This window comes from Barbus barbus (assembly GCF_936440315.1).
Source record: "Barbus barbus genome assembly, chromosome: 7".
NCBI classification, from domain to species: domain Eukaryota; kingdom Metazoa; phylum Chordata; class Actinopteri; order Cypriniformes; family Cyprinidae; genus Barbus; species Barbus barbus.
In genome coordinates this window covers 28393214-28537392 of record NC_136735.1, presented here as the reverse complement: position 1 = coordinate 28537392, position 144179 = coordinate 28393214, and the positions used below count along the sequence as shown (strand labels likewise).

The 144179-nt window shown below is 38.6% G+C and overlaps 5 protein-coding genes across 9 annotated transcripts; 2 read left to right on the top strand and 3 right to left on the bottom strand.

Annotated features, from left to right (window-relative positions):
- Nucleotides 1-78391: 78391 nt before the first annotated feature.
- Nucleotides 78392-79687, bottom strand: LOC306872515 (fibroblast growth factor 20-like; the record flags this gene model as incomplete). Its single annotated transcript, XM_079421116.1, has 3 exons — nt 78392-78637; nt 78839-78942; nt 79411-79687. The coding sequence occupies 3 exons, from the start codon at nt 79685-79687 to the stop codon at nt 78392-78394; spliced, it is 627 nt and encodes a 208-aa protein (XP_079277242.1).
- Nucleotides 79688-82282: 2595 nt separating this feature from the next.
- On the top strand, nt 82283-106555 carry micu3a (mitochondrial calcium uptake family, member 3a). 3 transcript variants are annotated; one of them, XM_079421114.1, is made up of 15 exons: nt 82297-82569; nt 83858-84005; nt 85416-85447; nt 85600-85678; nt 89717-89764; nt 91232-91314; nt 91423-91494; nt 93764-93805; nt 95792-95887; nt 99940-100034; nt 100272-100443; nt 104570-104678; nt 104806-104963; nt 105318-105386; nt 105726-106555. In XM_079421114.1, exons 1-14 carry the CDS (start codon nt 82303-82305, stop codon nt 105384-105386), a joined length of 1470 nt encoding a protein of 489 aa, XP_079277240.1. In that variant the 5' UTR covers nt 82297-82302; the 3' UTR covers nt 105726-106555. The 3 variants fall into 3 exon arrangements, with proteins under 3 accessions (XP_079277238.1, XP_079277239.1, XP_079277240.1); XM_079421112.1 differs by lacking the exon at nt 93764-93805 and having other exon boundaries at nt 82283-82569; XM_079421113.1 differs by lacking the exons at nt 93764-93805; nt 95792-95887 and having other exon boundaries at nt 82283-82569.
- Nucleotides 106556-111292: 4737 nt separating this feature from the next.
- LOC306872793 (uncharacterized protein) lies at nt 111293-113499 on the bottom strand. Of its 2 annotated transcripts, XM_079421634.1 has the most exons (4): nt 113370-113499; nt 112527-112777; nt 111771-112190; nt 111297-111659 (listed from the first exon to the last, which is right to left on the bottom strand). In XM_079421634.1, the coding sequence occupies exons 2-3, from the start codon at nt 112672-112674 to the stop codon at nt 111778-111780; spliced, it is 561 nt and encodes a 186-aa protein (XP_079277760.1). In that variant the 5' UTR covers nt 112675-112777; nt 113370-113499; the 3' UTR covers nt 111297-111659; nt 111771-111777. The 2 variants fall into 2 exon arrangements, with proteins under 2 accessions (XP_079277759.1, XP_079277760.1); XM_079421633.1 differs by having other exon boundaries at nt 111293-112190.
- A 173-nt stretch (nt 113500-113672) lies between these two features.
- Nucleotides 113673-122093, top strand: LOC306872664 (vacuolar protein sorting-associated protein 37A-like). The gene is made up of 13 exons (XM_079421337.1): nt 113673-113702; nt 113909-114079; nt 114753-114827; nt 114927-115044; nt 116969-117066; nt 117162-117372; nt 119504-119574; nt 119723-119850; nt 119972-120030; nt 120225-120293; nt 121027-121170; nt 121394-121492; nt 121589-122093. Exons 2-12 carry the CDS (start codon nt 113970-113972, stop codon nt 121472-121474), a joined length of 1164 nt encoding a protein of 387 aa, XP_079277463.1. The 5' UTR covers nt 113673-113702; nt 113909-113969; the 3' UTR covers nt 121475-121492; nt 121589-122093.
- Nucleotides 122094-123498: 1405 nt separating this feature from the next.
- Nucleotides 123499-135915, bottom strand: LOC306872663 (phosphatidylinositol-3-phosphate phosphatase MTMR7-like). 2 transcript variants are annotated; one of them, XM_079421335.1, is made up of 14 exons: nt 135646-135915; nt 134973-135092; nt 134338-134500; nt 133634-133791; nt 132741-132869; nt 132450-132584; nt 131844-131976; nt 131646-131755; nt 131041-131166; nt 130867-130916; nt 129966-130166; nt 127133-127267; nt 125527-125653; nt 123499-124984 (listed from the first exon to the last, which is right to left on the bottom strand). In XM_079421335.1, exons 1-14 carry the CDS (start codon nt 135667-135669, stop codon nt 124658-124660), a joined length of 1938 nt encoding a protein of 645 aa, XP_079277461.1. In that variant the 5' UTR covers nt 135670-135915; the 3' UTR covers nt 123499-124657. The 2 variants fall into 2 exon arrangements, with proteins under 2 accessions (XP_079277461.1, XP_079277462.1); XM_079421336.1 differs by having other exon boundaries at nt 125499-125653; nt 135646-135898.
- Nucleotides 135916-144179: the final 8264 nt, after the last annotated feature.

Here is a 144179-nt window from a genome sequence, read left to right as displayed (position 1 = left end):
CAATCTCTGACTGATTGTTTTGGTGTGGATCCATGCGTGATTCTTGTGTTCTGTATTTGCCTAAACGAACTGGACTATGGGAGAACTGAGGGGTCCCTGAATGAAAAAAGAGCTCCATATTCTCGTATATCATACAATATGAGCCATCTAAGTCTGATTGATCAAATATGATACTCAACAATTACTCTAAAATGTGAGTGAATGAAAATGTGCATAATACATATAATGCACAGTGAAATTTGGATTATCAGATGGCTTTTCTTTTGTATAAAAGCAAGAGAAATCTGTATATTGTGGTGAGTTGCATGTTACTTTAAAGCATCTGGAGGACCAAAGTGCTTTTTTGTTTCGCTCTTGGAGTGAATAGACCTTTCACCAGCTATTTGTTTCATCTTTTCATTGTGTACTTGCTGTAAATAGGCCTTAATGCCCTTTTGTCAGATGTGGCTATATTTTTTTTTTATGAAAGAAAGAGTTTCCTGTTCTTTGACATGTGAGTTTGAAGGCACAATCTATGCAACTTGGAAGAAAACTTTTTTGTTTGTTGTGCAAGTTCACTGATATGACCTCTGAAGTTGTACTTAGAAGGCCAAACAAACACATTTTTATATTGACAAAAACTGTATACAGTGTCTTAGTCCACACTCTGCTGTTTACTCAGCTAATGCTCTCTGTAGTCTGTGAAAAATATTATAAGATATTGCAGGCCTGGAGCAATGCTAGTGTTGTGCTGCACTTGGAGACTTTATTTAGTAATACTATGTGTATTTGAAAAATGTCTTTAATTTGAGCAAAACTTTATTTGACTGTGCAGGAAATCCATAATATGTTTTTTTTTTTTTCATTTGTAATGAGGACGAGCATCTATTATCTTTAACTGCAAGGTTACCTCTGGCTCTAAAACTTATTGAGATATTTTGAATACAACAGTCAAAGAATAATAAATAAAAATGTAAGTAAAACTAACAATAACTTTTCTTTCTTCTTCAATATTCTTGTAAACAATTTGTACCTATTGTGAAGAATATGAATGTGTCAATACTGAAATAAAAAAGTAATATTCCATTCCAGCATTGTAATGGCTGCCAGATTACAATAATATTATATTATCGATTGAGATCATTGGAAGAGGGTACATCTTCCAGAAATGTAATAAGGCAATTTACCTAAGCAATATGGAATCCAGTTTCTGGTTAGATCTTTTCAGTTTCAAAGCTTGTGTTGGAGAGAAATGAAAATGTCTTGATTAAGAGAGCTTTCAGTGTGGTTCTGAGTTACTTTTCTTGCACCAAGGCACATAATACACTTACTGGGAAGGAAGTAATCCCTTCATTTTCAGGGTCCCATGCACACGTATTCTTGAGGAAATTATATACGCTTGAGAAAGGTTTGTTCCGGGTCCTGGAGGCTGATGTATCTACCAAGCATATCACCAAGCAACAGATTTAATCTCTGCCAAGAGTTAGCATTTCATTTATATCTCAATGAGAATCTCTTGAGAACCCTGGTGATGCTAAACCAAGGTGTTTTAAGCAAGGACCAATGTTGTTCCTTGTTTGTTCCGCAGAAGAAAAATTCATACAGGTTTTAAATGAGCGAGTAAATGATGATAGAATTTTCCATGGCTGAACTATCTTTTTATATAGTTACCTCTGCATATCATGGGTAAAATGTTTGAAATAAGTGATTGCACACTCTTTCAAAGCTTGAAAATTAGTTTTTTTTTTAATAAAACAATGAAGACCACAGTTCCAATTCCAGAAGTTTTGAAATCGAATATGACTCATTCAAAGCTGATCATTTTCATTTAGCAAAACTTTGAAATAAAACCTTGGAGATTTCTGTTCTTGGCTTAGTGAAAAATCAGACACTTGTTTTAGCATGCACTTCATTAGATTACTCACTTGTACAAAGTGAAAGTGTTCCCATATTGATTTAAGCCTAGAATAGTTTCCAGAGAATCAGCTTTAGCAACGGTTTAATTACTCTTTGTGTACACATATCCAAATATAAGTTACTATTTATGTACGTCACAGGAATATCCAACACATTCTCTTCACATATGGATGCTCAGGACCCCTTAGCATCACCTTTTAAACCACTGGGTACCCCTTTTTTCAACATGCAGGAAACCCCATTGCTTTTAATGAGAAAGCGTTGGCATCAATACACAGAAGGAGAATATCACCTCAAGAAATCATTATGACATATATTTTGGGGTATGGTTTTCAGTTTAAACAGCCATAATAACTATTTATTTTACATTTACAAGCACCTAACCCTAATTTGTCAATATAAAGTTGGGAGTGAGAAAGTGTAAAATATGTTCCCTTCCAGGAACTTCGAGCTACGTCCGAAGACACTATGGGAACGCCATCAGCGTAACCGGCACTCTGAATATTGTATACAACCAGTCTAATGAATGGGCGAGGCGTCACGGGCGGGGTGACGTCACGACCAGGTATATAAGCACGTGCAGCGGAGCCGGCTTCAGCTTTTTGTCATTCAGCAAGCGCTCTGTGTGTTGTCAGTCTGATTCTTTGTCTTGTGAGTCTTATTTGGTGTTGTCTGTCTCAGAAATATGCCTAAGCTAAGGCAAAGACTAGGGGCGATCCCAGATCGCGTTTCAGGTTGTGTGTTAGTCCCTGCCCTCGTTACATCACGAGTGGGGACACACACAACCTGTGCATGGTCTGTTTGGGTGCGGAGCATGCGGCATCAGCTCTCGAGGGAGCCGATTGCCTGCACTGTGAGCGGCTCTCGCTGCGCACACTCCGCACCCGGAAGGCTCTCTTCGAGAAGGGAGCCTTCGCGAGCCTCCCACGCGGTGCTGGCCCCGCTGCTGCCGAGGCAGAGCGGCGGCTGCACGCGTGGGGCTCGCAGGCTGATCTGGCTGGCGAGAGTCAGACGGGCATGTCCCTATCTCCTCCCGTATCCGCCAGATCTGGCGCCCGTCTCTCGGTGCGGAAGCGGTTCTCTTTCCCCAGAGACGAGGGCTCGACGCTTCATCTCTCTTCCTCCGAGGAGGTTGATGAGACGAGCGTTGACGAGGTTTCGCCGCCTCCGTCGCTCCAATGTAATAGCGAGCTCTCCAAGCACGCTGTCGGTCCCGCTTTGCAAAATCAGAGCGGTGGCTGGGCTCGCGCGGCTCACATATGGATCATCAGATCCAGCGCGCGCTCTCTGTGCTTGGAAGCGGTTCTCTTTCCCCAGAGAGAGGGCGCGACGCCCCGCCTGTCTTCCTCCGAGGAGGTGGATGAGGAAGGCATCGATGAGCTTTGTAAGCTCCAGTGTTTTGTACAGACACAAATAAAGCCGGTCCCGCTCTGCTGATGGGGCTCGTAGAAAAAAAAAGGCTGATCTGGCTGGCGGGCATATAGAAGAGAAGAGAAAAGAAACTATCTTCTCCCGTATCCACCAGATCTGGCACCCCGTCTCGCGGTTCGGAAGCGGTACTCTTCCCCCCCGAGATGAGGGCTTGACGCTGCGTCCTCCGAGGAAGTTGATGTGACGAGCGTTGACGAGGTTTCGCCGCCTCTCTCGCCCCAGTGTGAGGAGCCACAGGAGCCTTCAGTTTCCCCCGATCTCCACCGAGGTGTTGAGATCGCGGGTGGAATCTTTGAGGGCAGATGGTATGCGCGAAATTCAGGTGGCTGCTGGGCGGGCGCAGCCTCCTCCGCATACCAGCTCCTCGCGCAACAGGTCCTGACGGGCGAGCCCCAGGACCGCGGAGGGCGACCCCTACTGGGGTGGAGCGGCTTACACCGCGGCTCACGGTGACCGTCTCCCCTCGGTGCCCTCCGGGGATTTGTCTGCCAACCCTGCAGTTCCAGGGCACAGCAGGTCCCAGCGAGCGTTATTCTCAGGTTCTACCGCCTGTGACTTCAGCGGCCTGAGGAACTCGCCTCAGCCGCCAGATTACGCGTCTCCTGTCGGTGCGCCGCAGCAAGACAGCGGTCTGGCCGCTTCTCTAAACACCAGAGGTCAGTCTCGAGAGACTGATTTCCTTAGTAGATCGTTTGGCAGCCTGGCAACGGCTGCCGAACGTGTCACTCTGGGTCCTGCGGACGGTAGAGGCTGGCTATTCCATCCAGTTCGATGGGCCACCCCCGCGGTTCAACGGGGTCTGTGTGACTACGGTCCGCCCCGAGCAGGCTCTGGTCCTGGAACAGGAAGTCAACACTTTGCTGAAAAAGGAAGCCATAGAGTTGGTTCCACCTCACGACGTGTACACCGGCTTCTACAGCCGGTGCTTCATTGTTTCCCGAAGAGGGACGGAGGGCTGAGGCCCATACTGGACTTGCGTCTCTTGAACCTCTCAGTCAGATCGCTGAAGTTCAAGATGCTGACGGTCAAGCAGATCGTATCTCAAATCAGGTCCGAGGACTGGTTTGTCACGATAGACCTCAAAGACGCCTATTTCCATGTGTCCATCCTTCCCTCTCACAGGAAGTTACTGAGGTTCGCTTTCGGGGGCAAAGCGTACCAATATTGGGTTCTTCCCTTCGGCCTAGCACTCTCACCCCGCACCTTCACCAAGTGTGTAGATGCGGTCCTGGTCCCGTTGCAACTGCAAGGCATCCGCATACTAAATTATATCAACGATTGGTTGATCCTTGCTCAATCAAAGCAGTTGGCAGTTCGGCATCGAGATGTCGTTCTTGCCCACATGAAAGATTTGGGGTTAAGACTAAACGCCAAAAAGAGTGTGCTTTCTCCAGCTCAGAGAACCACTTATCTAGGCGTGGTGTGGGATTCGACCACGATGCAGGCTCGTTTGACCCCTGCTCGGATCGAGTCGATCCTCACGGCAGTCAGGAGAGTGCGAGAAGGCCAGCCATTCACTGTCAAGCAGTTTCAGAGGCTGCTTGGGCTCATGGCAGCTGCGTCCAGCGTGATTCCTTCTGGCCTGCTGTACATGAGGCCCCTACAGTGGTGACTCAAGACCAGGGGGGTCTCCCCGAGGGGAAACTCGCTCCGCGCTGTCAAGGTGTCACGGCGCTGCATCCGTGCCTTAGACATGTGGAGGAAACCCTGATTCTTGTCCCAGGGCCCGGTGCTGGGAGCTCCTTGTCGCCGCGTCTCGCTAGCGACGGACGCTTCCCTCACCGGTTGGGGTGCGGTCATGAGTGGCCACCCTGCCCGCGGTCTGTGGAGTGGTCGCCACCTGACGTGGCATATCAACCGGCTAGAGATCCTAGCTGTGTTCCGTGCTCTCAAGCACTTCCTCCCAGTGCGCCGGGACGCGGTCAGCCTACTGTTAGTAGCACCGTTCTGGCCGGGCCAAGCATGGTTCTCGGATCTGATTTCCCTCCTCGACGGCACCCCGTGGCCGGTACCGATCAGGAGCGATCTCCTCTCACAGGCCGGGGGCACCCTTGTGCACCCCCGCCCGGAGTGCTGGAGGCTGTGGGTGTGGCCCCTGAGGGGGCACAACTCATAGCTTCCGGTCTGTCAACCGAGGTTGTCGAGACCATCCTCCAATCCAGAGCTCCCTCTACGAGGAAACTGTACGCCTTGAAGTGGAAACTCTTCACTTCATGGTGCGGGGACTGCCAGCTCGACCCAGTCAACTGCCCGATCCGCTCAGTTCTGGAGTTCCTGCAGGCCCGTTTCTCCGCAGGGTTAACCCACTCCACTATTAAGGTCTATGTGGCAGCTATCTCGTCGTACCACGCCCTTATCGGTGGCCAGTCAGTGGACAGACACCCCCTGGTTACACGTTTCCTCCGCGGTGCGCTGAGGCTGAGGCCGCCTGTACGACCCCGTGTCCCCACGTGGGACCTGGCTGTGGTACTAGAGGCTCTGTGCAGAGCACCCTCTGAGCCTCTCGGGGAGATAACTGATAGACTCCTCACCATCAAGATCGTCTTTCTGCTGGCTATCACCTCTCTGAGGAGGGTGGGTGACCTCCAGGCCCTATCTGTGGCCCCTTCGCATATTGACTTTGCGCCCGGTTCGGCGAAAGTCTTCCTCTACCCCCGTGTGGGGTACATACCGAAGGTTCTGACGGTCGTACCACAGCCGGTCGTACTCCAAGCCTTCTGTCCTCCTCCCTTCAGGGAGCCCGACCAGGAAAGGCACAACTGTATGTGTCCAGTGCGAGCACTGGACGCATACATCCACAGAATGGCTGTGGAGAAAGACGGACCAGCTGCTCGAGTGCTTTGGTCCGCCTAAGAGGGGTCTTCCTGTTACGAAGCCCACTCTTAGTAGGTGGATGGTGGATGCCATCAATCTGGCGTACGAGACCTCTGACCTTCCCCCGCCGTTGGGAGTCAGAGCACACTCAACCCGAGGTGTGGCGTCCTCCAAGGCCTTCTGGGCAAGTGTCTCCATGCAAGACATCTGCAACGCTGCTGGGTGGTCCACGCCCCTGACATTCGCCAGGTTTTACAACCTCGACATCAGAGCCACTCCAGGCTCCTCCGTCCTTTCAGCCTGACACCAGGCAGGGACTTGTCAGTCTGGCGGCGTTGGTATCGGGTCCCCTTAGTGTCTTCGGACGTAGCTCGAAGTTCCTGGAAGGGAACGTACCAGGTTACGTATGTAACCCAGGTTCCCTGAAGGGAACGAGAGCTACGTCCCGAGCCACACTTCCGGCATCCCTGCCAGCGCTTGCTTCATGACTTGAAGCTGAAGCCGGCTCCGCCGCACGTGCTTATATACCTGGTCGTGACGTCACCCCGCCCGTGACGCCTCGCCCATTCATTAGACTGGTTGTATACAATATTCAGAGTGCCGGTTACGCTGATGGCGTTCCCATAGTGTCTTCGGACGTAGCTCTCGTTAACATACGTAACCTGGTACGTTTTTTGTTTTTTTCAAAAAAGCATATTTCTACAACTTGTAGGAAAACTTATGCATGCCACTTTATTTGCAATTAGTCTTCATGTCTCAGGCTCCGATTGCCTATTAAAGAACTTTGTGCATGCCATCAAAAGAAACGTGGCAAGAATGTGTTAATCAAGTCTTTTGTATGCATGCTCTTTACATGACCGACCTTCTGGCTGACCTGTAAACAGCTTTGCCGTGTCTGTTGTAATGGTGAGGGTTATGACTTGTGGGACCAGGTCGCTGATCAATGCCAACAGGCAAGATCAACTAAGGGGATCTGTTGTAAGAGAGATGCCCATATGCTGAGCCATATGGGAGCTGGAAGAGAGCTCTGTAATTCAGAGTAAACACGTCTGGGCTCTCCCCTATGAAAACAGCTATTTTTAAACCACATGACTAACTGATTCTAATTCCGACTGCCAGAAACAAAACAGAGGTTTGTTATTAGCCAATGAACTGAAGGGTTTAAGCTTGGTTTTCGTGGATGTGAGTGTGCATCTGGGGAACACAAGGTATTATTCATGATAGGGTTTTTGTGAACATCATGCTAGTTCCAATGTGCTTGAGTTTTCAGTGTGCTACAGCTATATGCGAAGGGAGGCTCTAGTGGAAGCTCGCGTGAACAGCCATTAAGCTGCAACTCATTACAGAGCTTCAGGAACGTACGCTCTCTCTGCCCAAAGGATCCTTCTGGGAAGAGCAAACATTTGTGACACTTTGAAAAGCCAACAAATCCTTCCTTTAGGATTGCATGACAGCTTTGCTCAGAGGCGCCAGTTTGGATATAACATGTGTGAGGGAGATAAGTAGCCCACAGAGCTTGAATATATGAAAGACATTCTCTAACATATCACTACTTACCAGATTACTTTTTAAAAATAGTTTTCAAAATACCCCAAGGTGCCTTGAAATGCTTCCAAGGTTTTTGGGCAAAAGATTTGCCACCCATATTAGGTTTCAAAGCACTCTCAGTCTCTCTAAACTGTGAATTCCAATTTTGACCATGCTTGATCATTACTAGCCTAAACAGTTACGCTCTTTCTCTCTTTGATTAGAACCATACAGTCATCACAGATATAGCCGCACTACCCGTCTGGATTCTGTGGAATCCAAAATTGGAGCCCTCTAGGTTGGACATCTGTGAATCTTCCCAGTGACCATCTGGAGAAGATGGGAGTCCGCACAAACTTGAGCACATAGTCCAGGTTTTGTATTTCATGATAATCCAATATAATGGCTTTTCGTAACTATGTATGTTATGTGCGTACGACCAAATAGTGGCTACTTATTATGAATTCACACATTCTCATTCAAATGTTTTCATACAATATACTTGCACCCTGATGGTTATGTTTATGGGAGGACCTTCATTTTTGTAAAAATCATACATTTTCATGTGATTCACATCATAAGAATTTATACAAAATCGGCATCTCGTAAAATCTTTCCCATTTTCCCATGACATTGGGTTGGATAATCAGCTTAAATCTTAACTGCTGAATGCTTTAAATCTTGAGTTTCCACTCATTTCATTCATGAAAGATGGAAAAAATGCTCAGTTTATTATCAGTGAATCACTAAACATTATAAATCTTATCAAATGCACATTTGAGGACACATTATTACTTTTAGCAGCAAGACAAGTCATCATAGGATCATTTGATTGCAGTACATTTTTTCATATATTCCCATAATATGTACTTATATACTGGATAAAATATTTAGGAATTTTTGTAGATTAAATTACTTTAAGTTACTTCATTTTTTTACAATCACATGATTATGAAGTTATGTTATAATTTGATTTGAGCTGATGTTGCCATTTTTTGTCTTATTTAGATAAAAAATACAGAAATACATATGCTTTTATATTATAGTTTACTCATAGTAGCTCTTTATGTCCATCTTATTTTACTGTCATCTCTGTAAATAATCAATTTAAATATTTAATAGAGTTTAAGCATCTGAGGTTCTGATGGTCCTTTATACCCTTTATAGAAAAACTTCCTTCGAGCACAACACATACATATTCTTTTTTTTTTTTTTTATTAGAGAGTTCAAAATGTACTGCATAACAGGAATAACCCTGTTCATACATGATTTATTAGCCTGCGATTCTTCAAACGTATCTTGAAATGCTTCATAAAAAAAACTTGGAGTATAATGGCAATATTTCATTCACAATTACATTCACAGGGACTGAGCTCATTACTGTTAATCATTTTCTGGTAAGGGGGCTGTCAGAGAAACTCTGGAATAATGAAAGTCAGAATATTAAGTCACTCAGTGCCCCATGTGAGGGTCAATAGCCACTAGACATCCACACTGTAGCACCATCATCATGCTGTACGGTCGCATTTCTACATGCACCAATTATCTGAAATTTCAGTTTTAAAATTAATTCCCAGCAGTGGAATAAATTATTATGGCCAAAGCCTTGAGAAGACTTGGAATTAACTCCTATGGCTGAACAAGGATGAAAGGTAGATAGATGATCTATGTAATTTCAAAAGGTTTCCTGTGGAGTGAAAGGAAGATACTCAGGCTCTCAAGTAGGATGCATTCATATTTCAAATCAATTACTTCTGGCATCAGCAACATTTCAGTGAATTTTATTTATAAAAATAAAAATAAACTCAGATGATTGTTAGATTAAGTGGGTTTCACTTCATAAGACATCTCAAAATGTATAAGAGGCAACTTTTAAAATCTTCACAATCCTACAATATATATTTTTTTTTAATATTGTGGCTTTGTGGACCTAAATATATACTAGTAAAGAGAAAGCAGTTATGATAACCTGGATGTCGACCATGTTAGCTTGCCTGGGATTCACCTTTCATTTAAAGGGACCATGTTTTTTTCTTCTGAGTTCCACCTAAATGTGTGTTTTCATCAAAAATGTTCTGGCTGGGCCCCCACCCTGAGTTTTTTTAAGGCAATCATAGACATAGTGTATGTGTTCATAGACATCAGTGTATATTTTACAAACTATAAATGTATTTTTTGCTAGTATTTAAATGAATGAATCCTAAAATGAATGTTATATGGTTGAAAACACTATATATAAAAAGCGCAAAGCAGATTTGAATGTAGTTGTTGATCACATGACTCGCCGAACGTTCAAATCACACTGGTGTGACCGTACACCCTAAAAAATGCTGGGTAAATATTGGACAGAACACATGCTGGGTTGTTTTCAAACAACGGTTGGGTTAAATGTGTAAACAACCCAATCGCTGGGTTCGTCCATATTTTACCCAGTGCTGGGTTGTATTTAACCCAGCATTTTTTAGAGTGTAAGCATCAAGGGGTTAAATTTAAATGGCCATTTTTTGCTACTGTGCCACTAGGATTTCGATGTAAATACAATTTTGACATCTTTTAGAAGGAAGTGCAGAGCAGCAGGTGCTACATACAACCAGCAGCAGCATATTGTTCCGTTTCCTTTTGATAAACATTCTCTCTTTTTATCCTTTTGAGTCCTTCTGGTGTTTAGAAGTTAAATGGGTCATATGATGCTTTTTTAAAGATCAGTATTTTGTTTGTTTGGTGCAACAGAATATGTTGACATGCTTTAATGTTCAAAACACATTATTTTTCAAATACTGTACATTATTGTAGTTCCTCTATGCCCCGCCTCTCTCAAACGCATTCTTTTATACAAAGCCCCTCCTTCCAACAAGCACAGTCTGCTCTGATTGGCCAGCTGACACAGTGCATTGTGATTGGCCAAATACCACAAGCACGCGTCGGAAAGGTAACACCCCTTACAATAATCACGAACTTCAGCTTTCAAAGTAAATATAAAGACAGTTAATAATGTCCTTAGTTTTACCATTAGTTCAAGCCCGAAAGGGGAGTCACATGACAGACACAGTGATGATGCTCGTATGTATTTGCACACAAGCCGCGGTTAAGCCTGCTGACGAGCTATGATTTCTGACGGGCTGTACATTCAGCTGTGATGTGACCCTGTTCCCCTCACACACACACGACGCGTTACTCTACTCTGCACATAACTCTGCATTTGAACAGTCAATAGCAAATACTGTAATAACAAAACATACTTACAGTCACTGATTTAGAAGCACCAGATTGTCATAGCAAAATCAGAATTTACCCTTTTTTTTTAGAAATAGCCTTTGTGCACAGCCAGCCTTGTACTCTCCTAGGTTCACAGTCCATAAAATGTGTTGCACAAATTCGAACATTTGGGTTGTGCTGTTCTGTTGTAAACAAATCTTAACCAATGATTTCTAATTGCATCTACTTTTGGAAGGCCAAATAAAGTACTTCTGCGTTCACATAGAAACACACAGCGTCTCCCTGACATGGCTGCATCAACACTACTGTGGTTACTGAAACCACGCCTTCTTTCTTTGCGTGAACATTTGGGCCGCATTACGCAAATATTTCCACATCGTGACAGACATGTGGGGGCATGTTTGAATGAGGCGTTTTAGCCCAGTCTGGATCAGCCTTCTCTTTTAGATAGAATAAATCCTTTTGTGGGAGAATTTGAGCTTTGTAACTCTGTAGATCTTATACATGCCCAAACAGTCACATAACACACTAAAGAAAAGGGAAAAAAAAAAAAAAATCACATCATATGACCCCTTTAAAATACCTGTCCTACTTTTTATTTCTTAAGTGTGATTAGTTGAGCCAGGTTGGGACCACACAGCAAGCTTCATTAATGTGTGCATTTGTGGGATCATGTTTATACATATTCATCTAACTGATGTCAGAAGGTTACATTCGTTCAGAATGAGCCATTTTTGCAGTTTAGTTTAAGTAAATGGTCTTTTACGACTGTGAAAGTGCTTTATTCTGAAAAAAATAATAAGAATGATTCTACATTGTGATATGATCCCAAATCCACAAACTGATTCGCTGTGGTTTTTATATAAGAATTGTACTAATGTTATCACCAACACCAAGTTGCTATCTAGAATGATGTGAATGTGGCGAGGTCTGAAAACAGGCATGCTGTTTGTCTAAAGTGATCGTATCAGGCTTATTATAATGACTGCTCGTAGTTGTGCAGTTATGCTGATAATTAGAATTAAAAGATAAACTTGCATTTGCTTTTACAATTAATGATACAGTTAGTACATATTCATTTTCCTTTTATGTTTTCAGTGTATTATATGTTCAATGGCCTTATCTTCTGCTCACCCTAACAAGTATTTTTATTTATATATTTATTTATTGGCCGTTAAAGGCTCAATATTATGTGTACTAACAGGTTCATCAACTTCATCTGTGGCTAATGGAGTCCCTATGTTAATGCATGGCTAATTTAGTGTGAATTGGTGGAACAGAAGGCAATGCTGCTTGCATCTGTTTGTCTTCAGTGTTGAATTATGACATTCCATAGAGACACTGACACTGATGAACTCCTGACATAGGTTATGTTTCAGTTCCTCTAATTATATTATCCAATCAACAGCATATGTGAGTGATGGCAGGGTGGGAGTACCAAGATTTATATTAGGGCTTAACTACATAAATCACATGAGTGTACATTCATTCAAAGTCATACAACATCACATACAACATCTGGAGAAGGAGTGAGTTTTTGCCTGAACTAGACACACAGCATCACTCTTTTGTTTGCTTCTAATCTCCCATTCATTCTTTCAACTCTCTCTCTTTGTCTTGCATTCCAGTTCTGCATTGAGTTGATCTTTCCCTATTTTTGTCTTGTTTAAATCTGTTGCTGGTCATCCCCAGGAAATCATGACATTTATGCTAATGTTGTGCTAATTTTGTTGTTTTAAATAATCATTCCATTTGGTTACTGCAAAAAATTAAAGACAGTATTATTTTCCCATCAAAGTGCTAGGGCTATAACAACCAATCAAGATCTTAATTTTCTTGTGATATACGACTTAACCAAAGTTGCAGACACTATGGTGACCCTTTCGACCTTATCTGATGAAAGTGCTATAAATATTACGCCAAATAAAAACGAAAACTTGTGGTACTGATACACAAAAATGGACTTTGGCGTGTATATATATGCAATGGGTAGGATTAGGGTTGTGGGGTAGATGTGTATAATATGTACACGAAAACTGCGTATTATAAGCACGCCAACAAATTTTGTATCATATACACGCGAAAACTGCGTATTATATGCACGGCAAACACCTGCGTATCATATATACACCAAAGTCCATTTTTGCGTATCAATACCACGAGTTTTCGTTTTTATTTGGCGTACTATTGTCACAGAATGGCCCGTCTTCCCCGTCACTCATCACTGTCACCTGTTTATCTCCAATCATCACCCGCACCTGCAACTCATCAATCTCCAATCACCACACTCATATAAGCACTTCCCTCAGCTCACTACTTCGTCCGATCTTGAAGTGACGTTACAGGACTACACTGTCTGTCAGGATTGCTACATGGACCGTCTCTGCTTCCCTATAAGCTGAGTATAAGATACCTGTGAATACTTACCTGTCCCTACTTACCTTCTGCCTTGTCCTCTTCCAGTCATCCTCCTCGTCTGTCCCCGGTGGCTTGGTTGAATCCTCATATGTCTCTGACGCTGCCAATCTCCAGGATCTGTCAAGACCGAGAGACTGATTGTGACTGACATTCCTCTTACTTTAACCTCACGAATTGATACTCACCAAGTCCGAAGAATCTGCACGATTGCTGATCGCTGTTCACCTTGTAAATAAACACCTTGTGATTTCACTTACCTTCTGTGTCCGACCCGTTCCGTTACAACTATTTATATGCATCATGTGGTATATTTTTATTTCCAGCTATCCTGAAGGACAATGACATGCATGGTTATAGAATGATGTTTGATAGATGTCAATTTAATGGTTTGCAGATATGGTGAACTTTTTTTTTTTTTTTTTTTTTTTTTTTTTTTGCCCCAGTGTTTTTTACTACTACGTATTTATTTTTATCTTTATTTGCATTTAAAATTAAACCCAGACAAGAAACCACATTATTAGTCAACTATTTATTTATTTGTTTGTGTTTGATTGTTTGCAAATTCTTAAAATATTATAAAAGCTTACAATGATTTCAGTCATTACTAGGGAATCATGATGATCTTCACTTTAGAATACTGATCCAAATAATTAGTAATTCATTTAGAAGAATTTGGTAATACTTGAGTCATTACTTCTGTAAAGTGGTGAACAAGACGTGAGACGTGCGGATCCATGTTCAAAAAAACACCGACTGGCTCGGTGAGGCAGCTAACACTTGGAGAGTGTTATACGCAGGACCAGACTCAGAGCTAGATATACACACAGAAAGGCTCGGTAAGGCAGCTAACACTTGGAGAGTGTTAAACGCAGGACCAGACTCAGAGCTAGACATACACACAGAAAGGTTAACAGAAAACACAGGACAATACACAGGCACGATCAAACACTGGTAAACGGATATGGCACGGGCAAGACACAAGAGAGATCAAAACACAGAAGGGTGAACAGCATCGCAGGACAATGCTCGGCAGAGAGGAAGAGGAAGTCCATAATTTAAGTAGAGTGTGTGAATGTGTGTCGTGTGAGCGTGATTAGTGCAATCAGCTGTATGTGTGTCGTCGGTGCAATGGATGATGGGGATTGTAGTTCAGTGTGCTGTATGGTGTGAGAGTCAATATGATGGAGAGGCGACCTCTGGTGGCTATCGGGCGGAAGGCCACAGACCGGATTTGTGACAACTAGTGGGTTACCATGACCTTTACTTTAGAATTAATTATACATTATGTATTATTCATATTAATTATGAACCTGTGTAAAGTAGTTCTTAGGGAGGTATGAAAAAATAATAGTTACTGATTAGCTAATTGTCAGGGAACTGTTGTGTGTCTGTCATGTGTTCCTGCCCCTTGTGCCCATATTTGGCTTGTTTCCTGTCCTTGTCATATGTAATCATCAGTTAATTCTTGTCTAGCCGTGTTCGTCTCATTAGCGTGTGTATTTAAGTTCTGTCTGTTCAGTTTCGTGTCGTCTGGTCTACTCGTTACTCCCCGGTGTTCCTGTTGATGTCTGTGTCTTACCCTGCCTTGCCTTGCCTTGCCTTGCCTTGTCTTGCCCTGCCTTGATGTCCTCAGTAAAGACATATTTGAGTTTATATCCTCGTCTGCGTGTTCCTGGTTCCTCCCTCGTGTGTGCACCGTGACAGAAGACCAGACCTAAACAGTAAGCGGCGCCCCTTCACCTCGTTTTGTTTTCCGTTTTTTTTAAAAGTCTTGTTTTGTTCCTGTTTTGTTTGTCCCTCGCTGCATGGAAGTCGCCACTCGTCTTTCTGCCCTAGCCCACGACATGTCGGCGTGGGAGTTCGGCAGGATTGCCGCGAGTGCCACGAGTCCGCTGGCCGCGAGCCCTCAGGTCAAGCCCGCGGGATCGCCGCTGAGTCAAGCCCGCCGATCGCGGGAGATATCCGCCGCTGCCCGCGGCTATCCCAACCTCGCCGCTCACACCGAGCCCGCCGTTCGCGGGAGTTCACGCCGCCGTCCGCGGCACACCGAGCCCGCCGTTGGCGGGAGTTCACGCCGCCACCTGCGGTTCACCCAAGTCCGCCGTCCGTGGGGAAAGCCAACCCACCGTCGGCGGCTTCACCGTGCCCGCCGTTCGCGGGAGATCAACGCTGCCGTCCGCGGGGAAAGCCAACCCGCCGTCGGCGGCTCCCCCTGTTCACGCCGCCGTCCGCGGCTCCCCTGTGCACGCCGCCGGTCCGCCTCTGACTCAATGCCCGCCGGTCCGCCTCTGACTCAATGCCCGCCGGTCCGCCGCTGACTCAAGCCCACCGGATTGCCGCTGACTCAAGCCCACCGGATTGCCGCTGACTCAAGCCTGCCGGCCGCCGTTTCTAACCCTCTCCGTGGATCAAGTCCACATGTCTCGGCCAGGAGAGCCGTGTTTGTGTTTATTGTGCCCACAGGAACATTTTAAACTTGCCATGTCATGTCTTGTCCATGGAGACTCGTCTGGGGCAGGCGGCTCCTTGAGTTGTGGCCATGGAGGCCAGTCGCAGCCGCTTGCCCCCCCTGTCGCAGAAGTGGAGGAGGTCGCTGAGGGACCCTGTGAGGGCCCCTGACTCCTCGTCATGCCCAGAGGAAGCCTCAGCTTCCTAGCCAGCCCAGGAGGGCTTCTGGTTCCTGTGGGATGTCCTGTCGTGTCTGTCTGACCCTGGAGGGTTTCTGTCGTGTCTTGTACTGTTTTGTCTGTCTAGCCCCGGAGGGCTCCTGATACCCCCTGGATTCCCCATGGAAATTTTGGGGGGGGGTAGTAGAGCTCTGGGTGGAGTGGGTGGGCCGAAGAAGGATGCCATGGCCACAGTTACCACCTGCCATGGCCTCCTGAGCTCCCTGCTCCGCCATGGGTCCTGTCTGTCTGTTCCGCTCTGGAGGTCCCCGTCCTGTGGTCCGTGTCTGTCCTGAGAGGCCTCCAGAGCGCCCACCCCCCCTCCCCGATGGAACTGTTAAGGCTCGGGACGAGCCTTTCGGGAGGGGGGAGTTATGTCAGGGAACTGTTGTGTGTCTGTCATGTGTTCCTGCCCCTTGTGCCCATATTTGGCTTGTTTCCTGTCCTTGTCATATGTAATCATCAGTTAATTCTTGTCTAGCCGTGTTCGTCTCATTAGCGTGTGTATTTAAGTTCTGTCTGTTCAGTTTCGTGTCGTCTGGTCTACTCGTTACTCCCCGGTGTTCCTGTTGATGTCTGTGTCTTACCCTGCCTTGCCTTGCCTTGCCTTGCCTTGTCTTGCCCTGCCTTGATGTCCTCAGTAAAGACATATTTGAGTTTATATCCTCGTCTGCGTGTTCCTGGTTCCTCCCTCGTGTGTGCACCGTGACACTAATAGTGAACTACCACATTAGACTAAGCACTATTACTTACTAATTCATTAATCCGAGTTTCTTGTTAGTTACTAGTAGTTACTACAATGTCAATAGTGCATTAGTGACTTGTTCCTGTGTATTTATTCATTAACAAAAGATCAGTATTCTAAAGTGTTACCGAAAATTTGTGTTAAAAATATAAATGGTCAAAATTTTACTTGTTCATTCATCCGTCCATCCCAGATTAATATTCTGAGATGTTAATAGGTTGATTTTTTCTTTGATATTGCATGAGTTTGGGACGGAACTGTTTTTAATCTAGACAATGGCAGGGTCATAAAGGGGCAGTAGTAGAAGTCTGCTACCCGACCCGAGCCCGACGGGTCCCGAAAAATGTGCGGGTTTCGGGTCGGGTTCGGGTTAATGTTTATTGAACAGCGTCGGGTTCGGGTCGGGTTCGGGTTTGTAACTAAGAAAAACTAAATAGGCTATATATAGTTTGCGTGCCGTGTGCTTTGCCTGCTTGCTGTGTTGTGGTGACCGGCACGCGCAGCGCGAGAGAGAAAGTTGCGTGCGCAGATGTGCAATGTGCATCTGCTACACAGACACACAGGCTCTACCTGTGTGTCTGTGGTCTGTGTAGCCCAGGGGTGGGCAAACTTTTTGGCTCAAGGGCCACACTGGGTTTTAAAATTTGACAGAGGGCCGGCCCAGTAGCAGATTATGAAACACGATCTCATGAAAGTGCGTATCTATACCACAAATTAATTTCTAGTGCCATTTATACACCAAAAATGTTTTTTGCATGCATATGCTACATACTGTAAACCCCTTGGTTAGGATTAGGGGTGCGGAGTGCGTGCCTATTACACCCCATAAAGTGCGTATCATATGCACACGAAAACTGCATATCATAAGCACTACAGATACAATTCGTGGTATTCGCACTTTCATGAGATCGGACTGAGCAAACACATTTACGTTGTGGCAACGTCTGCGTGAAATTCAACAACTGAGAGACGACATTATTTATTTGCCGTGAGAAAATATAACATATTGCAAAAATGGTATTTATTTGCTGTGAGAAATAGAGTGGACCTCGGGTTCGGGTCGGGTTCGGGTTTTAACATGTAAATGTATTTGTCGGGGTCGGGTCGGGTTAAATGATCGCGGGTACGGGCCGGGTTCGGGCTTCAGTTTAAAGCCCGTGCAGACCTCTAGGCAGTAGAGGTTTTTGGGGTTTTGTTTGTTTTCCTTAGTGGCACATAAATTGCATACTGCAGCTTCTGTCCCTGACTCAACTAACCTATTCAGGTAACACACACATTTGTAAAAAGCTCAGGCTGAGTGAAGAGGTCATGGTTTAAGTGCAAAACCTTTTAAGTGTTAGATTGCAATCTTCATTAATCCCTGAGTGCTGGAGAGTCTACTAAGAGTCCACGGCTTTTCCTTGAGGAAAGATTGGGCCAGTGCGTATCTGGCCTTTTCAGTTAATGAGGGCCTCTCTCTCTCTCTCTTTAGCTTTAGGAGGCATCTTTCATGTGGAACAAGATGGAGTGAATTTTACTTGGCTTTCCATTGTGTTCTGTTTCAGACAGCCTCTGGGCTCTTTGGCTTGTTTGCATCCTGCTCTCTTCTCACATCAGCCTGCAGCTAAAGCACATAGCTGCTGGTGCCAATTGATTTTCTATGTCGTTTGTATTGAGAGTCTTCTACATAATTTATTTTGTAGCGTTGTGATATGTCGTCGCAGAGGATAAAATGTGTTTGAGTCTGCATTTCTTTCCACCGCATGTCCTAGGAAATGAATTCCTCTGATTGTTTGCAGTGTTTTGTACTTTATTTTGAAGATGAATGTGTTTAAGATTATTTATTTTGCCGGATTTGATCAGAAAGTACTAGTGTGTGCGCCTACAAATGTGTGTTTTCTTTTTAATTGGCTTTTTTCCAGCCAACCTCCATCTTGTCTCGCTGGTGCCATTAGAGAATCATTCTGCAGTTAAACATCCTCAGAGACCGGATTCTCATCTTCCACCTATCCAGTTTTTAGCCTCCAAATCTAGCCTCTATAAGCCCCTGAATTCATCACCAGAGACCCCCTGCAGTATAATACCCTTTCATTCACACCTCCCATGTGTCAGTGAGTTTGTGGTCTATCCATAATCTCTAGCATTATGGCTCGTATGAAGCATGAAAGAGATTATGAGTACAATTCATGTAGCATAACGTGCTACATCTGTTTCAGAATTGTTCTATCCATATCTGCTCATTCATTAAAACATGCCTGAATTTTTGTTGATTTTGCTAGTTTAGAGGAGCATTTAGAATGTTCCTTTTCTTAGTTTGTAGGACCTCAATGGCAGTAAACCTTAATTTTTATTAATGGGTTACTGTTCTTTTTTATAATAAAGTTATTTATAATGTACTAAAACAATTCACATAACTTAAACCTTGACGTTAATGTGGCTAAATAGACATTTTTATGATTACATTAAATGGGGAAATAGAGAATGGTAAAGTTTTATACTTATTTCTACTGAAGAGATCAAATTTGGTACCATTGATATTTGATATTGATACTATTTGATAATATGCCTTATTTTTTGTTATTTAAAATGGATTATAAAAACACAAGTTTAGCCAACCGTTTTAGGGATGTTGGTTTTCCTCATTCAAATAGAAAGGAGCTGTACTTCATGTTACCTATCTTTATTTTATTTTATTTTATTTTAGTATTTGTACTGAACTTTGAAAACAATTCACATAACTTAAAGACTTCAATATGACTAAATAACCCATTTATATACTGCAGGGTTTCACATACATTGATTTATTTGTGGCAGCATGCCATAATAGCAACACTGACCACAAATAGATTTTCCAAAGGACATTGACTTCATTGAAAAAATATGAGCATTGCACATTTCAAAATCAAAATGTGGTGCGTGTGTTTTTCTATAAATGTACTGTATCTTTGAAAGGGAACCTTCAGAAAAGCGTTGATGTCATTTTTATTTAATCTTTCCCATAATGCCTGAAAGTGAGTTGCTTTTTGCTATTAAGAAAGAACTTTTAAGCATTTGTATATTACAGGACAGAAAGATGTATGAACATGCGATTAGTATCTTTACAAGAAGTGGCTGCGCATTAAACCAGCTAAACCTTGACCCCCCGCCATGAAGGGAGTTTGTTATCAGTTTCCACACATCGTCTCAGTCTCTCTGTGCTAATGAGTTAGCAGGCGATGATGTTTACTCTCATTAAGTTAGTGAGCGTGTGTATGAATCTCTGCAGGAGACAGGTGAAGCAGATGGCAGTGGCTGTTGGTGATGGTGATTGGTGGATGAGGGAATCAAAACCTTCCTCCCTGAGCCTGCCTCTGAAACCAGCTGGAGCACCAAATAACAGGAGACGACCAGGGAGAGGACAACTGTATACCATCTCAATTATAGTGCAGGTCATACAAACTTATTCTCAGCTCAGTCGCACTTTAACATCCAGTAACTATATGTTACTTTTTAACTGTAGCTGTACTTTATGTAAAGGCAGATCTTTATTAGGCTAGATTTTTATTCATCTGTCATCAGAGAAGGTGAAATTTGTTCCCACAAATTTCATGTGGTGCCACCATGCTAAGTTACAGAATGGTCCTTCTGCTACCTGAGGTTAAATGTCTTTCTCAAGGGCACAATGGCGGTAGTTCAGAATCACTGCAAACTTCTTTGTAAAAAATACTCCAATAAACTCTGATAATCATTGTAAGAGGCTTGTTAATGTTTTTACTCAATTATTTAATTATGTCACTATATTTCTATACTCCCCCTTGGGTAAAAGGAATGAATTGCATACATTTTGGCACTTCCTGTAGGCCATTGGTTTCAACCACGATCCTGGAGACCCATCACCCTTTTTTTAAAGTTAAAGTTAAAAAAGGGATGCTCTTCAGTTCAGCAAGACACAGTGTTTGGAACAGAACACAGGGTCTCTTTTTTAATCTAAATGTCTCCTTTCTATATAACAGTCAATTTGACAATAGTGCAGACGAACACAAGAAAACATCCTATGGACAGCCCTTTAAAAAGGTACGCTTTTTAAAATGTCTTCGAGACATCTGCACTTAGTTCAAACTGTTGGTGAACACAAGAACGCATCCTGTGTGAACGACTCCTTCATAAGGTTCTAGTTCAAGTACAGTGCTGTTGTACAGTGTTTAGCCCATAATAAATCTTCCCCCGTGAGACTGCACTCCATTAGATCCAGATCGGTCTCTTACAAAAGAGCTTGCCACTCTCTTGAGAAAACTAATCTAATTTTTGGATCAAAATATATTTAATCTACGAGTGAGTCTGGTATGAAGGAAGTCATTAGTCTTCTGTTCCCCATTATTCAAACACATATCCGACGTAGAAAATCTAATGCATTTCAAATAGATATTCCTAATTGATGCTGGAAGCTTTATACATAATCAGGATCAGTTTTCTACAGTAATTTACTGTCACTCAAGCCTTTTATCATTTAGATGGGTCTTTGTCACATAAGAACGTCATCCTCACGGACTATCCTGGCAATTGACAGCACCTGCAACCTCCCTTTCATGACTATTTTTAGCATGAGATTTATTTGAGCAAATTAAGGCAATCACCATTTGATTCCCACTTCGCGTGCCATATTTTCCCCAATGTCCTCAAACGTCACCCTCCCACTTTTAAACCTCTGAAACACTGTAAAGTTAATTCAATTTGTATAATCAGGGTGATAAAAATGTATAAGCAATAGACTGAACTCTTGAACTTGTTCTCTTTGCAGTGGACGGAGGCACATTAAATTCCACAGAAACTTTGACACCTCAGCAAAACACTCCGCGGTAACTCATACAGTGTCTGTCTGCTCATCATGTTTGGAGAGAAAGGCAGGAGAGAAGGGTAGATAAACTGAATGGAATGTGTCCACACTAAAGCTAAAAAGTAGGGCTATTGAAGCTACTAACTTCTACTTTTTATAATGTTGTTTGCAGGCTTTACAGCTGAAACAGGCACAAATGCACTCTTCTAATAAAAGTCAGATTCATTTTAATAAACCCTAATCAGGTTAGATGCCGTATTATATTTAACATGGATGAAAATGAAGCTGTGAGGGATAGACGTACTTTACAATGGCATGCACTGTATAAAAGGTACTAGATCCTGTCAATTTCACAAATCACAGCTTTTAAAACTTTTTTGGGAAAAATGTTTTGTCAGCTAAACAATGTTGTTGAACAACAGTACAAGCCATTGAATGCACTGCTTCTATCGCTCACAGCCTCAATTTTATTCCTGTCAGAAATTAAATATGGGAGTACCCTGACAATAAATCGGTTCATTTAGATGATTCAGTTATTTTACTAGGGTTCTATAACTGCATGTTACATCTTTTACGCCAGTAGGTGGTGACAATAGACTCTTCTGTGTGTGAGTCATTAAATTGTTCTGTTCTTTTTTCTTCTTTTTTTTTTTTAAGAAACGATTAACTTAGGAACTATAGCCAGAGATTGTCTTACTATAGGGAGAAGAGAGGGTTTGTATTACTTACTATTGGAGAAAGTGTAATGGCTAATTGGATCACATGTGCCTTAATAACCAATCACATTACAGCCTTGACGTCATTGAATTTCATTTGAATTGTGAACGAATAAGAATGAATAAGGAATGAATAAGAAGTGCCATAAGCTGAATCCCACCTGTCGTAAAAAGTCAACGACTTCTCTTACAAAACAGTATTTTTTTTGTTGTTGGTAATCTCAAAAAAAATTGTTCAATCCAAAAGTATGGTTTAGTGTAAAACATGTTGAAAATTACTCTATAGGCTGTTGATTCATTAAATGATAACCCGTTTCTTCTAAAAAGCTGTTTATTCAGTGTAGCGAAGCCTCACCTCCATTAACATCCATTCAAAAAATGGCCTCTGGTCTCCTTTCTGTTAGCATTAGCCGTTACGCTTTTTTGGTTAAAGGTTGCAGGCTTGCCTTCTATTGGCATTGCTATAACTGCCTTCACATGCTATCGGAATTATCATAAATATGAGTTTCCTAATTGGAAATTGGATGGCCTCTCAAGTTGAATTTACTACTTAGAATCTTTGAGTTTCCATGTTGGGCAGGCCATACACTTGGTGGTAGGGACAACGATTGCTGCTGTCAATTTCTCTTCTTTCTTTTACACACATACATACATATATACATATATACATATATACATATATACACATATACACATATATACATATATACATACATATACACATAGGAATACAAGGAACACACTGAGTTACACTTGATTTAGAATTTAGAAGTAGAAAGACTGAAATAGTTTCTAAATTATAAATACTACAATAATCTCCTATTATAATTTTTTAGAGTGTACATTTTAAGGATACACATTTTGAACATTGCATCACACATGATGTAAGGTATATCTTCAGGCCAGTAGGTGACGACAATATATTGTGTGTCATTATTAGGTTCTTTTCACATATGATTCATTCAGGATTTGTCTACGTTTGGAAATGGCAACAAAATAAATAGAAATATTGTGTGTAAAGTGTAAGTTACTCAATATAAATCATCTCAGGTTACGCATGTAACCGTGGTTCCCCGAAGGGAACGAGACGCTACGTCAGATACGCTTTGGGAACGCCTTCAGCGTGACCGTGCTCTGAATTATCTGTACAATCAGTCCAATGGAAGGGCGAGGCGTCACGGGCGGGTGACGTCACGACCAGGAAGCTTTAAAGGCACGTGAGGTGGAGCCAGCTTAAGCTTCTAAGAATGAAGCAAGCGCTGGCAGGGATGCCGGAGGAATGGCCTCGAGACGCAGCGTCTCGTTCCCTTCGGGGAACCATGGTTACATGCGTAACCTGAGACGTTCCCCTTCAGGAACTTGAGCTGCGTCAGATACGCTTTGGGAACGAGATACACACGCCGCCAGACTGACAAGTCCCTGCCTAGTGTGACTAGGACGAGAGGACAGAAGAGCCCGGAGCGGCTCAAATGTCGAGGTCATGAAACCTTACAATAGTGAAGGGCGTGGACCACCCAGCAGCGTTGCAGACTTCCTGCATAGACACACCTGCTAGGAAGGCCTTGGAGGCTGCCACACCTCGGGTTGAGTCAGCTCTGACGCCCATTGGCGAGGGGAGCTGAGAGGAGTCAGGCAGTATTAATAGCATCCACTATCCAAGCTTCTGCTGGTCGGGCTCCCTGAAGGGAGGAGGACAGAAGGCCTGAAGTACGACGGGCTATGGTATCACAGAGGGAACTTTAGGTACATACCCCGCTCGGGGGTAGAGAAAAACTTTGGCCATACCGGGGGCAAAGTCGAGATAGGCAGGGGCCTCTGAAAAGGCCAACTCTCTTTAGAGAGGAAATAGCCAGAAGGAAGGCAGTCTTAATGGTGAGGAGTCTGTCAGATATCTCCTCAATGGGCTCAAAGGGAGCCTTGCAAAGAGCCTCTAGTACCACAGCCAGGTCCCACGTGGGGACACGTGAACGTACCGGCGGCCTCAGCCTCAGCGCACAGCGGAGGAAACGTGTAACTAGGGTGTCTACCCACTGACTGACCACTGACAGGAACGTGGTAGGCCGCAATGGCCGCCACGTACACCTTAATGGTGGAGTGGGTTAACCCTGCGGAGAGACGGGCCTGCACGATCTCCAGAACTGTACCAATCGGGCAGTTAACTGGGTCGAGCTGGCAACCTCCGCACCATGAAGTGAAGAGCTTCCACTTCAGGGCGTACAGTTTCCTCGTAGAGGGAGCTCTGGATTGGAGGATGGTCTCAGCAACCTCGGTTGAGAGACCAGAAGCTATGAGCTGTGCCCCCTCAGTGGCCCCACCCACAGCTTCCACAGCTCCGGGCGAGGGTGGACGATTGTGCCCCCCGCCTGTGAGAGGAGATCTCCCCTGACGGGATTCTCCCATGGAGTGCCGTTGAGGAGAGAAATCAGGTCCGAGAACCATACTCGGCCCGGCCAGAACGGCGCTACCAGAAGTAGACTGACCTCGTCCTGGCACACTCTCGCCAGAACTCCCGGGAGCAGAGCGATTGGGGGAAAAGCATACAGACGAAGCCTCGGCCAAGTCTGTACCATAGCATCCAGTCCAAGAGGAGCTTGACGAGTCAGAGAGGACCAGCGGGGACATTGAACTGACACTATAGTCGCAAACAGGTGCCTGGCCAAACACTCTCCACATCTGCTTAACCACCTCGGGGTGAAGCATCCATTCCCCGGGCCTCGGCCCCTGTCTCGACAGAATGTCTGCTCCCACATAGAGATGCCCAGGAATGTGCACTGCTCTTAATGAGAGGAGTTTGCTCTGGGACCACACAAGGATCTGGTGCGCCAGCTTGTACAAGGGTCGCGACCGCAGACTTCCCTGGTGGTTTATGTACGAGACCACCGACGTGCTGCCGGTGCGCACCAACACGTGATGGTCTCTTAGGTCTGGGAGGAAGTGTTTGAGTGCTCGATACACGGCAAGCATCTCCAGCCAATTGATATGCCATGTCAGATGGCAGGGTGGCCACTCATGACCGCTCCCCAACTGGTGAGGGACGTGTCTGTCGCTAGTGTTACACGGTGACAAGGAGCTCCCAATATCGGGCCCTGGGACAAGAACCAAGGTTTCCTCCACATGTCTAAGGCACGTATGCAACGTCTCATGACCTTGAAAGTGCGGAGTGGTTTTCCCCTCGGGGAGAACCCCTTGGTCTTGAGCCACCACTGTAGGTGTCTCATGTACAGCAGGCCAAAAGGTATCACGTTGGACGCAGCTGCCCTCAGACCCAGCAGTCTCTGAAGCTGCTTGACAGTGAGTGACTGGCCTTCTTTCACTCTCTTGACTGTGAGGATTGACTCGTTACGAGCAGGGGACAGACGTACCTGCATCGTGGTCGAATCCCACACCACGCCCAGATAAGTGGTCCTCTGTAATGGAGAAAGCACACTTTGCGGGGTGAGAGTGTAAGGCCACCTGATATTGGTAAGCTTTGCCCCCAAGAGCATACCTCAGGGACTTCCTGTGAGTGGGAAGGATGGAGACGTGGAAGTATGCGTCTTTTAGATCTAATGTGACAAACCAGTCCTCGGACTTGATCTGAGATACTTACCTGTTTGGGTTTTGAGCATCTTGAACTTCAGTCTGCTGACTGAGCGGTTCAACTGATGCAGAACTAAAATGGGACGCAATCCTCCATCCTTCTTGGGAAATACGAGGTACCGGCTGTAGAACCTGGACTCTCTTTCATGAGGAGGGACCACCTCGATGGCCTCCTTCCTCAAGAGAGTACTCTACTTCTCGTTCCATTACCAGAGCCTGCTCAGGGCCCACCTGAGTGGGATTCACCCTGTTGAATCGAGGCGGAGGAGAACCAAATTGGATTCTGTAGCCTCTCTCTACAGTATGCAGGACCCATGGAGACACATTTGGGAGTAGCCAAATAGTCTACTAAGGGAACCAGTCTCTGGAGACTGGCTTCTGGTGTACCCAGAGCGGCTAGCTCGGTGTCCTGGAACGGCACACCGGCAGGAGACGGCCGAACTAGCTGCTCTAGAGACCCCGAAAGGGTGGCGAGCTTCTCAGAGAAGTGCTCGCTGGAGACCGCTGCACCCTGGAACACTGGCAGGGTTGGCAGACCGATCTCCCGAGGGCACTGAGGAAAGACGGGCACCATGTACCGCGGTGTACACCGAACTTCCACAGAGGAGCCTGCCCTCATGAGTCCTGGACCATAGCCTCAGGACTGCCTCAGCTGAAGTCTCCTATTGAGATGACGGTCCTCAGACCCGCATCATTTGTAGGAAGACTAGACTGATAGAACCAGAGCCTGCTCAGGCAGGACCCGCTGAGACACGCTTAGCAGGGGCTCCCTCACCGCCAGGTGCCTACTGAGGGAACCAGTCTCTCGAGACTGACCTCTGGTGTGCTTAGAGCTGCTAGCTCAGTGTCCTGGAACGGCACACCGGCAGGAGACGGCCAAATTAGCTGCTCTAGAGACCCCCGAAGGGGTGGCGAGCCTCTCAGTTCCACTACGTTTCCGGGTGGAAGTAACTGAGAGAAGCGCTCGCTGGAGACCGCTGTGCCCTGGAACACTGGCAGGGTTGGCAGACCGATCTCCCGAGGGCCCCTGCTGATCACCTCAACCTCCTCAGAGGAAGAAAGGTAAAGCATCATGCTCTCACTCAAGAAAAGTCCCAAGAGGCTCCTATATACACATATGTATGTGTATACCAGTGGTGGCTGTAGGTCTTTCAAAGAGGGGAAGCTCATTTTCGGCCTACATCATAAAAATTGTCCTTTTATTTATACGTAAATTCTGCCATCGTGTGCAGTTTGCTAGTTGGCTAGTTCACCGCCTGGCCTACTGTATGAATGAATGAATGAACAAACGATCTAAAAAAACAAACTCGATGGAGGAAATGTGGGAATTAGGTTAAACTGAAACAATGAATGTGGTGTATAATTGTGTGAAATGTATAATGAAAATTGGCCAGCAATTTCGCCAAGCAAATATCAAGAAATAGGTTGCAGCAGTTTGTCTTTTGACTACACTTGCAAAGTCCACTATGGGACTGAGCTCGAATCAGTGTTGCCAACTTCTTTCGATGGAAAGTAGCTAAAGCCAGTTTGAAAAGTCGCTAAATGTCGCCAAATGACATCATGCGCAGAGACGCTGAGCATCCGGGGGCGGGACATAATCGCAGCATTTATCCAATGACCGTCTAGTTTTGAAGCACTGAAAAAAACTGTTCAAAGCAGCCCCATTGAAGTCAATGGACGCTGGGCTTCAACAGGCAAATACACTGATGCTACGGGAATATATGAGAAGGAAATCGAGTCACCTGCTTTATGTAGCTGATTCTGAACGAACTCGTCTCTGAGATGAACGTGTTCTAACGCATTTTGAATCAATAAAATGTTAGCACAATAGTACATGTTTGACCATTAATTTTTTGACATTATAGGGGAAGCCGAGCTTCCCTTGCAGTCTTAAAGAAATCCCCACATATATACACATCTAACTTCTCCTAGTTAGATGAAATACATAATTTAATTCCTCAGAAATTAAATGCAGAAAGACAACCAGACGAGTAAACACGGTCTGATATGAAAAGGATTCATAATAAGAATGAGAATGATGTAATGCACGCGGTCGCCTCGGCAACGCGCTTGCAACAGCGAGCTCTCACTAAAACTAAAAGAACCGCACTGCGGGCTTCCAGCCCCAAGCGAGAGTGCTAGATCTGGGGAATGCAGGTGGAGATAGGGCGAACCCGTCTCAAAAACATCCGCCAGATCCATGTTGCAATCCCCGCGATCTCACTCGCCGCCATGCAGGGCCGTTTGAAGGAATTTGGGGGCCCCAAGCAAAATGGACATGGAGGCCCCCCGCATGCACACACGCACGCAAAGGAACCACAGCATAGCCATACAGTTTAAATTCACTCACACTTTATATAAATAAAAAAGGTTTACAGTGCAAATACTGCTGTTGCATATAAAGTGCATAATTTGAACATTTTCAACAATTGAACATTTGCAAAAAACACCACTGTACCATAAAATCAAATATACATTTAAAAAGTGCACAATAACTAAATCCAACATACTTAAAAACACACACACACATACATACTCACATTAACATTTTTCAGTTCGACTGTACTGTATTTTATTTTATTTTTCTAAACTGTTTTAATTATTCTTATTTCTTTTTATTATTTTAATTTCTTCTATGTAAAGCACTTTGAATTGCCATTGTGTATGAAATGTGCTATATAAATAAACTTTTTACTGTTAACAAACAATGAAATGATAATTAAATGTTTACTAATTATTAGTAGTGCTGTGAGTCAACTACCAATGCTTAAAAACATCCCAAGCTAATGTTTGATGCACATAATTTATTGTGTGGTTTTCCTAAATAGATTATCACAGTGGAATAGTTAGTATAGCATTCTATGCCACTTTCATCAAAACCTATTACAAAGCTATAGCAATGTCATGTCATTAAATATGATAAACAGCGATTCTGGAACAGATCTGCGTCTTCCTTATCCCGTTAAAAAACATATTACAGTATGTAACCATATTCCGTCCGTTCAAAAAAAAAGTTGCTCTAACTGTTCGTTACAAGCAGCATTTGCTGTCAGGCAGGTAGCTTAGCTAACATACATAAACATATTTCTGCTAGCCTACCTGCTGCAAAATTGCACCATTTGTACAAGACAAGTAGAGCTATTTTATGTGTGTAATTTATCACTTACCACTGTCTTGTTTTTTCTCATCCTCCTCTTCCTTTCTCTTCTTTCTTTTTTGGCTTCCTGAAGCATAATTCCGCTTCATGACTGCCGAGGAAGTTTTGTATTTTGCCGGCAGCAGAGATCGCGTGGTTGGCTGGCTGGCTGCTGTCAGCGAGGGGGGCCCCCTTGAGGGGGATCCCGATAACAGTGTCATTGCACTTTACTGCATTCACTATCAATGGGGCGCTCACACAGTTTGTCGCTGCATTTTATTCTTAACCAGTCGTTGTCTTGGGGCCCCAGGCCAGCTCGGGGCCCCAAGCAATTGCTTGGTTTGCCTGCCTTGTCGCGACGGGCCTGCCGCCATGCCTCAGCAATGGGGACAAGCACAAACAGCCCTTTATCTTTAGAGCTGACAGCGCGAATATAACGATGTCGACTTTCATAATATGCTTGTGCAAACACTGCAGCTTTACAAAGCTCATCGACGTCTTTCACGTCCACCTCCTCGGAGGAAGACAAGCGGAGCGTCGAGCCCTCTCTCTGGGGGAAGAAACCGCGGGGCGGGGCTTCCGAAACACAGAGAGCGGGCGCTGGATCTGATGATCCATGTGCGAGCCCCACGAGTGCAGCCGCCGCTCTGCCTCGGCAGCCGCGGGGCCAGCACCGTGAGGAACACTCGCAAAGGCTCCCTTCTCGAAGAGAGCCCTCCGGGAACGAAGCGTGCGTAGCGGAAGCCGCTCACAGTGTGACCAGTCGGCTCCCTCGAGAGCCGACTCCGCATGCTTCGCGCCCAGGCAGACCACGCGCAAACTGTGTGTATCCCCGCTCGTGATTGTAGTGAGAGCAGGGAGGAACACATAGCTGCCTTGAAGCGTGATCCGAGATCGCCCTTACGCTTTGATTTACTTGTGGCTTTGGACATAGTGCTTTATTTTGACAAACAACACCAAATAAGACTCACAAAACAAATATCAGACTGACAGACACACAGAGCGCTTGCTAAATGACAGAAAGCTGAAGCCGGTTCCACCTCACGTGCCTTTAAAGCTTCCTGGTCGTGACGTCACCCGCCCGTGACGCCTCGCCCTTCCATTGGACTGATTGTACAGATAATTCAGAGCACGGTCACGCTGAAGGCGTTCCCAAAGCGTATCTGATGCAGCTCGAGTTCCTGAAGGGGGAACCCTTGTTTGTTCAACTGATCACACTCAAAATTGTGCTGTTGTTTTGAATACCAAGGCTGTGTTTATTTTGACATTTGTGATATTTGAGATTTGGTGAGAACAGCAGCGCTCTTGTGACTGTTTAATATTCTAGTTTAAAAAGCTTGGTACACTTAAATTATTTTAATGTAGCATGCGACTGTTGTTAGCAATTTATAAGCTAACTACTTTAAAACAATTTTGCTTAATTTCAAATTATGAGTTTGTTTAGCTTCCGGGGCACAAACACAAAATGTCAATTCATAATGAATTACCAGTATAAACAAGGATATAATATTTAAATTATATTGTGCATACTTTTTGTCGTAGACTGGACAAGGCTCAAAAATAAAGACGCATCTGTTTGTGTTGAGGGTAACAGGCAGTTTGACTGAGTGTATCCTAGTGGTTTATTGAGCCAAACCTCCCACCCAGCTTGAGAGCGATGGAAAGCAATTTCACCTCTCTCTCTCATTCTCATTCTCAGGTGATGCATTTGTTGTCGAGTGATTATGTTCACTCTGAGGTGGCGTCCATTTTCCCAGCAAACTGTAATCAATAGAGATGACTGGTTTCTCGCAGTCAGGGATGCTTCAGTCTTCTGGCTCTCATTTGGCTTTTACTGGTGATCTTAATGATAAATGGGAAGAGAGGTGTCGCCACACTTGTTATGAGTGAGGAGTAAAGCCCAGTTGAAATATGTAGACTTTGATTACATTTTCTGTGCATATATTGAGGGAAAATTTGTAGAATTCAATAGCAATATGTGTTAAATGGAGCTGAAAAGGTAGCTGAAAGAATAATCAGATTTTCCAAAAATGTTTATTAAATGAACACACATGCAGTTTATGAATGATGGGCACTGCAGAAATCTGTGGAGCATTCTCTGGAATTCTCTGGATGCAAATTCCATGTGGGCCTGGTGATGAGCAGAGGAAATGAGAATGCATGTGAAATACAATTAGGCATGTGTGTGCGTTTGTGTGTTTGATCAATTCTAAACATTGCAACATAATATAATCATGTTAGCAGAATTTTTAATAAACAGAATAGATTAGGAGGAAGAACAGAAAAGCAAAGCTGTTGTGAATGTTAATTTTGCCACAATTTAGAAAGCAGCAATTTTCCTCAAGTTTTGACTAGATAAAAATAAAAATGACTTTAAAGTCAGCATGAAATAGAAATTGTGATCATCTTTTCTTCCTTTTTGTGATGTATAACCAGTAAAATGGCTTTTTGAATGAGAAAAAAAATACATAGGGCAGGAATTGATTTGATTCATTAGGAAATTGCTGCGATCTCATGTGAGTGATAGGTGTTTGCAAAAATAAAGAATGCAGAGCTACCATTGGATTATTGTGATGTTTTTGTCAGCAGTTTGAACTCTCATTGACGGCACCCATTCACTGCACAGGATCCAGTAGTGAGCAAGTGATGTAATGCTATATTTATCCACGTCTGTTCCAACGAGGAAACACACTCATCTATATCTTGGATGGCCTGAGGGTGTGTAATTTTCAGGAAAAAAAATAAATAATATATGTAATTTTCAGTTATTTAGTTAGTTGGTTAGTTAACCATTCCTTTAATAGGCATCAATGAAGAAAGATCTTTTTTGCATCCATAAAGTAGTTAAAGCTTTTACCAGTAGGGACTAACTTGGACCAAACATTGACCCCGCGGACAAAAGGGACAAAAATATTGTGACTGTTATAGTTCACCCTTGTGTTGTTCCAAAATGTAAGAAAATAAATAAAAATGTAAAAAAAAAAAAATAATTAAAAAAAGATAGTATTGGGACCCCACTGAGAATAATAAGTGAAAATATCTTCTTTTGGAAATGTATACGGGTTGTACATTTGGCATACATATGTGTTTCTTGAGTGTGCTTTTGTGTTTATAAGAAAGTTAGGGAAAGCAGCAGATTGCAAATGAGGTGAGACAGAGTTGGGAGGCAATACAGGTTGTTGGAAGACAGAAAGGATGCGAGTGAAGATGGCATGAAGGGAGAGATGGAATGAGTTCATTAGTAACGGAGCAAAGATTCTGCAGTTTGAGCGGAAATTCAATAAGGAGGAAATAAGACAGAGAAAATAATACAGAGAATGACTGTCTTTGCCCAATTACAGACTGGAGCGAACATACAAGCATTTGCATTTAAATAATTCATCAGTTTGTCCTGATTCTGATGCATTTGCCTCCTAATGACTTAACAAAACCATACCTGCATCTAATTAAATCATGATAATGTTAATTTTGTAGAATTAATTTAATATCTCTCACTACAATTACTTTCAATAACAAACAAAACCATTTATTTGTGCATCTCTGAATGAACATGTATGTTTGTGCATCTGTGTTCAGAGTATCAAGTATCACAGTTAGAGGTCGATAGTATGGATTTGTGTTGGCTGAAGCACCCTGACACATAAATAGCAAGCATGAAGCTGAGAGTGGTCTTTGTCTGAAGAGCTAATGTGTGTGTGTGTGTGTGTGTGTGTGTGTGTGTGTGTGTGTGTGCTCTCTGGGCTGACATTCTTTGCCCTTCGGCCCCTCAGTAAATGAGTATGTTAGAAAAGCTCTTAAACCTTGAACTCTACCATTAACATGCACACACAAACATGCGTATGTACAAACACATACTCATCCGTCACTTATCCTATCAATCTTGGGCCATAGAGTGGGCTTAAGAGAGAACAGAAAGATCAAGAGAGAGAAAAGGGAGAGAATGGTCTTTCGAAAATGACTTTAATGCCTTTGAATGATGATTTTAATCTCTAGCTCTAAGGTTACTATAGTAAGACTATTACAATTCGCAAAGAAACCTGTTAGTGTGAATACTGATTGATATAGATTGCATTCTACGGCATATGATTGTAGTATCTAAATCATGCTTACGTGCACATTGACAGATATTTGCAGAATAATATTGCGTTGCTTGTAGCATGTTTCACAGCAGTTTCTAAGTGAACTGTCCACTGTATAGCAATGAATAGTGTGTTTCATCTTCTCCAAAATGTGACTGTGGCAACATTTCTCGTTGGTTGTACGCATCACGGCTGTTCAGAAATTAAATATCCATTGAGTGGTGGTAAAACGTTAATGCTCTGTCGTATTTCAAATTAATGTGCCACCTACACTAAATCCTACTCTTAACCTAACTGATAGTGTTAACAAAAGCAAATGTGCGATGAAAGCGTATTTGCTGAAGCAACTATGACATTTAAGTTGTTTTGTGGATTGTTGTGACTCGTTTAATGGGACTTATACCTGAGCATGCACTGTATCAGTTGAGCTACTGAGCAAGCTTACTATGTCAGAAAAGCCATGTATAAGGAGCTGCGTATGTGATGCAAAAATAAACCTTAATTTATCAATAATCTGCACCTGTAATCGTAATTTGTATGAAAAGTTGTTGGTGTTTTATTGCATCTAGTGTTAATTTCACCTGGAAACTGCAAAACAAAAGTATGTGTAGGTACATTTTTTCTGTTTTGTAGAAATGCAGGCAGGATCACATATTTCCAATAAGCCTGGGTTGTCTAAAGCGCTATTTGGATGGTAATTGTTTCTCATATGGACGTCTGTAAAAGTAAATTTACATATCACCTCAGTGATAAAACTCATGGATTCGGATGGCGATTTAGTCACAGGAGTTGTGTGATCCTATGAACCTCTGGCTCACGTGGCCAGATTGTCTGCTGTTAATAAAATGAATTTTATTTACAAATTTATTCTTATTATTGTGTAAAATGTATTTAAAAATACTTATGTAAAATGTATTCTTATTATTCCAAGCGTATTTTATAATATATAATCCTATTTATTATTTGATTATTTAAAACTCCTCTTTAAAAACAGGAAAATAGACGCGCTATAGTTTTATATAATTATACACAATATATATTTGTTTATAATACACATTTTAAAATTGTATTGCATACCTGCTTCTGCCATAATAAAGACCCATTTTGAATGTTTACATGCTTTTCTTCTCTTTCTGCTCCCAGTCGCTGTGGTGGAGCAGTTATGAAGTATTGTTCTTTTAAATACTTTCCAGCATTTCAGAAATAAATATGTATGCAAATTACACCGAAGTACAGCAGTTACCGTACGGTGTTTGGGAGTGCTCAAAAAGGGTTTAAACACTGAATTTTGAATCGATTTCTTCTCGTAAACTCAGAGATGTGGATTCGGACGGCAATTAAATTACCACATGACCTTGGTGTTTGTCAAAAAACAGTAGGTAATTCGGCAGGGGATTTTTACGGGGGTGGTGAGAGAAAAACGCTGACATCCTGGATTCGGACGGCATTAAAGTCACCAACTACCCCATGTATATGGTGAAAATCACTTACGTCCCCCTGAGAAACAATTACCGTCCGAATAGGGCTTAAAACATATGTTAGTTACCAGGTAAGCTGGTCTGTTTAGCAAGAAAGTGTATTTTAAGTTGTTTCACGAAAAGCAACTATGGTAAAATGGCAACTTCTTTACTACATAGCCACTAACAACTCCTTGAAATGCATCATCTCAGCATTTGTCTAGAGTATTTGTTATTTCACCTTCCCCTGCCTTTGATTGTGTCCATTCCTCTCTAACCTGCAGCGATTGGAATCCACCACTGTAAAATTACCCAAACATCTTGCCTCTCCATGCCCTCGGGGTAGTTTGTTCTTGCCCAGCACTGACTGCTTTGATGGGTGTTTCAAAGGCCAGTGGGAATGAGCCAGATGTCCACAATGCTGGAATCTCTCAGTGGTCTCCTTGCCGATCCACTTTCCTGTGGTTCTGCTCACCGCACGAACACCTACCACTCTCCGCCTGTCAGCTGTGGTGTGGTCACACTTGGCCTTCTCTCCTCATTAGATTTCATGCCAGCTCACTGCTCTCATGTTATAACGTTAGCTAATTTATGTTGACCTGGGGGTTGTTGACTTTCAGACTAACTATTTTGCCTCCGGGTCATTTGATTACACGCTACTTTCTGTTTCCAGGTCATTAAATTAAGGTCGACACATCAGAGCAGCACTATAATATCTTGCCGGGCTAATACAATGTACAAAACTCCATCAGCTACCGCTCAGCGCACTTCTGCTTACTCCTGGAATTCTGCCACATCCCATCAATGTTTCTTGTTTGTTCGTGTTGTACATTTAGGCCATTCAATTTGGTTGAGAGATATTCCCTCTTGATATCTCTGACTTCTGACCATGTAGCACTTTCTTGTCAGATGCTTGTATAAAGAAACAAAAGAACAATGCTGCAGTTAGTTTTTTAGGTTTACAGTTATCAACTGAAAATATGATGTAGCGTTTTTTTGCACATCTGGCACTAAATGTTTGTGAAACAAGTTTTAGCACTTCTATTTTTTTTCTATATATAAATAGACTGAGGCTAGTTTCTGATTTTTGCACTCCACTTGTACTTACTTTGCACCGCTAAAAGACAAATAATCAAGTGCTTTTTTCAGAAGCAAACCCAGGGCCAGGGGAATGACTTTAGCACCAAGCTGGATTTGTGGATAAGACCAGTGCATTTCAGTATTGCTTATTTTGATAAGTAAAAGGTTGCGTTATGCAGTGTTCAATTCAAAGTCAGATGTGGCATATTCCCAACTTCCAACCTTATTTTCCGCTGGCTGATGTTCAGGAGATTATGTGTAATGAAACACAATGGTTAGCATGGTTATGGTTATGCATTTCATTTGTTTAAAAATGAAAGTTTATAAAAATATATATCTGTAGTTAGTTGTATAATGTTCATGTGACCTCATACACAATTTATGCAAAACCATAAGACATAAGCATTTTTTCCTGAGGGAGTTGGACATATTTGAAAATGCCAGCAGTGTGGCTTTCACACTGAGCACTTGGCATTATTTTCTAGTTGCCGAGAGCTAAAAAAAAAAAAAATGGGGGAAAACTTTGGGTAAAGTGGGGCTCTCAACACTTTACTCTGCTGTCTAATCATAGTGGAGGAGGGGTGGGACAAATAACAGAATAGAAGTCTCTGTTTTAGAACATGGTAGCTGGTACACAATGGTTCTTTCTCGAAACAAATAAATAAATACACAGTTTGCTTTCTTCTGTGGCTACGTTGCCCACAACCTCTGAAATCTGTGGAGTCCATTGTTGTTGTTTCTGTGGCAAAATGATGGTTTACCTTTTAAAACTTCAAACCCAGCTCATCAAGACAATGGACAGGTTACCATTTCCATTACTGGTCTGCTGTTGTTGTCCTTCTCCATCCTGTAAGCGAGCTGCAAATCTTTTGTCCACACCAACCTAGCTGAGGCATCTGTTCACACTGGCTTTCCAATCATGCTTTTCCACCATTGCTTCTATTTGCTTTCTTTGTTTCAAAATAAACGTTTGTCTAACCAGCGTGCTTCCTACTAACCCGTCCTACAGTGGTTACATATTAGGTCAGTTGGCCAAAGTGTGGAATGTTGGGACATGATCCACTTAACTCTTTCATCTTTCCTCACATAACAATAGGAGAAGGGCCATCACTCTCCGATACTAAATGAAAAAATAACCATCTAAAATTCAGGAGTACTTAGTGCATAGTATTTAGTAGATTATTTGGGATAAACCTTCTGCCATTCTGAGTCTGACGGAACTCATTTAGCAACCTTCAGTATTTACATATTCATCATAAACAAGAAACTGGAAGGAATGTAACTCATTATTCATGAAGACATAAAGAAGCATATAGCACCTGTATTTGGTAAATAAACTTACATTTGGTTTTTAAATTTAAAGTCTATGAATACACTTTTACTCTGTCTATTCAGGAATATTCTGATACGATGGTGTAAAAACAGCTTTTGTGTGGCACTGCACCAGTCAGTCTTATTGACAGAAACAGCCTTGGCATCTCTTTGAGTCAGACTCATTTAAATTGTAAAAAGAACAACTAATGCAATGATAAAATATGTGCATTTTCTCTGACCGTTTTTTTCTCAAGGCCATCCAGCAAACTATTATAACACAGAAGCAAAATAGGGATAGTCAAGATAAGTTATAAATAAATACTCAAAATACAATTCATTCATAGAGCTGTCAACAACATCATGAGCTGACAGTTAAGAATTGTGGGTTTTTGAACTCATATTACAAAAGTGAATAACCTAAATGTACCTTTTCTTGCAGTATCCATACCTTATATCTACAGTTTTTTTTTAGTCTTGAGTGAAGTCATTTGCATTGCATGATGTTACAGCCAGCTAGTTTTCCTCAGAACTCTGTATAAATGAGCAGAAGAAAGAGTCATGCCCTCAGAGCGGTCAGGAACAGTCACCTCACATTATGCCACAAATTACACTGATTGTGTATGAAATCTGTCACCTGTAATGAAGCCAGTTAAAATGTGATAAAATACACCAGCTTTCTGTGTTGTAGCTGCAAAGAGAGACTGGATTGTCACAATAGATGGCTGATAAAAAATAACTGACTGAGATACCTTATTTTTCTTGTGATGGTGACTGGAGGGAATTTTATTATCTATTTACACCATAAAGAAGAAGAACGTTATTTTTTATTTTCATGTATATATATATTTTTTACGAGATTTTGTTTCGCTAACATCGAAACTTTTGAAAATGCAAGCGAGCAGATATTTATTTGAACTGAGCATCCAAGAGATATGGTTCATTAATCTTTTTTTTTTCTTCATTTTTGACAAAGTATGCTCATGTAGAAAGCTTTCAGTGTGCAAAGGTGTATCTTCTCAGTAACTTTTAATTCAACTACTTTCCAAAACTTAATAGAAACATGTATACTTTCCTCCTCGTAGCCATAAAACTGTCAAAAGTACTTTCCAAATCAAGAACAACCACCATGTGGCGTGAAATATTGTTCCTCGGAGCCCTGCCTAATGTGCTTGTGCAATTTCAAACTTCGAGAAACTTTTGTGATCAAATTTTACTTCCAAATCATAATCCCACGCTGAAGAACCACGTTAGGGTTGTTTTGAGTCTCGGAGCATCGCAGTGTGACCGCCGCAACTATATCACATATACAGCTTTCATGTTGTAACATGAAAATCTCTTGGCTTTGGCAGATGCATATGCAAAAGCAAAGCCACATCCTCCTACCCTACCCCATAAGAGCAGGGCATAAAGGCATTATTTCAGAGGGGGGAGGATATTTTCTCCAAATAAAAGCAATTTTTGTTTGAAGAAGCCAGCCAAGGAAATATAGAGAGGTAAAACTTCCTGGCTTTTCCATTATAATGTCTAGGGAATGCAAGGGTATTATTTTTCTGTTTAAAGCTAGAATGGGAGTGAAGTGCATCCCCATATGTTTTATATGTAGGATTCTTCACAGTCACTTGTATTTAAGACAAATATGTGAGAGGAGACTGCCCTAGTGCATACTGGGACTGATGTCTGTTGTCATTCTTTCAGTCTTCTTGTTTATCTCTTCCTTTCCCATCTCTGTCTCTGTGTTTTCTACCTCACGTTTTGTTTCTAACTCTTTTTCATATTATTTGGTTCACTGGGCCTTTAGATGAATACATCTTTGTGGAAGTAACTCTTACAGTCATGACAGTGGTTTACACACACACACACACACACACACACAAAAGAATATCTTTTGAAAAGACTATGGCAAGTTCAGTGAATGATTCAGTTCCCTCGTTTGTGCTCATATACGTTGGCAGGGTAGTCACCCACTTGACATCTGCCCCTGTGTGTTATTCAAGAACGCTTCATTTTCAGTATAATGGTGCCACCTACTGTACCTCCTAACAGGGAAACTGAATGCCACTTTCCATGAATAGGGTACAAAATAGTTGAAATTATATGAGAAATGAGATTCTTATCCCTCAAAAAAATTGATTGTCAACCCCATATAATTTTTGTTAATTTATTATTATTATTATTATTATTATCATTTTCTATTCAACATTTAAAAAAAATATAAAAAGTACACTACAACATGTTGCAAGTAAAAGGGTTATGAATTAAGCTTAAATTAAGTCACTTAAACTTTAATTTATAATAATATTTTGCAATAATACTTTTTACTGTATTTCTTGATCAAATAAATGCAGAATTGATGAGCATAAAAGACTTATTTAATAAAATCCACAAAAAAAAAAACTACTGACCCCAATCTTTTGAATCAAAATTATAAATTATTGTAGTTGAATTTTAATTGCTGGATGCTGTCAAAATGGTCAGGACCTCTGATGTTAGACAAGCCAAAATCCTTGTTTTATGCGAGATACAGAAATGCTTTTAAGTGTATTTAAAATGTAATATGTTAATGTTTCTAACATTTATTGAAAATGTATTATGTAAAATACAGCATTTTTGCCTCTAATGCTTTAAAAAAGGGGAATAAATGTACTATAATTATAAAAAGAGCAATACCTGCAAGCCTCAAAAGTAGAGTATATTATACAGTAACGAACGCTCTGAAATGCAGGTGAATGAGTGATATTTCATAAATTATACTTGGGAGTTGTACAACATTATAGTCAGCATTTGACATCTGATTCCACAGTGCTGATAACTCATAGCACAACTGGCTGAAAAACTGAAATACATTTTCTGTTTAAAATGTTGATAGAACTTATATGAAAAGCACCTTGAATATCTAATTTAACATTCCCTTCATGTTTTGATTTGTATTATAACTTTTTTTATCCAACCACAGCAGAAACGCCACAAATTTTTTTTTTTTTACTTTTTTTATTAAATACATTGCTAACGTTATTGCAAAAGCTTGCTCGGGTTTGTTTAGTATAATATTTTAGTTTCTCATCTCAATGAGGATGTCAGCACATATCATGACTGATTATATTAAACACTCAGAGTTTTAAGACAGTACCATTCAAACGTTTGGGGTCAGTAAGATCTTTAGGAAGTCTCTTATGCTCAGGCTTCATTTATTTAATCAAAAATACATTGAAAATATTAATGTTGTGAAATATTACTTTCAATTTTACAGCAAATCTGCAGCCATTACTGCCACGTGATCCTTCAGAACTATTTCTTAAATGCTGTTGGGTGCTCAAGAAACATTTCGTATTATTATCATCATCAGTGTTGACAGGTGTGTTGTCTAAATTTTTTGTGTAAACTGTGATGCATTATTTTCAGGGGTCTTTAAAGGGGTCATATGAAGCAATTTCAAGTTTTCCTTTCTCTTTGGAGTGTTATAAGCTGTTTGTGCGAAGATAAGATCCCTGAAGTTGCAAAGACTAAAGTCTCAAAACCAGAGACTCGACCACGCCCCCCTAAAACAGCTCATTCAAACACGCAAAAGTACTTTGGGCTTCCAAAAGAGGACACAACTAGAAATCAGTGTTTAAGTTGTATTTACAACACTGTTTCAGAACAGTTCAACCCAAATAGAGTGTGTGCAGCGCATTTTAACAGAGGACTATTTCCTGAACCAGGGAGTAGCCTGCCAGCTATTCTCAAAGGCTTTTTCTATAAAGTGGGGCAATTCCAACTTTGTAAGGACAGTCTGGCGCTTCTGATTAACACCCTGTAAGTATGTTTTCTTATTTAAAGAATTTGCCACTGACGATTCAAACGCGAGATTTGAGCTGAGTAGAGTAGTGCTTGTTGTTTGTCGTTTCTCTGATCACAAATGCAGACATGGTAATGTTTATGTGGCGCGATGCAACGCTTAAAAATACAGTATAAGTCATTATAATCAGTAATTATGTACCCACTGGATGCAACAAATGCCTCGTTTATAATGGGTTTTATTGTTTTTGTGTCGTCGCGCTGGGATGCGATACGGCATCACAATACGGTAAGGGGCGTAACATTTCCGTCACATGCTTGAGGTATTCGGTCAATCACAATGCACTGGATAGCTGACCAATCAGAGGACACCTCGCTTCTCAGAACGATGAGCTTTGTAAAAATAGGCGCGTTTCAGAAAGGCGGAGCATAGCGGAGCAACAATAATGTACAGTATGTGGAAAATAATATTTTTTAACCTTCAACCGCATAAACATTGCATTACACCAAATACACAAAATAATGTTCTTTTTAGCAATATCATATGACCCCTTTAAACAAAAGGTTTAAAATAACAGCATTTATTTAAAATATAAATGTTTTGTAACATTACAAATGTCTGTCACATTTGATCAATTTAATGCATCCTTGTTGAATAAAAGTATTAATTTCTTTCAAATAAAATCTTTTGAATGGTACAGTAGTTGTACAGTCTGACACAAATGAACACACTCATGGCTTAAAATTAACTGAAAACTGCTAACAAGCTTTGTGACTTCTGAATTTGATTCAATTTTTAGTCGGTCCAATTTGATTATTTTGATCAAATCAGCCCAGACAGCCAGTCTTCTCCATGTGAAACATATGTGAGTCATATTTCACCCTCTTTCTCTTACGTTCTCTGGAAGTTTCATAGTTTGTATCCCGGATGTGTGCTGCGGGCTGTGATCCTGCCTTCCTGCACACTTGGACTTGACTACAGTGTACTGTTCCAGAGATGAGTTGAAGACTACCATAGAGGAGATAGAGAGGAAGAGATTGAGAGTAGCAGGCTATATTCACAGCACCATCTGTCTCTTGTCAAAAACCCTTCGATCGTCTACTGTGCTCACATACAACCTTCACTACAGGAAGAGAAAGAGAGAGAGACTGCTGTCATGCTAGATAAATGTCTTTTTCCTGAGTTTCTGTGACCCACTTGAAAGTAATCACTTCCCCACTATCTCTGCCTGTTTCTTGTTTGGGATGAAACATTTAATCATCACAATTGTAGTAAACAGAGGTGTTGCCGGTCAGCACTCTAATACAGTCAACCAGCACTGAACTGTACAGGGAACAACACAAATATATTTCATGTGCTACATGTAAAGATATATTTTTTCTTTCTACTTTTTGCAAAGAAAGCAGGGTGGCAATAAAAGTTTAGAAAGCACTAAAGTGCTGATATTACAAAATGAAAGCGACAGACATGTGAACCTGTAGCTCAGAGAGGAGAAACCAAGCTGCCACTGTGAACCTGGAGCACTTTGTTTTTTAGCCTAGATATTAATATTTTATCACTGAAAAAAATAATTTTAACATTTATCATTTTTAAAGCAAAGCATACATCTTTAGTTATTTTTTTGCATTTAAAGCTGCTTCTTAAAATATATATGTGACCCTGGACCACAAAACCAGTGTTAAAGGATTAGTTCACTTTTAAAAAAACTTTTGCTGATAATTTACTCACCCCCATGTCATCCAAGATGTCCATGTCTTTCTTTCTTCAGTCGAAAAGAAATTAAGGTTTTTGATGAAAACATTTCTCCACATAATGGACTTCATTGGGACCCAAACGGTTCAAGGTCCAAATGACAGTTTCAGTGCAGCTTCAAAGGGCTTTAAACGTTGCCAGACGATGAATAAGGGTCTTATCTAGCGAAACGATCGGTCATTTCAAAAATAAATAAAAAAGTTTACGTTTTATAAGCACAAATGCTCGCCTTGCTCTGTTCTGTGATGCGCGTTCGTGACGTCACGTAATACGCAATTACATTGAAAAGGTCACGGTTGAGGTAGGCGGAAGTACCGAGTCAGTAGGCTTTTTAATTTTAAAACACCCAGGATACGCACAAATGGGCATTTTAAACGATAAACTGACACAAAGACATTTGAATATGTGTATATGGTCCTCCTTCCGCAAATTTGTAAACACTGACTCGGTACTTCCGCTTACTCGGTAAGTCAGCCGTGACCTTTTCAACATCATTGCGTATTACGTGACGTCATGAACGCGCATCACAGAACAGAGCAAGGCGAGCATTTGTGCTTATAAAACTTAAACTTTTTTATTTATTTTTGAAATGACCGATCGTTTCGCTAGATAAGACCCTTATTCATCGTCTGGTATCGTTTAAAGCCCTTTGAAGCTGCACTGAAACTGTCATTTGGACCTTGAACCGCTTGGGTCCCACTGAAGTCCATTATATGGAGAAATGTTTTCATCAAAAACCTTAATTTCTTTTCGACTGAAGAAAGAAAGACATGGACATCTCGGATGACATGGGGGTGAGTAAACTATCAGCAAAAGTTTTTTTTTAAATTGAACTAATCCTTTAAGTCGCTGGGGTATATTTATAACAATAGCCAAAAATACATTGTATGGGTCGAAATTATCTATTTTTCTTTTATGTCAAAAATTAGGATATTAGGATATTAAGTAAAGATCATGTTCCATGAAGATATTTTTTCAATTTCCTACCGTAAATATATTAAAACTTAATTTTTGATTAGTAATATGCATTGCTAAGAACTTCATTTGAACAACTTTAAAGGCGATTCAGTATTTCGATTTTTTTTGCACCCTCAGATTCCAGATATTCAAATAGTTGTATCTCAGCCAAATATTGTCCAATCCTAACAAACCATACATGAATGGAAAGCTTATTTATGCTACTTTGAGATGATATATAAATCTCAATTTGGAATATTGACACTTATGGCTGGTTTTGTGGTCCTGGGTCACATATATACCCACACACAAAATTATACACACACACACACATTTTAATTTTAAGGGTTTCTTTATATCTATTGATTTATTTAGTCCAATATGCACACACACACACACACACACACAAAAAAAAATTATAAAAAAAAACAATATGGAGAAGTATATGATTAGAGGGGCAAAAAGTATGGAGGGCCAAATTGCTGTTAGCCCTTCCTCCCTGTCCCAGCCTCAGATTTTTCAGTTTTTGCATTTTCAAAGCATTATTATCATGAACGTTTCAAGGCAGGTTAAATATTTAGTAATCTCTCTTCCTCTGTATCTCTTTCTGTGCTGTATGTATTGTGTAACTCCAGTCACTAACATAGCCCCTTTACGTTTGACTCATTTGAGAGATAACACTTCCCAAAGTCATGATTGCTGACAGCAAGACAGAGAGACAGAGCCACTGGATCAATATTACCTGTGAAACAGTAGTATTGGTTTTCACCACATCAGTGGCTCTATAACACTAGTCTGGCTACAGCGTCCCTGTAGGATTTGTAACAAGTCCCCAGCTGTGTGTCCTATCCTGTACCAGACAGACATTGATTGACAGACATTGTTACTGTGTTAGCACTCTCTGTCTGATCTTAGTGACAGTATTCTTACCGACTCCTGCACATCTTTAATATTTTATACTTTTTTCCCTCCCTTTCTCGGCTGCATGAACACATTTTGTATTCGCTCACATTTATCTTTTATACCTGCTGAGCATATGTGTGTGTGTCCATGGTTTGATGTAAGGAGCCTTTTTCCATTTCCATAGTTGCAACCTATGCACTCACGCATGCCGTGTGTTAAATATGGCATGAACAACATGTCAAGTTGCAATTCCACCTCCACAAAAGAGTACAGTAAAAGACTGAGACAGTTTGTATGTGTGTGTGTGTGTGTGTGTGAGAGAGATGCATGAGAATCCATAAACTAGATGGACTGTTTAGTCCATAATTATTTCACACAAAATGTTTTCCTACTAAAACTATAAATAAAAAAATAAAAATGAAGTTCACAATAATTAATTTTTTTTTATATTTGTAAATATGTTACTCTCACTTATGTAATGCACCCGTTGTTTTTGCCTTTGGATGTTTTTCTTTATTTTTCAGTAGGAGGTTTTTTACATAGTAGCACTAATTTATTTCCATTGCAGCTATGATTTGTCAGATTGTTTAGTCCAATTCACAGAAAATCCTTCCCACTAAAACAATAATACAATAAAATAATAAATAAAAAACATTATTATTATTATTACTATTATAAGGCAAAAACAATTCACAGAAAATAATTTCCTACTAAACTAAACTAAAAGGCTTTTGCCTTTTATTTTTGATTAGGGAAATTTTCCATAGCAGCTTTAATTTATTTTCCATAGCAGTTATTATTTGTCAAATCCTATTTTTATTCGGTTAAGTTGATACAATTTTAATATCACAAAGGCTGCAGTTTGGTTTTATCCACAGGCGGGATCTTGCTCAGAGTAAAACTGTCTATCCTGACAGAAACACCTTTCATTACAGGAAAGCCAGGTGCACGTAGAAAGGTATTAAAAAACCTTGTGACGCTGGCAGACAGCGTGACCCCTTAAGGGTGTGAGACAACCTTCATCACGTCAAATGATGAGGCTGTCGCATAAAAGTGCAGAGTCAGGGTAACACTGATGCATTATGGGGGTGTTGGTAGGCTGCACACGTATAGAGCGGGCATTAATATTGTATTGGGGTTGAAAGTGTCCCCTACCCCTAACTTCAGATGGAAATGTATTTGCCCATGCAGTATAAAATCATTGACGCTAGGTGAAGTATTTAACACTGTATTGTCACCTGAGATCTGCCTCACTGTTGTTAAACTATGAAAAAGTATGCAAAAGCACAATTTTACAAATTAATTATTACATTTTTTTACTGAATTCAGGTGATTGTGTGTTTGAATTAATTTTTTACTTTTTTCTTTTTTTTTGGACATTTATTTAATACATAAACACAAAACCTGATATTTTGACACCTGTAATCTATTTTATGGGTCTTCATAACATGGCGACCAGGTATTCACCAATGAGAACCCCAACAGGACAGACTCAACAGAAATTCAACCAGAGCAAGATGCAGGGTTGTCATATTGTCTATACATATTGTCTGCATGTGCAGGGCTCGTCATTTCTTGTGTCTAGCCTATTTTTTATATTGCTGCTGTAGAACTTCGACATTTTTTAAACTGTTTGCAAACGCTGCATTGTCACATCTAGCTTCCGCAACACCTGCACTGTTTTAATTGTCTTTCTTTTATTTCAATTTATTAAAAGACTATCGAAAGTAGCCGTTCTTTGCATTGAGAATACACGTAGCCTTAAAGTAAACATTGTGACATTGTGGATAAATTTGCTGAAAGCAATTAAATTAATTCCAACTAAAATGAGTGAGTAGCTTTCTTTCTTTCTGTCTTTCTGTCTTTCTTTCTTTCTTTCCGCTGTGGCAATATTTTTAGAATAAAGTCAAAATTACAGATTAGAGTGTTATAGGTCCCAAGGTTCATGCAAACCCCCTGGCCCATTCCCTCGAGATCCACTGCAAGGAACTACTTGTTTATTCCACCACAACAAAAGCTGGCATTCAGCTACCACAATCTTGGCTGTGTTACTCGCCTAAGCTTGATGCTGCATATTGTGAACCATGCTGGTTAGTTGCAGAACGCAGTCACAAAAGCTACAACGCAGCATGGACACAAGGAATAAGAACATGGCAGACTCTTTCAAATAAAATTATCAAGCATGAAGGTGCAGAGTGCCACGTCGCGGCTAGCAGTGTTTATGATCAGTGGCATCTGCATGGTACAATCGACAAGGCGTCAGAACAGCAAACCCGTGAACAGGTTAATTTTGAACTGGCATCAAACAACCTTGAATTTCGAGGACACTTTGAAAACAATGAATGTGTCAACAAAGGTGATTTTCTCTCCATCATTGACCTACTGGCCATGTATGATCTACTGCTGAAGGAGCTGCTCAGTCGCTCTGCTGGTTCTGTGAAATATCTCAGTCCAGAAATCCAAAAGAATTGATAGGTATACTCGCTGAGTCTGTCCAGAAAGAAATTATCAGTGAAATCAAGGCCACACCATTTTTCTCAGTGATCATTGATATGAATCAAGATGTATCTAAAGTGAATCAGAACTTTAGATACATCTTGTGAATCATCCAATCTTTCACTATGTAACCATAGAGAGAGATAGCAAGGGGGCTGCAGTGGCTGTGAAAATCAACAAGTCTTTTCTGGGATTCTTGCAAATACCCGCTGGCACAATAGCCAATGAAATTATACATTTGGTTGAGGAAAAAGGCCTTGATATTTCAAAATGCCATGGCCAAGGGTTTGACAGAGCCACGAACATGAGTGCCATTTACACGAGAGTTCAGGCAAAGTTTTACAACACCATGAAATAATTGTAATTGTACATGTTTTGTGTGCACAGTATAAAGAGATGGAATGTACAGATTGAGATGACTTAAAAATCCACTCCAGCTGTCACGCTGAAAAGACTATGTGCTACTAGATGGGCATCGTGTAATGATGCCATTTCTGCAATCAGATACAGATATGTTGACGTGTTAAAGGCCCTGACCAAAATTTCACTTACCAGTAAAAAGGCAGATGAGTGCAGTGAGGCCATGGCTGTGAAAAGGCAGGTGGAAAGATTTGACTTTGTTTTTATGATGGTCCTTCAGAGCGAAGTCTTGGAACACAACAATGTCATTTTAAAAAATGCTGCAGGCAAAGGATACTGATCTTCATAAAGCCACAGAATTACTTGACGCTGCCATCACTGAATTGACAAGATTCAGGGAAAATTTGAGGAGACAAAAGCAACAGCACAATTCATGGCTGAGAAATGGGGAGTGAAACAAACTTCTGAAAATGAACGAATAAGATGGACAAAGCTGTTAGAAGTTGGGACTTCAGTTTGGTATTTTTCTGTTTCATCTATCTGTTCCTGTTTACCCTTATTTGGCTTTGTTCCGGTTCTCATCATTAGTTCATTATTAGTTAATCATCGTTTAGACTTGTGTGTTCATCTCGTTTGCTAATTAGTTGGTATGTCTTTAAAAGCCTTCTGTTTCTTGAGTTTCATCATCCTGTCTACAACATTGTAACATTGATTTGGAATCATTCTCTGTCGTTGTGCTTCATCATTAAGTACTTTTGTTATATATCTATATAACTTCCTGTTTTTGATTTTCCCCTGGTCGAATTAATTAATCTTATTTTGGTTCTAAATGGATCGAATTATGAAGTTGAAGAAGTGAAGGAAGAATTCCAGTCTCGCTGCCCAGTCCCCTCTGAGACACGTCACGTCTCGCCAGCTCACCCCACGCCAGGAACCCCTACATTACCGTGCCAACAGTCCGAACCACCTGCCTAGCCCCAATCATCCCCAAATCCTTCTCAGCTCCACCATCATCCTCAGCCCAGAACCTTCTTCCGCAGCCAACGCAAGACAGTCTCCCATGGCCAACGCAAGCCCGCCACCATCCGCGGCCAACGCAAGTCAGCCACCTGTGGCCAACCCAAGCCCGCCGTCAGAGAATGTGGCAAGCCAGCTGTCAGAGAACGTTGCAAGCCCGCCGTCAGAGAATATGGCAAGCTCGCCGTCAGAGTGTATGGCCAGCCCTCTGTCTCCTGAGTTCCCCAATTTGGCCAACTATGTTCCTCGCAAGAGCCCTCCAGTGCCTGCTCCTCGCATGAACCCTCCTATGAATCCGCTGGTCCCGTCCAGCCCTCCTTCGTCTCTGCTGGTTCCGTCCAGCTCCGCGCCTCCAGAGCGACCCCTGGGAGTCCCCGCTTCCAGAGCACCCAACAGAGCCGCCTTCTCCTGAATTGCTCCCAGAGGGGAACATCCCCAAGAAAAAAATTTGGGGGGGGGCCATATAGTCACTGCCTGTGTGGCCGGGCCAAGGACCAAGGCCACGGAGTCTCCTGATCCGCCCTGCCCTCCCGAGTCTCCTGATCCACCATGCCCTCCCGAGTCTCCTGATCCGCCCTGGCCTCCTGAGTCTCCTGTTCCGCCATGGCTACCGGACTCCCCTGATCCGCCATGGCCGCTGGAGTCCCCTAACCCGCCTTGGCTACCAGACTCCCCTGATCCGCCACGGTCGCCGGGTTCCCCTGATCTGCCATGGCCGCCGGACTCCACTGACCCGCCCTGGAGGCCTCCCTTGTCCCAGTCCTGCAGTGGCATCCAGGGCGCCCGACCCCCCTCCCCGGTAGAACTGTTGCAGCGTGAGACGCGCCTTCTGGGAGGGGGGAGTAATGTTAGAAGTTGGGACTTCAGTTTGGTCTTTTTCTGTTTCATCTATCTGTTTTCCCTTATTTGGTTTTGTTCCGGTTCTCATCATTAGTTCATTATTAGTTAATCATCGTTTAGTCTTATCATCTGTGTTCATCTCGTTTGCTAATTAGTTGGTATGTCTTTAAAAGCCTTCTGTTTCTTGAGTTTCATCGTCCTGTCTACAACATTGTAACACTGATTTGGAATCGTTCTCTGTCATTGTGCTTCATCATTAAAAGTACTTTTGTTATATATCTGCTTCCTGAATTCCTTGAGGAGACGAAACATTACAAAAGCACCATTTCGATGAATTCTGTCAGGACGAGCATTTGGCTGATGCTGAAAGTTACTTCAAGATAAACGTATTTAACGCTTGCCTAGACATCATCATTTCTCAGCTTAGTCGGCGTCTTCAGCTTTGCGATCAGTTGCCATTTTGTTCAGAGTGGTCCAGCCACACATTCTTGCAACTGAGGACAAAAGCGTTATTTTCGAAGGGGCACAGAGGTTAGTGGAAAGATAACCTAAAGCGAAGACTTGTCGCCTGCCCTTCCATCATAATTGATGGCATTCCGTACAGCCTTTAAAAGACAAATCTCTGGGATGACAACAGTAGCCTACAAAATCTAGCCAGATTGTTGAAAACAACTGTATTGCATCCAGCTTCAGCGACGTCTGCACCGTGTTAATTCTGTTTTTTACCATCCCTGTTACTGTGGCTTCAGGAGAGCACTCCTTTTCGAAACTGAAGCTAATAAAAAATTATTTGCGGAGCAACATAGTGCAGAACAGACTGTGAGTGAGTGAGTACAGTTTTCTTTGTTTTACATTTTAGGCCGCCGTGCCAAGTTTGTTTTGCATAGTAGATTATTACTGACGTTGCGAAGTGTGGTTGATCTTTATTTTAGATTTTTTTTTTTATATTCGTTCTGGTAGTGAAAAGGTACTGGGTATATGCCACTCAAGGTGACATTATTTTAAGGAGCAGCAGCTGCACTCATTTTTTTATTATTATGTTTATATATTATTAGGTGACCATTGCTATTTACTTACACATGTGTTTTGTTGTGGATTGCCTCTTTTGCAGACATTATGTATTTATCAAAGTACTAGGTTGAATTGAGATATAGTAAATACCCTCCAGGAAGCATGTACTGCATTTAGTATGGTATTTTCTCGATTCGCTAAAGTGAACATATATAAATTGGGGGGTGGTAATTTTTTTTTGCATATTTTTTTTTTGCATACTTTATGCTACGCTACTGACCCAATGACCCCAAGATACATCACTGATGATGTGTCCCTGTGCATAATGCATAATGATGTTTCACCTATGAATGTTTTTTTTGTGATTTATATTGGAACAGAATATTATATGTGTTTTAAATGTTGTAAGTTTATTTATAAACTTAAATGTATTAATTATAGTACATTTATAACAAGAGAGTGGTTTAATATTATTTTTTATTTATTTTCAATTTTATTATTTTTTTAATGTAAATGATTATACCTAGGCTATAATAAGCTATTTAAATACGTTTAATTCCCATCGAGATAATTTACCACATGTAGGATGACAGTGTGCCCCATCAGCAGCTTGTCAATGGTCAAATGTAGAATCAGTGGAAAATTCAGTAGCTTGTTTGTAGCCAAGACTTTAAGGAATTGATGTATGCAGAAATGATCTTACAAAAGTAAACCTGTTATTCGGATATATATTAATATTCATAATCCTAGTTTTTATTATTATTATTATTATATTTTATTTTTACACTAGTTTTCACTACTTGTTTTGTCTTTGGTTGTTTTTTATTATTATTATTATTCATTAGGAAAAAAAAAATTCCATAACAGTTTGTTTGTCCATAACCGTTTCACAAAAAATAGGCTACTTTCCTACTAAATATATTCCTATTTAAAACAATAATAAATAAAATAAAACTAATAAATAAAAAATACAATGCTGCCCTCTGTTGTTCCAAAGACATAACTACAGTTCTGTAGTTCTGTACCTCCAGTACTGAAATCTGAAATCACAGCCTCCTAAAAATAGGGTGGCAGATGTGCCTAAAAGTAACTGTTTCCTGCTTTATAAGCCATTTATCAGCAGATTATTTATTTTCTTTCACCCTATTCCTCATTCATAATTTTGTAAGATGTTTTTTGTCAAGCCACCAGATGGCAACAAAGTCCTTCCAAATAACTTTTACTTATTGTAAATGTGCATCACATTATATACAAAACTCACATCTCACAATTCAGTGCAAGGTCAAAGTGCCACAAATACACCAAATGCACTCATATACACATAACTGAACACATTCACTACCGTATTATGTATAAATGCATTTAAAGTAAGGGTTTTTGGTGTAATATAATTTAGAAAATAGTCTCAGTTTGGCATTCCTTGTCTGAAAAAGAACCCTTTCAGAAACTCTTCTTCCATTACATAACAGGTTTTGGAAAATATTTGTAAAAAAAAAAAAAAAATGCTTGGGTGTGTGTTTCTCTTTTCAATGTCCAGTGGTAACACTAAACATACATACTATTTCTGCTAGATGGATAGCTGCTGTTTTGGATGATTGTCACTCTTGAGAATCCTTCTTACATACTTGTCCAATCACTGCTGACATTATCATTATGATTAATAATTTATAACAGCTTATTTATTAATCATCTTTTTTTTTTGTGCCTTGTAAAACAAATATGCTAATAGTAAAACTATATCTCCTCTAACAGGAACAAATCAATTCAACATCTCTTATTAACTCTAAACCCATCACAGACTGCATGTCTGTGGCAACATATCAAATTGCTGGGCAGGAAACCATGTTACTGAGATGTAATGAGGCAGTGGGGTCACAGAAAGGAGTGGATGAAGTGTGAAATGGGAGGAACGCGAGAGAGGGAGGACATGGGTAGTTAGGTAGCTCTTCCCTCCCTCATTTACTGTTCAGTAATTGACAGGAAGAGTAGAACAATGGCCTGTTATTGAAAGGTGGCTGACCGGTTCTCAACTTACTTGCCATGTACAAACACTGTCTAATATGAAAACACACAAAACCCCAAGTCAAAGTGTCATTTTTTTTTTCTTAGTATGAGAAACCAAACTGGTTCAGAGCTGGAAAAGGCAAAGGCATTCATCTTCATAATGGAAAAAGACAGGCAAGGGCAATACAGAAAGAAAGATTCATCTCTGGCAGACAGTGTGGTCATCATTATCTTTCTTTTTCAGGGTGTTATGTCTCTGTATTTCTGTCTATGAGCTTTTATTCTTTATCTTGAAGGGGAATTGTTTTTGTACTTTTTTGTACTTTTTCACAATTTCACATTTTAGTTTTGTTAATATTAATTAAAATAGTAAGATAATATTGACAATAATATTTAAGGATTACACTAATATAGACATGCCTACCATTTTTAGTAATGCCGATCTGTTTAAATAATAAGAAGAATAAAGAAGAGAAAGGGGAAAAAAATGTATCCCAATGTAAAAAATTTATTTGCAAGGTTTGAATTTTTTTTATGCATGATTGTTTTCTTTATTTTTTATATTTAAATTACCTTTGCCGACAGTTAACCTAATGTGACCTAATTCTCATTTAGAGCTGATTAACTGTAATCTGTAGCATGATTATCAGTTTTTCATATTGCACATTATAATGTTGTGAAGCCTGAATTTCGGGGGAAGGGGTTCTTTCTTTTTTAAGAAAAGTTATATTTCCAGCTTTTTATTGTCTCACAGAATTTTAATATCTGTGCAAATTTAGCTGGCAATTGAGAATTCTAATGAAGCAATATCTTGGTGGCATGTTAGTCAGGATGAGTTTGAACCAGCATTTTAGTCTTTTAAATTTAAATAATTACTTGGAATTGAGCTGGCAAAGACATGCTTCTGAATTAGTAATTCATGTTCCAGAATTGCTTTCAAAAGTTATATTCCAGAAACATAAGCATCATAGTACCTAATTACCATCAAAAACTAGAGTTAAAGAAATAGTTCACCCAGAAATAAAAAATTCTGTCGCTTACTCGCCCTCATGTCATTCCAAACATATTAGAATTTTTGTGTTCTGTAGCTATTTAAAAAAAGTGTTCTTCAAGATATATACTTTTTTTTCTTTTTATTCCACAGAAGAAAGTAAGTCATAGGTTTGGAATGACATGAGGGTGAGTAAATGATTAATTTTTGTGCTACTATCCCTTTTAAGACGATTTAATTTAGTTTAAAACGCTTGTATGGTCTTTTTTTCTCTCTTATTCTTCCTCTCTCTCCACCAGTCCTTTATCTGGTGTCCCTAATCATCATAATTGTTATCTAATGATTCTGTTATCTAACTGTCATCTCATTCTGTCATTCTCTCACCCAGTCCTTCTGTGCCTGATTGATTTCTATCGCTTGACCTCAAGACAATATAACAAATCCAATATACGGGCACCTCCTCGGACAGCCATATGCCACCCACTGGAGGTCAGAGGGGTTCTTGTGAGCCAGCACAGATTCTGTCAGTGTTCCCAGGCTCAGTGAGGGGCCTCACTGCAGCCCAGTGCTCAGGCTAGGACAATAACTGCTCCTGAGGGACATATCAAGGGCGGGAGTCTCCTGGCCCACCCAGCAAATCAGACCTTACTGTACAATATGGTGGGGAGGAACAGGAAATGTCTGCGAGGGTTTGCAGAGGTATGTGTTCACAAGAGGTGAACGAGGTGTCAAGGTATGTTGAAAGGGAAAGGAATGGCTGGGTTAAAGAATTAGTGAATCTGAAACTTAAAATAATAATTCTCACTGTTGTTCCAAACCCATATGACTTACTTTATTCTGTGGAACATAAAAGTTGTATTATTTATTTATTTATTTATTGTAGAATGTTCATTTAAGAAATTACATGAGGCTGACAGGATTTTCATTCTTTGGGTACTGCTTTTTTTAAGATGCAGGGTTAGTGAGGTGTGTTTTCCTTTAAGGTAAATCAAAAACGACTAGATCAGTTTGGAAGTAAAGGTTTGGCAGGTTAGATAGTAGGTGTTGTAACTACATACTGTAGGCAAATGCATCGTTCTCCTTTGATCATGTAAAAGAAGAAGATATTTTGAACAATGCAGAACTGAAACTGAGCAGCTATGAGAAGAGGTAAGAAAATTCAGTGGCATGGAGGAATATGCCTAATACCTTACAGAGCAGAAAAAAATGTATATGTGACATCAGGAGCAAGAGTTGCAGCAGCTGAGGAAAACAGAAAGAATGTGAATGTGCAACTAAGTGCAAGTGCATAAGGCTGGTTTCACACTGTGAAATACTGCAGTGGATCAGCAGATGTCTTTCTTCAGATTTGTCCCTGAAGAGGTTCCAGGCTCCCATCTTCTGTCTCACATGTACACACTCTCACGCACACACTTACAAATGCTCTCAGTATGCCTCATTGGAAATCACTGGCATTGATCCAGCCTGATCAATAGAGACACAGAGCTACTGCTGCTCAAAAGGTTTTACTAATACACTCCACGCCAGCCATGACCTACACACACACACACAAACAGACACAGTGTTAGTACACTCACCCGCTGCATTTATACTCATCAGGGGTGTTCTTGTCCCTGCAAGCTTGAAGTGAATTGCTTTTAATAAATAGCGTGTTAATATAAATTATAAGTATTGGTTGATAGTTGAGTGTAACTTTTTCCAGGCCAAGAAACTGTGCATAGAGAGAGAGCGGGTGCTATCGCTTAACATTACTATATTCTTGCTTAAAATTAACCCAAAATAGGTTGGAAATTAGCATGTATTAATATGTTCAATGAATGATTATTTATTCATAATTTGAATAAATAATAATTAAATAATAAAAAAAAATTAAATTGATTATTAATAAATGTTCACCTTTTGATTATTGCTGATGCCTCTAGTATTATGTTTCTGATTTTTAATTTACAACCTATTTTGGGTTCATTTTAAGCCAGCCATATTAATTTAATTAATAGTTGAGTTAAATAAAACTACCCAGAAGTTAAACATGGGTTTGTCCATATTTTACCCAGCACCTCGTTGTATTTTACCCAGCATTTTTGGAGTCTACATATTGCATGAAACTGTTGCATTTTATTGCAATATTATACACTACCTTTGTTTGTGGTATTTTATTTATTTATTTTTTGAAAGATATTTATACTTTTATTTAGCAAGAATGCATTAAATTATTCAAAATTACAGTTAAATTATTCTTAATGTTACAAAAATTACAAAATTATTTTGTTCTTTTGAACTTTCTACTCTAAAATTTTAACTAAATTGTTTTCAATAATAATTATTATTATTATGATTAAATGTAAATACATTTTTCTTAAACGCCAAATCAGCATATTAGAATGATCATTTGACACTAAAGACTGGAGTAATGGCTGCTGAAAATTCAGATTTGCCATCACAGGAATAAATTACATTTTTACATATACTGAAATAGAAACAGTTATTTTAAATTGTAATAATATTTCACAATATTGCTCTTTATGATGTATTTTTGATCAAATATGTACAGTACCGCTCCCAAACTTTTAAACTGTGTTCTTTATAATACTTGCATTTCAAAAACCATAACAATGGGGTATGAATTCATATTGAACTAAAATATGACAAGATGAATATGTTTCTTCCAAACTATTTTACTTCTACACTGTTATCAAATGTACTTTTAAAGTATGCTTTAACCAGTTTGACCAGCACTTAAAAATATGAAATGGACTTCTGCGGTGCCATCAGCCAATCAGATATCATGATGTAAATTTCCTACATTTACAGAATGATTAGTCACATGACATCTACAGCTCTGGTGATTGGCTACAGAAGTCATGTACTCTTCATGTGCCAACCGAACAATTGCCATTGCGATGTATGGGAATGTTAATGGATAATTTTCTCTAGGTATTAAAGACCTGCTCCTACTGCATCTACTATTCCTACTAACCCACAGTGTGGCAGCACTAATAAGAGTGTATGAGATCAGCTCCAGTTCAGTGTGTGTGTGTGTGATCCTCTGCTAGAGATTTACATCTCTAGTTCATCTGTTTGTATCTTCCATCAAAGAGCCTCATCATGTTGGCCTGCGGGAGAGAGAGATTACCAGCATGCAAGTGTGTAAGAGCGAGCAAGCGAGAGAGAGAAAATCACTAGCCTGTGGCTAAAAGCAAACCTCTTCAGTAATGACAATCCACAACTTCCATTTCTATTCTGAGTCATAATGTGTGTAAGTGAGCGTCTGTGTCCCAGTACATCTGTATGTCTGTGATATGGGTGTGTGTGTATGTGTGCGTGTGAGTGTGTGTGATGACGGCTGTAGCCAGGTGGGTGGGCAGTCGAGGCTCTCTGAGAACACACTCAGCCCAGCTGTTGATGTGATCCTGGCTCTTTTTGAAGTGCGGCTATCGCCCGCCCCTGCGCACACCCTCATACACACACACATACACACACTCACCAGAGAAACTTCCAGACCTCTCAATGCCAGTCAAAGCAGTAATAGCTGTTTTGACGTTATGTGGAGGTTTGCATGTGCATGCATGTGTGTTTCTGTGAATTTGTGAGTCATGTTTTTTGTGTAAAGGATAAATCATCTCAGGGGTTTTTAATATGTGGTCTGGGAACTAAATTAATATTGGCTAAAATACCAAAGTTTGCAGTCAAGTGAGATATTTTGGTATCTTTGTGCTGATACCGAATTATCTTACTTTGCTAACTTAATTTTCCTTGATTCTCTACGTTAATTTGATATCTCTATTCTTACTGTGCAATTACATACAAATGGGTGTTTGTGCATGAAAATATATATCTGCATTATATTTTAGCAAAGGGTTTGACAGAAATAAGAAATAAGTGCAACTTGATGAGAGAAGTTTGATTTCTTATTTTCACCTAGCAGATGTTAAAATGGGCCACATAGAAATCCCAAAAACTCATTTTGAATATTTGGGCTTGAATATTATTTGTGGAACTTTGGCCAATATGAAACCTTTTTCTTAATAAATAAATAAGTAAATAAATAAAGACCCATTTGCCAGATGTGCGTTATTACAAAGACAGCATGTTAGCTTTTATTTGTCATTGCACTCAAGTCAAATTAAATGTTTAAAAATATATTTGTTAAATGTTTTTATTTAGATTTATTTTATTTTTCTAACGGATTTTAGAAAAACATTTTTGATCCAATATTACAATTTTCCTAAATAGTCATATATCTAAATCAGCTTTACAGAAAATAGTGGCATACAACATCTAGAAAGCAAGAAAAATCCTTAGAAAATAAATTGAATAGTAAATTTTTTTAAATAGAAAAGTAAATAGTTTTGTACATATTCTACTGTTCAAAAGTTTGGGGTCGGAGTGTTTTTGTTTTTTTTAAGTATTACTGGAAGTAATTGACAGTAAAGACATTACTAATGTTACAAAATATTTTTTTTTCATATAAATGCTGTTTTGCAATTTTCATATAAGAATCCTAAAAATCATGCTTTCCACAAAAATTTTAAGATGCACAACTGTCTTCAGCATTGATGATAATAATAAAAGTTTCTTGAACACCAAATCGACAATCAGCTTTGCCATCAAATTAATAAGCCATACTTGAAAATGCATTATAATAAAACAGTTAAATAATATTTCACAATATTTCTGTATTTACTGTATTTTTTATTAAATCAATTAAATCAATGTCTTGGTGAGCATAAGAGACTTTTAAAAAAAAAAAACGTTTTACATGTACGATGAACGTTTAGACAAATATTTTTGAATTTAATAATCTGTTCAGAGATACACTGTGACTCCTGTCAGTGAGTAGATAAGATGTGTTCAGGTCAGCGGTGTGTGTGTAGTTTGTCCATTCATGTTGTTTTATGTATGCATGCATGTTTTTTGTGCGCATAATTGCGCTCCTAGTGTGTCCTTATTCCCATTTCCATCAACTGTATCTGCTGCTGAAATCTCTTCATGCCTTCCAAGCATTAGGGTCTTATCATGTTACCACGCACTTCCCAAAACTCTCTTATCTCCCCCTCTAATTCGCCACTAGCAAAGCATGCTAATGTAGCTTTAAAAAGCTCTTCTCTGAGCCGTCATGATACCTGGCCTTACCTGGGCCCCCTGGCTCCCACCTGCCAGTGGTTCCCAGCCTTCGTAACCCCGGTGAAGAGGCCTTTTGTTGGGTCGATAAACCCATCATTGTCTCCCATCCCTGTGATTTGTGAACCACCGGGGGTATCACCATTCAGTCGCCCCTCATCATCCACAACAACCAGGGTTCCCTTGTTGCCTCTACTTCTTTTTCACATTCACCTGTTCCCTCAAGAGTTCCTAGTCAGACAGTGAAAAATGTCTTTCACAGGCCTTACGATAAGTACCAATGGTGTACCATAGTATTCCAACTACCTCAACACCATGATTACTCAACAAACTGCACAATGAGAGGTATCATTCATTGCTATAACCAAAATATCCGAGTTATGCATCAGTGTTGAATACTTAGGGCTAAGGATTTTGACTGTAATTATGAGTAATATTTAGGATGGCAGTACATCCTCTTTTTTCCTGGAAAATGTCTTGGCCACGATTTCTAAATTGCCTAAAATCTCCGGATTTTGGCTTTTTTTGCCCTAATTGTTTTCATACTTGCTGAATAACTGAACAGTAGTATGACTAGTGCATACAAAATTGACCAATTGGTGGGATTTACAGAAGCAGTCAAAGCAATGCAAGTACACATAGATATAACATATTGGGACTGTAGAGAGCATGGAAATCATGTATTGTCACCCTAGCATGTAATAGTGTCTATATTCTGTGCATTGTAGCCAAAATAAGTAGTAGCTAATTGTTGATTGATGTAATTATGTTTAGGAACAAGTTAGAGCCAAACTTCTAGTGTTCTCTTAGTTTGCATTAGCTTGTTATTGGCTAGCTTTTACAATGCTGAGGAATTGTGGGAAGTCGTTGATATAATTATGTTAGGTTTTTATAGCATGCAGGTGGCACCAGGAACACTTCAAAAAGAATGCATTCTTCTCTCTAGACTTTGAATTACACATCGCAACAACTTGGGAAATGAGTTTTGTAAGGATGTGTGACCTTGGCTTGTCTATTGTCTTGCTACTGAAATAAAAGAACCCTTGAACAAATAACAGAACCCTTATATGGGCTTTAATTCACTTGTCCTAATTTTTTGTGGGTCGTGACACAGATTTGGGACACAGGTCTGTTTAGTAGAATACTAAAATGCAACTCGCTTTATAATCGCACATAGTTAGGATAAAATATTAAATAGACTTATAAATATTCAATATTAAATAAAAGCAGAAAATGCTTCCAAAATCTGTTTTTATATCCTGTGACAAACAATTCTCGGGCCAACATTCACCAGTATAGAAAATTATTTGCATATCATTCCAATTTTGTGACTTACAAAATGTTTCAATTTTATTTCCGTATAATAATATGCAAAATTAATAACATGGCTGTTATTTTCCTCTTTAGCCTGTGACATGTAAAACATTTTGTATATTGTTGAATAAACTTATTTTGGTGCAATGATTTTAGAGCATATTTTGGTGCAAATGCAGTTCATCTTACTATTATTATTTTTTGACATTTTTGTGTACTTTTTGTATGTTAAACTACTTAGTTAAAAATGTATTTCCATATGATTATTTAATAATATGAAAAATTATTAACCTGACATAGATTGTTATTTTCCATTTTAGCCTGTCATGTTAAACATTTTATATTGAACAAACTTAATGATAATTTGGTACAAAATCAGTTGGTGGTGAATTTAAACAATAATACATTTCCTTTTATGCCATTTGTGTTTGCTTTCATAAACTTTGTTGTGTTTGGTGACACTTTAAAAAAAAAAAAAACATTTAATGTCATAGCTGATTCTGTTTCAGTCTTTTAAGTTTTTGGTCATTCGTTCTTAAAATCAGTCTAATTCACTTTTAATTTACACGCTCCGTTTGACCTCAAAGGGCCCCGCTGATGTCCTTGCAAGGTCAAAATTCACAGTGCATCACAACCCCATCGAACTTTGTGATCCCAATACTTCAAAGTGAATAAATCCATACGCGTAACCAAGACTGATCGCTTTTGGCACATCACCCATATGCCTACTTCTGGAGGAGCCCCATTGGGCATAGACTGTCAGTAAGACAGATGTGTTTAACAATCTTTTCCTTTTGTGAGTGACTAGTTCACTAATGTTTGGAGGACATTTGACAATGTCTGAGGCTTGCTTACTCAGCATTATAGTTATTGGGCTAAAAAGGTTCTGCTCATTGGTATGAAGCATGCCGGACGTCTCTCAGGAGTGTGTCAGAATGGCGTTTATGCCCTTGGGTGACTGTTATTGATAGATGCCTTGTCCAAAGGAATTAAATATTAACGATTTCAAATTGGAACTGCATGCGTGTGTGTTTTTCTTGTTACCTACACAAAGCCATCCCCACCCTCCAGAAGCATCTACAAATTTCCATCAGCGTGGCGTGTGCTTTTGTATCCTTCCATTAGAGCGGCTCTGTATGTAGTACAAGATATACATATTCCGTTGTTCTGCTCATCCTCAGGCTTTGATTTATGTGTGTGTTTAAATTGAGATCTTTAAAAGCACTGTGTGTGTCATTACGGTTTGTTTTAAGATCTGCAGCTCTCCAGGGCACCAGGAATTTCCCTTTAGACACTAATGTACCTCCTTCTCCCTCCCTACAAGCCTTGCTATCTCTCTCTCTCTCTCTCTCTCTCTCTCTCTTTCTCTCTTCTTCTGAATGTGTATTGGCATAGCGGTTTGGCAGGCTGCTGTCTTCTTGTATCTGTTTGCGGTGTGATTTGTTGGTGTCTGCATGCGCAAGGGTGCATGCATGTGTATAAGATTCTCGCAACGTGCCGAGACCATGCCGAGGAATGTTATGCATTCGAGTCAATAATTCGTGGCCATGCACACAGAAAGCTGACATCATTGCTCATGTGAGACAAAAATGTGCGATTTGCTAGGTTGTTTGAGTGCTTGAACTTTGTTGTTTGAATGCTTGAACTTCTTGAGTGGTTCACTTAGTTTGACCTGCGGCAAAAAGTCTGGTCCTCAATGTAGCTTTTTTTTTTTACCATGCACCGCCTACTTAGACAGAAGAAGACCACTTGATTGACACGGAAACTGGCCAGTCACAGATTCTTTTGTTTTTAGGTGCCATATAGAGCCAGGGGTTATATGAAATACATATCACAATTAAAAAGGCGCAAAAATCATGGATTTTATATGAAATTTATATATAAAAAATTTAAAATATAAAAATATTATATGTTTTTTACAATTATATTTGTATAATTTAGACAGACAGACAGATAGATAGATGCATGAATGTTAAAGCACTACTGTTTAAAGCTATGGGGACAGTAAAAAAATATATATATATTATTAATGGTTATTATTTATTGATAAATTAGGTACTAATTATTGGTTATGACCGATAACCAATAAATGGCAGATGTTTTTAAAAAATTCTACACTATTTCGTCTATTAATTAAAAAACTGAATTTTGTTGTTTTAAATGAAATTTTACATCATGATAATATACAGCATGAAATTGGATGATCATTTTGAGATTTGCTAAAGATTACATTTAACAGTGTTACAAAATTGCTGATATTATTAAAGATATACATTAAGTAAACTTTAAATTATAGCAAAAGTAATTTAAATGTAACAATAGATTATGAGCATGCACAATTAAATATCCATTATCGACTAGATTCCATTATCGAATAGATTAAAAGTATTGAAAGTATCCAAATGTTCCTTTCAAATACTGTTAAAAATTGTGGAAAATTAATGTACGCATTGCAAATCTAGTGATTCGTTTTCCTGAAAAGAACTTAGCGTTACAAGCCAACAAATAAAAATGTGTGCCAGCCAATCAAAAAAGAACTGGTGATTTTAGCCAGCATTGGTGTTGGTTTTTTTTTGTTGTTGTTTTTTTTTTTGCATTTTGTCAGTGAACTGGCTGTGGGTGTGCCATGTGAGGCTGAGACCTCAGCGTACTCCACTTCAAAAACTGTCTGCGTATCTCTGCGGTCTCTCAATATCGCTGTCCTTTTTTCTCATCTCTATTTTGATCTTTCTTTTCTCAACCCCATCTTTTGGTCTTTGTCTCCCTAGAGTTCTGTATCTCTCTCTCACCCGCATCCTGTCACCTCTTCACTGCTTGTCTGTCTCGGCGGCCGCATCTCTCTTTGATATCCGAGACCAGCAAGTCTCCTGCACAAACAAAGGCCTTCTTTGTGTGTTTGTATGTGTGTATTTGCAGCTCTGTTCTTCTGGCTGTTTGTCTGCAAGTGCGGTCCAAACCCATGCTGAGACATAGCGGTCCAAAATCGCTGCGTAATCTCTAAGCTGCATGGGAGAGCTGCTACCGAGTGAGATTGGGATCTGGAAGCGTAGAGGAGTGTGAAGGAGGTCAGACCACACCACTGTGTGTGTGGGTTTGTGTGTGGCATAAAAAAAAGTATCTTGAATATGATACACTGACTGGCATTGGCATATTGTGAATCATAATTCATTACATTTGATACAGATAATGACATCAGACTCATTAAAAAAGAATGAAATTTAGCACTAACAGAGGATGTTTTGGGTTGCAGCTTAACAGCAAAATCAACCAACACACACACACATGTAGGAATGAAGATCACAAACAAGTTTTCCTTAAGGCCAGAAATATACTTGATACTACATGAGTATGCAAAAGCAGACACAAATGCTTGGCAAGTTCTTGCATTACAGTTGGTATAGAATTTCTGTCAAATATCTGTGTGATTAAACCATATATGTCACTATTATAGCTGTAAATAGTTAACTAGACTCTCTTCAAAACAATCATGCCTGTCGTTGACATGAACAAATACCATTAATGTCCACTATAGCATCCTTTGCTGCAACATATACTTGGATTGCATAATAATTGTGCTCATGTTACCTTTTGGGAAGGGAAAAAAAGAGGTCAAATTGAGCTTATATTTAAAATTGTTGTATTTCCCAATATTCGTGTTTATGCAGCTGTTCAATGCAGACAAATCCTGTTGCCAATCAAGTCCAAACCATTTCATGAGATGAAAGAGGTTAAATAATTGTAACACTAATGTTGTTTAGAAAATGAATCCCATATGCTGTATGTACTTCTAAAGCTGATACCTTAACAAAACATATCTGATAATAAGTATGAAAGACCTACATTTGAGCCATTTAATTTAGGTGCATACTATGCAAAACAACGGCAGAATAATCGATAGGTGTTCAGCCTCCCCTGTGTGTGAATAATGCTGAGAGAGAGGAGGAGGAAAACACATTGCTTTGATTGTCTTGTTTGATCTGAAGCAGTTTCACATGGGTTCACATAAGCACTCTCTCTCTCTCTTTCTCTCTTTCTCTCTTTCTCTCTTTCTTTCTCTCTTTCTCTCTCTCTCTCTCTCTCTGTCACACACACACACAAGCTCTCCTCCCCGGGGCTAAAGGTTGTGCAGGAGTGGTGATGCTCAGCTGTTTGCTTCCTCTCAGATAGACATGTTTGTTTTCACACAGCAGGGCTCAGAATGAAAAGACCTGTACTTGTCAGAGCAAATATAACGTTTATCCAGTCTGCCCTCGCACACACACACACACACACAAATGCACACAGGTACTCACGCATGCCAGCACACAAGCACAAACTCACACTTCATTTTCTCGCAGTAGTTTGAGTCCAGGGATGTGTACAGTGGCATCCAAAGGTCTGAGTGTGCATTGAAAATCTAGGATGCAAAATTTAATTTAGATCATCTGGACATAACAGAACATTTCAAACTATTTATAGGTCACTAATGTAAGTAAATTAGTATGTAAAATTCTTTGTATAGACCGTCAGATGTTCTTGCTTCTATTGAAGCACATGATGCTCTTTGGGTCATTCTCAGATCATGCTGGATATAATATGTTCATCAGGTTTTACACAAACTTGTTAAGTTCATGCAGCTCAAGTGCAGCATTTATTGCAGCAAAATAAGGAGAAACTAAATGCTAATTCAGAAATTTATGTTAATAAATGCATAACATACCTCAGTATGTCACAACTGACCAATCAGAAAGTATTCTGTGGAGGTGTGTAATAAACACTTTTCACATATTTTGAATAATGTATTTTTAATATATATTAATATGTATTAAATATATAAATATAAATGTAATCACATATTGGTATGTCAAATATATGTATAAAATAAAATATATAATAATAATATTCTCATTTTGATATGCTAATAATATGTATTTTCTGCTGTATCTTTCATACATATTTGTAACATTAAAAATAGATTATACAAAATAGATTAAAATTGTATATTTAAAAGTGCATTTTTAATATGTAAAATACATTTTAAAAAAATTATACAAAATATATGAATAAAATATTAACTGAGTTTAGAAATATTAATAATAAAATATAAAGATATATTAATAGGTGAAAATTTAATTTTTGTCTGTATATTTATATTTATTACACATACATTACATAGTTATATACAAATATTTATTTATATGCACACACGTGTGCATGTGTATGTGTGCAATTGTTTTTATGTGAATTCCTTTTCTTAATTACTTTGCAATTTAGTAATATTTTATAATAAAAAAAATTACATTTCCTGAAATAAATTGCATATACATTAGAAAAACACAAAACAAACATTTGCAGTGCTCTCAGAAACGGTTTGTTTACTTCATAAAGTATTTAAGTCAGTTTATGTGTGTGTTTAGGAGAACTATCCATAGTGCCACGTGCATCAAGAAAGACGGAGTGTGTGAGAGACGTTTCTCCACCTGGCTCTTTGCAATGCCTTTGGAATGAGATGACAACATCAAATAGGGATGGCCACTGCATAGCTGCCAGGGCAAGAGAATGGAAAGTGTGGCACTTACTCAGGTTTATGTGTGTTTGTGCAGGAAATACATTCGATGAGCTAATGTGGGTGTATGTCAGAACAAATGCATACAAAGGGTTTGCGATTCAGGAGATTTGCACACTTTTCTATCACACTCATCATCACTTATAGGGTTTGAGATATGTGACATGCAGAAACACAAGCGTGCACTCGCACACACTACACACACACACACACACAATCAGTGATATCTTTGTTGCTTATCACAAGATCTAATTGTGAGTGATCCTTGGTTTTCCCAACCAGGGAATTTCCTCTCCTTGCTGCGGCTTCTTTGAGCATGTGTGTATGTGTGTGTCTGTGTGTAAGTAAAAAGTGGCTGCACGCCGCACCACCACGCGCTTTTGAAGTGCACACACACACACACACACACACACACAAACCGCATAAAAGTCTGAACCAGATAATGTTTGCTCTCCGACAGGTTACAGCAGCACTTTACGGTACATGTTGTTTCCCTTTGCACTCGCTGACACATACACACACACCTTTTTAAAGAAGTGATGACACACCATGGCAGGAGAGGGGGAAAAAGAGAAGCTAGAGCACTTCTTTTTCATTATTTTCTTTCTTCAGAATGAGTTGTTTTCCCATGTCGGCCATCACTGTTACAGTACTTGCTGTGAGCAATGCCTGTCCACTCGAACCTTCCATTATTAATATATTTTAAGCACATTTTGCCCATCCCAGTAATGTTAGATAATAAGGGTTCTGTAGTTACCAGGACCAGATGTGGGCCACAATTATTGTTGTGTCGTATAAAGTGAGAAAGAAAGCCATGAACAGGAAGAGTTGCCTGTGTCAGATGTGTTTCTACAGGCTTGCTGAGACTCGCTCTCCACCCCTTCCCCTCCTCTTGCTTGCTCACGCGCTCTCTGATTGTCTGATTGATCTCAGCACTGTCTGCACATTCAAGCATTCAGTGCTGACTTTGGGGCCATCCACACAGGACAAAAACAGCTAGACGCAGCGCAGCAGAATAGAAGACTATTCAGGTGGCGGGAGATGTTTTTAAACCTTATTAAGCTTTAAGTTCCCTGTACAAAGAAAGTTGTTCCTTGCGGTTAAATTGTACTTGTTTAACAACCCTAGAATAAATTATTTTCACAGTTATTGCTTTTTGTTTATGTCATAGGTCAAAGAAATATCAAAGGCATTACTAAAATTCTCGTTGCGTCGGCTATTTGTATGCCTGATCAAACAGAATACTTTTTTTAAAGAAATTAATACTTTCATTCAGCAAGGGTGCATTAAATTGATCAAAAGTGAAAATAAAGGCAGTTATAATGCTACAAAAGTTTTCTATTTCAAATGATTGTTGTTCTTTTGAACTTTCTATTCACCAAAGAATCGCATTAAAAATGTATCACAGTTTCTACAAAAATAATAAACAGCACAACAAGTAAGAAATGTTTCTTGAGCACCAAATCATTATATTAGAATCATTTCGGAAGGACCATGTGACACTGAAGACTGGAGTAATGGCTGATGAAAATATATTAAAAATAAATATATTTTTAGAAATATGTTGAATATAAAAGAAATATGTTAAAAATAGAAAACAGATGTTTAAAACTATCATAAATTTTCACAATAGTACTGTTTTAACTAATAAGCAAAGACACCTTTCTTAAAAGCGTTTTTTTGTTTGTTTTTTGTTTTTTTAATCTTACCAGGTTACAAACATTTGTAGTGTATAAAAATGTATTACTGAACATTGGTGTAGGGTAGGGTTCTGGAGGGAGTAGTTCGTCATTTACTCATAATTGTCGTCATTTACTCATAATTGTCGTCATTTACTCACCCTCCAAACCTGTATGAGTTTGAACATAAAAGAGGATATTTTGAAAAATGCTGGTAATCAAACAGTTGATGGTCCCCATTGACTTCCATATTTCTTTCCCTACTATGGAAGTTAATGGGAACCAACAACTGTTTGGTTCTTCAAAATATCTTATTTTGTGTTCAACATAAGAAAGAAACTTATAGAGGTTTGGAACAACATGGGGGTGAGTAAATGATTACATAATTTTATTTTTTTGGGTTGAAGGACTATTCCTTTAAACCTTTTTCAGTTTGACACCCAATCTTAAATACATGATGCTCATTGTGTGAGTTGCTTAAAAAACAGCAATATGCAATGCAATGGGCACAGACCTCCATCTGTCTGTATTATGTCAACAGGCCCTTGCAGCTTTTGTCACATGCGTGTGCATGCGTGTTGTTGTTGCCTCTTCAGATTTGCTTCTTGATCTCACTGTGGTGATAAACTGCAGGCCAGGAGAAGTAGAACAATAAAGACAGAGAAAGTAGAAAATAGCAGAAAGGAAAAAAGAACAGCTTTTTTTTTGTTATTTAAAAAAGTCTCTATTTACTCTCCAATTAATCTCATTTGTGTCCCGAAGAAACCACTGAGATCTTAAAGCAATCCTATCTGTGATTTTTCTTTCCTGTGGGTACATGTAAAATTGATCCAAAAATCGTAAGGAGAGGAAAGAAAATATTCTCATTTAGTTAAAATCTTTACACAGAATCAAAGGCAGATAGTCACATAGCAGTTTGTCTATAGAACTGTGGGTCACAATTCAGTCTTTTGAAGGACGTACAGATGATATACTCATATACTTGTGAAAATTCTGAAATAACTGTTAAAGAGAAACTGTATGTAAATGTATGGACATGGGGAAACATATGCACAACTCATACAATCTCATGCACAGACACACATCCACATGTAGAGACACACTGCAGCAGCTTTGAGATAGTGCAGCAGTGAAAGTGTACTGTCTGCAATCAATATATCCTTACAAGCCATCACTCTGTGGGGAGCGTGTGTGTGTGTAAGAGTGGGAGAAAGACAGCGAGAGAGAGAGATGAGTTCAATATTCTTCAGTCCCCTTCCACTCTAACTAATTACTTTCACACTCTGTGTGTGTGTGTGTGTGTGTGTGTGTGTGTGTGTGCACGCACATCAGAAGCTGAGACAGGTGCCTCAGGACACTTCTTATGAGACTGTTTATTTTGCTTTGTGTGAGCTTCAATTTTTCAGGTTGTTTACTGTGATCAGAGAGGAGGAGTGAATAGGGGGACACTACAGAATATAAACACAGAACAGTCGTTGTGTAAAACCTCTTTTGTCCTCTACTCATCCACAATTCATTCCTAAACGAAACTACTTTCATTCTTCCAAAAGGAAACATTTAGCTAAATGTTTATGCTGCTTCATTGGTGTGAGGGAATATAGCTCCAAAGCTGACTAAATGATTCAATTACACAAGAACTGTTAATTTAGTATACTATTATAGTATTTATTACTATTTTGAATAACTGATTTTTTTTTTTTTTAGTTTTGGTAATTTTGGGAAATGCCCCTGGGCGTGCCGATTGTCTGAAGCCCTTATAGAATCACGCCAATTCATTGGCTGATGGCGCGGATGCCGTCATCGATGTTCTTACGTCGCCTCCTTATACTGGCGAACGCGCCATCTGCTCCTCAGATTTCTCTGCCTTCACGAAGTGCCCGTATTATCCCTTCTGTTGCGATTTTTCTGGCCCGATTTTGATCGTTTTCTCTTGGGATTTCTTCGTTTGCACTTCGGCGACTGCAGTAGTGTAACTTTGTTCTCCTTGCGGTGAATGTCATGGAGTATCGTCGCTGTCAGCCGCCACCCGCACAGTAAATGTGTTAAATGTATGGGTTTCTCGCACACGTGCTAGGTGGTTTACGTCATCTCGACGTGCAAATTCTGAGAAAAATTCCGTCTCAAAACCCTCCACACTAGGTACACGGTTTTTGAGAGGGAGTCATCCGCTTTTCCCCGTCGCGCTCCGGAGGCCACTGAGGCCCTCCGCGAATCCGCGACTTGGAGCTCGGATGTGGAGCTCGAGGCGATGGAGAAAGAGCAGACAGGCCTTGCCTTTTCTCTCCCTCTCTCACTTACTCAGAGCTCGTGGACGTGCTTTCGCGCGCCACTGAAAAGCTCTCTATTGATTGGCCCGACGAACCCCGCGAATCTCAGTCATCTAAACTCGACGAGCGGTTCCTTAGCGGCCCAAATTCAAAGCCTGAATGGGGGAAGTTACCGTTTTTCAGCGATCTGCATCACGAGATCTCCAGATCCTGGAAACAGCCTTTCTCCTCCCGCCTTACTAACGCGGCAGCCGCTGACTTCACCAGCCTAGTGGGTTCTGTGGAGCAGGGCTATACAGCCATTCGGGTGATCGAGGACACGCTAGCCTCTCACCTCTTGCCATCTTTGGCGCCTTCATGGAAGTCCCTCCTTCCAACCAAACCATGTTGGTTTCAAATGTTCAAATGTTTCTGCCCACCTCTAACACACTCTCCTCACTCAAATCTGTCACATCCGCCCAGCAGGTTTCGGTGTGCAGCAAACGGCCATCTTGTGTGGCAGTCGGGAGACGCATCAGGCTTTCTCCCCCTACTACCTGTTCCTTCATCGCCCGCGGCTCGCGTGATAGGAGACACGTTCGGTTCTCTCCCACAGCCTACAGGCCCTGTACCGGCCGCTTTTCAGTCCGGTACATCAGTCCCCGTGGACTCCCTCATTCTGAACGAAGACGCCAAAGGCTTTCCTTCTTGGTGGACAACTTCGCCCCCTCCAGACCTTCTCAACACCCCAACACAGATATGTCTTCAAGACTACAACACTCTGCTTCCTGTTTTGCATTTCTTTCACGAATGGGAGCATGTACCAGGGGTATCGCCTTGGGTTCTCCGCACAGTTCGGTGCTGCCACACACTTCAGTTTGGCCGCAATCCCCCCCGCTTCGACGGGGTTCACCTGGCGGTAGTAAACAGTGCCCCAAAGGCTTCTGTGCTACAGCAGGAACTGTCCTCCCTCCTCCTCAAGGGGGCAATAGAGGAAGTCCCTCAATCGGGCCTGGAACAAGGCTTTTTCAGTCGCTATTTTCTTGTGCCAAAGAGGGACGGCGGTCTACGACCAATTCTAGACCTGCGTCGTCTGAACCTCTCCCTTTACAAAGGGAAGTTCAAGATGTTGACATTGAAGACTATTATGTCTCACATTTGAGTGGGAGATTGGTTTGTCACTGTCGATCTAAAAGATGCCTATTTTCATATCCAGGTCGTTCGGCAGCACAGGAAGTTCCTTTGGTTCGCTTTTGGAGGGAAGGCTTACCAATACAAGGTTCTTCCCTTTGGCCTGACTTTGGCACCGAGGACGTTCACAAAGTGCATGGATGCTGCTTTGGCCGTTTTGAGGCTCCAGGGCATTCGTGTACTCAACTACCTGGACGATTGGCTCATTCTGGCCCACTCCAGAGAGTCAGTGAGTCATCACAGGGATGTCGTCCTCCACCACATTCGTGCCCTTGGCCTCAGAATGAACACTAAGAAGAGTGTTCTCTCCCCTTCTCAACAAACTGTGTTTTTGGGAGTTCACTTGGATTCCGTTCAAATGCAGACCCGTCTAGCTCCTGCCCGGATTTCCAGCCTCAATACATGTTTGGCCCGCTTCAAGCTAAACCATCATGTCTCTGTGAGCACTTGTCGCAGGCTCTTAGGTCTCATGGCCGCAGCCTCCCCTGTGCTTGCTCCACATGAAACCATTCCTTTGGTGGATGAAACTTTCATGGGTCCGCTCCACAGGACCAGCCATTCACCTTGTAAGGGTGTCGCGCATTTGCTTTCGCACCCTTTTAATATGGCAATCCTTTTTCTCCAGAGTGGAGTCAGAATGGGGGTGATTCACCATCGGCAGATGGTCACGACGGACTCATCCCTGACAGGCTGACATCCCACGACGGCCATGCCAGACGTGGTTCTCGGAGCTGATTCCTCTTCTGTATCGGTCCCCTTGGGAGATTCCGATCAGGCGGGACCTGCTCTCTCAGCTTCAGGGCAAGATCTGGCACCCTCAACCCGAGATCTGGAAGCTGTGGGTATGGCCCATCCAGGGCCACAGGTTTTGATTTCTGGTCTTCCTGCTGAGGTTCAGGAGACCATCGCTGGTGCCAGAGCCCCCTCCACTAGGAAACTGTACTCTTCCAAATGGAAGGTCTTTGAGTCTTGGTGTTTAGCCCACGCAGTGGACCCAGTTAGCTGCCCTATTGGTTCAGTGCTGGAGTTTCTGCAAGAGAAACTTGCGGCAGGGGCAGTTGCTACCACCTTAAGGGTTTATGCTGCAGCCATCGCTGCTCGGAGAGAGCTGGATGAGGTTGCCCTGGGGAGACATCGGATGGTCTCTGCATTTATGCGTGGTGTCCAGTGTCTGAGACCAGTGCATCCCATTGGAGTTCCTACTTATCTGTCATCCTTGAGGGTCTAATGGTATCCCCATTTGAGCCCTTAGAGTCAGTTCCAGAACGGATTCTGACTCTCAAGGTTACTCTTTTGTTGGCGCAAACGTCTTTAAAAAGAGTTGGGGATATACAAGCTCTCTCTGTCAGCGAGATGTGTATGGACTTCCCCCCCGGGTCTGGTCAAGTTTACCTTACGGCCTAGGCCTGGCTATATTCCCAAGGATTTATCTGCATTGTTTCGCTCTCAGGTGGTCACACTTCACTCTTTCCACCCTCCTCCCTTTGCTTCATGTGAGGATGAAAGGCTTCAGATGCTCTGTCTTGTCCGAGCTTTGAAGATCTATGTGGATCGCCCCAGTCATTGGAGGAAATCTCCCCAGTTGTTGATATGTTTTGGTGCTGGCCGCCGTGGGCTTGCCACATCGAAGCACAGAATTTCTCACTGGGTGAGGGACGCTATTTCGCTGGCTTATGAGGTGCGTGGTCTTTCTTCACCTCTCAGTGTTCGGGCACATTCTACTAGGAGTGTGGCTTCCTCTCAAGCTCTTTTTAGAGGGGTCCCCCTAGAGGATATTTGTATAGCAGCAGGATGGTCCTCTCCGCACACTTTTATCAGGTTTTATAACTTGGATCTTGACATGGCTCCGGGTTCCCAGATTTTATCTGCTTGAACCAGCTGTGTATGTCATAAACGGGTCACATAAGGCAGCATTTTTAGCTTGGCGTGTTTGGTATATCGTTCCCAAAGCGTCTTAGCTTACGCAGCGTTGAGTGAACCTATGAAAGAGAACGTCTCGGGTTACTCGCGAACGCGCCATCTGCTCCTCAGATTTCTCTGCCGAAAAGGCCCCTGTCGGCAGCGTGAGGAGCTTGGCAGTAAACGACAGGGGCCTTTTCGGCAGAGAAATCTGAGGAGCAGATGGCGCATTCGCCAGTATAAGGAGGCGACGTAAGAACGTCGAAGACGGCATCCGCGCCATCAGCCAATGAATTGGCGTGATGCTATAAGGGCTTCAGACAATCGGCACGCCCAGGGCCGTTTCCCAAAGCGTCTTAGCTTACGCAGCATTTATTTTTATTTATTTTTTATCTTTAATTTGTTTATTTCAGTCATTTTAGTAAGTCAACTTAAACTTATTTTATTTCCGTTACTTTATAATTTTAGTTTTTAAATTAATGAAAATTATCTTTATATGGGATCCTAAAATGATCTTTATATGGTATGCAAAATGTAAAAAAAACTAAAAAAAAAACAGATGAAAATGTAAGCTTGAACCCTCTGCATTGCAAGTAGCGAAATAACAGATGCAGGCCAACAAATTTCAATAACAAAAAATGTTTGCTATTCCAATTTCTGTGTTTACAAGTGGAAAAATAAACAACAGAACAACATTTCCCTCAAGCATCCACAGTCTGACACTTCTTCTCTCATTCCTCTCTCATTTTATTTCCTTTGGTTGCCAAGACAACATTTTTAATGTACTTTAAAGTTTTTTCAACTTTAGATTTTCAGTTAACAAAAATGATCTTTATGTGGTATCAAGGTACTTTTTGCTGTTCTTTTTTGCACACACTATCTATTTTAATGATAATATAAATGATAATATTTGATCAGATTTAAATCAAACAAATCAAATTTGTTTTAAATGCTTTGATTCAACATAATATAACAGTTAGATTTTATATTTCATAATTTTCGAAACCAAAAAAATACATATATATATATTTTGTTCACATCAAAACTGGTTTAATGCATGTTTTCATTGTTTGAATATATCATATATATTCAAACAATGTATCTATCTTGATATAAGAAGATATAATGAATATATTTTTCTTTGTTTTGTGGAAGAAAAAAGTCTTGAAACTAAAGGAAGGTGAGTAAATAACTGAATTTTCATTTATGGTTGAAATTTTCCATTAAATAGACAGCAGTAGAATGGTACACTTTACATTCTCCTTGGCTCTTCTTTTTCTGCTCCTCAGCTAAAGCATTTTATCCCATTAAGAATATGAGTGAACTGTATAGGCCAGATCTGCTGCATTGACACAAGGCATGTTCTCAATAAGTCATGCAAATTAGAGGATCGTCTTTTGGGAGCATGCTGTCAATCAAACTGAACCCCAAGGCAATACTCAATCTCTCTCTCCTCACAAAGCTTAAAGAGGAGTTCAGGATGGGGAGCACAGACTTAGTCTTTCTCATCCATCATGCTAAAGCTGGCACTGTCACAACCAACTTCCTGTCTTTGGATAAATGAAACTTCGTTATGTATGTCTCTAAACATTTTGGATTAAATTTGTCTCCAAGGCAAAATATTAAGCTGTGAATTCTTGATGAAAATTTTCAGTAGAAAATTAGTCAAAGCATTTTAAATAAATGCAGATTGATTTAAACACTGCATATTAGGAAGAGGTGTAATCATTAAAATAGAAGTGTGTGCAGAAAAGAACAGCAAAAAGTGCCATGGTATTACTGTGTTTTTTGGGGGTAAATCTGTATTAAACCCATGTTTTTGGGACAGGATATGGTAGTGTTTTTTTTTTTTAATTCTTATTATTATTTATTATTTATAACATTTTTTAGACACTATATTTCCAGCTTGACTTTGTGGACATTTAGCATGGCAATGACGTTTTAGTACCATGGTAATACCACATTACATGCTTACAAAGAAACAAGAAAATACTTATTTAATGAGACAAAGGGCATAGGGATTTAACATGTATCTTGTCTTTGCTTTGGCGTGTGTGTGTGTGTGTGTGTGTGTGTGTGCGCTAGACCATCTTGGAAGATATAAAGGCACAAACAGTGATTATGTTAACACTGAACATAACTACACTTATAATGAGCTTGTCAACCTCAAACAAACATCTACAAACACTGTGGCAGAAAGAGGAACTCACTCATTTGTTTAATTTTTTCACTTTCTCTCTGTAATCTGCTTTCTAAGAATACATTATTATAGCTCCGAAGTTGCTCTTTCAAAGCTCATGAGGCATATTGGAGATCTCAATTACATTGCAATTAACATGCCAACCTTTTAGATTTTTCACCTGAAATGTAGTAAATGTAAGACTGTGTGACTGCAGGCTTGCAGGTGTCTTTGCACCTTGTGACATTTTTCAGAAACACATATGAAATCTTTTTCTCAGGAGAGGAATTTGAGAAGCACAAGATTTAAAAAACTGAATTATGCTTAAGAAAGTGTCTTCAAATTCCCAAATGTTAAAACGGCTCTAAAAAAGCTTTATTCTTTCACATTGCATATGCGAGACGAAAATTTACAAACAAAAATGTTCAGTACTTCCTTTTCTGTGTTTAGAATTGGAAAAATGACCTAGCAGTATAACAATTCCCTCAAGCATCCACAATCTGACACTTCTCTCATTATCAGTGGTATGTGTGTGTGTGTGTGTGTGTGTGTGTGCGTGTGTGCGTGTGTGCATGTTTATGTGGTTTATGAGGACACAAATTTGTATAATGGCATGGGTATGACAGAGGTATTACAATATGAAGGTGGTTTATGAGGACACTGCCTATGTCCCCGTAATTCAAAAGGCTTAAAAAACATACTAAATGGTTTTTGCACAAAGTCTCCTGTGAGGGCTAAGTTTAGGTGTAGGGTTGGTGTAGGGCAATAGCACACACAGTTTGTTCAGTATAAAAACCATTACGCCTATTGGAGAGTCCCCATAAACCACAAAAACCAATATGTGTGTGTGTGTGTGTGTGTGTGTGTGTGTGTGTGTGTGTGTGTGTGTGTGTGTGTGTGTGTGTGTGTGTGTATGTGTGTGTACCTTTGACGTGCCGCATGAACACCTGTGCAGTTTTTACCTGAGCCACAAAGACATGCAGGTGAAAGATCACTCACTTCAACACCTGTCTTAGAACAACACATATGTTGTAACTGTAAAAACACACAAACATTCTCATAAACATAGATATGTGACTACAGTGTCTCTCTTTCTCTCTCTCTCTCTCTCTCTCTCTCTCTATCTCTCTCTCTCTCTCTCTCTCTCTGAGGTGAAAATAATGAAAAGTAGATCTGTCGATCTGGCCACATCAGCCTCACCACATCCTTTAGCTGTAGCAGTGTTTCTGCTTCGGGGAAAACCCATGTGTGTGTGTTGTAAGCTGGGGTGTGTGCAGGCAAACTGGCTCTCAGTTAGGAGAACCCCTGGCTCATCATCACAGAGATTTAGAGATCACACAACAGAGCTTGCTGATATGCCTGCGCACACAAATATAAGTATCATCCCACCCCCCAAAAAGGGGAAAAGACACACAGTTCAGACACTCCTACCCTACAAAATGTCAGTTATGTAAGCTGTACAGTTATGCTGTTGTGACCTTTTACACAGGACAAACTCTCTCCTTTTATTTCTCTGTCACATTGCTATTCAACTTTTTTTAAAAACAATGGTGGCACTCAACAATTCAGTGAACCATGGTAACGTCTAACTGATTCCTTAAAGGGATAGTTATATCATGAAATTCTGTCATGATTTGTTTTTAGTAAGAAATTTTTCATTTGATTTATTCAAGTTATTATAGAACCACAAAGATTATAGGCTACATTTGCCACAATTGTGAGAGTTAGCACTGTTGTGTTTTAGAGTTAGTGATGTCTGGCATAGAAAAGTGAACATCTTCACTCTTTATTCAAACATTTATTATTAGGGACTTTGTAAGCATGTTGCATGGTTGTGCTTGGACTGTAAAACTAATGTATGGACACAGTTGTTTCATTTGGAATAATAACACAATGAAGCATGGCCAATTGTTTCATCCAAAGAAATTACTCACAACACATGCAAAACTTCTGTTGTCAAAAGCAAGGAAGAACCAACAAAATATTAAAAACTGATTAATTGTTTTTGTATTTAATGTATATTTTTTTTCCTGTCAGCTTTGTTTTTCAATGCATTTTCATTACATTCCATGATAAGATGTAGTTTGTTTGTTTTTTTTGCCAAATCATTTTGACAGTTATACTGTATGCATATTTACATATTTAACCAAGTTAGTTTTTTAAAATATGTTTTGATCTGATATTTGATATTGTAGGATCATTAAAAGCAAAAAAAATATATTGAGAAATAGCCTCTCCAGATATCACCTTTGGCCACTACTGTCCTATACCAATAAAAAATTTGGGGTTGATTTTCATTTATTTATTTTATTTTATTTTATTTGGTGAAATTTGGTGCTCAAGAAACAATTATTTTTATTATTATTATTCATGTTAAAAACAGTTGTTGAGATTAATTTATGGAAACCATGATAAATTGAATAATTTTAGTGTTCCAGCTGACCACAGTAATCCACTTGTATTTGACACTTATTTACACTTATTTGGAGAGTGCCTTTTAATTTGTAGCATTTAAACAGGAAAAGATTATATCAAAGTGAGAGAGTTTGCAAACAAGTGTTACAATGCTCTCCGTCTCCCCTATTTCTCTGTAGTGTGTTTGAGAGCCCTCATACAAGTGTTATTTTGGAAACGCATGTGTGCCCCACAGCCACCTCTCCCCTTACACTACTTTAAAAAAGTATAATTTCCTTCCTTAAACACACACACAGTCACCTCACTCTCACAGACAGCCAGATTGACAGGCAGCCAGCTCATTGAGTGCCATCAAAGCCTATGAATCACAACCGTAAGGGGGGAAAGGAAGTGAAAAGCATCAAACAGAAAGAAATAAGAGATGGGAAAAACACAAAGCACTTGCCAGTCAGCGTAATTGTGGTGTTTCAGACCACACGTGACTCTGTCTGTCTTGAAATGACCTCATGCTTCCTAAGAAAACTTCCACCTGCACTGGCTAAGCAAACGTATATCCCAGAATCCTGCATTTTGCAACAGCTTTGAAAGCTCCTATAGTGCGTGGCTTTCAAAAGACACTTAGCAAAAGAAAAGGCCACTTTGTGAAGGGTTTCCCACAGGCCATAGTTACAGGCCAAGGTGTCACTTGAGAAGGTTGCCGTTGGAAGAAAACAGGAGGGGAAATCGTTTTTAGTTCATTGTGTTTTAATGTTAGCATTGTGCTGCCTTGTTAACAGCAGGGTAATAAGAGAGAGAGAGAGAGAGTGAAATGGAAAGATCCTGAAGCATGAAATTAACATTTTTAGCAAATTGTATTATCTTGCATTGTTTAGCATAACTGTTTAGGCTTTTAGGCGATTAAAAGCTCATTTGATTTCATTTCACCACCACAGGATCAATGAGAGTCAGACAGCTGTAGACACCTGCTGTCCCTGCTTACGTTTCCCTAAAAGTCTACCTTTTTCTGCAAATAGAAATTCAATAACCATTCACCTCTGACAGGTGACCTTATGTTTCTATTGAAAGGACAGACACAACAAAATGCGGACATTTGAACTGTTTAATTCCCCAGTGAATTCTGGAACATTCTCAGGCTCTTAAGGATCTAGTTTAATGACATGAGAGAGAAACAAAAAATGGGGGGACACCAAGGTGGATTGCATACATCCGGAAAATTAACAACTCATAAGAAAATACTTTCTTCAGTAGTTCTATCTCTAGAAGTCATGTCTCTATAGTGGTAGAAAATAAAGCTCTCATGACGTCCTGTTACATCTTGCATATATTCTTGTAAAAATATTCTTTTAAAATAAATAAATAAAATAAATATATTTAAAAAACATAAATTAAAGGGCCTAAAGAAAAATGTTTGGAGGAGTTTGTCTCCTGCTTGTCCATGCCAGTGTTTGGAAGAGTATGAAATCTCAAAAGCATTTCACAGAATTCCTTCAGAAGCCTTCTAGAATTTTCAGTAGTAGTAGTAGATGTCCATCATTCTCTGGCAAGAAGTCCACCAGTGCTCTCTTTTAATCCAAAATCCCTTGTGTCCTACATACAGCAGGTGTGAATGGATCCAAAACAGTGTTCTGTCCTTCAAGAACTATCCAGACCTTTGGTTCCTGCCACTCCAGTCAAGGCTTTCCATCTCCTGCTAATGCTCCAACCTTGGCCTGCAAAAGAGGGCCTTTCCCCCCCCCCGTCTGCACTGCTTTCTCCTGAGACAGGTTTGTCCGAGGGGGATAAAGAGCATGCAGGTGCTTTTTTGGGGTTTGGGTTTGAGGTTCAGCGGTTTCAGCTGTGACCTAGGATCTCCTTGTACAGCTCAGGAACCCGCTCTGGATCCACAGGCCGAGGCAAGAAATGTGTGAAGCGCTGGTGCCTCCGAGAGCGAGCTCCATCTCGAGACGTCCCGTCTTTATTGAGGGCTACGTAATAATGGGATCCTCGCTCGCCGTGCCGATAGAGGTTAGAAGAGTAAGTGTTGTACCAGTTCTCCTCAAACTGCTCCCTGAACACACACTCCGCTGTCAGCTTTTCCTAAGAGAAAAGGAGGCAAGGCAAGGGTTAACCACACTGCAAATGGAAGAATAAACTGTGTCCAAAGGCTATTGGAAATTACACCATAAATCACTCTCTCAGTTTAGCACGACCAGGCTATGAATGAAATTAATTGTTGCATTACGCAAAATAATATACAGCCAGAGCAGTACCAGTAAGAAGAAAATGTGCTATACTTACAGATCCATACAGTTCGCCCTTGTTGTTCATTCCCAGGTACAATCCGCTATCCACACCACGGATGCTCACCATCCCCACAGCGAGGCTAATGAATTCCAATATACCTGTGAGAAAAGCACAGCTGTTAGTTCCCAGTTGAGACAGCAGGACAAGCACCTGCAATAGTGGCATCAAACTGCCCTATACTTAATTCATGACGTCTTTCACACTTAATCACTGTATTTTGCTATATTATAATGTTATTCGAGCACAGTGTGACAGTTAGATTTATGAAAATAATAATAATCACTGTCCTCATGATAATATCACATTTTACATTACAGTGCAATTACATAATACCAATAGTCAGCAATTTCATTATTAAAATATTTATATAATATGTTTTTAATTTGATTTCAGAGTTTACCATTAAAATAAGTCATCAGTTCAATCTCTTTACATAAGTGAACTACATGTGCAATTGTGTTGTAGATATGCTTGTAAATGCATTGTGTTGTGTGGTTATTATTATTATAGTGTGTTATCATCATAGACTATATAAAAATAATGAAACAACGATTAATAATACTTACCAAATCTACTGTGGTCTTTCCTCGTGCCTTGCACCGAACCGTCCTGTAATATCTCGAGGTGGTAGCCGGTCCTGCAGTAGAGCTGCCGTCGGCGGAGGATCCCTTTCAGATGCGTCAGGTCCGGTGAAGTGCTGCGTGACAGGCGCTCGGCGGAGACGAGGTGCTCGTTCATCAGAGCACCGGAGTCCCCGGGGGGCGTGAGGACAAAATGAGACCCGTGCGCAAAGCTCTCCAAGCCGTGAGAGAAGCTGCCTACCAGCTCGCCGACTGCACCCATCATCGCCACTCGAAGAAAAGTTACCTTGAGGAGAACCCCTGTGGTTTCTCTTTCCCTAGTGTTTTGCGCAGTCACTGCTTGCGGCTTTGATAGTCAATGCGTGTTTATATCCGATTCTCTCTCTCTCTCTCTTCTGGTTTTAGCACATGCTCTCTCGACCTTCCAGGCTACTCCCCTTTGCTCCGGTCCCCTGTGTATCCAGTACTCTCTCTTACGCACTCCAGCACAGAAGCTTATGCGGCTTCTCTCCTCTTGTGCTCTCTGGATGTGACTGGCTCTGCTCTGAGACACCAGCCTAAATATGGCCCTTATGTAAATGCCCTCTTGACATATGCTAATTGAGTCCTTTATAGATTACTGTTTGAAACATAACTCCTTGATCGTTTGATCCTCTTCTTCGGTCTTCTTTGATGATCGGTTTCATCTGCATCCACGCGTTTAATCCATTCATGGATTATGATATAAGTGCAGAAAGCAACATTGTGGAGATCAGTGTACAAATCTTTGCAACGAGGAAAAGAAAAGTGCAGTTGGATGAAGAAAAGGGATGCGCACTGTGTACCGATCCGTTCCGTTCCCCGGGGTTTACGCGCTCTGGCGAATCTCTAGTGTGAAGCAGGTGGAAAGCAAGGAGGAAAAAAAGGAAAAGAAAGGGGGCGGTGCTCGATAGAGAACGAGAGAGAGAGGGAGAGAGAGAGAGAGACAAGACTTCAAGGTGTGTATATGTGTATGTTGTGCGTTGTTAGTAGTTTTTGCCAAAAAGAGTCTTCTTCTTGATTTGCGATTTGGTTTATACACTGAAAAAATTGTTTAGTAGAAACGATTTTCACTCAGAAATTGCCAGTGAATTTATTTAACAATTGATTACAAAGAAACGGTCAGTACTAGAATTATAAAATCTTAAGTTAAAGACAGAAATGGCTTTTTCTTGTGAAAAGCCTACTTTATTTACAACTTGCTGTCATAGATTTAAACTTTCGCTTGGCTGCCTTAGCCAGGTGTAAATTTATATGACCTAAAAAGCGTGCATGTAACTGGCTTTAAAAGAATAAAGGAAAAGTCAAAACAACCTGCACATCTGTGCAAACGCCACCACTCCACTGTCAACTCTGACTGATGTCAAAGTGCCTTTGAACAGTTCCAGCATAACATGAGTTGAGATGAAGTATCAAAGATATCAGAGATCAAAGATTCATTACGCACAAAAGAAGGGTCATTAACACAAAGGAAACGAACTGTTTGATGGCAAATCGTTGATACTGTGAGTGATTGATATAGAAATTTTCCAGCCCAACAGCTAAGAACATGCCTCAAAGTAGATATGGATTTGATGTTACCTTATTAATTTTAAAAAAGGATGCGCAATCGACCGCGCTATTATAATGTATACAATTCTCTGGAGACCATGTATTTTTTTGTTTACATTATAATGTTTATTTTTTTTTCATTAATCCATCCATCTATCAATCCATTCATTCATTCATGTATGTGTATTTATTTTTTTTATTTATGTTTATTATAACATATATAGTAATAATATAACACGATACAATCGGCCATAATACAATTTTATATGGTGCACTAAACAGTATAATCATCTAGAAACATTTAAGTGCCAAACCACTTCTTTGCTATCTCTCTGGAGGATAGATCACTTCCACGTAGGTGATTTATCAACGGTTCTCTCAAGGGACAAGTTCTCCCACGTCGTTCCCCTTAGCTCATTAGTATTTATGATCTCCAAAAATACCTTAAACCAAAATCAATGTGGTCAGCTAGAGCAGGATCAATCCACGGACGCAGCAGATCGATCACTTACAATAGATATGTCAGTTATGTGCCAGATTTCGTGGTGACATTGACAGTTTGCTGCATGGGTAAACTTCAAAGAAGTCATAGGAGTTTGGTGTTTTTCATAAAAGCACCACATAGGCTCTGATCAGACTTTGCGGTCCTATACTGTATACAGATGTGCGCATTTGACTTCAATGGCTGTACTTTTGCGTAATAACACTACAATAGGGATTGAACTATGTGTGAATATATGTTACAGTTGTCTGAATATGAGAAGGTTAAAAAGAATGTTCAAATATGTGATTGTATTTAGAAGTTTGCTTTGTACAGACAGTGTGTGAATTATTCATTCTACATTTTGCAGAACATTAACTTACATCTCAGATTGGTATTGCTCAACAAAAATTATAATTGTTATATGTAAATCTAAAATACATTTAAAATCACTTGTACTTGTGTCTTATCGACGCACCTTACGCTGACATAAAGAAAAACGCGCACGAGTGTTGATATATATATATAAAACCTAGGCTATAACTTCATTTAAACAGATACTTATATTGCTTTGACTTCTTTTGAGGGGTTTAAGTCTGGTTGTTTGACCCGCCCCCATAATTATAGACATCCATGTGCGTTGGTAACTGTTTTGATTCATTCAGAGTGAGCAAACGTCTACATTTTCCATGCAAGTTCACAGATGGCATACTTTATTGGACTTGCTGTTTCTCTGGTTTGGGTAATCCCGGTGAGGGAGTAGCACATCTCGCGATGAATGAATGAGAACTCGAGAATCTTGCACAAATTCTGTCATACCAACAACAATGGCCGCTGTGCGCAGACTAGGAGTCATATTTAGGAGTTTGTCGCTGTCGTCAGCTACACGGAATGCGCGTTTTCGTTCTCCGGTGAAGGAGAACCGATGCATACGCCGAGGAATAGCGGTTGCTGTGGGCATTGCGGCCGGAGGAGCTGTCTTGTATTATTATTATTCAGAAATGTGCGGATTCAGAGGGAGGAAAGCCCCGATAAATGGGTTAAGCTGTCGGGCTCTGCTGCCTTCACTACCCGCTGTAGCCGCCAAGGAGAAGGTATGACTGTTCCCACTGTTCTCAGTGCCACGTAACACTGCTTCCTATTAGTGCTTTTTTCCTGGCGTCAAATCTATGCAACTGCTAGTCGGACCGGGATTGTGCACTGTTATTAGGCTTTCATGCCTAATTGAATTGTTTTGCTTGCGCACACAAACAGTCTTAATGTTTGGATGACAATGCGCGTTTGTGAGATGCTGCAGCAGGAAGAAGGGCGCTTTCCTCAGTCATGGTGCTGAAATGACTGCGCGCGCGTTTCAGATCACATATCCGAGCGTCACGGTTGGTTAAAACAGCTATGTACCTATCTGTGCTGTATCATAGAGGCCTGTCAAACAGTAATCTGCACCCTATCAGCGTTGAGCTGTCTAAGTACAGAATTCTTTGGCACGTGCATATAAACATATTTTTGGGATTTTTGTTCCTTTGGCAGACAGTCAGGATTGGTTTCCATGGGCTGCCAGATGTTTTGGTCTGACTGTTCCACTTAGTAACTAAATGTTTTCCTGATTGGTGTGGAAACGTTGCAGTTCAAGTTTTATCATTCCCTGTGTGTGCATTACCACATTAAATAAAACTTTTATTTTACTTAATCGTATACATGGAGATAAAAGATTATGTTTCCCTATGTGTTTTACAAGTGTTATTTAATAGATTAAAATGTTAAGATCACTTTACACCTTAGAAAATAGCGTTATGCTGTGTATTCATGTCTTTGATGTACTGATATTTTTCAGAGCACATCAACAGTTTTTTTTCATATTTTTAATTAATACTGGCCATCAAAACTATAGAAAGCAAGTCTTTTTACCACATGATTCCATAGAGATTTTCATATTTTTTAATGTAAAACAAACAAAAAATGAATGTTACTACAAATTAAATTCAAAATATTTAAATACATACTTATTTTATGCTTGTATGTGTATAAAAAGTTATTTTAAAATTATTTCAAATTTTATTTGTAGTTATAAATACAATCTAAATATATTTTAGTATTTTAATATTCATATCTTAAATGAGATATTTTGATTCGGTTATCAATATGTGCCATACAGCAATAATGCACAAGCGTACCAGTAAAATCTTCAGTTTCATGAAACAAAAGGGCAATTGCATGTTGCCTTTTATTGACCTTTTGATGTCTGAACAAAGACAGTTTCACTACAATTAATAATTAGCCATTCAAACTTATAGTTTGTGATTCATGAATTTACAGAGATAACGACAATGGCTTTGAAAACCAGAAATATTAACAAATTGTATTGCTGGTCATTGGTTCTTACAGGCTCCACTGTTTGATTTTGATGAAAGTGACGTGTACATGTCGTCTCATGAGCATCGTTTCCGTCTCTTCAGCTCTGTGGAGTATGAGGGACAGCTGTACATGACTCCTCAGAACTTCATCGAGTCGGTCACCATGAGCGAACCCCGCGGTGAGTCACATGTTATTTTCTGATGTGAACGTGCTCCATCTAAACCCTAAAATTATTTTTCAAACAGCAGCAGACTGCAAAGCTGTAATAAAATCTGATTAGATGAACTTACCTCAAAATGACTAAACATGTTTGTTTGGGCTAATAATTGCATATCTTTCTTTATCGAAGTACTTGATGGTCTTCAAATCAACTAATGTGGTCCTCTCAAACCAATAAATCTAACGTGTTACAAATAGACTTACCTCAGATCGTTGTGTTTGTACATTTATTGTTTTCATTTAGAAGACACTTTTATCCAGCGACTTACACATGAGCAACAAAGAGATGTTTAGGTGTCCTTTTACTTATTTAGATAAGAAAAAAAAAATGACAAAGGGAAATGTGACAGGCTTCTTTCTCCGCAGTACTTCATAGTGCACAGAAAACAGCATCTTTATGGAGATGTAGTGTTTAATTAAATCATCATTGTGAATTAAATGGTTTGTTGTTGAGGCTTAATCTAATAAATGGATTGCCAGCATGCTAATGAATAAATATTAGAAACAAAAGTCATTAATGGGCCTTAATGGATCAGATCAAAGCGGTGCAAGAGAGCAACAGTAGTGCTTAGTGTTTACTTAGCTGGATTCAAACCAGGCTTTGAAGAGCATGTCTTGATAGACTAAATGTCATAATGTTCCACAGTAAACACAACAGGCATAGTGTCATGCAAAAAGAACGACATCCATTAATGCTACTGTATGCCTGCAAATCCCCATTGTTTGTACTCGCTCCATGTTTTGACAGATGTTGAGTATGAGTAGCAGGAGGCGAATATATTTCATTATTTTTATGTGTTTTAAAGATCATTTCATTAAATCCAAATAAGTTATACAGATCTCTAATAGAAAGGTTTCAAACAAAATATATTTGTTGTAGTTGTTCTGTGAGCCTAAATTGATTATTGCACATGCACCTGTGGAACAGTTCTTGAGACATTTATGGTTTACTGGTGTTTAAGATCTTGCAGCTGTCTTGGTGGAAGAGTGGAGCAAAAACACAGCAAAAACTGGCAAAACTGGTGCAGTCCATGAGGATGAGATGCACTGTAGTATTACAAAAATTAAATTTAAAAAATGTTTGCTCTCAACAATGCACAAAAACAGTTTTTGCATTATGTCTGAAGAAAAACTTGTAGGACAAGCAAAGCTCCATGGAGCTGGTTGCCATGAGAGAGCACAGGACTGTTTAGCCCAGCTCCTCTTCTGCCACTCTGAGAGTGAACTGTGTCTGTTAAAAAAAGAAAAAACAATGCTACTCCAAAAATCTTGTTTTGTCTGATTGTTAAATATTATGGGATGAAACCTCCATCCTGATCTTATCTCACTGGCCACCCTCTTTCTGTTTCTCTCTATCTGTTATCCTTAGTAAGGAAACCTTGGCGGTCCCTCACCAAACAGGTATGCTGTAAATCTATTCGTAATGCATGCTATGATAGCTCAGTTAAATTATTTATTATTTATAGATAATACTTAGGTTTGTGTTTCACTGTATTTACACTCCTGAGAGTGAATAATTTTTTCCATATAGTATGTTTTCTCATGATTTACAGGAGCTGGAGAAGATCTTGTCTGACACTCCACCAGTGTGGAAAGGAACATCTAAGCTGTTCCGGAACCTTCGGGAGCGAGGTGAGTTTTGCAATCCAGCTCATTATTTGAAACACTGTATTGGGTCATATCAAAGCAGTGAGTGTATATATGCAAAAATATGAAAGTAAAACAGCAATGGCTATCTTTCATAATATACACTACCATTTGGGGGTCGGTAAGATTGTTTTGAGGCTGCATTTATTTAATCAAAAACAGTAAAAACAGTAATGTTGTGAAATATTAATGCAATCTAAAATTACTGTTTTCTATTGTAAATATATTTTAAATAGTTATTTATTCCTGTGATAGTAAAGCTGAATATTCAGCAGTCATTACTTCAGTCTTCAGTGTCACACAATCCGTCAGAAATCATTCTAATATGCTGATTTGCTGCTAAAGAAACATTTCATATTATTATCACAATTAAAACAATATACGTGTGGCTTAATGTTTTTGTGGAAACTGTGATTTTATTTTTTTTAGGATTTGTTTTAAATAGAAAGTTCAAAAGAAATGCATTTAGAAATATTTTAAAAAATGATACTGTCACTTTTGATCAATTTAATGCAGCTTAAAATAAAAGTCTTGCTTTGAACAGTAGATATTATGTAAAAATTAAAAAGAAAAAGAAACCAGGTATAATTTTGTAAGTATTCTGTTCTTAAAAGTATAGCATAACCATGTCTTGTTTGTTTGTTTGTTTTTATTTACCATGATATCTTGTCCTTCTTTGAGTTATCTATTCCACGTAAAGACCATGTTATGTATATTCATTCACTATCAGTGTATTGTTGTATTGCCACCTGATACCATCAGTGTACTATGGTATCAAGTTATTTCTTTTTTTAAGAGCATGGGAAGACAGAAAAGGGGTAAAAATATTGTTTCTCAGTTTTGTGGAGGCTGTACAGAATCATATGAAGTATGATTCTTGAGTGGTGCTGAATTGTCCTCGCCATTCCTTTCTTGTTTTCTTTCTCTCTTGCTCTCTCTCAGTGGGTACCAGTCAAGCACCAGTTAAGCATGGGCCTGAGGCTTTCACTTCCTGTGAGCACTCCTAAAAATAGCTCAGTTGACTCTCTACGTCTCCCTCTCTCTCACTGTTTCCATTTCCTCTCATTCTCTCACTGGGACCAGTGCAACGTACATTCTCAAGGCAAAATACATACTTGCTGACCAGAACGGAGAATGAAACCTAAAAACAGAGTGTAAAATTGCATTAATACCTAAATAAATATTGTTGGAATAACTGCAAGATCGAGCAGTTCTTCAGCAGCAGAGCCAAAATTAAAGTATTTGCTCGTGGCGTACGTAGCAGTACTTGCTCACACCACCAGCTAATTCCCAGCGGTGATAATTATACACACACACACACTCCACCCTCTTACACTCCAGCAGGACTCTAAAAATAAACCCTCTGAATTCTGTTCTTCCTCATAGTAATTACAGTTTTTGAAATCATCACCTTAAATTGGCAGCGGAACATTTATCTTGTTGGTTTCACTGATGTGGAGCCATGCATCCAGCAGATGCTCGTGCACGAGAAGCTTCAGCTTGACACACCGTCTGAGCTCAAGCTGTGGTAATGATAGCATGCAGATGTTAACTGAGGAAGCTATGCTAACGAGATCCGTGAATGTGCTCTGGTCTCTAATGAGCAGTTTCTAAGAGGATGCAAACTCAAGTCTTAGTGAAGAGCTTGAAGGAGGCATGGGAAGTTAAAAATGTTGCGGTATGACTTTGAGCAAACCCTATATAGCAAGGAAATGAACACCAAGTAATGATTGTGTAATGATTTTGTTTTGTTTTGTTTTAGATGAGATGTATTTATTTATTAAAATAATACCCTGTCCTGCATTGTTTATTTTGTTTGAAATTATTTTGTAACTGCAAATATTAAAGTAGATTTATGAATTATGCATTATGCATTATAATAGCAACTATAAGGCTTCTCAGCTTTTTAAGAAACAATAAGAAAACTCCTTTTGTTCTTCATGTCAAGGGTCATTCTTCTCAGTTACTAGAAACTTACCAAGGGTTTCTAAATATCTTAAAAAGTCTTAATTCCCCCTTTCACAAATTAGGACCTTGAAAAGGTCTTAAATCAGAGCAGAAAGTCTTAAATTCATCAAACGTCACAGCATTAAATGTTGAATGCAGTTCAAAAATTGTTTTGTTTTCCAATACAAATTTCTAAACATTCTTAAATCAAGATACATTTGCTTGAGATGCACGATATGAAGTCTTGTTTCCTAAGAAATTAAACAAAATTGATTTATACTTGAAACTAAATATCAATGGGTATGAAAACGTGTTTTCTCTTTTCATGTTGCTGTATTATTTCCCTTAAATTTATTCCTTCAGTTTTCTTTACTTGGTCAAAAAAACATGCAGAAACCCTGACCAACCTGGACATTTTATGTGACATCTTCATCCTCATCTTCATCCTAAAGTTGAACTTGTGCAGTTTTGATTAATATCAGTTGAGAACAACTAATAATGTAAATGAATACCTTTTGGTGCTCTTTTGTGCTGTTTATTTATTTTATAACAAAAATTCTGCAAATATTTTCCATTACTGTTGTTATGCATCCAGATCAGGAACCAGACCTTTCGTCTCATGCCAGTTTTTTTTTTTTTTTTTTTTCGCATTATAAATTGAGAACGATTGGTATGTGAACCCTTAAAAGTATGAATCATCTCATACAAACACATCAGATTTGGCATTTAAACTCTAGGAGACAGACTTAGTATTGAGACCATATTGAAAAGGAATGAATGGAATGTAAAACTGCGCCTCTTCATTTAAGGGGGGCCCTGCTCAAAACAAAGATTTACTACATTTGTAAGCACCATGTAAACATTAACAACATGTCTGCAGATAAAAAGCCGTGTTTTACCAGTTTAAAGCAGCTTTTAGACATCTATTAATGTCTTCCAAATTTGTTTTAGATCGCCAGTGATAACCTTTGACCCCGAGTCTTCAACTCTTACGTCAAGCCACAGCATTCATAGTGGATTTTAAAGCAACAGTTGCCTAAAAATGAATATTTGCTCATCTTTACTGTATTATTTACCATGAAGCACAATAAGAGGTGTCAGAGTTTCAGATGATATTTGAGAGAGGAGCAGATTATCAGAAAATAACTCAATTATACCCAAATTTTCCAATCTGTTTGTCTGGAGCTGCCTTGCTCAGAGGACTTTGAATGCCTCTGTATTGCTTGAGTGAGTGTGTGAGACCGCGGGTGTTGGGTTGAATTTTCAGTGTCGGGTTTTCCTCCCGAAGGCACACAGGCAGTGTCCCGTAACACTCAGTCCACTCACCCTGAACTATCTCTATGCCTGCTACTGTCTCCATGTCCCCCTTCACACAGAAGCTGTGGAGAGGAACAATTCCAATGGAGGTGTAGGAAAACGTATCCCTTCTTCATGCCCTCCCCCAGTGCCTTTACATAACAGAACTTCCATCTTTCCATCAGCCCACCTCGCTTTGTCTCTTTTTGGCTTTTCTTTTGACTCTCACTCTCTCTTTCCTTCGTACTCCACTTTGCCGCTTTTCTCACGAGTCTAACAAAAGCAGGGACAGTTCCCTGTCTAAATGGGGCACATCTCCCAGTCCTGACGGATGCCTCTAGAACACCCTTATCCAAACAGAAGCCTTTGAACACAGCCTCCGTCTCCATGGCGGTCACTCACAGTGTCAAAGTCTTCAGCTTCGGTGTGTGGGCCAAACGAGGGGCAAATGTTGCCTAAATGTAGACGGACACTTTAGCCGAGAGGCACCTTTTTAGATGTTATCATCATGAAAGGGGGGATTACTTGTCCTTTTTTTGGAGCAGGACAAGAAGGGAAAAGGGTATGTGACTCCATCTATCTCTGGAGGCCCCTAGCTTTGAAAATCAGTAAACATTTTAATCCAATCTTCAGATGAGCCGCCTCCTGAGTTTTCAGTTTAGACAAAGAGTAAAAGAAAAAGGAGAGATTATAAAAAGGGAAGACGAGGCCATTTGTAGGTTGTTAGTGTGTTACTGTACATTAGCAGAATGGATGTGACCCTTTGATATCCTTTTTCAGGCATCATCGCTTACACGGAGTATCTCTTTCTGCTCTGCATTCTGACAAGTGAGTATGACCTCTGTCTCTCCATCTTTTCTCTCTCTGTCTCCTTCCTTAATCTTTCATTCTTAGCCCATGCTTTATTTTTCTGTGCCCCTCTCTTTTGAAATCAGAACACTATGCATGTATCCTATTTTAAACATGAATCAAAGATCGTTCTGGTCCATGGATGTTTTACATCTGTAGTGTGGCTCAGACCTCAGACAAGGCCCACCCAGACTCTCACCCTCACCCAAAAAAGTTGCTCTAAAACCACATTTTACTCACTGCACATTTAAAGTTTCAGATTTCAGGCCAAAGGAAGATTTTGCTGCTCAGAGGTTGCTCATTTAAATCTCAGGAGACTTTTTCCCTTACAGAAAAAGCACATGAACTTTACATGTGCAATCATAAATGGAAATATATGTGAAACACACGTAAACATGGGTTTCACACATTTATACCATGAAAATGTTCCAAAACGTTTCAAATGTTTTTCACATGTGATTGTAACATGTGATTGCACATGTGAAGTTCATGTGCTTTTTCTGTAATATCAAATAATTTCTCAGAAAATTATTTAGAATAAATATACAGTAAATACATATATTTGCATTATTTAAAGAGTATTCTTGAATTGACATAGAATTGAATTGACGTTTACAAGTTCACAAAATGGGCAAAGTATTTGCATTTTTGAAATAAATAGAAATCATTTAAAAGTAAATAAAGAAATGTCCTACAGGATCAAAAGTATACGTTTATCCTTATGCATATAGGCCTATATGAAGTTCCATGTACATTTGTAATCTAGACACAAATGAGACAAATGTTACATTGCACTAACTGTATAGAGAGATGAATGAATGTGGATAGCATAGCCCAGATAATTTAGTGATGGAAGAATTTGTGAGAAATATGAGTTCAATAAAATCAGACTTTGGAATCTTGGCAAATTTTGTGCCAAGAAGCACAGTTTGTTACATTGTTGAGATTTCTTCTGAAACATTCATGTGTGAGAACTTTATCTCAAGATAAAATGTCTGTGAAGTATAGGAGACTTCAGCAAAAGTCTTCCATTCACTATTTAGGAGGAATAACTGAGATTTTAAGTATTGTACAGGGTTGTCTATGGCCGTTTGACTAAGCTAGTGTCTTAAAGTAGCTGTAACACAGAAGCACGCTGCCTAAAATGTTCTCTCCTGCTGTTGCTTAGGCAACATAACAAAGTGAAGACATGTGGCTCTTGACGGGTTCAAAAACACATGAAGAGAGTGATGAAAGGAAAAGTGGTAAAAGCAAAAGTGTATTGCAAGTTCTTGGGGTGAGAACAGGTTCTTAGAAATGTGGGCCTCGCCTCTGATCTGATCATTGCTTTAGCCACCTAGTGGTTTAATTTGCAGTGCTTAATGAGCAAATACATTTCTACATTGTATTGTTTTATTGCATTTGTTCTACAACTTATAATACATTCTTTTCGCATCTATTCTTTAGAGCCTCATGCTGGCTTTAAGATTGCTTTTAATATGTTTGATGCTGACGGTAACCAGATGGTGGATAAACGGGAATTTCTTGTGGTGAGTTGATACATTTTTGATTCTAGCCCTTTGATTGTTTTTAAAAATAATTATTTGACTCACCATTATTTATTTCCTTCATTTTCTCTTCTCTGTTTCTTTTTATAGTTGCAAGAAATCTTCCGAAAGAAAAATGAGAAAAAAGGAAGAAAGGGAGATGCTGAAAAATCTGCTCAACTGGTAAGTTGAAATCAGAATCTTTGTTTATTACAATATTGTTTCTTACAAAGAATCTTTATTTATTACAATATTGTAATCTGTTTTTCAGTCCTAGTTCTCCCAAATTGTAAATTTTAAATTATAATCATGTATTTTACAAATTTGTACATTTAATAAAAAATGAAATCACGCAAATCAAAAACTATTTAGATGCATCCAAAATAATTTTCTCATAGAATATAAACCTCCTGAGTTTGATGGTCAACATTTCTGATGATTTTTCCTCCTGTCATTCAACCATTTATCAGGGGGAAAAAATTAGGGGTTCATACACTATTTTTTTAGGTGTGGACAGTATCTCACTGTTGCATATTAATTTTGTCACAAAGGTTATTTTTAAAGGTACAGTTACTGGATATGGCTTTATAAAGCTTATAGTTTGTTATGCCAAATCAGCAATGATCAATATTGTCCAAACAGTCAGTAAGTACTGGATAAGAGTTTGATCCAAAATCCAAAATGAGTTTTAGGGGTTGCTACTAGCTTCCATAAGCTGTTTCTTCAGAGCCAGGAAAATAATAGGATTTCATGAGATAAACAGGGTTCAGAAAGTTTATGGCATTAACTTGGAATACAGCCTCTATGGTTCTCCATTTACAACTTTCTCTGTCTTTTGTTCAATGTGATTGGAAATTCTTATTTAAAATGATCTCGATTTTGTTATTCTTCTGTGTAAATGGAAATGGATATTTTGTCATTACATGATAATGTTTGTTTATGTTTTCTCCCATGGCAACCAATATCAGGGCAAACATGACATGGGGCACAAGTGTTATTTTAAATGCTGCAAATGTACAATGATCCAGTTATTAAGGTCATATTAATCAAACCTAACAGTGGGATTAAGATGCTTGTTTGTCAGATGACTGTGGGATAAAAGTATTGCCATTTTGTGAAAACTTAATCAGAGGTATTTGTAAAGAGATCATATATACTTTGTGTAAATTTATTTCAACACATCATTACTAAATTATATCATGTTCTGCATAAGATATAGAAGAAGTGACATCCATTCACACTCACTGGATTCAGCTCTCTTTGAAATAACTTGGAGTGAGATAGTGGTAACATGTAATTAGTGATGTTTGCATAAGTATTTATTTTGCTCATACCTGGGGTTAGTGATATAACCCTAACCTAAGTATTAAACTTGGCTGTTGAAGAGGAGTTGTGTTATATCTAGGGATGCACTGATATAAAATTTAAAGTTTAGGGGTCAGTAAGTTTTTTAAGAAATGACTACTGTTACTCAACAAGGACATAATTTGATCAAATGTTACGATTTTTCGTAAATATTTTCAACATTGATAAGAAATGTTTCTTCAGCATATTAGAAGGATTTCTGAAGGATCATGCTAATAATACATTACATAATAATAAATTAAATAAAATATTAAATAAATACATAAAAATATATAAAAATAGAAAGCGGTTATTGCAATAAAATTTCACAATATTTATTTTTTAAATGCACTAATGTACTTTTGCTCAAATACAGCCTTGGTGACCATAAGACCTTCCAAAAAAATAATAAAAATACGTACTACCCCCAAACGTTTAAATTCTTTAATTTAATAGTGTGTGTGTGTGTGTGTGTGTGCATCCCTATTTATTACTTTTGATAAGAATTACAATTTTCTGCTTTAGCCAGATGACAAATTGGGTTATAAATCCCATTGATGGCCATTGACCAATGGACCTTAGCCATATTTTGACAACACCCTAGCGCTAGAACACCTTAACAACTGCAAAACCACGACAGCCTAGAATCATAACTGCGAATTTTGCACAGGCAAGCACCATTCACATTATCTTCAGAAAATGTACAAGAATATATATATGGGATACTCAAAATCCCCTATGTATATATATATATATATGTATATATATATATATATATATATATATATATATATCCTAAAAACATCTGAGTACATTTGGCCATCCACTGTAAACTCCCTGCAGACTTATATCTGTATTTGTTTTGCCTGTTCCGGATACATAACCCTTCTTATCTCATTCACGTGTCCAGTTTCTCAAGGGCTGTCTGAGAGGGAGCCAGTCGCGGCATCCCCTCTTGGAAGCTTGCGAAAGTGTGCCAACTGTCCTGTGGTTAATGCACTTTCTATTCTTTGCATGTTTAACCTGTCTTTGTCCATCTCTTCTTATGTCGTTCTCTCCTTCCTCTCCTCTTCCGCATGCTGTGACCTCTCCTCTCGTCTCTGTGTAGAGTATGCAGCTCTATGGATATCAGGTCGCCCCCGTAAACAGCGTATGTATCACCCCCGGCCCTCTGACCTGTGAACTATAACCTCTGTGTGAATCTTGAAATCATGGCAGGAATGATGGGAGAATGACAGAGATCTGCAGATGACTGAATGAAAATGTGAAGGGAGGTGGAATGGACCTCAGAGGTCAGAGAGCATGTGGGTGTTTTGCCACAATCAGTCTAATTTGATTCTTATTGATTTTAGTTTCTTTAACCACAACGTGTCAGTTACAAACTTCATCAGTGGGCTATAAAGAACAGGTCTGGGTAAGAGTAGGTGGAGTTTTTGGTGTAAAATGTGTTTTCTATTGAGCCAGCTCCAGAGTCTTTCACATTCACTTATTAAATCACTTACATTACATCTCTCAAATGAGATGTTGAGGGTGTTTCTTCTAGACTACAATGAAATTAAAGGGACATTTAAAAAGTCAGAGATTTCAGTATGAACCGCATTAATGGATTTATGCTATCATTATATACACTACCATTCAGTGTGAAGTCAATAAGATTTTTAAATAATTTATTAATATTTTATTCAGCATGTAAATTGATTAAATGTGCAAGTGAAGACATAACATTCATAATGTCCCAAAATAATTCTAATTCAAATAAATGCTGTTTTTTTTACTTTATATTCATCAAATAATCATGTAATAAGGTATCAAAAAAGCACAATCATGTGACACTGAAGACTAATAATAGAAGACTGTAGTAATGGACTAATAGCTGCTGAAAATTCAGTTTGCCATCACAGTAATATATATGATATTTAAAATAGAATAAAATAGAAAGCAGTTTTTTAATTGTAATAAATAAGATTTTACAATGTTACTGTTTTACTTTTGATTAAATAAATGCATTGGTTGATGACACTGCAAATAACAGAACATATAAATGAGGACATACTAAAAATGTATTTTATTTTTAAATAAAGTTCATTCTAATTACTATAGACTAACACACAAAACATTTTTACAATTTTACAAAATGTATTATCATTATTTTTTATTAATGATGGACAATTCTGTTCTCACAAAAACAAAAGCATCCACTTTCACATATTCAGATCAAGTACATACAAGAGTTTCCAAGAAAGCCCTCCTGAGCTGGTGATCGTTTTTTCCAGTTCTGTGATGTTTGGATAAAGACACTTTTGTATATCTGTGAATCCCAGAGAGTGACAGAGTGAAAGACAAGGGTCTTCATTGTCTATTAAAGTGGCTCCTTGCAGCACAGGACTGATGAGAGAAATATATTTCCTGTTTTCCTTAACTTGATGTGTCACTATTAGTGTCTCTCAGCCTCTGTATAAATAAAACTGATGATAAATCATTGAATTATTGAATGCACATGCTGTCATGATGTGAAATGCATATGCAGTCATTTGCAATTATGCAACAGTTCAGAATCAGTTATTATGCTTATGTCATGGTTACTCTGTGTGTTTATCACAAGAAAAAAATACTCTCCGCCAAAAAACCCTTTCTTGTGCCAGTATATTGCTTAAGCCTGGGCCACTGTTATTAGTTCAAAAGTGTCTGGAAAGAACATGGTGAAATGATATGGATCTAAAATAAACCTGAAATTATGACTGATCCAATCATAATCAAGATTTTGTGTTGTGGTATTAACTGAATACTGTGAGTGAATGATGACACTCATGAGCCATTTCACAAAAGATTCTGTAACTGATATATTGATATATATGTTGATAAAACCTTTCAATCTTGGGTAATCTCCCAGATTTTTTTCTTTTAATTATTGATCACTCACATCATAGCATTTGGCTAACATCAACAAGTCCCCTCTCCCAATCTTCATATAAATTTTTCATACAGTATATTTAATCGGTTTAGGTTGATAAATTTGCTATATATTTTTCATGATTGAGAAAAGGACTGAGAGACCACCTGACACATCCTCTTATTAACCATGTCTGTCGAAGCTAACATGATAACAGCTTTCCATCTCATGCTAACCCCTCTGCAGGTGCTAAAAAAAGAGAGTCAGGAGTTTGTGCCCAGGAGCTACTGGGACATGCTGAGACGTGGCGCGAGCCAAGCCCTGTTTTCTGACCTGGCAGAGGTACAGCCGTAGCCCTCTGTCCTCCAGTCTCATCCCATGTATTTATTTGTCCCTAGCCATCCTTAACACAGTGGAAAAGGTACATTGTAACTGTCATTCCCCCCTTCCTGTTTTAGCATCCCAACCGTATAACATCATTGTCATTTAATGACCATGAATGATGTATTTTATCAACTGTTGATATTCTAGTAAATCTGTTTTTGATGCTTCACTCCAAAAATCAATCAATCAACCATTCAGTGTTTTTGCCTTGTTTTTCAGTAAAAACACAGAAACATGCTAAACAAGATACGTTTGTTGTTATAAATTCACTTGATAAGAAAAAAAATGTCTGCCTTTCAGTGAATGTCTTATTTTTTTAATTATAAGAACAGAAGTGTATTTTCCAAAAACTCAGATTAAACAATATATACAGTATATATATATATATATATATATATATATATATATATGCATATCTTTTTTGAGTTTAAATATTAAAAACCTTCACAGTAGTAAGATATAAAGCCACAAATTGCTAAAAATATATGTATATTTATCAGTGTTATTTTAGTATTATTTATATACTTTTATCATTTTTATTTAGTTATTTTGAACAAACTATATGTTTGCATTTAATTTTCATTTTAGTTTAGTATTTATTTTATTATGGGCTCTTGTCATTTATATGTGTGTGTGTGTGTGTGTGTGCGCGCATTTTTGTGACAAATTTGTATAATGACACAGGTATGACACCGGTATTACAAGGTAAAGGTGACTTTTCAGGACATTGACCCATGTCCCCACTTTTCAAAACGCTTATAAATCATACAGAGTGAGGTTTTTTGGGAAAGTTGAAATGCACAGTCTCCTGTGAAGGCTAAGTTTAGGTGTAGGGCAATAGCACATACAGTTTGTACAGTATGAAAACCATTACGCCTATGGGATTTCCCCACTTTTCACAAAAACAAATGTGTGTGTGTGTGTGTAGGTTTCGGTTTCACGTTTAACATGCTTTTTTTTACAGGGAATTGCAAAATGGCTTTGTTAATGCTTAATCAACTGTTTTTGTAATTTCGTCATATCAATGTCTGTGTTTAGTTGTTTTTCTGATATTTTGCATGTACAGTCTTTGTGTTGAACCGACTGCGAATAATAACATAATGTCGTAAGTGCTCTCAGCAGGCAGGCAGGCACATTAAAGGCTTTTGTTTGTACACCGAATATGTCAGAATATGTCTGCTCATCCTGATGGTGTGTTTGTGTTCTAATGGCTAATAGAGGGCGTCTTTAGGAAGCAGTAGTTTAATGATTGTGGAGAGCTGTGTGCAGATGCCCTGTATTTACTTAGTCTGTTATTCACAATGAAAGGGTAATTTCAGCTTGGCTTCCTCAGATGACACAGCAGTTAGACAGGCCTGTTTGTCTGAGTTGACAACTGCAGGGTACCAGACATTGTGTGTTTGTGGGCTAAAGGGCGCATGCTAGCATGTGTGGAAGTGTGATTGGGGTTACTCATCTTAGAAGTCGACAGCAGTAATCACTGTTTTTACCGCTGTTTTTAGATCAAAGAGTAGAACGCTTCAGGCAGTGTCTAAGTCACACTGTGGGCCTTGCTGTGGTGTTACATAGAATGATGACCTCACATTAATGGTTTCCTGTAACCACAGTGTTGTGATGTCACTCTTCCAGCAGATTGATGATGAAATTGTGAAATGAGAAAAACAACTATAAATGTTTTAGATAAAAGAAAGATTTGTTTATTTATCCGTTTCTGTCACATGACTTTTCTGCTCATCTGCCATATTTATGACCATCAGCGGGTAAAGTAATGGGGGTCAATTAAAAAACACATAAACAAAGATACCAATAAAATAATACCCAGAAAACATTTTACAGATCTAAAGTTAAAATAGAACCTACCAAATTTAACATTTGCGGATATTTATTTAATCTACACTGAAAAAAAATGGTGTAGGATTTGAATCAATTATTAGTCTTTGCTAGTCATTTATTTTTTATTTCAGTTATGGTTTTAGTTCAGTTTTTCCAGTATTTTAGTATAATAAATAAATATATTTAGCATATATAATATTCTACCAAATCTGCAATATGTATATATTTGATCTACACTAAAAAAAATGAAAGGTGTAGAATTACTAACTATTTTCACTCAGGAATTGATAATAAATAATTGCACGAAAGAAGTTGAAATACTGAAATAGTATTTTCTTATAAAACAGTAATCACTGTTTTATATACAAATATATGAAATTATTTTTGTGTGCAATCCATCTTTGTATACTGTCGCTATGGATTTTCCCCATGATGGTAAAAAATATATGACATTTTTGACACGTCATTGGCAGCTACCTTTAAAGGCAGCATCCTAACCAGTATGGAACCTAATAAGTGATTAATTTAGAGCGTTCTTGCATAAGTAGCAAGTAACTGTTAAGGGTCACTTATACATGCATTACACTAATAATGCTCCTCACCTTACACTTACAGTTGTAGTCCAACAGAGTTGCAATGTTGTAAATGTGCATAAAAATAAATAGCATGAATAGGTGGAACTGCTTTTTTGTAGAATCTGCTAAATTTCCTTTCGACATTCGACTAGGAGAAGCTGCAGTGAATTGGAATGTATGATGCTTCCTTTGAATTTAGCTAAAACAACCTATTTTAGAAGACAGCATACTTGTATACTTTTAACTTCTGATTTTAACTTCTACAATGCTTTTGGAACAGTCTCTTGTATGGAAGGCTGTTAATGAATGAATAAAAAGGTATTTGCTTTATTTATCACAATTGTTTTATATCTCACAATTGGGATTTTTTTTATTTTAAACATTATTTCACAATTATGGTGATTCTATTCTGTTGTATTGTATTCTGTTCTATTCTGGAGACAGACTTCCATAATTTTGGGATCAGAGCTGAACATTTCCCCCCTGGTTTACAGTCACCTTTTACAACGTTGTGCTATTTTAATATTATGTTGATAAAACACCAAACCTCTATGACACTGAATCTATCTGGCTAGTGTAAAAGAATCATTGTTTTTCTCTTTATAACTACCCACTGGTTGTATCTCCATGGATAGGATTTTAAGCTAGAGGTACAGCATGGAATTGCATTCTGGCCCGCTTAATTGCACAGAGGCCCGTAACCATGAGAAGCGCTGTTTAGAGTTTATGCCTGGTTGTACCTGGTCTAAGCATGATAGGCTCTTCTTGCAGATGAGGGTGAAGCATGGGTAGAAAAGAAAAGAAAAACAACCTGGATTTGCACCTTTCCGCCACCATCTTCCAGGTTTTTGGATGCCGTGCCACTGGCAATTTGTTTGTTTTTGTTTTTTTTTACTGGTGAATGAACAACATGAGCTTTTCCTGAGCTCCACTTGATAAAAAGGATTCACGATACATTCGAGATAGCTCAAATTGATCTTGAACTTTAGCGTTAAGGTGTTTAAACAAACTGAAGATCGTCTCTAGAGAAGGAAAGGTGGAATTTGCTCATGTGTGCATTTCTTTCACAAATCTCTTGCAGATGCGCTGTGTGAAAGTTTTCTGCAGAAATGCATGTGATATGGATGCTTTGTTTTTGCTTTTGTTGTCATGTCTTGGTGTACTGTATTTTCACTGTTTACATCTGGTACTAATGTCCGATTTTTACAAGCGATTTTTGTGAACGGCTCTCTTAAACCACATTCAGTTGTAATTGAATATACCAGATGTATACAGGGGGTCTGTATGTACACAACTGGCATGTTTGTGTGCATTTCTCTGTATCATTGCTCTTTGTGTTTTTGTTTTAGTCTAATATACAATCTTTATGCCATTCTCACCCACTTATGGTATAAAGATCTGCACGTCTTCTCAGAACATGTCCTATGTAGGCTCAGGAGAGAAATTATAAATGGATGCATACTTTTAAGGGCTGGATGGCTGGTACTCTGAATGGCTCAGCAAGCCTATGATGGACTGATTTCTTATTCCAGAGACGGATTTTTGTCATAGTTTCTTCTTTCTTGTTTTGCTCTCTTTACTGCCACTCCTCACCAATCGCAGCGTGCCGACGAGAACATGATGATTGACACCACTCTGCTTGTGCACTTCTTTGGCAAGAAGGGAAAGGCAGAGCTAACGTTTGACGACTTCTACAGGTATGACAACTTGAGCTGAACTCTAAAAACATGCCACTAATTCATCTCCACTTGGCAAGGATGGATGCATGAGAACTAATGTCCATCAAGCAGGTAGAGGGAGATGTTAAAGTCAGTTAACAGCTTTTCCTTACAGGATGTGGCATGATAAAATGACAAAAGTTTTTAAAAACATCTCTTATGCTCACTAAGGCTGCAAACTGACTCTGACTCTTATTGCGGTCATTGCTCTTTCAGATTTATGGATAATCTGCAAACTGAGATGTTGGAGATTGAATTCCTGACCTATTCCAAAGGCATGACCACCATCAGTGAGGAGGACTTTGCACGAATCTTGCTGCGCTACACTAACGTAGAAGATATCCGCAGTTATCTGGAGAATGTGCGGCAGTGCATACCTGATGAGAAGGTAATGAGTAACGTCACCTGGCCTCTAACTTCATCTGAAATGAAGGTGTAGGACAACTGTGACGACCACCTCCCCCATGCTCACACTTTCACCCAACATGTTACTTCTCCTCCCAAAAGCATTACATGGTTCAACACTTGGAAATTGTATATTAAAAATACAACTACAAATAAATTTTTACTAACTTGCACATATATTTGTTCTATGCATGTATAAAGTTCTCTTATTCAGCCCAAAAATACACACATTTCCACACCTTGAGTGCTCATTCACACTTGAATGCTCAAGGGCCCCATAGTGAGTGTGGGACACTTGCATGTAAACTGCAGTTTAATCTTATAGTCTCTCTGTTCTCATCTCTCTACAACTTAGGTGACTAAACCTTTTGATCCTGCAGATGGCCATCTTTCTTACTATTACCATGTTTATTTAAGAAGCGAGTGTCAAACTCAAACATTGTAGTAAAGTGGAACTGGTCTTTTCTCAGGCCCAATAGTTTTAAAGGAATAGTTAACTCAAAATTAAAAATATGCTTAAAATTATTATTTTTACTATTTCTATAATGTAAAGAACTTTTTCTTTAATGTAAATGTTATATTATGTGTCTCTTTGTGGTCTATTTTTTATTTGTTCGGTGTACTGTACTGTGCCCCTATATTAATTCTTAAAAATAAAAAAAACAGGCTCTGTTCAAACTGTATATTAATCCAATCGTTAATGACTGTCAGAAGAAACCTGATCCCTTTTTTCCAGATATTATCATCAGTATCCAGTATATCTATATCCAGGGTGCGAACTATGGGGGAGCTAGGGGGAGCTCAGCTCCCCTTAATAAGACATGGGCTCCCCTGAAAACGTGATTTGTGAAATTTTGGGGGGTCTCAAAAAATATTGACAATATGTTATTTTGACGTGCAATTTCAGTTTTGTGTAATGTGATCATCGTGGATTATTATGTTTAAAATTGCAAAAATATCATTCATTCATGCATGACGGTGATTTAAACCTAATTCACTTGAATAAAGATAACTATACATGCTATTCTTGTCATGAGCATCAAGGTGTGGGGGCGCTGCAGTGCAAATTCATTCCACTCATGTTTAGTACGTTAACTCAAAGATTCGTAGAAAAATATAAATGTTGGATTCAGTCCTTGAAATCCATTCTGCAGTTAGCATCATATAGCAAAAAGAAAAACATATGGCAAAAAGAACACAAGGCAGTTGAATGGCATGACCGATTCACCTGCCCCCACCCCCGGTAATAAAAAAAAATAAAAAATGTGGGCTCCCCCAAAGTTCACAGTATAGTTCGAACACTGTCTATATCGATTGCTGTAATGATGCATTTGCTATATAGTAATGGTGTAATATAGTCAAAGAAGGTCTTACACACAAGATGCAGGGTTCCAGCTCTATTACAGTGTACAAAAACTTCCTGTATTCTCTCTGTTATCCCTGTTTATCACACACTGGAAGAAAGCAGAGGTTTGTCCCTGCCAGAATGATTCGTCGTCCCACAGTTCTTGATCAGATTGTGTTTTGTTTGGATTTGCCTTTTATTTTGTGTTTCAGTTGTTTTCCTTCTCTTTGATTTTTTGGCACATGTTCAAGAAAGTAAATTCCCTTTACTTTCAACCAACTAAGATTATCTTGTTGTGAGAGCTTTCAATATATTTCTTGAGTTTAAATTATATACAGTGGCCCCAAAAAGTATTTGGTTGCTTCATCCACACTTAAAATATCTATCTATCTATCTATCTATCTATCTATCTATCTATCTATCTATCTATCTATCTATCTATCTATCTATCTATCTATCTATCTATCTATCTATCTATCTGTCTGTCTGTCTATCTATCTGTCTATCTATCTATCTATCTATCTGTCTGTCTGTCTGTCTGTCTGTCTGTCTGTCTGTCTGTCTGTCTGTCTGTCTACTATCTATATACCTACTCTACCTATCTACCTTTGTACAAGACTATCTACCTGTTTACCAGGCTACCTATCTACCTGTCTACTATTTGTCTGTCTAGCTACATGTTGATGTATTTGACTACCTCCCTACCTGTCTACCTATTGTCTACCTGCCATTCTACCTAACTACCTCTCTAGAATGCTACCTACCTACTTGTCTATCTACCTATGTGTCGACTTACTTGTCTACCTCTTTACATGCCTACCCTACCAATATACCTGTCTACCTACTTACCTGTCTGTTTATCTTCCTGCCTGCCTGTCTACATACTTACCATACCTACCTGTCTACTTACCTACGTATGTACTTGCCTATCTACCACGCTGTCTACCTACCTACCCTTCTTACCTGTCAACCTACTTGTCTACCTCTCTACCTACCTACGTTCTTATCTGTCTACCTACCAACTTGTCTCTACCTACCTGTCTGTCTGTCTGCCTATCTATATATCTGTCTATAATTATATATAATGAAATTTCTTCATTATAAGTGAAGTGTCCAAATACTTTTTCGCCCACTGTATTTGTGTGGGTGTGGGGTGCGTTTGTGCTTGGGGCAAAGTTTGTGTTTGAATACAGATTGTCATGCTGTTCATCTATTGAGGGTCACCTGATGTAGGCTGCTCTCTTCTAGCTCTTTCCCAGTCCTATCTGAGGGATCTGTTTGTGTTGAGGGTATTAGGTTTTCGGGCCCCTTTGAGCAGTTTGTACATTTGGCTAGAATGACTTCACCCTCCTCTCAAATTCCCACGGAATAGACCCTAAACTCACTTTTATGGCATTTTATGGTTTTCCACCAGAGTGCCGAGTCCTGAACTCAATCCAACAAAATCCAGCTTTAAACATCAAATCTACTCAACAGTTAAGCCTAATGTGTAACTAGAACTATGTTAAATACTCACCAGAGAGGTTTATGTGGATTACCATAGCTGTGACAAGCCTTTCCTGTGTTTGTTTAAGGTATTTTCTACCTCATTACCCTTTATTTTTTTTCTAAAACCAAAAAACAGATCTGTGTTAATACACACTGACACCCTCAGGGGAAAGATTTAATCATAGATTTCATTTTGACAGGCAGGACAATATGCTGCAGTATTCTATGCATTCAATTCTAAAATTTTAATTCCTGTCATCTTTTACTCACCCTCATGACATACTTGTATCTTTTTCTTTCTTCTGTGGAACATGAAAGAAGATATTTTGGAAAATGTATTGGGTGCTTTTGTCCATGTTCTGTCAAATGTTATAAAGATATTAAGTTTCACAGAAGAAAGAAATGTAGGGTTTGAACAACATGAGGGTGAGTAAATGAAGACACAAATATAATGTTTGGGTGTACACTGTAAACTACTGTTCAAAATTTTGGGGTCAAGTTGTTGTTGTTTTTTTCTTTTATTCATTAAACTGATTAAACTGATTAAACAGTTCTTTCGTTTCAAATAATAAACATGTTTCCACAGCATCAAATCAGCATATTATGATTTCTGAAGGATCACGTGACCCTGAAAATTGGTGTAATGCCTGCAGGAAATTCAGCTTTGCCATCACATAAACAAATCAAATTTATTTTTAAAACGTATTCAAATAAATATAAAAATGGGTATTTTGAATTGTAATAATATTTCAAAATAATGCTATTTTTCACTAAATAAATTCAGCCTTGGTGAGTATAAGAGACTTCTTTTTAAATAAGATCCCAAACTTTTGAGCTGTTTTTAAGACATTCTTGGTGTTCTGTTGTCAGTCAAATTGCAAGTTATCTCTTTGATTCCAGTCTATGATGTCATGCTTGTTTTCGCTTCTCCACATTTAGACAGGCCGACAATTTTATGACATTGTGCTGTAAAATGACTCATGCCTTTCATCGTCGCATGTATCATTGTGAGCAGTGTGGCAGAGCACAAAGAGCAGAACACACATCAGCAAACAAGCATGAGTGGCACAGCGTCTGATTTCTTTTGCATATATCAAAATGTTGATTTCTTTTTGTCCATCATTGCATTCGTCTGTTCAGTACAGATTCGCTTGGATATGAAATGTGAATTGTGCTTGTGGATTTTGTGTGATGTCATGACGCTCACAGAAATGGAATATAATGTAATGTCAGTTTATGGCAGCTGTGTCTTTTTGCTCTTTTCTTTCATGATCAGGGCATCACCTTTGAAGAGTTCAGGTCTTTCTTCCAGTTCCTCAATAACCTCGAAGACTTTGCCATTGCCATGCAGATGTACAACTTTGCCTGTCGTTCCATTGGACAAGGTGAAATACTTTGGACCTGCCACTCTATACTCAAAGTACTATAGTACAGATTAAGAAAACCAAAAAATTTGCTGATCCTGTTACATTAAATTTGTGGCATCTGAATGCGTCTCTCTCTGTCTTCCAGATGAATTTGCTCGGGCAGTGTATGTTGCAACAAGCCTTAAGCTGACCCGTCACCTCGTTAACACCATCTTCAAGATATTTGATGTGGATCATGATGATCAGCTCAGTTACAAAGAGTTCATAGGTATCATGAAGGACCGGCTGCATCGTGGAGGCAGGGTAAGAGAGGGGTGTAGGGGAAAGAATGGTGCATCATCTTTAACATCACTGAGTTATTACAAGCGTTCCAATGTAATTGTAAGAGGTGCAACTATAGCGCCACCTAGTGTTAAGTGGTTATATCTGTACAATGAAACCTATAGCTTCCTGATTTTTATCATTATTGTTAGGACTACTTCTAATCGCAACATTTTCTTCTGATAATGTACTATCAGAGCAAATTTGTTTCTGTAGCATTAATTTAGTATTTTGTTTTTGTTTTTTCTTCATATTTTTTCCATGTAATTTAGCTAGTTGTTTGTTGATAGTATATAAGTTAATATTCTTTGATATAAATGTTGTCTCTTTCTGCAGGGCTATAAGGCTGTAGAGCGTTTTACTTCATTTAGATCATGTCTGAAGAAGGAATTGGCAGGCAGATAAGTATATACATACACACTACCATTGAAAAGTTTGAGTTGAACTTGAATTATTATTATTTTTTTATGTTTTTCATAAAAGTAAACTTATGTACACAAATAGTACAATAGTAACACTGTAAAATATTATATTATATTATATTACATTTAAAAAAACTTTTGATCAGTTTAATGCATCCTTGCTAAATAAAAGTATTAATTTCATACCCCATACTTTTGAACAGTATTGTATACAGTCTTACCATCTTTGTTATATATTTTGTACAGGAAAATATTTATTTAATGAGTGAATATTTGAAAAGAAAAGGTTTTAATAGTTCTCTTCCATTTTCCTTTGCACCAGGTGAATGACAATCAGAGACATGGCTTTTCTTTCTCAGAATGAAACAGATTTTTCTGCTCTGGAAATGTTTGAGAGAGAAGACATAGTGCTAGAGATTCCATCATGAAATCTACCTCCTCCTTTTCTGATTTTGAATCCTTGGGAAACTTGGGATAGTGTCTCTGCAATAAGCGCTCTGCACTGCATGTTCTAATATCTGTACAGGCCTGCATGATCAAACTTGATTCTATAATCAGCTATTAATCTATTAATAATTTGCATGTAACTTGGATGGCATATCTCTCTGCTGTGTATCTGAATTTCAGCTGGTACAATTTTTGTATGTTTTGAAGTTGCACATGGGTGTCTTGGCAAAGTAAATAGATCATTTTCATGCATTTTTAATAGAAATGTTTTAAGCAAGATTATTGCCTTTTATTCGTTATATTTATACTATATTATATTGCATCATACCGTAGATTTCATTATGCCAATTACAAACAAAGCTATCTTTTTCCATTTCCAGCATTGTTTAAAACTTACTGAATCAAAACAGTAATACTTTATGGCAATAGGCTACCAAAATCATAAATTGGGTTTGAAAGAGATTATGTAGCTCATGTAGCATTAAGCCCAATAAAGAACATTGCCTTAATCTAAAATTGTTATTTTCTCACTCAATATATTTTGGAACAGGTATGAGTGTACAAAGATTGTACAAGATTGACTGGCCATCTGAGGCAATCTAAGTACGCTTTTTAAGACTGTACTGTAATGCAAGCACTTAACAAATACAGACTTGATGTTCCATATTATGCAAGTCAATAAAGTGGTTTCAATATGCAAACTTCTCACTGTGTTTTCAAGGTTGTTGTGTCCAATGATTCTGAATGACACATAGTATACGTATAATCTTCATATAGTCCGTACAGACAGGTTCTTATATTATAATATTATTTCTCCATGGATGTATTCGATGCCTATTTAAAACATATGTATAGGAAAATTAATAATCTGCTCCTTCCGTGGAATTTTGAAACGTGCTACTGGCTGTATTTGGTTATTAAATTTATCTTAAGGACATATGTCTTCAGAATACCGCAAGTGCTGTTTTCTGGTTTATAACAAATGTTCAAAAATGACCTGAATGAATAGAAATCTGAAGAGTTTACGCTCTTGTCGGAATCTTTATAAAGAGTGGGCGGTTTCGCGTCGGACATTTGTTAGTGCTGTACCAATTCACGATAAAACCCTACAGACACATGTTAACTTAAATAAAATGTATATTCTTTATTTACTGTTATTTTTAATATGTATTTGTACATTATGCTTGTGTTTGAAAGTCTAAAATACGATGTTCTGTCTATTTTATTGAAGAATACGTATACTCTCTCTTGATTGGTTGCTTTGTCTCGCGTTGTTTGACTTGCATTATGGGTAACTGCATGTTTAACAATAATATAAGTATATTTATATTGTTACTACAGTAAGAACAAAGTATTTGACATTATTTATAGTATATATAAAACCGGAACAATAATAACAATGTTACAAATTCAGTTTGAATGTGATGGTTGTTTTTATCATCGATGATAATGGTGAGCACTACTGAATGTGGAAATATATCTCATTTTAACAGAGAAACCGTGTTCAACAGATATTTGTTGAGTCGATAATTGTTGTTTGTAGTTACAAATCTTTGAAGTGTTAGTGATTATGAAAATGCTAATCTTTTTCGATGTCACTTTACTAATCGCTGTTTGGTGTGGTGCGGTGAACCTGTGCACACCGTCTATGAGACACCTAGTGTCAGAATAGACCCGAGCTGGTTTTAGTCAGTACAGGTTAAGACTATACTTTCAGGGATCATTTCTATAGTTCTTAACTAGGAAATGTGTTTCGAAAGTGTTGCGTCTCCCAAACCACGATGAAGAGCCTTGATACTCTTTTCTGAGCGTTAATCGGGTGTAGAGTAATGATTCATTTCATAAGCTTTATATCATTGATGAACGTTTCTTATTGCTTTTTAGCAGTGAGGAGGAAAGGGGTATGATCAGAGTGGCTTTTATGAAGTTTAACAAAAGAATTGTGAAATAGTTATTAATAAATGTAGTTTATATTAGGTTTGAAACGTAAACTTCACGGGATTTTGCAAATGCTGTGATTACAGATGTTGATTTTCCCTTTTCTATTATGTTGTTAGCTGTCTGTGAGAATCAGGGGTGATAATTAATAGTGAATGAATTATACATGCAGAAAACATGTCTGCATGGAGGAAATGACTGTGATCAGTGCTTTTAATAGTAGATTTAATGAACTATAAGTGTTCTTAGTGGTTAATTTTACATATTTACCATCTTATAAAGAGGATTTACACCTGGAATTATTCAATCTGCAATTAGTTTTATTTATTTATTTATTTATTAGAGACACTAAAAACGCTATTGTTTCAGATGTAACTTTTCTCATCAGTTAGGTTGTGTCACCATCTTTAAGACTCAGAGTGTCAGAATAGACGCGAGCTGGTTTTAGTCAGTACAGGCTAAGACTATACTTTCAGGGATCATTTCTATAGTTCTTAACTAGGAAATGTGTTTCGAAAGTGTTGCGTCTCCCAAACCACGATGAAGAGCCTTGATATTCTTTTCTGAGCGTGAATCGGGTGTAGAGTAATGATTCATTTCATAAGCTTTATATCATTGATGAACGTTTCTTATTGCTTTTAAGCAGTGAGGAGGAAAGGGGTATGATCAGAGTGGCTTTGTGAACTATAAACAATAGTTAATTTGAAACAAAACAAATGTTGTTTTTGTTTTGTCACTTTTTTATTCCAGTGTTGTGTGAAATTTAAGTTTTATTTCATATTTTAATGTTGTGTGGAGAAAAGAAGCAGAAACAGTGTGGTTTGTGAATTATGAGTGTATGTATGTTGGTAAAACTGGTTAAGTAGCATGTTAATGTCATGCCTTATTTCATGTTATAATGATGTTATAACATTATATAATGTTATAACACATATAATGTTATAATTCAAGTCGTGGCCTAATGGTTAGAGAGACGGACTTGTAATCCAAAGGTTGCGGGTTCGAGTCTCCGGCCGGCAGGAATTGTAGGTGGGGGGAGTGAATGTCCAGCGCTCTCTCCACCCTCAATACCACGACTGAGGTGCCCTTGAGCAAGGCACCGAACCCCCAACTGCTCCCCGGGCGCCGCAGCATCAATGGCTGCCCACTGCTCCGGGTGTGTGTTCGCGGTGTGTGTGTGTTCACTGCTGTGTGTGTGCACGTTGGATGGGTTAAATGCAGAGCACGAATTCTGAGTATGGGTCACCATACTTGGCAGTATGTCACTTCACTTCACTTATAAGGAGTGAGTACTACAGTGCTCTAGGCTGTATGAGATTTCTTAAATCAATACATTTCAAAATCAAATTATAGCAATATTATATAGAAGCAGTTTCCGCCACAGTCGACTACAAATATGATTCCGTAAATCATAATAATGAGAAACTTATGAGTTAGTATCTCATTATTAAGAATTTTTTTTGTAATTAATTTCTCGCCAGAATAAGAAACTTTATTGTAATGACTTATTTTCTCGTGTTGAATGACACCTGTTCTCGGTGGTGGAGGTTGGGTTATGCCCAGGCGCATCCTGTCGAGAAGGCCGTTGCGGTTCACCTGTGTCCGTCCAGTGGCTGGAAGTCCACGTCTCTGCCTTCTAAGTAGGGCAACAGCCCACATCACTGAGAGAAGGTATATATCATGACCGGACATGCAGCATCTGCCCTTTATACAATGGCAATCCTGCAGCTTTTCCAGACTTTTAAATGATAATTTAGAATGTATGCAAAACTGGTTGAAAAAATGTCTATTAGACGGTTGCACACATCTTTCCAGGTGAAGCATTCTTTAACAGACTTGAATGTGTGTGTTGATTTAAAGTCTCTTCTGCTCATCAAGCCTGCATTTATTTGATCCAAAATAAATTTATTTGGCTATGGGGAAGATTTAGCAATATCTACCAGCGCCTCCTATTAATGCGCCTAGTAGGAGACTCCCATAAAGTTTGAGCAGATCTGATACAACAGCTGCTATGAAATTGTTCAAAAGTGTAATTTTTTCAGCTGATTCTTAATCACAGTCTCATAATTCTGTTATTAATCTTCTTAATACCCACTCTGATCATACCCCTTTCCTCCTCACTGCTAAAAAGCAATAAGAAACGTTCATCAATGATATAAAGCTTATGAAATGAATCATTACTCTACACCCGATTCACGCTCAGAAAGGAGTATCAAGGCTCTTCATCGTGGTTTGGGAGACGCAACACTTTCGAAACACATTTCCTAGTTAAGAACTATAGAAATGATCCCTGAAAGTATAGTCTTAACCTGTACTGACTAAAACCAGCTCGGGTCTATTCTAACACTCTGTGTCTCATAGATGGTAACTGGTCTCAAGCGATGAGAAATGTGACATCTGAAACAATAGCATTCGGATAATCTCTAATACTTCAACGACAACTAATAATCTTATTGACTAATGTCACGTGTATATAGTGGATCCAAATCCTCTAATCCAAAGAGTTATTTCTCGATGTGTTCGATGTAGCATGGTAACTTGTAAGCATGGTTTTCAGACTGTTTGGAGCATGTCGTTCTGCTGCCGTTCTCCTGTACTATGTCGAAATAAAAAAAAGTAAAGTATTGTGATTTTTTATTGTGTGACAAATTAATTCTCATCAACCCAAGTACACCCGGCTGCAGCCTGCAGATCGAGGCGGGGCTGCACCTGGGGCGGGGCTGCACGTGTCGCCCCGCCCACAATGCTTCTCATTGGTTAGTGGCAAAGTAATGACGTCGACGCCGCGGTAAACAGGAAATGCGGTTGAAACATAATTGGTAGCAATACATAATTATATAAAACAAACCTGTGAACCCGTTAATTACTTATACCTGGTAAATTTATATAGTATTAAACAATACATTGTAAATTTGTTAATCTTTGGAAAACATTTCATTTTATGTACATTTCCAAGCAAGAATCCAATTACTGCTTTTGACTTCATTGCAGTCGCAATGCCAACAAATATAGTTTATTTACAACTTAAGTTTAAGTTATTTCTATTCATGTGTATTGGTCATTTACCACTTACAAGTTATTTATGGTCGTTTTTTATTTTAATTTCAGTATATGCTTTACTGTTACATGTATTATTAACATTTAAATAAAAGTTAAATATTCTCAGCAAGTGTCATGCCTTAAGATGTTATTAAAATTAATGGTAACACTTTACAAAAAGGTTCATTAAACAGTAATGTATTAACTAACATGAACTACAACCATGAGCAATACAATTGTTATTGTATTTACTAATCTTTGTTTACATTAGTTATTGAAAATACTGTTGTTTATTGTTTGTTCATGTTAGTTAACTGTATAAGTGCAGTTCATTATTAGTTCATGTTAACTAATGAACCATATTGTTACCAAATTAATAATTTATGGATTTACTTGATAATGAAAATCTTATGGTAAAAATATCAGCATTGTTTGTATATGAATAACATGCCAAGACAATTATTTATTTAGGTATGAAACGGTTTAATTCTGATAAAGAAAGGTGAAATTTGTACATTTGTATATAACACATCTTTTTGTACATATAAATGTCTGGTTAAACATGAACATCCTTTACACACTTTCTTCCTTTATTACTTAATCTCCTTTAATCATTAAACCTTCCTTCTTTATACACTTTACTGGCACATGAAACAGCAGTCTGGGTCCTCTATGCTGTCGTAGCATCCTCTCAGGTAACCACGCTTCCCATTACCTTTAAAACCTGAGCAGGATTTGAACAAGGTTTTACAGGTGTTACACTCTTTATTTTCAAAAGGCACCCGCAATTCAGCCTTTGATGTTTCACTCCATTTTCCCCAGTTCACAACACCTGTATCCAAAAACACACACAAAACAGAACTCTTTCATATGCACATCTAAGATTATGTTAGCCATGCCAGTGCTTTAGAAAAAGCAAGAAGCAAGATTACTTAAAGTCAACCTTATACTCATGAGGCCTTATGGACCGAGGAAGACTGGGGCTGCGTCTGCTGGACCGAGGAAGACTGGGGCTGCGTCTGCTGGACCGAGGAAGACTGAGGCTGCGTCTGCGGCATCTGCTGGACCGAGGAGGACTGAGGCGGCCTCTGCTGGACCGAGGAGGACTGAGGCGGCCTCTGCTGGACCGAGGAGGACTGAGGCTGCGTCTGCGGCATCTGCTGGACCGAGGAGGACTGAGGCTGCGTCTGCTGGACCGAGGAGGACTGAGGCGGCGTCTGCTGGGCCGAGGAAGACCGAGGCTGGGTTGGTGGTGAAGCATGGGTGGCAATGTGCTTCAGCAAATTTGCCCGAGTTATTACAGTCGCTGAACAATAGCAGCAGTGAAAGTGGGACTTTGCCCGACATTTTAAAATGGTGAAATCTGAAAGGGCAAACAAAAGAAAATAAGTTTGTTGAAAATTGCCTAAATTTAACCTTCACTTGTTTGCATTTTGCTCTGGACAGTGGACAGTCGCAAGACAGAATTTTCATCAGCACCATCCATGTGCAAGCACATTTATTTGTGATTTCAGCAACAAAGACCCATGGTCAATGCGCGCAATGCAGAAAATTAAGTTTACCTGAACCTTAAAATTAAATATTCTTCTACAAATTCACAAGCAATTAAATCCGAAGCATGCACAGTGCATTGCTGGCTGGTTCAGCACCATATTATACTTTAAATAAAGTGAGATAAGCAAAAGACAGTTAAACTCACCATGATGTTGAACTGCCCACTGAAAGTGATTTTTGATGTGATAATACATCAGTTCTGGCATACTGGAGTAACTGCAGAATGGGCACTCACTAGTGCAGCTTTTTAAATACTGCTCACATTCCCCCTTGCTTAACACCGTTTTGTGCATTTTTGCAAGGGGTAATGGATCTTAAAAGAGCCTTTGGGTTATAAATTGAGGAACAACAAAAAAAGAGGAGAGATGGAGGGGTGGGGATGACAATGACAAGGATCTGCAAACAGAAGGAAATACAGAGAATCAGTATTAGATATTATTTAGATATTATTATAATAATATCTAAATAATTAACATTTAATCATTTTATTCACAGAAAAACAATAAATTTGTATAGCCATTGTTAATTTGAACTTGTCCTATATTACTTCTGCTGGTTCAGTTTTGCCACTGTATTTATTTTTAAGGGGCTTATTTTGGGAACACTATATCAAATTCATAATCCCACTAAAACCACACACTAACTTTCTAATGCTGCCTTCAAGTGCTCTCGTAAATATTGCACATGAACGCCCTCCCATTCCAAAACCTTAATGGGATGAGCTCGTAATTACAACTTCAATAGTGAGAATTATAAAATTTCCGATAGAACGTGAAGGCAGCATTATGCCATGCTTTTGGGAAACGCAGACCTGGTTATTTAAAAGCAGACCTTTATACCTTGCGTGACATGGCTGAGTGAGTAAAGTTATGCGATTTTATTTTGAAACTACTTTACATTTCCTTTTAACAACACACTAAACGGCACTTCAGAATTAAAAATTGTAATTAAACAAATTAGACAAGAGACGTAGCTCGCCTGTACTCACCATGCAGCCAAGAAGAACGTAAATGAAAAACCGCTAGAATCGACGTAATGACTTGACGCCACTAACCAATGAGAACCCTTGTAGGTGGGACGAGATGTGCAGCCCCGCCCCAGTTGCAGCTCCGCCTCGATCTACGTCATTACTTTGCCACTAACCAATGAGAAGCATTGTGGGCGGGGCGACACGTGCAGCCCCGCCCCAGGTGCAGCCCCGCCTCAATCTGCAGGCTGCAGCCGGGTGCTTCTCCATCAACCGGCCGTACCTGTTTTGGGGCTCGTGTCTCTTTAAACTCCTCCCTGCCGCGAGTGATGACAGCTGACGTCACGCTCACAGGTTTTGTTTTCTTGTCGCGAGCCCGAGTTTTTCAGACAACCGCTTAATCTCTCATAGTCTTATTAAAACTCAACATATCTTTGTTAATTAACATATCTTTGTTATTAAGGTTTATTGTTCAATCATTTAAACGGCTGTTAGGTCGCTACAACACTAAATAGGGTCGTTGCTAATGCTAATGGTGGCGTTGGCTTTCATTTCACCAGGCCTCTCCAAACTGACACCGCCGAGAGATTCCAGCGCTAATTTTCGTTTTGGCAGTCGAGAATGAACTGGATTTTCCCCCTGTCCAAGGGCTCTGGATCGATCCCTCCTCTGAACAGTTTACAGAAACAAAGACAGAGACAGATAGAGTCTCTCAAAGCTGCTCACTCCAAGTAAGTCTCACTGAATGGCTGTGTCCCAAACCTAAAGAGCTGAATACCTAGACAGCGTTTAGGTATTCGGGATAGAAACAGAGAGAACGCTAGGATATAGGACAGCCAAAATGAACAGTACATCAGGATTTCAGCATTGAGAGCACGTGCTCGGTGGTCTGATCAGTGAAATGAATAATCTGGAATACCCGATCTGTGTTGTTGTTGTTGTTTGTGCGTGTGTGCGTGCGCGCGCGTGTTCTGGATGTGCTGTCCATGTTTCAGATTAAAGTATTAGCTCTTCATAGTTTACTCCAGATCCCTTCTTACTCTACAGGACAGGTCTTAAATTAGTGGCATCATGATACACATGGTACCTTTAAAAAAAAAAGACTGATAGAGCCATTTTGTTCCAGAGCGGGTTTAACTTCCCTAATTCTGACTAAGTAACATTTACTAGTCATTCAGAGCACACGATTTAACCTATTTACGCAATGGTGAGTATATCAAAATCTAAAACACCTATATTTCAGTTTCTAATATGAAGCTGCCAAGATACCAAAATATAATGACAGTTTCCTGACATGTTTCCCAAAACACTCCATTGTGATTGGACTCAGATGTTTTTGTATTAAAAAAAAATGTTTAATTCATTATTCTCTGTGACTTAATTTTGTACATGATGTCTCTATAGCCTTGCAGAAATTCAGAAGGATGTAGAGTATAGACTTCCTTTTACTGTCAACAATTCAACTATTACTGTCAATATGTAAGTATAAAAATGTGTTATTTCTATGCATTTATATGAATACATCTGCATGGTTTTGAGTGTGATATAATATCATTTGACTTTTGCTGTCATTCACAGCTTGCTCCCACCACAGTTCCCTCAGGAGAAACCAGTGGTCAGTGTGTTTCCACCAGTAGGTCATCATTTAGTAGACAGTAACAATGGAACAATGGTTACCAGCTCTCTCATAACTAATGTAAGTTTTTCGTAATGTTATATCAATTTTGTGAAATCTGAAAGTGGTCTTTGAGTAACAATAATTTTGATATCATGTTGACTTTAATTTCATACACTTACTGTGCATGATTCATCAATTCACATAGTACAAAATAAAGATGTTTGTCTTCATAATCTTTGATCAAAGTGTAATAAGCCAGTGTTTACCTATGTAAGGTCAACTTAAAACATATGTGGTTTGAGTTCAAATATGGTTTGCATTTTTTTCATATACACTCACCTAAAGGATTATTAGGAACACCTGTTCAATTTCAAATTAATGCAATTATCTAATCAACCAATCACATGGCAGTTGCTTCAATGCATTTAGGGGTGTGGTCCTGGTCAAGACAATCTCCTGAACTCCAAACTGAATGTCAGAATAGGAAAGAAAGGTGATTTAAGCAATTTTGAGCGTGGCATGGTTGTTGGTGCCAGACGGGCCGGTCTGAGTATTTCACAATCTGCTCAGTTACTGGGATTTTCACGCACAACCATTTCTAGGGTTTACAAAGAATGGTGTGAAAAGGGAAAAACATCCTGTGGGCGAAAATGCCTTGTTGATGCTAGAGGTCAGAGGAGAATGGGCCGACTGATTCAAGCTGATAGAAGAGCAACTTTGACTGAAATAACCACTCGTTACAACCGAGGTATGCAGCAAAGCATTTGTGAAGCCACAACACGCACAACCTTGAGGCGGATGGGCTACAACAGCAGAAGACCCCACCGGGTACCACTCATCTCCACTACAAATAGGAAAAAGAGGCTACAATTTGCACAAGCTCACCAAAATTGGACGGTTGAAGACTGGAAAAATGTTGCTTGGTCTGATGAGTCTCGATTTCTGTTGAGACATTCAGATGGTAGAGTCAGAATTTGGCGTAAACAGAATGAGAACATGGATCCATCATGCCTTGTTACCACTGTGCAGGCTGGTGGTGGTGGTGTAATGGTGTGGGGGATGTTTTCTTGGCACACTTTAGGCCCCTTAGTGCCAATTGGGCATCGTTTAAATGCCACGGCCTACCTGAGCATTGTTTCTGACCATGTCCATCCCTTTATGACCACCATGTACCCATCCTCTGATGGCTACTTCCAGCAGGATAATGCACCATGTCACAAAGCTCGAATCATTTCAAATTGGTTTCTTGAACATGACAGTGAGTTCACTGTACTAAAATGGCCCCCACATTCACCAGATCTCAACCCAATAGAGCATCTTTGGGATGTGGTGGAACGGGAGCTTCGTGCCCTGGATGTGCATCCCACAAATCTCCATCAACTGCAAGATGCTATCCTATCAATATGGGCCAACATTTCTAAAGAATGCTTTCAGCACCTTGTTGAATCAATGCCACGTAGAATTAAGGCAGTTCTGAAGGCGAAAGGGGGTCAAACACAGTATTAGTATGGTGTTCCTAATAATCCTTTAGGTGAGTGTATAGTTTCTAATGCTCTGTCTAAAATGATCATCCGTGGATCAGAACCAGCTGATAATTATTTATTTTGATCATATATATGGCATCTCAACTTGCCGATCACACAAAAACTGATCACATTTTTATGACGCAAGACATGAACCTTCTCACACTGTGAATATCCTACAAATTTAAAAGACAGAAAATTGTATTTCTTATAAAATAATTCAATATAAAATATGCAGCTATTATTTTACATTTAATAAATGAAAAATAAAAACAACAATAATTAAACATTATATGTTTAATTTCATTGCACCTTGCCAAGTAAAGTAAAGACACTTTCATGATCCAATCAAGTCACATGCTGTTTTGCGTTGACCTTAAAATGCATAGCTATCTAACATGTATTACAGAACAATACAGGAAAAAAGTTCCATACGCTCAACCATTATACTTTTCTTTCTTTTTTCCTTTCCACTCCAGTTTGGAATGCATTCAGATTTAGGAAAAGTAATTCAGAGTTTGCTAGATGAGTTTTGGAAAAGTCCTCCTGCCTTGATGTCAGATCCCTCCTTTCCTTAGTGAGTATTTTTCACCACTTGAACAGTAGTTTTATAATGTCTAATAAGGAAAATGTCTAATTTGTTTTTGTTGTTATCTCCATCTTGTGACTCAGTATGTACAAACCATCAGGGATGCCTCCTTACCCAACTCAGAGCTTCCATTTTGTTCCTGCCTTCCCACCACAGGATGGTCAGCGGCCTGTCGGCCCTGCCCCTGTGCCTCATGCAGGGGTAGAGCCTCAACAAGCCCCTCCGCGACCAGCAGCACCAGCTTATGGACTCATCACAGACCTTCCTCTTCCTGTACCAACTGCTGACTCACAGGTACCTAACAGGCATTCAGTCCAAAATCAGTCAAATGGTTCATTAAGATTAGAGTTTCTGTATTTTTACACAGCTATAGACCATTTAGAGGGATGTAAACAATAACAATCTAATGCAACGTCCCTAACGCATTTACAGTATTACTTTTTTAATTTCCATAGCTTTTGAGAATCCAAAAAGGTCCGCATTTTGATACAAACTTAAGACAGCAGTGTCAATGTTATTTATGACTGTATCGCCTACTGGTACTGTTTTGAATAGTCCGACGACAAGCAGGAAATGTTAATGGGTAAATTACATCACCGCTTTGAAATGGTCTATATTTAGAGACACTAGCACATATTGTGTGTGATGCTGAGTACTTGTGTTCTGAACAGTGAAAACAAGATGTTTTACAACATACAACTTTGTTTTGGGTTGATTTGGTAGAAATCATACTCAGTTCATTTATGATAGTCAGACTACAAAAGTAGGATTTGAGATATTGTGAACAAAGTGAAAATAGTGGTGTTACATTTGCATGTGGCATTGTTTAGTTTAAATTTCCTGCAGCATTGCCGCCACCTGCTATAAATCCCAGTTCAATTAAAATCAAGGCCACACTATATGTTTTACAGTAATCCTAATGTTTGTTTGACACCACACACAATATTAAGCATTCAACACATATTAAGCAACATAGAGCTGTGTTTCTGAATCTGAGATAATGTATGGCATTCATTATGGAAGCCCATTTCCATCAAAATAAAAAAAATCTTTTTTATAAATCATGACATAAAAAGTCATAATTATGAGATTAAAAAAAACAACTGTGAATTTGTATCGTCGAGTTTATTTGACACAAAAAGTAGTAATTCACTGTTACAACCTTCTTGTCAAGGATAACACAACGTTAAAGTAACTTATTTCCATTGTGGTTCTTGTTTTAAAAAGAAAGAAAATCCTAGTCCTTATTGTTATTAATCCTTATTGTTGCCTTTGATTGTGTGGCCAGCCTAAGGCACACCTGTGCAATACTCATGCTGTCTAATCAGCATCTTGATATGCCACACCTGTGAGGTGGATGGATTATCTCGGCAAAGGAGAAGTGCTCATTAACACAGATTTAGACAGATTTGTGAACAATATTTGAGAGAAATAGGCATTTTGTATACATAGAAAGTTCAGCTCATGAAAAATGGGGGCAAAAACAAAAGTGTTGCGTTTATAATTTTGTTCAGTGTATATCCGAAAAAACTTACTTGCTCCTACTTTGTCCAATAATATTGAATGGTTCACCATATCTCACATGTATAAGTTTTATTTTAAAATTTAGAGGTACTAGTATGTACTCATTTTGATTGATATTTATGACTTTTATCTCGTATTTTGACTTTAGACTAAGAGGTTACACTATTCACACTGTTAGTAAAGGCAGTGTAGTAGGATTTCGCAAAACACTGTGTTGTTGATTAATAGGATACAGTGCATTTTCAATACGAAGTTCTTCTAATGCCTTGTGAAATGCTTGATTTCTGACCAATAAAATGAGAAAAAGTTGTAAAGAAAAAAAAGTAATTATGTGATAGAAAATGGAAAGTATATGATAAAAATTCATAGTTATGACAATAATAAAAAAAAACATATTTCAACTTTCAGCAATTTATGTAAATTTTGGCTCATCACATTATTATTACATACTAAGTTATCATAGCTATCAGTCAAACTTATGATATACAAATTTACTTTTTATGTCTCATAATATCAGCTTTTTATCTCCTAATTGTGACTTAATATGTTACAAACAAACTTTGTATCTTATAGTTTTTACAATTTATTCCATAATTATGATTGACCAAAGCATTATTTTCTTATGTGATGGAAATGGGCCCATAACGTATATAACACTGAATTTAGCATTGAAAATCTTATTAATCAACATAGTCTATTGCAATCTATGAAGCAGCATTCAATAATGGAGCACATTTCTCACCCATTAATAGATCCATATATCCAGTCTGATGCACACACAGCATGCAGTAACAGGGATAAACAATTTCTCTTCAGTAAATCTAAAGCATTGAGTAATGTGAAACAGGAACACCCATAATTCGAGTCACAATAACCTGTAAATGCTGTTCTTCTTATGCAGTCAGGTCTGAATGGACACGTATACAAGATGCCTGAAATCCCAGATACATTTACAGAACTGTCTGAGATTAGGTATGATGCTTCATTTCTTTTCTTTTTTTCTTGTATGTTTTAGGTATAGTACTAATACATCCCAATTACTTTTGTCTTTTATTTGAACATGTGAATTTAATATTTGTTGCATTCTCTCATCTTTCTGGTGGGTTTGTCTGTAATCTAGTAATTCTCAACTGAAGGACATGAGTGATCAAGATGACATGCTGTTGGAGTTCTTCATGTGTCTGCCTCAGCTCAATCAAGTAACCTCTGACAAAGAGGAACTGGTCAACAACATTGTGGAGATGGCCAGTGAGTTTTCTGAGATACACAGATTATTTGAATCATCAAGCTAGTGCTTAAAACTATAAACCCACTTGTCACATAATTCAATGTAGATGCAATTAATAGAAGTAATATGTCTTACTTGCAGAGAAGAACCTACAACTCGAGCCTCAACTGGAGAACAAGAGACAAGAGATGTTGTGTAAAGTAGGTACTTTCACAAATACTTGGGTCTAAGAGTCTGTGATTTAATTTTTAAATTGACCTTATTCCCTATGTTGCATAATAGAAGCAATTTCACAAGTTGTCTCAGAATTTTGGACCCCACTGTACATTACAATCTTGTCAATATCTTTCCTTTTGAGAATGTTAACAATTATATGGTGTTTTATTTTCTGTAGTATGAACAGTTAATCCAGATGAAGTCTGCATTTGAAACCAAAATGCAAAGGCAACATGAGCTGAGTGAGGTAAAATGCATGAAAAAAAATTATTATTTGCATCTGATTGTGACAAGAAGTCTGTTGGACAAGGAAATGGAAAATATAATATTCTAGTATTTATCTTGTCTAATATTCAAAATTTCAAATCTATTTTGCATACTTGTTTGTGTTTTTTCTGCTTCCATATTGAATGTTTTGCTTTTTTTTAAATCCAGTTACATTTGGCTTTGTTGAATGAACTGGACTAGACAATATATGATGGCATTTATATAATCAAAAAAACAGTAAAAGCTGTAATATTCTGAAATTTTACTACTGTTTTCTATTTTAATATATTTTAAGATTTAGTTTATTCTTATAATTGCAAAGTTAATTTTTCAGCAGCCATTACTCTAGTCTTTATCGGTGCTTAATTATTATCAATTATTACTTATTTATTGATTGATTGTTTTTTATAAACGCCTTTGCTGTACCCTTTGATAAATTAAATTGTGTCCTTACTGAAAAGAAGTATTTATTTCTTTCTCTATTTTTTTTTTTTTAAATCATACATGCCCCAAACTTTTGAATGCTAGTCTGTCACGATTTACGCAAAAATATAACTTGCACAACTGTTTTCAACATTGGTTAATTAATAATAAGAAATGTTCAGCATATTAATATAATTTCTAAAAGATCATGTGGCACAGACGACTGGAGTAATGGCTGCTTTTTTTTTTTTTTTTTTTTTTTAATGTTCGCTTTGGTTTTCCTCTACCAGAGCTGCAGTCTGAGTGCCCTGCAGGCCAGATTAAAGGTAGCTGCCCATCAGGCCGAAGAGGAGTCTGAGGAGACAGCAGAGAACTTCCTGGAAGGAAAGACAGAGATTGACGACTTCTTAGCCAGCTTCATGGAAAAGAGAACGGTATTAAAGCAATATTCCATATAAAACAATACACAGCGGTGCCATCCTTAGATTCATACATTTCGTAAGACTAGTGTGATGTCCATGAGACTTTTATGTTCTGCCAGCACTTCCTGTTACAACAAGTAGTTAACACAGGAGCACAGCTATGCTTGTCAAGCCATTCTTATCATATGGTCTGATATGAAAGATCACATGATAATGATTTAACCTTCTTTTTCAGCTTTGCCATTGCAGAAGAGCCAAAGAGGAAAAGCTCCAGCAATGCATGAACACACATGGACAGTTTCCTACCACACATTAGATTGAATGTCCCAGAAAGGTAATTTATATTTTCGTCAGACTGATTTACTAATGGTAAGAAAGTGTTTCTAACTCTCATGTTGATTAAAAACATTAAATAATATTTTTATCACAGGTTTGGGATCAATCTACCAGCAGATCGGTGGGCTTGAGACAAGCAGCACATCTTGTGACCTACAGCCTTGATTGGGCAAACCTAGATATTATATGAAAATGAGTTTTCGGCGTCATTCTTTACTGAAATCAAAGTGATTTTTGCACAGAATTTCCAAAAGTGTTACGCTCTCCCTGGTTGAGTAAGACCAGATGTGAGTACGTCTGGATGTGCCCAGTCTGGCTGTGACCCAAAGGCTGTAATCAGAGGAAATCAATCTGTTCTTAATAGTGTTCAGAAACAGGCTGAGTTCTAAGCTTATTAGTTCAGTTTGAGTTTATGTGACAAATGGGGTTGGGCCTTGTATGCACTTGAAGATGAATTTTGAAACATGAAAAATGTTAACGCTGCCGACAAAAACATACTGTATTTAATAATGTTGATAAAAGCCTTTATTATAATTAGACACTGTATTATATGTTTATTTAATTTGATAGGTTAATAAAACATTTAGAATAATCCCTGCTATGGTTTTAGTGTGGTTTTGTGTCTTCAATAACATTAATACCATTAGACACCAGAGGTATAAGCACAATATATCGGTACCATTTTTTAAATTTTTAAATTTTTATTTTTTGATGATGGTCAGTGCTGGTGCTGTATGTAGGATTTTGACTCTACTAAAGCATAAAAATACCATAATATGTTTGCAGATATTTAAGAAACATGCTTGCATACAAGTTTACATACTTGTTTATCTGAAAAACAATGCTACAGTCAGTTTTTCTCCTTTGAAAATGTGCATTCCGCCCGGAATGTCTGTGTTTGTTTTGGTTTGTGAAACCCACCCACTGCCAGTTTACCCAATTGGATTTCAGCACCCTGGGTTGCCAGTTGGCAGAAAACACGGCATATTTCATTTCATTCATTTTTCATTTCACAGCATATTTCGTTTAATTCATAAGACACTGTTAAATGTCCATTTTCTGAACACAAATTTAAGATATTTTTGATGAAATCCGAGCTTTCTGATCCTCCAAAGAGAGCAACATAACTACCATATTCAAGGCCCAAAAAGGTAGTAAGGACATCGTTAAAATAGTCTGTGACGAGTGGTTCAGCCATAATTTTATGATGCCACGAGAATAGTTTTTGTGCTTAAAGAAAACTAAACTATATATAAACTATAACTTTATTCAGAAATTTATTTTCGTCCATGTCGGTCTTCGATGCATTTTCATGAGAGTACCACAACGCATGTTATGCTGCTGACACAGTGAGGCCTATGACCAGTCAGTTCCAAAAAACAATAAAAAAAATATATATTTTACTATTATACTACAATATTTGGTCACTATATAACAATTTTTTGTAGGCTGGTCATTTCTGATCAGGAACATCACAAGTGTGACAAGGTGTGGGGAAAGAAAGAAAAAAAAAGTGCAAAGATTATCTTTTTTGGGGGAAGATTTTATGCCCTGTGTGAGCAAAGTCAGTTTTATGTTTTAGTCCAATTCAATACAATAACATTTTCAAAAAAAGGAAAATCCTCTTTGTGTCAAAATGACCAGGATACAACATGAGGATTAAAAAAGGAATTATTTTAGTGTTTTATTTTTAATATATTTTGACAAAATATAATTCCATTTTAAATTTAGGCATTCATCAGTTGTCAGCCATAAGATCAAACTAATTATTGGCTTACCAGTATCAGACAGAATTTTTTGAGTGCATCCACAAGGGCTCGGTTTTTGCTAAAACAGTTTCAAAGAGCACTGCAGGAAAGAGTTTGACTTGTTTGTCCAACAATACAAGGGGTAGACGCATTTAGGAAACCTGTTTGGAAAAAAATCGTTTTGCAGTTACATTTAAAACAGCTTCACATTTAAAAATTATGTTCACCAAAAATGGTAAAAACTGGCTCCAGATTTGCTGTAATTTTGTTTGCTGTTCGGCAAACACTTTATTGAGAGCATTTGCCTTAGAAATTAAGATATTCATAAGCTTCAGACAAATTGTTTAAAATCTACTGTTGTAGCTGAAATGGTAATCACATAGATGTCTATATGTCACAGTATGCCTACAGTTACAGAAATGGGAAGTAAGTACATGTAGTGTGGGTGCCGTACAGCTCTTGGTTCCATAACCTATGGTTCTAGTTTTCACATGTACAGCAAATTTTCATTATTTCCATTTAAGATTTTCTAAACAAACAGGTGGGAATCTGATGGTCATAATAGGCACAGTACAATTTCCATGAAGATATAGGCTATGATCAGAATGAAATTCTAGCATATGCTATGCTGCCTGCTGTTTTAACAAATAACGTGAAATGAGAACACAGTATGCAGTGCTGTACTGTCAGTTAAAACTGTTGCATTGCATTTCATTTCCCAGTGTGTATATTTAGTATGGAAGATTGTTTGCACTATGGGATTTAAAAAACAAAATAAAAAAAAATCAATTCAGACTTTTTTCTGAGTCTGTATCAGACTTTTTTCGTAATTGTGTCAGATATAAGTCAGAATTATGAGACAAGAACTTGCAATTGTGACAAAAAAAAATCTGAATTGTTAGCTAAAAACCATTGTGGAAACAAAAAAGTATTCGTGAGATGTAAACTTTTAAGCAAGAACGATAAAATTGTGAGATATAAACTATTGCGAGACAAAAAGTCTGAATTGTGAGTAAGAAGGTCGCAATTAACTTTTGTTTTTCTCCCATGGCTGAAACAAGCTTCCATAATTCTGGGTGCCTGATACATGTTCTGTGTATTAGTATGAGTAGTATGGTAATATGCTGCTCTGAACATAGCTATGGAAGATGTCAAAACAAAAAATTACTGACGGCATAAAGGATCAGACAGTGAAATACACAGTCGAACCAAAACCTAAAATACTATACAAGAAATAAGAATTTACTATAATGGAATAAGGTCTTATTGACAGACCATCTAGGATATGTGTGCTTGTTCACATACTTAAATATACATTTTAAAAAAATTAAAATAACATTAAAAAACACAGCAGTTCCCAGTTTGGTACCCGTTGCTGTGCTTTTGTCCCTCATTGTCACCAGTTCTGTTTAAATTCAGGCGTTTGCTTTGACCATATCGTCGGAATCGGGGTCCTTAGCGTCGTCTCCACCACTAGAGGAGTAGCTGCTGAGGTCAGCCACACCGGACTCGAAATCACTGCAGGTTGAAAGGTCATCAGGGTCACCGTTCTTGGGTGGGGCTGCTAACTGTAGCGGCAGTGTGAAGGAAGGAGTGTGTTTCTCGCTTCTTGTGGCGGTGAAGTAGTCTAGAGGGCTGCTGAGTTCACTCTCGGTTGGAATTGGACGGCGGGCGCGTTCAGACAACTTGTTGGGCTTCTTCCTCTCCCCTGAAGTTTTCCTTTCCTTCAGCTGGGCAAGTCTCTGTAAAAACATTTGAAGAGGACAAAGGTTAGTGAGTTTTACATTGGTGCAGCAAAAAGGAACAAATTCAATTCTATTGGGATAATTTATGAAATAAGGGAGTCCATATGTCCTCCATTTATAAATTGCCTAAAATATCCAGGTATTGGATTTGTTTTCCTATTGACAGTCTCTCTACAGTCCTCAAAATTTATATTTACATGTATTTGCATTGCTTTGACTTTTCTATGTAGATCCTTCTCTCAAGCCTCGATTGGTCAATTATGTATAATATCTGCACCCTATTAGTCAAACTACTTTTACCCAGACTTTTTAGGCAATTTAGAAATCCTGACAACCACATGTCCAGGAAAAAGAGGATGTATGGTCACCCTATTAAAATGGAACACTAGTATACTACATAGTAAACTTGAAATGTGTAATGTGGGAATGAATTGTGCACCCATCCTCTACTTGCGGATGCATTTTAAAATGCCTTATGAAACATGTGATATTTATGCATGCATGTGTATGCCTTGTCCAGCGTCCGCCTCCCGTGGTACCTCCTGGTGGGCGCTAAGCTCCTCCTCCAATTGTTGTGACTCCTCCCTCACCGCGTTCAGGCAATCGGCTGGAGATTGGTGTGAGGCCACACTTTTCTCTGCACGGCCGTACATCCCCTTCCAAAACCTACAACATAATTTTTAGTTGATTAATCCTCTGTTGCACAAAGTTACCCAACAACCTGTTTTTTTTTTTTTTACATCATTAGAAAATGTTTATGTTGTGGTGCACAATGTGATGTTTTATTGACTTAAGCTTATCATCATAAGCTTTTTGTATTCTCTTGATCTAGATTGCATGTGTTGGCATTTTATTTTAGTATTATTTACTATTATTACTATTAGTATAAGTAATAATAATACTAGTTCAATGGTACTATTTATTAATAATTTAAATGAGCTTTTATTTTTATATTATCAATTCACATTAAGTGTAAAAATATGTGCCAGTTGGGCAGGAAAATTAAATGGTGTTTTGTCTATTTTTCTTGCCAAATGGCACATATTTTGTCTTGCTTAAGTTTTGTCTTAGCAAAACTTACTAACAACATTTAGATACATTTTTCAGAAAACAAGAGTTAATATCTTAAGTCATTTTTCTTCTTTCGCAAGTAAATTCATCTTGATTAAAAAATGTTTAGATATTTTTTGGGCCAAGATTTTTTTTAACAGTGTATTCAAATCTGCCGTGTAGAAGTTTAGTCTCAAGTCTTTTTCACCAATGTTAAGTGTAATAAAATGGTTTAATAACATTTTTCAGTCATTGATTCACTGATCCATTGTCACACAGCCACCAGACGACATACCCAAAAAGGTCCACCTTTTAATTTGACTACTTTCCACCTAAAACTCTTCTGGAACACACTTGAGGGGGCTTTTTTGATCCAGGAACATGGAGGCTGAAGGTCAAGTTCACCCATCTAAACGTATCCCAAAGGTAATGCTTCTTTTTCATATCAACAGTTATTTGTTGAACTTTTTGAAGAATACAGGCATTGGATTAGCCTAATTTAAATCATTAAGGCCCGGTTTCATAGACAGGGTTTAGCCTAAACCAGGATTAGGCCATAGTTCAATTAGGATATTTAAGTAATTTTTATAAAAACGCCTTAGAAAAAAGCATTACTGGTGTGCATCTTAAGACAAAACAACATGTTTCAAGATGAGTCAGTGCAAGTTTCTTTCAGTTGAAACAGCTCAGATTTACATTTTAGTCTAGGACTAGGCTTAAGCCTTGTTTGTGAAACCGGGGTTAAACACTCTAGTGATCAAGTCAAACAACCGCTCTTATAAGGTACCAATCTTTCTCACAAGTCCACTAAAGTGCCTTGGTGGAAATTAACACTTGTGTTTATTCCTTGTTTAATCCTAAATTAAATAAATCAACACCTCGTTATGTTGCTACAGTGGCTTAAAACAAACATGCACAAAGGTGTCACTGCAAGCTATTTTGTGTCCATTAAACTTTCACTTCACTTTCTTATTCTTACAGTAAGGCGCTTTGTCATCTCTGAGCCAGTTTCGAAAGAAGCATGACTATTATACAACAGGAATGTGAAAGAAAGTATAATGATCGTATAGAGATAATTCAGTTCGGTTGACTTACTTGAAGCAGTAGGCAGTGGTGAGAGGTTTCAGAACACCCTGTGTCTGGCTGTGGTCTGTCCTGTATAGAGGGTTTGTGTATTCAGCCCTGTTCTCCCACAGATGTGGCCACAAAGAGCGTGTTCGCTCTTGTAACCTGCATAATTCACAAAGAGGGAGATTGAACAAGTAAACTAGCACACAAAGGTAATGAAACCAAGATGGTTCAACGGTTACAACAAGAAGTTACATTTCCATTTGTTACGAACTAGATTCTATACCACATCTATTTACAAAAAAAAAATTGAGATGAGAACAGTTTTTTTGAAGTAGGTAGGTATACTAATGACATGTTTATCTGGTGCACTTTGCAGGTTGGTCTGGTCAGAAAGCCAACTTGACAGGAAAAAAAACAAAACATCTAAAGCATTTGAAGGGATGAACCGAACCATATTTTTGGTTTTGTTTCGTTTTTATTAATGCTATTTCTCAGACACATACTAGTTCTTCTTTCCACACCAAGCCATTTATCATCCTGTTTTTCACACTGCTGGCATTAGCCAGACTTTAATCTGCACCTTTTTGGCTAATTGAGCATATTGAATTGGTGGCAGAGCCCACCGGTGTGAGAGATCACTCTGATTGGCTGTTCAGCTTAGAGAACCAATGTAGGAGAAGAAAAAGTGATGAAGCAAGCCAAAAAAAAATAAAGTTGAGCAACACTTTCCCTCCATCCGAATATACCTTCTTCCCTACAATATAGTAGGTTGAAAACAGTATGTGAGACTAGTAGTATGTCCAAATTGATAGTGTTTGTAAAACAATAGGCGAAAAGTATGTGGATGACCTACTTCTGATGAAATTCTGAAGTGTGCCTCTGATGAACATTACTAACCCATATGAGGCCACAGGAGTGGAGTTGTGAATACCAGTGAAGTGATGCGAGTCATGCGACTGATACTGGTAGATCACATGACAATGACAACATACAAAAACCTGCATTGCTTACGAGACGTTGTTGCTACAGCTGCTCGAGGAAGGAGAAAATTCCAGGCAGCGTACAACTGGCTAAGGGCAGAAATATGCTAATTTGAGACTGTCCGTCAGCGGTTGTGGGCGGGGCCTGAGCAATATGACCTCATACTGCTCCGAAAATCAAAACGGCTTGATAATTTAGACTTTTTAGGTTTTTTGGGCATAAAAGTGAATGCAGTTTCATCTTTGTAGGGTGGTTGTGTCCACACACTGGCCACATTTATAGCCGATGTCCGCTTTAATGGTTGTGAAGCAAGTATAGAGGGTATGCATTGACGTCACTTTCCTGCCGGAACATGCCCCCCCTCAGCTGGACTGAGTGGCAAAAGAGGTGCTGCATGAATGGAGTTAATAGGGGCAATGTGATTCAGTTTAAACTAAAGGTCGTTGGACTCGATATACTGTTCCTTACAACTTCCCAAAGATGCAGCCAGGAATTGCATTTCCTGACATTTATATGTGCCTGATTGCGACCACAGGGAAATACATAAAGCAAATTTGCCTGTGTACCGCTTCATTTAAATACACAATAGGTTGGTCTAAATCCGGGTGATCACTTACATCAATGTTATATTTATATTGTCATACCGTCCAGCCCAAAAACGTATATAGTTTTTGTCAGTTTATTTAAAAGCATCCAGTTATGCAGAATATAAGATGGTAAATATTTAATTGATGAGCTGTCAATACAAGATATAACAATACAATATATAGAGTACGATTTTACCGCAAAAAAACAACATTGACATAAAATGATAACTGCAAATCTGTGCTTCACTGCCTAAAGTCAGTCTGTTTCTGTGAACTGCAGCGAATCATTTGCTTCTCTCTTCGCTTTGGCAGTCTGTAAAAATATTCCTCAGATTTCTTCTCAAATCTATTTGTACAGTCAATCGCAAAGCTCTCTCTTGTTTTAGATGTGTTTTGTGTGTTCCTTCGTCACATTCATACTGAAACTCAGTGGGCGGAGTCACAGGCACTCCAGCTGACCGTCACATGCATACCCTCGATAGTAGGCTAAGGCCGTTTCTCAAACTGAAGGCTGCATCCTCCGGAGGTTGCATTTGCAGGCTGCATAGGTCATCAAGCCTGGTTTATTTCAGTTAACTGAGCATTATATTCGCGAGTCATAAGCATATTACAACAATTTACGCTTAATTAAGAATAATGGTCAAATTTATAATTGTTAATATTCTAAAATGAGATCTTCTTTATGACGTATGCAGCCTACAAATGCGACCTCCGGAGGATGCAGCCTTCAGTTTGAGAAACGGCCTAAATGTGATTTTAACACAGCTTTGTATTTTGGTGTATCCACAGTCTTAGTTCTTCCGTTTTTGAATGACAAATACAGACTACTGCCACCTGCTGGTATGGAGAGTTATTTCTTCTCAAGCAGACACAGAACCTACAAACTAGTTGGGTGTAGTGTTTGATGTGTGTTCAAGCGCAATTTTTGGTCGAGACACAAGTGACACCACAGTTGGTTTGGTGCTTTAGGAGCTCTCATAATATCAACGTAAAACATGATTTTGTTTCCTAGCTGAATCTTTTTTGTGGACAATATGCCAGTAAACAGACTGTGATCTATCTATACTAGTACATCTGAAACCATCTCAGTTCAAAAAGTAGTTGATTTCTGTCAAAATCAGAACCAAGTTATCCTACATGCTCTGGCATATTGAGCTGCAGCTGCACAAGCAGCTGGTGCGAGTAGAAGCTTGCCAAGTTTTGCTGATCCTGTTCCCCCTCTTCTCTTGCTGCAATCTCGATTCATAAAATTAGCAAAATGTTTTTTTGTTTGTTTTTTTTTTTGTTACCTCAAGTCTCTTCTCTCTTTCTGACAAATACCGATGAAGTTCCCAAACTGGCAGGAGTAGATATGTGTGTGTAGCTGTATGAGGAATCGCTCATTGAACTCAAATGCACAGGGGAACTGCTGCATCAACTGCCACACACACTCCAGGAACTGGTCCATGACTGGAGAAACCTCCTTAGGGTCACCATCAAGGTGAGCATACCTGTAGAAGATTTTATATAATAGATGAATTTGTAAATAGTAATGGTATAGTCCACCATCCAACCTTTCACCACCAATCTTTCTTTTCTCAGATTTCACTGGCACTTTTGGATATTCCAACTTAGTGTGTCATATTACAAAACAAACAAGAACCAGTGGTGTTTGCGGTCACTGATGTGCCAAGTTTGAATGTGCACATACGTTAATTACTTTTCATGAAATAATAAAAACATTAAAAACATATAAAAACAAATAAAAACATTACACAAAGTTATTGTTTGGCTTTAGAAGACTTTGAATATGTTATAGTCACTGTAAGCTTTTGCTATATGGGAAAAAGCAGCTTGAGCATTCTTGAAAATTTCTCCTTTTCTGTTCCATGTAAGAAAATGTTCATATTTGGGGAAGCGGACTATGTAACATTTCATGATTGGAGAGTAGAGACTCACCTAAAGCTTAAAGACACAGAGTCTAACATTGTATTCTGCATGACTGATGGTTTAGTCACAGTATTTGCTATGGATTCAGGAATGATACTTTTCTTAGTTCGCATGTTATCCATGCACAACATACACAGTAGAGGAGATTCACAGAAAGCTTCGATTCAATTATGCAATTCAACGAATTAAAATTAACTGCAAGTTGTACGTGGTGTGCAACATGTGAGGCCAGAAACATGCAAATTGAAAAGAAAAACAAACCTGTGGGAAAACTTGTGTCCAAATGATACCCAGTCCTTCTCAATCAGAACCTACAAGAAACAAGACTTGTGTTCAAAATAGAAAAAACATGTTACATATTTTGTCTTAGATGATGTTGGACTAGCGCCGTTTTAAAAATCAAAATGGATCAGACATCAGTGAAGTTATTATTACCATCAGTCCTTTGATAGTTCTGTAGTATGGATCCAGTAGCACACTAGCCACCGAACAGGCCTGAGCTGTTCTGTCCCACCCGTCTGAACAGTGCACCAAAACACTCACTCCATCCTCCGCCACTGCCTGACAACATAGATATGAATGGGTGAATACATGTGTGATCATATGATACTTATCACATTGTATTTGAAGAGTTCAGATGCAAAAGCCTCTAAGTGCCATCTGAAATTTTCTTCTAAAATTAGTTGTTGTTTTTTCTCAGGCTCCTATGTCTTTGTTCAGTTATTTCACTTTAATGGCAATGAAAAGAACCTATTCATTGCCATTAAAGTGGAATTATTGAACCTACACATAGGAGCTTGATAAAAAAAAAAAAACTTTTAAAAGAAAATTTCAAATGACAGAGGCTTTTGCATCTGAACTCTTCATTTTTACTTAGGATTTTTTACTCAGATGTTTTTGGACATGTTTCCAACATGAGATAATGCCATGTTTTATTAGATATGTAAATTCCATGATATTACATTGCCTTTTCTAATCACTTGTGATAACAGAGCATGGCCTTTCAAAAACCATATGTAAAAACTTTAAAAAAATATTGCCTTTGCAATGAAGACTCCAGCATCTAGTACAGCTTTGATGTGTTTTAGCCACCCAGAGTTCTCCAGACCCCACAGGAAATCACTCATGGAGGGAGCTGCGAGTTCACCAACTGCAAAACAGAAAAGGCTCATTTTCCAGCAAGTCAACACCAGACAAGTATCTGCTGGTATAAAAGTAATGTAGATTAATCTGTTTACCATCAATAAGCTTCTGTTGGCTGTTCCTCATGACATGGATGTTTTCTATGCCAATGAAGTGTAGTTTTATGTTAGTGTAATGGTCTTCATTCTCGTAGCCCTTCCCTGCAGCACGATTAGCCATGGCATTTAGCTAGAAATAGTTACAAACAGTGTTTCAACGTCACAAAACTGCTGGTATTTATGATTATTTTCAAAATATCAACATTGTAATACGACATTATGAGATGGGGGTGTGCTTCATGTAATGCAAAAAAAAAAAAAAAAAAACACTTTTCATTACCTTTAATTATATGCACAAAGCCAAAAATATTTATGGAGATATTATATGTATGCAGTAAATACGTGTGTGTGCATGTATGTATGTATGTATGTATGCATGTATGTATTATATATATATATATATGCTTAAATCGATCAAAAGTTTCAGTAACGACTTTTGCATTGCTACAAATAATGGTATTTCAAATAATTGCTGTTCTTTTGAACTTTCTATTCATCAAAAAAGTTGCACGGTTTCTATCAGACAACTTTCACATGACCCTGTCTAAAGCTCTACAGCTTGTCGAACCTGTCCTTCAATTTATTTGTTTTGTAATCTCTCACCTTTGGCCTTGTGTCCACCACATACATGTACTCGCTGACAGGGTTTGACTTCATAATGGCCTGCAGCATCTGCTCATCATCTGAGGAGCGTGCACTGAAACCAGAAAGAGGCTGACTGCTCCGACAGATCGATGCCTAGAAAACCAATTGTGTAAGAGTTAAAAAATAGAAAAGTGGGGAGGAGAAGACAATGAAAAGAATTATCTTAACATATTAAGCTTGATATAAAAAGTAAAAGTCTGCAACGAGTTGATCTTGAGTTCAAAGGAGTGTCGTTATTTTTGCACTTACGCCGGTGTCTCTGTGGAAGTAGGAGAGAACAGGAAGACGCCCTCGACTCCGGAACTTGGCACTGCCCACAATGACAGAAGGGGAGGCTGACTTTGGCACAAACAGCTCTGACGGGTAAGTGTCACACAACTGCCAATCAAAATATTTGGATTAGAACTATTGTTTTACATTCTTATGGTCAACAGTGGTCCTGTTTATTTAGTAACACACATTCTTAGGACTCATTCAGGACACATTCACACATGCTTTATGTGCAAGATTCATCGACAATTCATTCAAATCAGTGCTGTCAGATGATTAATCGCGATTAATCGCATCCAAAATAAAAGTTTCTGTTTACATAATACATGTATATATAAATACACACACACATACAGTATATATTTCAGAAAAATTGGTTATGTTTATATATTAAATATATTTATTTATACAATTAATTATATGAATATAAATATAGACGTAAATATTTTCAAAATATATACTGTATGTGTGTGTGTATTTATATAAACATAATAAATATACACAGAACACGCATATATTATGCAAACAAAAACCTTTATTTTGGATGCGATTAATCGCAATTAATCATTTGACAGCACTAATTAAAATATAATAATTTGCTCTGCCTCTGAACAACTTTTCTTTTCTGTTACTGTAAAAACATAAAATAGATATTTCTCAATTTATGTTCCATAAAAGAAAGAAAGCCGTATAGTTTGGGAACTACAGGAGCTCAAAAGTACATCTTAAAGTACTTAAAGCACAGTCTACTACCTTTGTTTTTCACAGTGTAATTTAAGGCGCAACTCAAACACTGATCTCTGAAATTTTGAGGAAAAGGAAATCATGGTTATTGACCCAGAGCATGAACAGGCATTTGATCAAAAACTTACTCTGTACTCATGATTGGCTGCTGTGACATGCCAGAGGTTGCTGGGTATTCCCATTCGACTGAATTCTGCCTTCAGGTCGATGAAGCCCCATGCCTTTTCCCTTAACTCCTTATCCAGGTTGGGGTTAAACGAGAAACAAAACAGCTCTCCATAGCGTTCTGCAAAAAATACATTTTTAAAAGTTAACGAGTGTGAAGCTCGTTATGGGTGAAATTCACAAAGCTGCACAGAATTGTGCTCTGACGTTGTTTGAATTTCACAGATGGTGTATTTTCAAGACCTTGGATTGTCTAAGCAAAAAAGGCACAGTGTTCACTTTTCACAGAAGAAAATGCAAATATATGGATCATTTTTCATGCTTCGCCAAATCATATGCGAGTAAATCTGTAATGCGTGTAACCCTTATGGTCCTTTGTCTAGACAAGCCACTTACAATTAACTCCGTTTCATCACGTGCCATTCTGTTTTAAAACGGATTTTGGTACTTCAAGTAGATTCTTATATTATCATTGTAGTTCTTTTTAAAAGGATATTGTTTTTCTGATCATGAAAAAAAATGTATAAATACTTTACACATTTTAATATTAAATTATAGTAAGATGAATGAGAGAAAGCATATATTTTGCATTTCACTTTTTAAGAACACTCTGAAAGCATCACGTTTAACATTCACAACTGTGTGATTTTTGCTCATTTTACTTTACCTGGGCGTGAAAGCCGAGTGAGGGAAGCCAGCACATCTAAACAGTCCTTCTCCTGCGGGATCAGCAGTCGGTAACCATGGAAGTTCTTACAGCGGATAATGAGAGGATTTCCTGATGAGTTTGTCGGAAGTCTTTCCACATTGTATACCAAACTGTGCAGAACCTGTGAAGCAAGAGAGATCCTTAGTGGCTGAGAAACTCTGGATTCATATGCATATTTTTAGAAACTTCTTGTTTAGACATAATGATACACAGAATACATAATGATGAGTGAGTTCTAAATGATTTTTTAGAACTCATATGTATTTTATATATATATATATATATATATATATATATATATATATATATATATATATATATATATATATATATATATATATATATATATATATATATATATATATATATTCATGTTAAGTGGTATATGGCTACCCAGCTCTTTACAATTGGATATATTTAACAAAAACGGCTTGATTGCTTGTATAATCACAAAATGTGAATAATGTCAATGATAAACAGACAAACAGACAGATAAATAGATTTTCTAGGTTTAATTTAAATTTAGCCAAAAAAAAAAAAGAAAGGAGGAGGAAGAAGCTTAATTGTCTGCATGAAAGGGTTTCAATTCCTACCCAGGTCTCTTTGCGGGCCTCTGAGTTCTCTACAAATATAGTGTGAGTAGAGGAAAGATATAATGTTCCCACCGTAGATTTCCTGGGGGTCAGTCTATCAATCATACGCACATTTTCCACCTGAAAGAAAGCAACATACAGTCTTTTTTTCTTCTTCTAAAAACCAACCTTGTGATGTACATTATATGTTATCAATTGTAACAGGATGTCAATTATTTAGCAATCCTAACACCAAGCTTCTCTTTTTCTCCAGCTTGACATTATTCTAAAACATTCATGCAATAAATATGACATGAAAGATAGCTAAGCACAGATCACGTATGTACTTGTCCTAATCTTGAATACATTAAAATCATAAAATATTATACCACAGAGTATGTTTTTAAAATGAAATGGTAAGATCTGCTGAGTCTCATGGTGCATCAGTAGTGCTGCTGAGGCTGAACCATTATTCAGATCTTGTTACAAGGCACTAGATGAAAGAAGATGGGGGCTGCATTGTGGCCTATCACTGGGCATATTCTGTCAAACCATTTATTTTCACAGAAAAATCATTCGGTAAACAAATATTACGTTTTAAAAGCATGTCATTCAAAACGACAGCGATCTAGAGGATGAACGCTGTATTGCGAGCGTTTATTAAATACCCGGACATAAAGGACATCAGCAGTACCTTTGGTGTTCTGATGTGCTCCATCCTAGAGACGCCTGTCCAAACGATGCGCAGGAAATTAATCCGGACCGACCGGGGAATCGGGTCTTATTCAGGTCAGAAGAACAGAGCGATTCGTCGCATGATGGTTAAAAGAACATCATTTGATAATGGGATGGCCCGCAGGTATGTAGCTCAAGCCATGGCTCTGGTCTAAGCGCGGGGACCGCTGTACGCTCAGACTGGTACACGGTGGACAACGCCGAGCGCGCACGCTACGAATCCTGCTATGGCGAAGGACTGGCTCATGAATATTAAATAAATTGTGTGACGTTTGTCCAATAGTTCTCTCTGATTGGTTGAAAGGCAGACAATGATGGGTGTGCTGTAGTCAGAGGGCGAATGAACGATTCTCACTTTGAGGAAGGTTTGGCTTATTAATTTTCATGAAGGTACGTGACTGGACGCTTTAGGAAGGTAACCAAGCTACGTCACAAAGAACTATTTAATATGCATGACCCAATCCCTCGTTGTAGTAGGATTTGTATTTCGCACTACCTTGCATTATTTCACAACAGCGCACGCGCAAGCATCTCGTCTGTATCCCCATATTGAAATATAGAAACTATCGCCCTTGAAATGAAAGACAAGGTGATAGATAATTGTTATATTTTAAAAGATACTATATATAAGGTTCTGAATAAAGATAACCTTTGCATATCTGTATTGGCTGATTTATATATATATATATATATATATATATATATATATATATATATATATATAATTGCCTGTTTCCAGTATTTCAATGATTTAAAATGATAATTGATTTCCAGTCACACGATTCAAAGAATCAATCACAGGGTTACAATGGCTGGTCACAGCTTTGTCTTCTATCATGTGATTCTCAGGCAAGCAGTATTTTGCTGATGCATTTATACATTTTGTAATATAATAGTTTTGTAATATAATTTAAAGCGGCCCTTTGTCATATGACTCTTTCAACATTCAATACTGCTTTCATTTTATGATTATCTTTTTCATAGAAAAATTTTGGTTTACGTGATTACGATAAATATTGTTGTTTCTTGTGTCGAGATTTGTCCAGAGGGTGGCGCTAAATTACCGCAGTGAACATTTGAGAAACTGTGGCTCGAGTTGCCCCATTGTTTACACATATTCCCTTTACATGTGGTAACGTTTTACTTTACATTTACTAAATGTAACTATTTTACAAACACTATGATCAACATCCAGTCGTTCACATTCAATAATGTTTATATATATATATATATATATATATATATATATATATATATATATATATATATATATATACACACACACTACTTAAACTAAGTTTAACATTAGTTAAAAATGACTAATGATCTGTATTGGTGAGGCTATGTAATCTGTCTAGTCCCATTTACTTTGATCAGTGTCTGAGGAAATGCTGGTCTTTTATAATCAAAGCTGAATTGTTTTGGTTGAGTTTAAATATTTTCTGTTTTTAATGACTGTGCAGATTAACTCTTGCTAGACACATTTCTCCCACTCAATTCCCTTACTTAACCCTTTATTATAATGGGACAGGAACTCGTAATAAAACAGCTTCACTCAACACTGGAAAACTGGGACATCATATATAGGTTTATGTAACTGACCTCCAGTCTGGTATGTCCTTCTTTGTTACATATGTCGATTATGATAGATTGTTTTAAATGTTTACGTGTGTGTACTTTGTTGAGTCTTTTTTGTTTTGTTTTCTTTTCTTTTCTTTTTTTGAGTTTCAAGATTGTTTTGGACGTCTGGTAAATAGGAGACATAAAAGAAAAGACAGAAATTAAAATTAAAAGAATATGACAACATAAGATTAAAATAATTAAAATAATACGACAACATAACTTCATAAAGAAACTTCATAACTTCATAAAGATTTTTTTTTTTAATTCTTTGACATATACAATAAAGGGCGCACACTTAAAATAGTAGATTGTTCACATTTACGGAAGACCAAGCATAAGGCAAATAGCTTAATGTGTTAGGGTCAACCAAACATGTATGTATGTATGCACTGTGTGTAAGTAAATAAATAAATAAATAAAAATGTACAAAAAAATTTTTGAATTTGAATAAAATGAAAACTAAAAGACTTTCAAATCACATGAGCCAATATTTTATTCACAATAGAACACAGAGAACATAGCAAATGTTTAAAAGGAGACATTTTACACTTTTATCCACTAAATGAGCTCATTTCAAATTTGATGCCTGCTACAGGTCTCAAAAAAGTTGGCACGGGGGCAACAAAGGGCTGAAAAAGCAAGAAATTTTGAAAAGATTCAGCTGGGAGAACATCTAGCAACTGATTAAGTTAATTGACATCAGGTCTGTAACATGATTAGCTATAAAAGTGATGTCTTAGAGAGGCAGAGTCCCTCAGAAGTAAAGATGGGCAGAGGCTCTCCAATCTGTGAAAGAGTGCGTAAAAAAATTGTGGAATACTTTAAAAACAACGTTCCTCAACGTCAAATTGCAAAGGCTTTGCAAATCTCATAATTTAAAATGCATAACATCATCAAAAGATTCAGAGAAACTGGAGAAATCTCAGTGCATAAAGGGACAAGGCCGAAGACCTTTTTTGGATGCCCGTGGTCTTCAAGCCCTCACGCGACACTGCATTACTCATTGGCATGATTCTGTCATTGACATTACTAAATGAGCCCAGGAATACTTCCAGAAACCACTGTCGGTAAACACAATCCGCCGTGCCATCTGCAGATGCCAACTAAAGCTCTATCATGCAAAAAGGAAGCCATATGTGAACATGGTCCATGTCTGCCGTCATGTCCTGTGGGCCAAGGCTCATTTAAAATGGACTGTTTCAAAGTGAAAAAGTGTTCTATGGTCAGACGAATCCAAATTTGACATTTTTGTTGGAAATCTCGGACACCATGTCCTTCGTGCTAAAGAGGAGGGAGACCTTCCAGCATGTCATCAGCATTCAGTTCAAAAGCCAGCATCTCTGATGGTATGGGGGTGCATAAGTGCATATGGTATGGGCAGCTTGCATGTTTTGGATGGAACTATGAATGCTGAAAGGTATATAAAGGTTTAAGAGCAATATATGCTCCCCTCCAGATGATGTCTATTTCAGGGAAGGCCTTGTGTATTTCAGCAGGACAATGCAAAACCACATACTGCAGCTATTATAACAGCATGGCTTCATAGTAGAAGACTCAGGGTGCTGAATTGGCCTGTCTGCAGTCCAGATCTTTCACCTATAGAGAAAATTTGTCGTATCATTAAACGAAAAATACTCTTCAGCAGCTGGAATCCTATATCAGGCAAGAATGGGACGAAATTCCAACACCAAAACTCCAGAAACTCATAACCTCGATGCCCAGACGTCTTCAAACTGTTTTGAAAAGAAGAGGAGATGCTACACCATGGTAAACATGCCCCAGTGCCCTGTCCCAACTATTTTGAGACCTGTAGCAGGCATCAAATTACCAAATTGGAAATGGGCTAATTTTGTGCATAAAATTTAAAAATTTCTCTGTTTAAACATTTGTTATGTTATCTATGTTCTATTGTGAATAAAATATTGGCTCATGTGATTGGAAATTCTTTTAGTTTTCATTTTATTATGAAATTAAAAACGTCCCAACATTTCCGAAATTCGGGTTGTAAGAGATTTGTTTTAAATTGAATACAGTGCATCGAAATAATTTTGGCCATTCGTGTAAAACAAAGACTTTAAGCCCAAGCAGATGCCTCTGCAAGTTGATTACCATAGACATAATAATAATTTATTATGTCTATGTTGTTTGCTACAGCAGTAGGCAGGACTAACATGCAAGCGATAATGTCATTGGCTAGTGCTCACCACCTGTCAACTGTCTGCGGATTGATTTCAGCAAATCGCAATGCCGAAATCAAACGCAACGCGATTAATATTCATGAGCCCAATATGAAATATGAAATGGAAATGGCATGGCCCAATATGAAATCTAATGTAGGTGAGAAGGTAAGACAAGAGCAAAAACAATGTTAAGAAGAAAAAAAGTTGTAAATTGAGGTTGGTAAATAGGTTACTTTTATAGTTTTCTTAATCTCTGAACTAAGCAATTCTCTAAATTATGTTTAATTTGGAAAAATATATATTTTCAGACCTGCCTCAAACTCACGCCATTACTGAACGTTTCTGTGTCAAACTGGTTGATAAAGCCACAGTGTTTACACTTTTCAGGGTAATCATCCTACAGATGGTTTACTTGGTTGTCTCTGCAGATTAAGCTGAGAAAGTGTCTGTGGTCGTAGTTTTAAGAAAATACTCCAGCTGAGGCTCCAGTCAGAGCTGCCTGTAGGCCATGATGGACAGCTTGCTGTGACAGTATCTTTTCTCTGTCACTCTGCTTTAACAAGAGCAGACAAGTAACAGAATGTAGTTGCTTATAGTCTTCTTTTCTTGGTCTTCCTTTCTCAGTGATGTGGAAAGCTAAAAGGTTTTGTACACAAGAGTATGTACACAAAGAAAATGTATAAAAAATGTGAATATACCTGTATATATATATATAAAATGCATTTACATAAAAAAAGTACTTGGTAAGATTTTTTTTTCTTATGCTCACCATTTATTTTAGTAAAAATACGGCAAAACATCAAAATTGTGAAAAGAAATATTAAAATTTGAAATAACTATTTTCTTTATTATTATGTTATGAAATGTAATTTATTCCTGTGACGGCAAAGCTGAATTTTCAGCAGCATTTTATTTGATGTCATCATATTTATTAACAGAATCAGACTCATTATACTTATTGACCTTAATCAGGAGATGCCATATTGAATTTAACACTGATGAAAAGGAGGCTGTGAAGGATAGACTTGCAGTCTTTACTCAAAATGGAGTTGTGAAACTTATGTAATTCCTATGCATTCTTATGGAGTTTTTGTCAGCTTATTTTTTTCCAGAAAGATGTTTCAGCTGCACAATTGGTATGTTGTTGAATTGCTATTGAATTGCAAGGTTGAATGCCTATGTTCACGGGCCCCTGAGAGTGCTGGTGTTTCTATATTTTTAGGGGGAAGTCGTGGCCTAATGGTTAGAGAGTCGGACTTGTAATCCGAAGGTTGCAGGTTCGAGTCTCCGGCCGGCAGGGATTGTAGGTGGGGGGAGTGAATGTCCAGCGCTCTCTCCACCCTCAATACCACGACTGAGGTGCCCTTGAGCAAGGCACCGAACCCCCAACTGCTCCCCGGGCGCTGCAGCATAAAATGGCTGCCCACTGCTCCGGGTGTATGTTCACGGTGTGTGTGTGTTCACTGCTGTGTGTGTGCACGGTGTGTGTGTGTTCACTGCTGTGTGTGGGCACTTTGGATGGGTTAAATGCAGAGCACGAATTCCGAGTATGGGTCACCATACTTGGCTGAATGTCACTTCACATATAGGTTCTTAGTTTACTAGAGGGAACCTGGGAAACATATGACCTGCAGACTGCTGGAACATGTGCATGGGTGGTCAGGATTGTATCTGAGTTTCCATTCTACGTTTTAAGTGAAGATGGATGCTGCTATTTATTTCCTGAATGCAGCAACCAAATACATTTTAAAAAAATTGAGATTGGAGCTAAAGGACTATTGTTCATGTATGAATATAGATATAAAGTTATATCCCTTCATAACAGAATAGCTATTGGATGTGTGTGAGTGTGTTGGGTGAGAGTGTTAAAATGCTTTGGACAGATAAAGAGTGAAATTAAAGCCCTGCTATCTACAATGTTGGCTCAGTGTACCACACACACACACACACACACACACACACATAACAAGTGTGTCCAGGCTTGAAGTCCTGTCCTGACTGTGAAAACAAATTCTCAGACATAGTTGCACAAACCCACTTAAATGTTTGTTTTTATCTCCTCTGACATTTTAAATATTAGGTTAGGAATTATGAATCTGCACTTCTTATAAATAAAAAATGAATCAACACAACACATTTACGGTCCTACGGACCTCAGCAACTTTATAACATTTTCTATCATTGAGTTATTGTGCTATATTGTAAATATATTGGCATGTATATACTGCCACCCTGAATTCATATATTTTTATATATAATACATATATTAATAGTTAATAATAGTATTTGATAAGCCAAAGTTCACATGCATTGAGGTAAAGCATTTTTGTAGGTCCAAGTGAAACCTTTGTCTTCTATCACTGCTTGAGTATTTGCTCACTTCTGTATTGTCCACTTGACTAAGAATGCTGATTTGTTTTCCCAAGTGATTCTGATGTTGGTTCACTGGAACACTGCAAATATCAAATTTATCTTTAACCTGATAACATAAGGTCAAGCATTAATTGCACAACCATGACTCCTGTGTCTGAGCTTGTGTTAAAATATATGCAAATGTGGTGTTGTTAGTGTGGCCTGAGCTTAAAAAAGACCCAGAGGCAAACTAACTGTTCTAAACAGAATTCTTTGAAACAATATGATGTTCTCCTTACAATCTCCTTACAAGTGGTCTGCTTGTCATCTCTCAAAACGGTGCTGGAGACATTGAAGGCAAACAAAAATATGGACTTCATTCTAACTGTCTATTTAAGGGCAGTTAAACACAGTTACACAGCGCTCTGATATCATGTACCTCAATGTCAGTGGTTACAGCTGTGGTTATGGTTGCTGGCTGGGGTTTGTGTGTGTCGTTGAAGTTATGTGTTTTTCGACATGATGTGTTATGCATTATCATTATTTTTCCATGCTGAATGACGTTGGGAGCAAGATTGTACATTTACAAGTTAATAACTAGTTGACTGTGATATGAAGTGGACAGGGCAATATCTTTCCACAACTTAACTTTGACACTTTTTTTGGTTTGTTTGTGTTCATGTTTTGTCTCCGTGCTTGTCAGCAGTGCTTTCCTGGCGTCTAATATGAGTTTATCTGGACAAACAGCTGTGAGACTGAAGATACCGTAGTCTATTATTGACCACTTGACCACAGTTCAATGATAAGTCAGCTGACAAAACCACTATTTAGTTCATAGCGAGCCAGAATATCATACTTGTTGGTGTGCTATTTTGACTTGCGCCAGCAATCAATCACCCAGAACACCCCAGCAACCATATAGCATTGTGCCAAAACGATTGAGAACACTTAAACACTCACACAGCAATGGAAAAGTTTAGATTCTTATATCGTCCTTGATGTTTATATATTTTTGACTGCATAAGGCAGTCTTCAGAAGTGAAATTTATTATAGCTTTGTTTTATTAAATAAATAAGTAGATTTTGTTCTACCAATTCAAGTAGACAGTAGTGTTACAAATATGACACAGAGTGAACTGATTAGGATTAAACAGACTTTTGTAAAGGTTTTTTTTTTCTATTTCTTTGTAAATGTCAGAAAGAATACTTCAATATTAGTAGTTTTAAGCATAAAAATGCTGGAGACTCTCTGTATATTGATGAATTTGGTGAAACCAAATGGTTTTGTCTAAATAGGCCTGTCACAATAATCAATACATCAGTATATTCCAATATTGCAATATATTGTCAGATCACCCAGGCTCATCTCTCACCCAATCACAGCGCACCTCGTCACCTGAGTATTAACTGTTTGAAATCATCACACTCATCAGCACTCCTTTATAAGCACACACCTCACTCCACTCAGTGTCCGGTCTTGTTTATATGAAGAGGACTCATTCTACTCATACGCAAGCATTGTTGAGATATACTTACCCTGTGTATCTCCGTCAGTGTGTGTCTCTGCTCCACGTCTCCATCGTCTTCTCCAGGTGCATCCGCTTGTGGATTCCATTACTGCCATCGTTAGAGGTGTGTGCTTGATCCAGTCTCCTTCCCACGATCTCCTGTGAAACAAGATTCAAGGTTACCATCCCACTCGATCAAAGAACTGTTCTATTGCCCTCGATACTCACCTGCCATTTCCATCTGCATCTGTTGCTGTTAATAAACATCTGTATATTTTTCTAATCCTCTGTCCGAATCTCATTTCGTAACATATATGTACATGACCTCAATAACTTTTGGTGCCACAATATATCGCCCATTATATTTACTTAAAAATTAATGTCACCGTGTTTTGTACATTCCACTTGCGCCTGTGTCTTTCGCAGCTTCTCGTACATAATGTGGTGTAGTCATGAGTTGCTAGTTCAAATTTAAAAAATGCTTCTACAAAAAAAGTTTTATCTGCAGATATGGTCTTGTTTAGGGAGCTGTGCCTTTGTGCATACGGACATCTGACTGCTAAGTAGTGTTTGTTTTTCAGCAATAGTGTGCACCCTTAATTTACAGAAAAAAGAAGGTCAGGGAAAAATCTCCATACAAGTTCTTTGTGCATTTTTCTTTTTTTCTACTTTGCACTTTTTGTTAGAAAATGTTTTACTATTTATTCAAGTTTTTTTAAGGTATCTAATATTTTGATACTTAATTTCCGTGATATAAATATTCTTAAAAATTAAAAGTTTGTTGTCATTTGGAAGTGTGTAGGCCTTCTTGCATTATTATGCTGCTACAT

Bases quoted from the DNA above. Each gene is read 5' to 3' on its own strand.
- micu3a (XM_079421114.1), top strand. From the start codon at position 82,303: ATGGCCGCTGTGCGCAGACTAGGAGTCATATTTAGGAGTTTGTCGCTG. The intron at 89,765-91,231 runs GTGAGTATGACC...TCTATTCTTTAG, and splicing joins TCTGCTCTGCATTCTGACAA to AGCCTCATGCTGGCTTTAAG. The intron at 104,679-104,805 runs GTGAAATACTTT...TCTGTCTTCCAG, and splicing joins CTGTCGTTCCATTGGACAAG to ATGAATTTGCTCGGGCAGTG.
- LOC306872793 (XM_079421633.1), bottom strand. From the start codon at position 112,674: ATGCACAAAACGGTGTTAAGCAAGGGGGAATGTGAGCAGTATTTAAAA. The intron at 112,191-112,526 runs GTGAGTTTAACT...TTGCCCTTTCAG, and splicing joins GTGGGCAGTTCAACATCATG to ATTTCACCATTTTAAAATGT.
- LOC306872664 (XM_079421337.1), top strand. From the start codon at position 113,970: ATGAACTGGATTTTCCCCCTGTCCAAGGGCTCTGGATCGATCCCTCCT. The intron at 114,828-114,926 runs GTAAGTATAAAA...TGTCATTCACAG, and splicing joins TCAACTATTACTGTCAATAT to CTTGCTCCCACCACAGTTCC. The intron at 119,575-119,722 runs GTATGATGCTTC...TCTGTAATCTAG, and splicing joins ACAGAACTGTCTGAGATTAG to TAATTCTCAACTGAAGGACA.
- LOC306872663 (XM_079421335.1), bottom strand. From the start codon at position 135,669: ATGGAGCACATCAGAACACCAAAG. The intron at 135,093-135,645 runs GTACTGCTGATG...GCTTTCTTTCAG, and splicing joins AGCACATCAGAACACCAAAG to GTGGAAAATGTGCGTATGAT. The intron at 131,977-132,449 runs GTGAGAGATTAC...AACTATTTCTAG, and splicing joins TGGTGGACACAAGGCCAAAG to CTAAATGCCATGGCTAATCG.